Source organism: Giraffa tippelskirchi, chromosome 10 (genome assembly GCF_054371585.1).
Source record: "Giraffa tippelskirchi isolate mGirTip1 chromosome 10, T2T-mGirTip1v1.2.pri, whole genome shotgun sequence".
In the NCBI taxonomy this organism is placed as follows: Eukaryota; Metazoa; Chordata; class Mammalia; order Artiodactyla; family Giraffidae; genus Giraffa; species Giraffa tippelskirchi.
Genome location: NC_137284.1, coordinates 115,379,879 through 115,524,057, shown reverse-complemented (window position 1 = coordinate 115,524,057; position 144,179 = coordinate 115,379,879).

Below are 144,179 nucleotides of genomic sequence, written 5' to 3'. Positions count from 1 at the left end.
AAATTGCATTGTGAGTCACACATGGTACAAGCTACATGCTAGTATGCACAGGGAGCCCACATTTTATTCAGTGATAGGTTGAAGGTATTAAACACTGTTTGTTCACCACAGATGGTTGGAGAAGCAATGCTCTCTAAACCGTTGTGCTATACTCACAAAAGGGTCAGGGCCATTCCCTCTCATACAGTATAGGGCAGTTGGGAGGGAAATGGGGCCAGGCCTTGGATCTTGGAGTAGTCTAGGGGAAACAGACAAGGCTGTAGAGATGGGCCCTGGCTATGACACCACACATCCGTGGGTCAGCCCAGGGATCTAGGAAAAGAGGATTTTTTGAGGCTGGGGGTCTATCAGAGAAACTGACCAGTCAGAATTTAGGGTACCCAGTCCTCTGCAAGGGTCAGATTAGGTAAGCAGGATGGTTTGATGCTTCCCAGTGAGGTCAACACAGGTCCTTTAGTTGCAGGCAGCCAAGGAGAGTCCACATTCAATGCAAAAAAATTCTCAATTGTCGTAGTCACCTGAATCCCAGGGAAATTGACTTAATGTTTTTACTTATGTTTTTACTCATTTATTTAGCCGCTCTGCATGTGGGCTCTTAGTTTTCCAACCAGGGATTGAACTCACACCCCCTGCACTGGAAGCGTGGAGTCTTAACCACTGGACCGTCAGGGATGTGTGTGTCTCTCTCTCTTTTTTTTTCACTTAATATTTAATAGAAGCTCACACATGACTAGGTCTGCAGGTAGAAACCAAGATCAATCCCTGCCATGGGTGCCCCCAGGAAGAGCTACCCAGGAAAATCATCCTCTTGATCTCAGCTACTTGGGTGGGCATTTTCTTTTATCTCTAAACATTCTTATTAGCATTTCCTGTGACCTGATTCCTACTTGTCAGGTTTCAGCTGTTCTCAGCCTTAAATTCTAGTATCCTCTTGGGTTGGCTAGAAGGAAGCCCATGTGGACAGAGCCTCCTCCATGATTTCAAAGCTTGATGAATGTGCCTCAAATTGACTTTGCTAACTCTCTTTTCAAATGGATCTCCTGATAGCTCTAGGATTTCACCAGCAGTGATTTATTTTTTAATATTGTGCACTTCAAGCTCTGATAAATTCAGTGTTCTTTCTAAGCACTTGTACAAATTCAATTGCAGTTGGAGGAGGTTAGCATTTTTACATGTTGAATACATCAAGGCCTGATAAGCAGCCTTTCAGCTGTCTACTTTTCTAGTCCCACTGAAGCCTGTGTTTCTCTGAAGTCTTCCTTGGCTGGAGTCACACCCAAAGACGTTTATCATTGCTTTGTATGTAGAAATAACATCAGCTTTGTTCTGATGGTCTCCAACCACTAATTTGCAAGAGTGACCTTAAGTGCCCACCAGCAACCTCCTGGGGCATCAGCCTTCCAGCCAAAGACCTAAACTGCCCCAGAAATGCTGCAAATGGGCTAAGACATTAGAGATGCTCCAGGCTGCCAATAAATGTGTGAGTTTCAAGACTATTAGCTAGAGAATTGAAAAGCCGTGCCACATAGTGGGTACCCACTGCTCATGGGTCAAACAGATATGGGTTTGATTGCGCTATCATTTGGAATGCTTTTAATTTTAAGTAACAACAAGAACAACAACAAAAAAGTCAAAATGGTGTAATGACAAAGGAAATCAGATGGTATATATTGGACCAAGGCAGAGCAGGTTTCTGAGTTGATTGTTCCAGGGACTCAAAAAAGGCAGTGGCTTTTCTCTCCCCTCTACTAGCTCAGCTTCACCCCAAGACTGATTCTCTAATTCCTTTCAAGGTTGTAAGATTGCAGGCTACAACTAGGGCTTTCTCATTAGCGGCCAGCAGGGAAAGAAAACGGAGAACTGGTCTTGCCCAGCAAGCGAAGGAACATCAGTCACTTCAATATGATTGGCTAGAGGAATGCCCTGCACTGATTGGCTTAGGTTTGGTTCATCTGAGCCAATCACTATGCAAAAGGGGTAAGATACTGTGGTTGATATAAATCAGTTAGAGTCACTCATTGGAGTTGGGGATGGAGCTGGGGCAGCAAAACCAAACGTATGCTACACCTGAGAGGAGCAAAGAATAGATGCCAGGAGATATCCATCATGTTCATGAATCTGACTCGACTACTTTCATTCACTTAGCTGCTGCTGCTAAGTCACTTCAGTCGTGTCCGACTCTCAGCGACCCCATGGACTGTAGCCTACCAGGCTCCTCCGTCCATGGGATTTTCCAGGCAAGAGTACTGGAGTAGGGTGCCATTGCCTTCTCGATTCACTTGGCATTGCCATTTAACTTCTCTGAATCTCAGTTTTCTCATCTATAAAATAAAGATTGTCCACCTTCCTGGCTGAGGTAGAGATTAGGAAGAAGACAAGGAAAATAAAGAGCTTGTGGTGTGATGGTCACACTAAGTGCTCAGTAAAGATCATGAGGGAGAAGATAAACTAAAGTAGGTACCTGCTGTATTTGGATGTTATTCTTTCATAGGCTTGTTTCAAATACATCTTTCTCCTTAGAAGGGAGAAAGGAATGACTTATACATGGATGACAAAGACTGCTGACATAGACCATTTATATGCTGATTCATCTGGACATTATTTAGGTGAAAAAATTCAAACTCGGCAGTTCTAAAATGTGCAAAATTATCTCTATAGCTCTGAGAAGTGAGTTTAATAATAATAATAAAACAAAAAGATGAAATGAAGAAGATAGAAGAGAAGAAGTTACAGTTTATTGAGTACTTCTGGGTGTTCCACTAGGCACTTTACATGAGTTGTAAGCCCTTGATGTTGGTTTCATTTTACTTATGTGTACATGAGAAACAGATTCTTAAGTTTCTGTTAAGGACTTTGCCTGACTCAATAGCCATTAAGTGACAAAACCTGGAAGTTAACCCAAATTATTCTGACTCCTGAGTTAATTTCATGTTCTTTGTACCAAAACTATTTGCAAAGATGGTGCCCTCATTCATTAATTCACTTATTCATTCATTCCCTCACTTGTGCTCTCAGCAGGTGGCCCCTGAGCCTCTGCCACACTTAAGGTTAGGGAAAAGAAAGATGAGTAAGACACAGCAGTGCCTTTGATAACCAGACAGTGTCCAAGTCCTGGGATTTGGGGCTTTACTTTAGGAGTTCCCTGGAATGAGGTCTTGTATCCTTTCTCAGCCCAGTGAGAACTGTGGAATCACTACTGATGGTGATGGCCCAGCAGCCTGGGGCACAGCTTGCTCCAAGGCCTGCAAGACCCAGGGGGCTGCTCTCCACCCCCAGCTCCCTCTTTCATCTGCTCTCCTTAGTGAGAAAACTTAATCTTGAGCCATCTTAGGGCAAAGAAGTTTGGAACATCAGAGGTCACCTTAACTCTCCATAACTGTGCCCCTAAGAAATAATTGTTTCAGAGGAAAATAGCTGTGACCAGTCAGATTCCTCTTCGTTCAGAATCTGGGTGTTTATGTGGTTGATTCTCTGCAATTCATCCAACTGTGTTGTGATGGGCTGTGTGCTAGGGGTTGTGCTGAGTGCTGGGGACAGGCAGGTGAATGTGGCAGTACCTCTAGCCTTGGGGTACACAGGCTGGTAGAGCAGACAGACACACATAAAATGTAGCACCTATTGTAGGACACTCTGGTATGCCCCAGTATGGCTGAACAAGTTGTTAAATTTTGTAAAGACCTAACCAGTAAATATCCACTGTCCTTGCTGCCCTTCCCTCTGCCTCACACTCTCCACTATTTTACCCTTTCTGCCTTGACCCCTCCTCAAGAACCTCTTTTATTGTGGCCCCCCACCCACCCAGTAACCCCCTCCTTCACTAGGACCCAAATAAAAGGGCCTCCAAGACCCAGCCTCAGCACTGCCGCCCTTGTTTGGACTAGTCTGCATCTGAGGATAGCGAGTGTTACTTATCTTGAGTGTCATCTCTGAATAAAGGCTCATACCATGTGCTCCCCAGGGGTAGAGGGATGGAGAGGAAAAGTTGGGACCAGCTGAAAGGAGAATACCCCACAAGAACATACATTGATTGAATGTCTGTTGTGTCCTTGGCCCTCTGGCCACGCTTCAGTCATGCTCCCCAGAACTTCCCCGAAGTCTTCTACCTTTACCTCCAACCTGCAGTCATCCTGCTCTGAGTCCCAGGGCAACTACTTACTGCTAAAGTCAGACAAAAGAAGTAGATATGGGCCATAATACATGGCTCCAGGAAATTAGAGTCTGCCTCTTGGGAATGAGCTTCAGTGGCCTCTGAACTGTTTGGTTCTTGTAGGAATAAAAGGCGTTTGATCTGACTTTTGTAGAAATGATGGACTCAACAACCAAATGGCTAGATCCTTTCAGCTAATGATTGGAACTCTACCCATTAAGATGTTTCTGAAAGTCAGTCAGTCACGTCTGACTCTTTGCAACCCTATAAACTGTAGTCCACCAGGCTCCTCTGTCCATGGAATTCTTCAGGCTAGAATACTGGAGTAGGTTGCCATTTCCTTCTCCAGGGGATCTTCCTGACCCAGGGATTGAATCTGGGTCTCCTGCATTGTTGGCAGATTCTTAACCTTCTGAGCCACCAGGGAAGCCCTTAGGATGTTTCTGGCTACTAGTATTAAAAAAAAAGAAAACAAAACTGGCTTGCACAAAAGGGGAAAAGGGGAAGCTCAAAGGAAGAACAGTATGGATCCCATGTGTGGTTCTATTTCCCTGCCCGAGTAGTTCCAGTGATCTCAATGTCTGTATTCTGCCGTCCTGAGCATTATCTTCCACTCAGGTAGTCCCCCTTCATTGTTGCAAGGTGGTGGACAGCAAACAAAATCAATAAAAGACTGTATGTTGTAGTATTTCTGTTCTCAGAAGAAAAAGGAAATCTTTTCCCTAAGCCCTCCAGGTGGCCCAACCCCGCCGCCCCCCCCCCCCAGGTCATAGTCAGAAACAGGTCATGTGTGCACTCCTGCTGAATGACCAATGAAGAGATGACAGCCACGATTGCTGGCTTTCTCAATCAAGATTTGCCCCTAGAGTTGGGATAGGGATCCCAACTGTTCTCGCTTGTCAGAAAATGAGTATCAGTGGGCAGTCAGAAATGTCTGCTACTGGAAGCTGCTGGAAAGAGAACGGTGGGATTGGAGAAGATGGTGCTGGTGAATGAGATGGGAGTGTGTCATTAGGTGTTAGAAGCTAAAAGGCAAAGGAATTTGGAGTAGAATGCTAGTATTACTTAGGTCATTGTTTCAGTTGTTAACTGCTATGTAAAAACCACCCCCAAACTTGGTGGCTTAAAATGACCATTTATTATTGCACACTGGTCAGCAGACCAGCCTTGGGTTCTGCTCATCTAGGTCAGGCTCATCTGAACACATCTGGACTCTTTCAAGTGTCCACAGGAGGCTGGCAGGTATAGGATGGTCTTGGTTGGGACAGCTTCTCTTTCTGCTCCACGTGGTCCCGCATCCTCTGGCAGGCTAATCTGGGTTGTTCCCTCAACAGCCTGACAGAGTCCCAGATTCCAAGAGCTTGGCCAGAGTTCTGAGGTCTAGACTCAGAACTAAGACACTATGAGCAAAGCCTCATTTTACTGGCTGAAAGCAAGCCTTGAGACCAGCCAAGACCTGCAAAGTCATGCTGCAGAGTGAGGATGCTTGGAGAGTGAAGAATCGTGACCACTTTGGCCGTCAGTCTACCATCATGACCTTAGCAAGACATTTCTCTTCTCTACACCACAGTGTCATCACCTCTAAAATGAAACTGATAATAGGATCTACCTCAAAATCTTGTTTCAGGATTAAATGAGAAAATGCATGTAAAGCACTTCACACAGTGATGGACACAGAGTAAGAGTTAAATAAGCATTAGCTTTTATTATGTTTGTATTGATGATTATGGCTAGTATTATTATCATCATTATCATAGTTATAATGATTACTGTAATTTTGAGTGTCTGTCTGCTGGGTTACGACTCCCCCCTAGGAAGCAAGTCTAGTGAAATAGTTTCCAAAAGTCTAGGTTTATGGAAACCCTTGCTGGCTCCCCAGAAGCCTACTAATCAGGGAAGGATGGTTTTATAGAGCTCCCTGTTTGCCTTCTTATGGCTGTTTAGTGGGTGTCATTCTCTCTGAGATTTTGCTGTGCTGACTGCTTGGAGTTCCTGGAGCTCCATCCCTCAGTTGGAACCCTCCAAGGAACCAGGAAAGGTCTGGTCTGAAGCTGAAACTCCAGTACTTTGGCCACCTGATGCGAAGAGCCAACTCATTGGAAAAGACCCTGATCCTGGGAAAGATTAAAGGCAGAAGGAGAAAGGGATGACAGAGGGCGAGATGGTCGGATGGCATCACTGTCTCAGTGGACATGAATTGGAGCAAACTCAGGTAGATAGTGAAGGATAGGGAAGCCTGGTGTGCTGCAGTTCATGGAGGTCACAAAGAGCTGGACATGACTTAGCGACTGAACAACAACAACAAACAGAAACTATTCATTCTGGCCAGTGTGCCTCCTGGAGGAAGCGAGCAGGCTTCACTCCTGGGATGGCTGGTTTTCTTCACCTTTCTGCTGTTCTACCTGTGCCCAATGTCAAACCCTCTTGAGGTGACGGTGTAGCTCAGGGTACCCAGAGTTACTCATCTTATACCTACTCCAACCCAAGCCACCAAGAATTGAAACCAGTAGCAATCTCTTGGAAAAGGAAATTTGTCTCTTAAGTCTGCAAAAAGGAAAAAGGTTATTGTTGTTGGTTTTTGTTTTTTTTTTAATGGTTGTTTTGTTCATGATGGAAAAACCTCCCAATGATGGTCCTGGTATTGATTCCCCATGCAGGCTCTCAAAACATCAAGGAGGAAAGGCATAGAAGCTTTTTCCACAAGGCAGCCTGCTAACTTCATTTGCCACCATGGTTTTCCCATCTGCTAAGGGATGGGCCCAGACAATCTTCTATGTATAATTCACAGCTCTTTGTAATTTAGGCTCAAAGAGAATCAATAGCTTGATCCAGATGCCATAGTGAGGGCTCTGAGGGTGGCACACCCATTTTCCATCCTCCTCTCTCCATCCCTCTCAGAGTCCCTGTTTACCTCTCTCCCTCCCTTGCTTCACAGTTGCTCACAATTTTTCTCTGTCCCTTCCTCTTATCAAGCACTATATTTCTGCCTTGAAAATGTGCCGTTCTAACTGGACGCTGCCCATAGATAATATTGCCACAGTGACCACTGTCAGGCCTCGACTAGCTAATTGTGGCCCCATATGTCATCTGGCTGGTTTGAAGATGGATGTTCAATTTGCATTATTTATGTCTTTTCTCTGTGTTCTGTTGATGTGCTTTTGCATAACATATGTAAAATTCTGCTGACATTGAGAATTCATTTGGCCTGAGATGCTCAGAAGGAGGGGCGGGAAGAGACCTGGTTTATGTAAATTCAAAAGATATCAGACAGCTTTGCCTTCTTTTTTTTTTATCCTGAGAATTGGAAGATGGCTTCTCAGGAGAGTTCTCTGGATCACACTTGACCGTCAGGTGAGCTCTTTTGCTTAAAGAGCTTTGGTTCCATTTAGGCTGTCAGTCTCCTGCCTTCAAACGGGTAGGGTGAGGACTGAGGTCCATTTTAAAGTTCAAATGCAAGTCTATCATTGCACTGCAACTGCAGTCAGAGAATAACAGGGCAGTGGGGAAGACTTAGAGCATCTGACTTAATCTCTTGATTTTGTAGAGGAAGAAACTAAGACTCGGAAATGAAATGGCTTGCAAAGCAGCTAGTCATGTTATCCTGTCCTTACATTCCTTCCAATAAAACAACATTATCACTCAGGGGCAGGCACTTTTCTAAGCACTTTACTTATTATCTTATTTAATCTTCATAGAAGACCCATGCACTAGGACTTGTTGCTATCATCCTCATTTCACATGAGGAAACTGAGGCACAGAGAGGTTAAGTAACTTATGCAAGGTCACAGTACTAGGCAGCAGAGCTAGGATTCAAACCCAGGAAATTTTGCTTGAGAGTCCCCATTTAACCATTATGTTTTTCTATCCTATGGCCTCTTTGAGCTGCCCCTTTGCTCACAGAATAATGTCCTAAACCTTTACTTTGTAATATAAAGCCTGCAATGATCCTGCCCCTCCTGACTTGCTCAACTTCATTTCTGCTGCTTCCCAAATTATAGCCTTCTGTTGGAAGAGGTGGTTTCCTGCATGTAGTCTTTCAACCCCTGCTCGGCCCCAGAAGAATGGGCTCTGGGCCTGGAGCCCCCTTTACCAAGAGATGAGAACTCACACAGCCTGCGCTGGCTCATTGCTTCACGTGGTACTATCTTTCCCTATACCAGGTTTTCACAGTGAGCCCAGGTGGAACACAGTTTGCAGCTACCTTTGTTCCCTGACTCAGTTTCACCTGAGCCTGACTTACCTACAGTATTGGAGCAGCATCAGAATATTGTGAGTCAAAAGTTATGAACATTGTGAGTTAGAATTGAATAATGTAACATGTCTTTCTTTGGTGACTTATAATAATAAATTTTGTTGTTTTGCCATATTAAGAGGCAAAAGTGACTTTACTAATGAAACTTTTGAGAGAAGTACCTAAGTTTTATATATGAGATATATTTCATAGGCATAATTCTGACATACACATCACATCGTGGGATATATTCAGAAGCCGTAAGTGATAACTGTATGCCCTAAACTGGTTGTTTCCAAATGCCAGTTCATAGTAAATATTTTATGGACCCAGAAAAATAAGAGCAGTGATACATATGTGGGTGTATGTGTGTGAGAGAGACAGAGAGAGAAATTATAAATTTTTGAATGTTCTTTCTTAGGAAGAATTGTCATTTATTCAAAGATTATAAGCTCTTGTTCTTTTATTTTTATCAAGGGCAAGGGGAAAGGGAAAGAAATAGCCTTTCTTCTATGAAATAACTATGTTTAAGAGACAAGGAGAGAGAGAGGCAAAGAGAGAAAGAGATTGAGATTTAAAGACTGAAAGAGACCTAAGAGACATATCAGCCATGTAATCTCCGTGTATGAACCTTATTTGCTTCACAGGTGGTTCAGTGGTAAAGAATCTACCTGCCAATGCTGGAGACATGGGTTCAATCCCTGGGTTGGGAAGATCCCCTGGAGAACGAAATTGCGACCCACTCCAGTATTCTTGCCTGAAAAATTCTATGGGCAGAAGAGCCTAGCAGGCTGCAGTCCATGGGGTTGCAAAGAGTCAGACACGACTGAGTGACTGAGCATGCTCGCATGGACTTTATTTGAATTCTGATTTGAACAAAAAGCTTATTTCATTTCATTAAGAGGTGAATATTCAGTAACCTTTACTTTCATGTTTAATAATTTAAATCAAAGTTTAAGTTTTTATTTTGTTAAATATCAATAGAATTTTTAATATGGAGCATTAAAAATACAATAAACAAAATTACTTCAAGTCATATATATGTTGTTGCAAAGAAGTAAAATAAAATGTTCAATAACTAGACTTTTAAGCATAAAATAATTCTATTAGGGTGAAATTTTGGAAAGAGAGTAGAAAATAAATAACACATTTATGGAAATAAAGAAATGTAAAATTTCACGAGTTTCTATATTTTTAAAAAATGGTAAGATGGATATCAAATTGCTATGTTACCTGTAGATTTTATGGATACATTTAAAACCTTTTTTTTAATGTCAATATTTAAAACATGCCAGAAATTATGTTCTTTGTAAGTTGCAATTTGTGATGAGCAAGCAAAAGAATTCAAAAACCTCTGTCAAATTTGCCACACCTCAACTTTTTTTTAAACACAAATCTGTTTTCTTGCATAATGCTTATTCATAGTCTTCAGACATGCATTTCAGGGGACAAAAATTTAGATATGCTTGAAAATCCTAGTTGCTGCACTGTACTACCAGGAGATGTCTGCTCTCAACATCATTCATTCATCTATCCATTCGTTTGCTTAATAACATTACCCTCTCAACATTAATTGAGAGGGTACTAGGTCAAAATAACTTGTGCTAGCCCCTCAGGAAATGCCCACTCAAATCACATACAATGATTAAATCCTTTCATTACAGGCCCTAACAATGATCAAATTCTTAAGCTCTGGCCTTGGTTGGCAATCTGCTGGATGAAAAGAGTGAGATTCTTACAATATTCTCCTGAAAATAGCACAAACATGTAAGAATTAAAAGGAGTACTTCAGAAGTCAGGTCATTGTTCCAAAACAATGAGAACTCTTATGATTAATTGAAATGGTTTTCTTGCAGGATCCCTGAAAAGAACTAGAAGTCAAGTCATAAGGAGGTTTTATATCAGAGAACATATCTTTATTACTGATGGGGAAAAAAACAAAACAAAACCCAAACTCAAGTAGGACAGGCTAGGAAGTGATATCAATATTCCAGACCTGTCACTCGGTGCCCCTAGATTTTGCGGGTGCCTGGAAGATTATGTGTGTGTGGAGTTCTGATCAGAAGGTGATTTACCTGCAGCAGTCTGACCAGCTCTGTTGAACAGAGTCGGCTATATTTTGGGGAGCTTCGAAAATGACATTAATACTGCCCATATTTATCACGAGAGGAGACACAGTTGCAAGCTGCAATTCTGAGATCTGTGGGTTCAGTCATGAGTGTGTGCTGTTTGCTGATGTATATGTTAAACCCTGCAAGATTTGTTTAGGGATTTTTTTTTCTTGCTGTTGTTATGTATTATATCCACCTGCCTTCCTTAACTTACACGCACTCATTCACACATTCTTACACACTTTGGTGTGATCCTTGTATAAGTGATCCCTTCTTTGTTCAGAGAAAAATCTCTTTTGATAGGGACAGAGGAATGAAAAACTCACTCTTCTTATTTGAAAAACACATGAGGCGTAAGTCCTCTGGGGGTAGATGGGAGAAATGCAATCTGCAACTTAGTTTTTTGCTCCTTTGTGTTTTACTTTTAGCAATCAGAGAGCAGTCTTCTGCCTTTTCTCGGTGATTACTTAAAACCTCAAAAGAGGTCTGGTTCCCTGTTTTCAGATGCTGATTATAGGCATCATAAAACCCAAGGATTTCTGCCTGCCATCTTTGTTTACTCACTCTTTCAACAAATATTTCGTGACCACCTACAGTATGAATAGCAAGGAATAGCAAGCAGAGATAAGAAACCCTTCCTTAGTGATCAATGCAAAGAAATAGAGGAAAACAATAGAATGGGAAAGACTAGAGATCTCTTCAAGAAAATTAGAGATAACAAGGGAACATTTCATGCAAAGATGGGCACAATAAAGGACACAAATGTTATGGACCTCACAGAAGCAGAATATATTAAGCAGAGGTGGAAAGAATACACAGAAGACCTGTACAAAAAAGATCTTCATTACCTAGATAACCACAATAGTGTGATCACTCACCTAGAACCAGACATCCTGGAATGAGAAGTGAAGTGGGCCTTAGGAAGCATCACTACGACCAAAGCTAGTGGAGGTGATAGAATTCCAGTTGAGCTATTTCAAATCCTAAAAGATGATGCTGTGAAAGTGCTGCACTCGATATGCCAGCAAATCTGGAAAACTCATCAGTGGCCACAGGACTAGAAAAGGTCAGTTTTCATTTGAATCCCAAAGAAAGGCAATGCCAAAAAATGCTCAAACTACCATGCAATTGTACTCATCTCACATCCTAGTAAAGTAATGCTCAAAATTCTCCAAACCAGGCTTCAACAGTACGTGAACCGTGAACTTCCAGATGTTCAAGCTGGATTTAGAAAAGGTAGAGGAACCAGAGATCAAATTGCCAACATCCATTGGATCATTGAAAAAGAAAGAGAGTTCCAGAAAAACATCTACTTCTGCTTTATTGACTACCCAAAGCCTTTGACTGTGTGGATCACAACAAACTGTGGAAAATTCTGAAAGAGATGGGAATATCAGATCACCTTACCTGCCTCCTGAGAAATCTGTATGCAGGTCAAGAAGCAACGGTTAGAACTGGACATGGAACAACAGACTGGTTCCAAATCAGAAAAGGAGTACGTCAAAGCTGTTTATTTTTACCCTGCTTATTTAACTTATATGCAGAGTACATCAGGCGAAATGCTGGACTGGATGAAGCACAAGCTGGAATAAAGATTGCCAGGAGAAATATCAACAACTTCAGACATGCAGATGACACCACCCTTATGGCAGAAAGCAGAGAACTAAACAGCCTTTTGATGAAAATGAAAGAAGAGAGTAAAAAAGCTAGCTTAAAACTCAACATTCAGAAAACTAAGATCATGGTATCTGGTCCCATCACTAAATGGCAAATAGATGGGGAAACAATGAAAACAGTGAGAGACTTTACTTTTTTGGGCTCCATAATCACTGCAGATGGTGACTGCAGCCATGAAATGAAAAGACACTTGCTCCTTGGAAGAAAAGCAATGACCAACCTAGACAGCATATTAAAAAACAGAGATATTACTTTGCCAACAAAGGTCTGTCTAGTCAAAGCTATGGTTTTTCCAGTAGTCATGTGTAGATGTGAGAGTTGGACCATAAAGAAAGCTGAGCAGTGAAGAATTGATGCTTTTGAACTGTGGTGTTGGAGAAGACTTTTGAGAGTCCCTTGGACTGCAAGGAGATCCAACCAGTCAATCCTAAAGGAAATGATCCCTGAATATTCATTGGAAGGACGGATGCTGAAGCTCCAATACTTTGGCTACTTGATGCGAAGAACTGACTCATTTGAAAAGACCCTGATGCTGGAAAAGATTGAAGGCAGGAGGAGAAGGGGACTACAGAGGATGAGATAGTCGGATGACATCACTGAGTCAATGGACGTGAGTTTAAGTAAGCTCTGGGAGCTGGTGATGGACAGGGAAGTCTGGCGTGCTGCAGTCCATGGGGTCACAAAGAGTCAGACATGACTGAGCAACTGAACTGAATTGAACTACAGTATGCAAAGCTCTGGGCCCAGCATTAGGCAGAATTATCTGTATTTCATAGATTCTGAGACATGCATTTTTCAACATTTTAAAGTTTCTGAATTCAGAATGCTTCCATGGCCCCGTCTTTTTCTTTCTTAGTGGGACTAAAAACAGTTCCATGACTGGGACTTCCCTGGTGATCCAGTGGCTAACACTCTGTGCTTTCAATGCAGGGCACCTGGGTTAGATCCTTGGTTGGGGAGCTAGATCCCACATGCTGCAACTAAGACTTGGCACAGCTAAATAAATAAGTAAATACTAAAAAACAAAAAACAGTCCCATACCTTACAACCAATGGCCTTTTAGATTTGATGGAATGTCACTTTGTCCATGACCTCTCTGCTTTCACCAAAAGAAGGAACATGCAAAATAAGAGGAGGCAAAACTCACAAATCCATTTCATTCCATGCTGTTCTATCCTTTTTCTCCCCTACTCAGCTCCTCCTTAACTCCTCTCAACCCTTTTCCATTGCCTTCAAAGTCCTTCAACTTCAATCTCCTTATAAAACATTCCTTCACCTTTTTTGGGACTACAAGCTCTTCAAGGGCAAGCACCAAGCCTGAGTGACACAGAGTAGACCCTAAAAATAAGTTTTGCTGTATAAGGGAAGACAAAGAAAGATAGCTTCTCTTATTGAATATGTGAGCTTAATGAACTGAAGGAGGCTGGGGGCCACCACAAGAAAGAAATTGTATCTTGGAATGCTGAGAAAATTCACTTCTGGGATTTCCCTCTAGGAAGTATCATCTGAGAGTGGTGAATCTCAATCTAACCTTTGCCTCAGCACATGTGACAACTGACAGTCACCTGAATGACAAATGACTGGAAATTTAGTCAATTTACCTGAAATTCTCAGGGCATTGACTTGGAAGCCACCTTTCTCTCCTACCTGCTATGCAAGTGACTAGAAGTGAAGTTACTAAAGAGATAACATTGAATTCACTCTAATTTATGGAAGGGGGTAGCAGATCACTTGCAAATTTTGCTATTTTATTTGTAGTAACAGACTTCATGAGACAGTAAGTTTGTGGATGCCCATCACCACCCGCAGCCCCTTACCCCGCACACCCTCCACCAGGGTTTGTCTGCCACTTTCCTCTCCACCCTTGGTTCAGACCCAGAAGTCAGAGTCCAAAATAACAGAAACTCCTCCCTCAGCCAGTATTCAAAACAGTCCTGCCTTTTTCTTTTAATTCATAAAATATCTGTAAGACATGTAAACAAAAGAAAAAGTAGAAATACTGCCAATTTTAAAAGAAAATCACCCATTCTAAATATATTCATCTTATTGAAAAACAAAGCCTTTATTTCTAGTATGCTCAGGTTTATGATGCTTCATTTTTATTTTTTTAATATTTTTTTAAATTATGAAAGTATGATAACACATTTATGGGAGATTTGGAAAATACAGAACAAGGTTCCATTATATATTACAATTATTTTTTAAGCAGATAAATTAAGATTTTTGGTTGGAGTTTCAATATCAAACTCACAAAAATTTATAGAATGTACAGAGAAGTAGAAGCATGTAGTAGATCTGAAAAGCACTATGAACCAATTCAAGATAATTAAGATTTATACAATTTTCACACAACAGTAGCATACAGTTCTCATAGATGGTAAACTAGGTGTGATTCTTTGTTTTTAGACCATCAAATTCTAGAGGTTGAGCCTTTAATAAAGGGTAAAATGAACCGGCCTATCTCCACCCTTCTCTCAGTGATGTGGAAGTGATCTCATTACAATATAATTTATTTAGCAAATAAAAGTGCATGATACTTGGCTAAATTTAAATTTCAGTTTAACAAATAATTGTTTAGTATGTGATTGTCATATGCAACATGTAGAGCATACATATACTAAAAATTATTTGTTTATCTGGATTTCAAATTGAATTGGGTGTTTGTATTTCATCTGACAATCTTATCACTAGAGGCCATTCCTTGGGGTTCACCAAACACTTTTATACATTATTTCCTCTGGTCAAAGGAATTTTAAGTAATAAGTACCTAATAATGGTAGCAGTTCAAGTATTCGGCAGTCTATCAAAAGAGAAGGACCTGGGGACTTAGCATCTCAGAAATCACAGTGCAGGCAGAGGTTCAATTTACATGTGAGAAAGGAATCTGGCCATAGTTACAAGGAAAAGAAGGCCGATGGCAACAAAGTAAAAGACCCGAAGGGATATAAATGTGTGTGTGTGTGTGTGTGTGTGTGTATGTTTTTTCAAGTTATTTTCCATTGTAGGTTATTACAAGACCCTGGGTATTGCTCCTGATGTTATACAGTAAATTCTTCTTGCTTATTTATTTCATATATAGTATAACTAACGCAATATTGTAAAATGACTATGCTTCAATAAAAAAGCAAATAAAATCAAAGGTCCAAGGGGAATGGAGCATATTCTGGAGACCACAGCAGACACAATGTGCCAGGCTCCCCAGTGCCATGCCAGGTACAGCCACCTCTGTGCAGTCCCGTTGCCTCCCTCCTGGGCCTCCATTACAAAGTAGAGAATGAAGCCCAGTTCAGTGCTTTGGAAAACCATAATATTCTGACAGAAGAACCCGACTGATTTTCAGCTTCCTTCCTTTGCATCTCAGCCCAGGGCTTTTACACAGTTCTCATGAAGGCAAGGCAAATATTTACAGATAGAAACTGGTAATAGGTGCCTTGATAAGCTTAAAGAAACAGTTAAATCTGTGTGTGGATTGTTTAATCACAGTATCTGGAATATATAAACATGGCACATATTATATCTCCCCTCTTTCTTGTGGCCTCAAAATTTGATCCAAGTCTGGGAGTTAAAAAGTCCCATTTTGTGTAATCAGGTTCTGGTTGAACATGATTGCTGAATTATTTTAAATTGAAGACACATGTCTGGAGCCTGAGCTGTATGTATTATTTCAGGATGGTGTCCATTAGGTCTTATCCACAGGGGCTATCTTCAACTTTTGCCACATTCAATGCATTCTTTATATATCAGTGTTTGCAAAATGGTGAATCATATATAAGGGAAAATTGGAGGGAATATGGTACTCGTTAAAGGGTGATTTTTTGAAATTATCTTGAATGCATTATTCAGACCTGTTTCCAGTCTCCCCTGCTAAGAGTCCCAGTGCTGGTTGGAAATTTTCTAAAAAAAAAAAAAAAAAAAAAAATATTTTAGAGACAATAACAATGGATAAATAAATAAAACCCTGTAGATGTGCAAGACCCTTCTGCATAGTTATGGCTCTGAAAACTTTACAACCGAATCAACATTTACTTTAACTCCTTGTCAACCCTAAACACTTTAAGTGTCTTAATTGCAGATCTAAATTGCTACCACTGTCATGAGTTTTTCCCTTTGAATTCGTTTGTCCCTGAACTGAGGCTTTTGTCAGACTTCACCTCACAAGGGCAGCCAATTGATTTTGTAAATTGTTGCATCATGTCAAGGGCCCCTACTCTGATTTGAAGGTGGCTGGCTCTCCATGAGGAGTGGCTGGGTTTGGGAAACTCTTAACGATGAACCATGGGAAATAGATGGGGAAACAGTGGAAACAGTGTCAGACTTTATTTTTTTGGGCTCCAGAATCACTGCTGATAGTGACTACAGCCATGAAATTAAAAGACGCTTACTCCTTGGAAGGAAGGTTATGGCCAACCTAGATAGCATATGTAAAAGCAGAGACATTACTTTGCCAACAAAAGTCCGTCTAGTCAAGGCTATGGTTTTTCCAGTGGTCATGTATGGATGTGAGAGTTGGACGGTGAAGAAAGCTGAGCGCCGAAGAATTGATGCTTTTGAACTGTGGTGTTAGAGAAGACTCTTGAGAGTCCCTTGGACTGCAAGGAGATCCAATCAATCCATCCTAAAGGAGATCAATCCTGAGTGTTCATTGGAAGGTCTGATGTTGAAGCTGAAACTCCAATACTTTGGACACCTCATGCGAAGGGTTGACTCATTGGAAAAGACCCTGATGCTGGGAAAGATTGAGGGCAGGAGGAGAGGGGAACGACAGAGGATGAGATGGTTGGATGGCATCACCGACTCGATGGACATGGGTTTGGGTAGACTCCGGGAGTTGGTGATGGACAGAGAGGCCTGGCGTGCTGCAATTCATGGGGTCGCAAATAGTCGGACACGACTGAGCGACTGAACTGAACTGAACGATGAACCAGTTTAGGGGTCCAATCACACCAGACATTGTTCTATCCCCAAACAGTCTTTCATCCTAAGAGCTGGAGCATCTGTTGCATGCTTCTTTAATAGCTTTACTGAGGTATAATTTCCATACCATAAAGTTCACTCATTTGAAGCATATAATTCAAGGATTTCAATAAATATACAAAGTTGTGCAATCATCACCGCAACCTACTTTGAAAATAATCCCATCACCCAAAAAGAAGCCCTGTATCCACTCTCCATTCCTGTGTCTCTCTACATTCCCACTTCCAACCCTTAGCAGTCACAAATCTACTTTCTGTTTCTATACATTTGCCTTTTCAGCATATTTCATATAAATGGAATTATGCAATAGGTGATCTTTTCTTGTCTGACTTCTCTCCCTTGGCATAAACTTTTCAAAGTTCATCCATATTTCAGCATGGATCAGTACTCTGTTTTTATTGCTGACTAATATTCCATCATATAGATATACCACATTTTGTTCACCCAGTCATAGCTTGACAGACATTCATTAGGTTGCTTCCACTTTGTGGCTGTTCGTTTGTGTATGAACAGGCATTTTTGAATGAATTTGACGTAGAATTGTTAGTGTCATTCACTGTAAAATGTAATTTGGATTCACTTTTTTTAAAAGAGTTATCCATGAATTTGTTAAAGCTGTCAGTTGGAACATTCCAGAATGAAGTAGGCTTCTGAGTGGTTCAAGAAATAATATTTATCAGCATGAGAATCGTAGTGATTCCAAGACATAAAGTGATTAAGAATAAGGAAGAGAACACTTGGAAATTTTGGGACTACAGGTAACCTTCAGAGCGACCTCAACTCCTTCAGTGCCAGTCAAAACCTGGAGTTTTAAAGAGCTCAGATCCACACGCTAGCTGCACAGCCCTATCTCCTGGCAGCCTCAGCACACGTGGCCTGATTTCGGAAAGTACTGCTGACTTAAATAACATGGAGGCTACTCAGAGAGAAGTCAAGTTGGAAGTGGCAGGGAGGTGAACAGGTCATAACACGGGAACAGAGTTGTCAAGCTGTGTTTATTTCATACCTTCTAAGACTCCTGCGACTGATAGAGATGCTGGCAATTCTGTCTTCAGGGAGTGAGTGTTGAACACAGTGGAGAAGCAGCTGTATCAAAAAGTGCCCTTACACCTTGCCCCCAAATCACGCATCTCGAACCATGAAAAACCCATGTCATGAGAAATCCTTTCCCCAGAATTCATCACAGAAACCAGGCATACAAAAAGCACCATGGCTTCTGAATTGTGATAGTGATCAAAGGTAAAGCCAGCATTCTCGTCCTGGCTTGTCACTAACCCTCTCTGTGGCCTTAGCCAGGTCATTAACCTCTCTGGGCCTTGGTTTCCTCATTGTAAAGTGTCAGGATTTGACAGCATGATTCTGGCAGAAGGTTTTTTTTCTGCAACCAACGTTCTATTTCTCTGATGACTTTAAAAAGGTGTACTTCTGAAACTCACATGTAAAAGTTAAACCAATATCATCATCCTGTTAGCAAGCAACTTACTGGTGTCAAGAGACATGATCTGGAATGCCAACTGGTGAATAATTAGCATTTGGAACAATTTTTTAAAATGTCATACAGTGTTCTAGTGGCACCCCAACCTTACTTTGCAGATCGGAAAATTGTTGTTGATTTTCCTACAAATTCTCTTGCAAGTCATTTAACTTCTTTGTGTCAGAGATGGGAATTGAACCAACATCTTAGGGCTTCCAGACCTTTGTTGTATCAATTAATCCAGATTGCCTGGGAACAAAGCAAATAAGAACTCAAGAGTTTGTGTAAAATAACCCATCATTAAAAAAAAAGATTTCTGACTCACTGGCCCAAAAAAAGCCATTTTCCCGTTTCTCCTTTATGGATCATGTTCTTATTGGAATGGTGAGATCTTTCTGGAGAAAGAGGTTGGAAGATGGTTACAGTTTGACAATAGGGAGTAAAGCATTATTAACCCAAGAATAAAGAATGCTGGATTTCCCTGGTGGTCCAGTGGTTAAGAACCTGCCTGCCAATGCAAGGGTCACGGATTTGATCCCTGGTCCCGGAAAATTCCACATGCCCTGGGGCAACTAAGCCTGTGTACCACAACTACTGAGCCTAAGCTCTTGAACCTACGAACTGCAACTACTGAGCCCATATGCTGCAACTACTGAAGCCCCAATGCCCTAGAGCCCATGCTCTGCGACAAGAGAAGCCACCACAGTGAGAAGCCTACGCACCACAACAAAGAGTAGCCCTTGCTCCCCACAACTAGAGAAAGCCAGTGAAGCAACAAAGAGCCAGCGCAGCCAAAATAAACACAATTGATTTTTTTAAAAAAATAAAGAATGCCCCTGGTTGAGAATGCCAGCATATCTTCTCCCTTTCCTTTGGTTGCCTATGTTTTCTCTCCTGCCTTTGAAGCAATCTGACATCTCTTTCCCAGCCACTCAGACACAAAGTCGGCTCCTGAAGGCTTAACACTGCTTTCATGAGGCCTTTCAATACTTCTGTTAATGGAAGGCAGCAGTCTCGGTCCACTTCCCCATGGCAAGAACCAGCCCTGGGGTTCACAGGACTGCTGGCTCCTTTCAACTTATGCAGAGCAGTCCAGAGCCCTGGCATTTTGACTCCTCTCCAAAGTCAGTGTCCAGCCTGGTAGTGAAAGAAATCTGGGGACAGATGGTATGAAATTGAAATCACATCATCCTTCCCTCTCCCAAATGCTGGCCTGTGGTTTTGGCAGATCTCCACAAAGCTCTGTGGCATTCATGCTGGTCTGATGGAAGTCTGCATTTTAACCATGAATGCCTGAACATCAGGGCTGATAGCAAGGTGGCACATTCAAGGGGAAATTGGATTAATGTCATGTGGTCCCTTCATGACAATCAGAACCACATGTAAATTTGCAGAGGGCCACATGCCACCAGACAAACGAAGAGGTCTCTTTTCACTTAGAGACCCATCTGTTGTTGAAAACTAATCTCATATTAGTGAGAAGCCATTCCTTGTTTGAAAGGCAGCCCAGTCCTTGAGACAAAATGGCTGCAAAGGTTCCTCTTTCTTTTTTTTTAAATTTTTTAATTTTTTATTTTTTTTACTTTACAATATTGTAGTAGTTTTTGCCATACATTGACATGAATCAGCCATGGGTTTACATGTGTTCCCCATCCTGGACCCCCCTCCCACCTCCCTCCGCATCCCATCCCTCTGGGTCATCCCATTGCCCCAGCCCTGAGCATTTGTCCCATGCATCGAACATGGAATGGTGTTCTGTTTCACATATGATAATATACATGTTTCAATGCTATTTTCCCAGAATGTTCTACCCTCACCTTCTCCCTCAGAGTCCATAAGACTGTTCTATGCATCTGTGTCTCTTATTCTGTCTCGCATATAGGGTTATCGTTACCATTTTTCAAATTCCATATATATATGCATTAGTATACTGTATTGGTGTTTTTCTTTCTGGCTTACTTCACTCTGTATTATGGGCTCCAGTTTCATCCATCTCAATAGAACCAATTCAAATGTATTTTTTTTAATGGCTGAGTAATATTCCATTGTGTATATGTACCACAGCTTCCTTATCCATTCGTCTGCTGATGGACATCTATGTTGCTTCTTTCTGATATTCATCTTTGAATTTAGCTGAGAACTACTCTTGCAAAGCCATCAGAAGCAAGTGCACAGCACCATGGGAAGATCATCACAGATCCCTTGGTTTGCTGTAGATGTCTGACAACAACTCTTTGCTTATCCACTTCCACTTGTAAAATAGGAATGGTTAGTGTCCACATTACAAACTGAACATTAATGGCTCAGGTGACTTCTCATACCCCTCTGAAGACACTGAGTGAGGAGTGGAAGAAACTGACAGAAGGAGGAAAGGCCCTTTGGTGTATCCTGAAGGTCTGGCATAGATTCACAGATCCATCTAGGCTGATGCCACTTCTTCCAGTCACCAACCTTTAGAAATGCCACCAACAACATATGGAGCAATCAAGATATTTTGTTTGGTACCAACCGCTGGCCTGATAGTGTGAGTTCATTTTCATAGTAAAGAATTGTATTTCCTCTCCTCTTAAATATTTCTAAAAGGTGTGTCTATTGTACGTTAGTCAAAAGTACTTTAGATTCTTTAAGCAAAAGATTTAGAAGAATCCACAAAATGACATATTATACCCCTCCAAGCTCTTAACAAAAAAAAAAAAAGCAAATACAATTTATTAAAAGATGCATGTCATATTCTATCTCACTGTTATTCCACAAGGAGGGAGAAAAGCAGGGAATTTGAGGTTTGATAGTTTGTCTTTAAAAATTTCCACTCTGCTTATTATCAGATGATTTTAAAAGAGTCTGAGCATCAGTATCATATATAAAAGTCAGTATAATAACAATATTATTATTATAGCAACTTTAAAAGATCATTGTGAAAATGAAATGTTACATGCATACTTTTTCAATTGGAAAAGCCCTAATTGAAAGTTATTTTTTATTATTTGTAGAAAAAAAAAATAGCAAATTCACCAAACCATGTGGAAAAGTTTTGCCTTTTGTATGGATTGTCACTAGTGTAGGATGCAGGGGGGAATTCTGAAAATATCAAGATGAGAAGTGACCTGGTTTGAATAACTTCCTTATCTGCATTTCTCTTTCTGATTATGTCTCCCAAACTTCCTCAGTTCTTGAGCATAGTTCTATATGCTTCACAGACAGGGAAATATTCCTGTAGGAAACTCAAAATTGTGTCAGAGAAGATCCTCCTGCCATCTCATATCTCTTCCAACACCCTTTCCTTGGAGATCACAGACGTTTTCCTGGCAAGATATTCATTCTTCAGAGATCGCTTTGCAATTTCCTTCAACTTCTGCTTCCCTGCAGGTTAAACTATTTCAGGATATGGGAAAATCTTTGAAGAATGAAAAATTGGAATCAATTGTGGATAAACTTTTGGAATGGTACTGGCAAAAATAGGCTTTGACAATATCATTTCCATCATGGTTGACTGTAAATGATTCATCGCTTTCTTGCTCATATTATTTATAGAAATACTAGAGTCCTGGGTTTCTAAATTAATAAAAACCCTTTCTAGATAGCAAAGTATTACTTTAATAACTTATTCCAGACATATGCCCATTGTATGACCATATATTGATCACATTCTTAAATGAATCACAGGACTGAATTTCTACTTGTTGAGTTGAAATTATTTATGCCTCTGTAAATCAGGAGTACGATGAGGTTTTCTTTGGTTAATTCAGGGGGAGAAGGTAAAGAAACTGTGGGACAGGAGACAAGAAGGTATGATACTCAAAAGAAAGATGGAGAAAAGGGGTCTGTTATTTAAAGAACCATGTCTCCTTAAAGTCATACTGCCAAAAGTGTGAAAATCACATTTTTTAAAATTGAATGGGCATCATATGGCAAAGCAATCAGATGTTCTTTAAAATCTTCATCTAGATGTTATAGAGGTAAGCAATTAGCCTTAGCAATCCTGCAAGCTAAGAATTTTGGACCTTTTCTGAAGGGAGATGATCAAAAGTATTTCTAAAGTATTCTGACAAAGATTTCCTCTTCCAAGATAATAATAAATACAAAAATTTTGTCTAACAGTTCCAGGCATTTAATGGATTGTCTGGACTCCAAATTGCAAGTATCTGAAGTATTTTTGTACTTTCTGAATTCACCCCTTTCTTAACTATTTTTCGCATGAATAATGGACATATTAACAATGGAGAATCTCCTGACATAGGAAACCTTATGTCATATACAGGATGTGATATTATTTATATGATTAATAGTATTGGTAAATAATATAGTATATGCCATAAATAGTAAGTTTTTGTTTCCAAATGTTGTTAGTCCTGAATAGATAGTAGATGATAAAAATATCATCTTTTTATTAATCTTTCAAATATTGTCAGGTTAAAAAATAAAACTATTTTCTGGAAAAGATTCCTCAACTCTTTTCTTTCCAAAAAGAATCTATATCTTTGCATTAACTGTTGATCATCACTGTAACAAACTTTTTCTTAGAGAAGAAACAAGTAAAATCAACTTAAGAGAAAATACCAATTAGAAAATCGCTGTATTAAAAAAAGCCAAAGGATATATTAACTCCTTTTTATAGAAAATGGGTCAAGACTAAAGTTCTTCCATGAGAAACACATTTTCCATACAAATAAAACCTTGGTTTTATTTTTAAATTATAATATTCTATTATTTTTGAATAATGATAGAAGATTCAATGTGGCAGTGTTCCTTCCCCATTTTATTGATAATTAAGATACATCACAAGTCTTTTATAAGATACATTAAAAACACATAAAGATCTTTCATCAAAAATTTTTATTTAATTAAATCCATTTTTTGAAGCAGTAGTATCTTAATACACAAATAGTTGCATAAATTCGTACTCTTCTTTGTTAACAGTTGTTAAAAATTTTTCTTAATATAAAGATTTATAGTATAAAATTCTCTTAATATAAAAATGTAATAGTTAAACTTCCAAAATTAATTTCATACAACTGAAAATTATAAAAAAGCATATGTTTTGTTTTCCTTGATAACACCATCAAGTAAACTGTGATATTAAAATACCTGGGTCCAGGGCTTTATTAAAGCTGTCTCGTGTTATATTCCCAAAGAACCAAAAATGAAAATAATTACATATGGGCAGATTATATAGGTAAGAATATTGTATGTGGTATCCTTGTACTTTCAATGGACTTTTCAAGGTGGCTGCTTTATACTAAAAAAATAGCCCACAAAACATAAAATTTGTAAGTGAACTGTTCTGCATTTGTAAAGTAAATGTTTCATTTTCAGAATTATAGATGTATAAAAATCATATGTCCCTGCTGGTGAAAGATCGGTAAACTTTCACATGTTCTGTAAAAACTTAAATGCTGGAGGCCAATACTCACAAAATTTAATGATCTTTCTGCTAATAAAAGCTGACTTCTTTAAGAAAATAATAAAGAAAAGAAACAAAACATACATCTTAAGTGTAGAATTTCCAAATTCTTAACAAAACCAGAGTGCATGAGTCGCCTATTTTACATTTTTAATTTGCTTATATTTGTTCAGATTCATTCGGTTCACAGTAACAGATGGAAATATGAAAGAAATACAGATGTGCCTGGCCCATCTTGTCACACATTATTTTGAAGGAAGGCAGTTCTTTTTAGAAAATGACAGCAAGGTAAAATAAGAATGGGGCTGTTTTTTTTTTTCTTAATATTTATAAAACAAAAAAGAAAAAACCAGGGGAGTGGCAACAAAAATCTATAACAACTCACTTTTTAAAAAATATTTTTACTGTTAAACTTGAGGCCTTTGTGCCAGTGGGTGTCGGATCAATATCTACAGTGTGCGTGTACACTGTCACTTCAGTGCTGTCTGACTCTTTGCGACCCCACAGTCTGCGACCTCGCCAGGCTCCTCTGTCCACGGGATTCTCCAGGCAAGAATACTGGGGTGGGTTGCCATGTCCTCCTCCAGGGGATCTTCCTGACCCAGGGACTGAACCCATGTCTCATTATGTTTCCTGCGTGGCAGGCAGATTCTTTACCGCTGAGCCACCAGGGAGGCCTACATCCGCAGTGTATGCCTTGTGAATGAATTACATTCTAGATTTCTGCTTCATTATTGGAACTCAACACATCTTCTGTTAGACTCAAATATGCCACTAGGTGGAAAGATTTCCTGGCTCGTTCACAAAATTCAACATAACCCACAATTTAGCCTGGCGTGCTGCAATTCATGGGGCCGCAAAGAGTCGGACACGACTGAGCGACTGAACTGATATGTGAGTAGAGCTTAAGTGGCAATCAACCGTCAGGTAAAATACTTTCTATAGAAAAATGCATTTTCTACCCTGTCTCAGGTTTTCAGAAGTACTTCCACCACTGGGACCATAGGTGTAGCAAGGGGTTTAAGGGAGGAGGGAAGGACAGAGTAGTTAACTTTTGACCACCGTTAACTCCTAAATTTTCTAGTATTGTTCACATCAATAACATAACTCTCACACAAATATACAATGAACTCATGCTGAAGATTTTTAATTCATTAATTAGTGAGACAACAAGTAGGATATTACCATGGGGTCAAATAATTCAAGGAACCACACATATATAGACTACAAGGAATGCTGAGATGAATTTGCACAGAAATGCTAAAGGCTCTAAGCATATGGCAATAATCAATTACATTTCATCAGACCAAATTAGTTTGCTTTTTAACAGGTAAGAATCATTTTCATTATTATCGGCTTTCTACAACTTGCAGAATTATAAAGAAGCTTAAAAACAGTGAATAGTGGATATAACAACAAGAATACATTAGATGGGACACCCAGTAACTTCTCTTTTATCTGTTTAAAGTGTTTCACAATTTGTTCCAACATTTTTACAACAGTCCTTTCAGGTCACTCATATCCCTGAAATACTGAATTCCAGATTGCAGTTCCCACACTGTCTCTAAGTCTATACTAGGGTTGTCCAATAGAAATACAATGTAACCCACAAATGCAGCCATATATGGCATTTTTAATTTTCTGGAAACCAGTATAGGGGGATGACCACCCCATACTACATTTTAAAAAAATCAGTTGCAATTAATTTTAATAAAATATTTAAGCAAACATGCAAAATAAAATTTCAACATGTAATCATAAGAAGGAAATATTAATAAGGTATTTTGTACCCTCTTTTTCATGCTAAGTTTTCAAAAGCCAGTGTATGTTTTGCAATTACAGCACATCTTAATTCAGAATAACCACATTTCAGATGTTTTACTGGCCACATGTGGCCCATGGCTACCAGACAGCACAGGGCTATATAAATCAAACAATCATGAGCTATCCAAGTTTTGCATTTCTTGAAATATTAATTAAAATGTTTAGGTCTGTCCCAACCCTTCCATGCCCATACTATTGTTTTCAAGGTAGCTGGGTTACTGGGTTTCCGCACATGGGAATGAAGCATGCTCAATGCCCAAGGAAACCATAATTTGAAATGTTTGTCTACTGTGGCCCCATGAATTTTCTCATTAGCAGCCTGCACCATTGTCTTTTTCCAGGGAGACCATACATACCCCTGTGATGTGAGAGAGAGAGAGAGAGAAAGTAATGAGCACACAGGGACATGGAGGGAACCATAATAATAAATATAATATTGCCTTGCCTGTCACCTGAGCATGACAGTGCCCATCAAAAACATTAGCTTTTTCATTTTCATATCACCCTTCTGAGGTAAAGAGAGGAGGGACTTTTCTCATAATCTCTCTTTCACTGCAGAAAGAAAAGAGAAATTTTTCTTCTTAGCAAGGAAGTAACTAAAGTGTACCCACTCAGCATCTTATGTATTGCACAAGTCTCAACTGAGCACAGATAAATCCAATTCAGAGTCCTGCCTCAAGGAGGGAGAAAGACCCGTCCTCACAGCAAGGCCACCAGAGCATCCTGCTGGGTGCAGCGCCACATCTCTTGAGCAGGGCAGGGGTGAGGAAGAGGGAAGTAGCAGGGAACTCAGCTCCACCGCAGAGCAGGGAGGTCACTGGGTCCTTCCCTCTTTAAGCCAGCATGTTCAGAATCTCTATATATTTATTTGCTTCTCTTTGTGGGCTCTTCTCACAGGGATTTCTGAAAAAAGGGATGCAAGTTTCAGGGCCAGACAACACACCAGGATCCCCAATAAAAACTTTATTTCAGAAAATTCCAGAATAACACTTACTGTATTCTGGCATTTTATATAATCTGAGCTAGGAGAATAAGCCATAGGGCTGTGTGTAAATGTGTGTGTTGGGGGGGAGGTGGAGGGGGGCAGAGAAAGAATAGCTAAAGACTGTCCTGAGCTCCAACATCTTTCCTCCCTCCTCATTTTCTTAGGACCCCAGGGACCAAAATCAGTGCTCCAGGGACTTGTGGCTCCCAAAACAACCTTTCACAGTCCTCCCCTCATACCATTTTTTGAACTTGCAGAAGAATACACAAACTTTTCTGTTCCCCAGCTATTCTGACTCTGACGGCCGCTATTTACAATCGTCACTTCCTGTAAATGAATGGCACTTTTACACCTGGGGGCCAGTCATCCCATTCAACTGGCAAGTTTTCATCTGTATTTAACATTAGCTGCTAAATAATAACCTATTGAAGGACTAGGCCTGATCATGTTTGTATAAGGAGGGGAGCCGTTAAGAAAAGACTACATGTGCTGAATTCAAGAAGGGGGCTATTTCTTTCCTACTATAAACAGAAATGATTATAAAACCAGAACCCAGAAGAGTTCCTCACCCTTCACTTTGGCGTGAGGGGGTTTCATTTCTCTGCAAAGGCCTCCTCTCTGAGTGCTGACTTCCCCAGGTTTTTACTGCATTCCAGGAAGGGAGATAGAAACCAAAGCAAACAGAGTGCCCCCAAAGGACCCTCTCCTCCCTCCAAAAAGCTTCTATTTTTAATTCTCTGCAGCTTTTAAAACAGTGAAATGGGAAGGTTTCAACAGTCTGTGGTGGAAGAGAATTCTTGCTTTCTCTAAGGACACCCACTTTAGATAATCCCCCACTGGCAGCAGGACCCTGGGGCAAGGACTGGGCAAAGGGGTTTTCCTGGCAGCTTCTCTTCAGCACATTCTGTCATCTCAACTTTTAACCACCATGTTTTACTCTCTGGGCAGAAGTAGAAGGCATGTTTTGAACTGGTGGCAAGATGTACCTACTTTTTCCTCGGAGCATCTGTCTCTAATGCTAAAAAGTGGTGCTTGGTACCACTTTGTATGGGTACTTGACTTTCAGCCAGGGATCCCTAAGCTCTCTGTAGGATTTCTCACATCCACCCCACATCCACCCCACAAGGTGGGTGGCAAATGGCGAGCCCAGTTTTTTTTGTCAGGTGGGGAAACAGGGCAGACCCATAGCACATGGTGAGTTAGTTTTCCCAAGCATGTATGGGGGAATGTTATGGCAAAAGTAAACATTCTTTGCATGGCTCTGTCTGGTTTGTGGGCTCGTGGTTACTGTGACCCAAACATACATTACAGGGTATCGTCCCGTAGGCATCAGATATGCCTTTGCTGTCCAGGTGCCAGGACATTCACTTGGCAAATGGTCCCTAAACTTCAGCCACATACCACGCCCTCTGACTCCCAGTAGCCTGCCCTGTCCCCACACAGGTCTTCTGAGGTCGAAACAGCATTGGACACCCCTGATCACAGGGACCACAAGGAAGAGCAGAATGTCTTAGTATTTCCTCTGTTTCATCCCCGGCTGCCTTTGCAGAGCTACCCCTGTGTACCCCCAGGGCTCACTTTCAGTAAAGCATATTCAAGGCAATTGGCCCCAGAAAGTACTAGACCCAAATAACCTCTCAGGGTTCTTAAGGACAGGTCTTGAAGCTTAGGAGGATGCGCCAAGTGAGCTGTAGGCGTGAAGGTGATGAGAAGGGCTCCAACATAGTGGAGAGCTAGGCAGCCGAGATTTCAAAGCTATTTCTACCTCCTAATGTTACAATCATTAAATCAAGAATTTAATTCTTTAGCCAAAATGCCCTGTTTCCTAATAGAGTTCTTACTTGGCAAAACATTGCTTATAAATATCTCCTGCTCTTTTCTCTTCTCTTTAGCTTCCAGAGTTCAACCAAAGCCCATTTTATATTAAATAAGGAACAAAGCAACAGAAACTAAAAGAACTAATGTGTTTGGTCTCATCCCTTGTCATGTCATTTCACATCAACTTTGAATCCAAGAAAGCTTAATAGTAATTCAGCCATGAACCTGCTGCATAAACTAGGGGAAATTTGGAGCATATGTTTTCAACTCATTTATTCTTGACTCATCACAATAGGTTGCTTTTTATTAAAAAAAAAAAGTTCTATTTGATATTTAAGAAAATATTTCAACCTTTTAAAATAAACGTTTTAGAGTCTTTCTCCATTCACAATAGGACGCTGCAGAATGCTAAGAGAATAGGAACTCGAAGGCAGGAAGGTTCAGGGACAGTTCAAAACTTGGAGCCATGAATCTAGAGAGTTCAAAAGTTGGCAAAGTGAACCCTCTCATCCGTACCCACAAACAATAAATAACAATCACAACAAGGAAAAGGAGGAAGGGGAAAGCCACTGGAAAGCTATAACTTATCCAGTCTCCAGCCTTACAGCTCTCTCCAATAAAACAGGATTCTTCGGAGAACTTAGGCTGTGCTGCCTGCAGGGAGCTGACATTGTCTTCTGTCATAAATTACCTTGCTGGGGATAAGCTTTCCTCCAGGTCCAGCAGACAGGCAGCTCTGTAAGACCCATCACCCAGCTTCGTGCTTCTTAAATTATCCTTCATCTGGCTGTGACATCTGAAAAGCGAGAGGGAGAATGATCACCCCCAAATCTGACCTCCCCATACCACTAGGTCTTTTTTTTATAAAGCAATACAAGAGATAGACACAGTAGCATTCTATTTGCAAACAAAAATAGAAGGAAAAATAGGGCTTTCTATGTACTTCTTCAAATAAACAGTACAATGTTTTCAAACTTGTTCATCTAAAGAGTTTTTTCATTAATAATATGACCCTAAGTCCTTTTCTCAACTAAGATAGCCATAGTGACACAGAAAATCATTACAAGCAGGGATTGGAGGGAGCCTTAACTTTTCCCCTTCGTTCTCACTTTGCAATCAACAGCCTTGCTGCAGCTTCCCCACTGTATTCAGATGTGTACACACACAGACAGACGTGTGCACACAAACATCCGAGGACCTAGAATATAGTACCTTGAAATGTGATCAAGCCTGGAGAATAGGTACCAGACCAAGAGAAATAACTCCTATCCATTAAAAGTTCCTCAATAAATCAGTAACTCTTTTCTTCCATATGTCACCTGACATGTTTAATTTGTCTGCTTTGACGGAACTGTGGCAAGTGGAGCTGACCACTAGAAAAATTAGAATGGGCTTTTGTGAAGGGCAGGCCATCAGGTGTGGATAGACACAGTGAAGAGCTACAGAGAGCAGGCATCTTACAAATGCCTGCAGGCCAGCTTTGTGTGATGGACGCCCCAGAAGAAGGGAACAAAGATTTCAGATGTTACATGTTTAAAGCACATCAAGCCAATGGGCAGACACGGTAACAGTCACATTGTCCAAGAAATTCAACTTCTTCCTTTCCTCATTTACTTCTCCTTGGAATTCAGTCTTTGTCACAAATGCTGAGAAATGTGATAGATCCATTCACTTCCACCTTAGTGTTTTAATTCTGGAACACAATTTACTCCAGAGACAGGGAAATGTACTTTTTGCAATGGCTGCACCTTCTGAACAAGGAGAAGTCGGTGGATTCATTTGTGTCAGGCTGGCCAACCTTGGATCTGGTCATATAGCTTGTGGTAAAGGAAAGAGCTTTTTACCTGAAGAAGGAACACACCTAGACCCTGCCAATGAAATGGCTTTGAAATACCTGTACTTTATTTAAGAAGCAGAATCCTGGTCACTAGCCATGAAGCCCGGTGCTTCTTCCCCTACACCTGCTGGGACACCCTAGTCACCCTCACCACTTTAGCATCAAAGAAGGCAAGATTATCTCCACTTCCAAGTCTTTATATAAAGTGATCGTTTAATCCTACCTTGCAATGTAGGAATCAGCCATCCCCAGTTTTGCAGAGAAGTAAACTGAGAGACAGAGATCAAGTCATCACACAAAATTATCTAGCAGTAAGACCTCCACTCAAATCCAGGGCACCTGCCCAGCTACCTACATATGGGAAAAATTCCCTCAGAGACTCTTGACAAGATTATTTAAGGCAAATGACTACTCATTTTTCCCACTGGTGTGTGTGTGTGTGTGTATGGAAATGAGCAAAAATAATTAAGATATTTATGCTCATTTCCTTTTTTCTCTTTTAATTCTATTGAAGTGTAATACACACTTTGGATTTAAAAATGCAGAGGAACCAGAGATCAAATTGCTAGCATCTGTTGGATCATAGAAAAAGCAAGGGAATTCCAGAAAACATCTGCTTCATTGACTATGCTAAAGCCTAGTTTTGACTGTGTGGATCAAAACAAACTGTAGAAAATTCTTAAAGAGATGGGACTACCAGACCACCTTACCAGTCTCCTGAGAAACCTGTATGTAGGACAAGAAGCAATAGTTAGAACTGGACATAGAACAACAGACTGGTTCAACATTGGGAAAAGAGTATGTCAAAGCTGTATATTGTCACCCTGCTTATTTAGCTATACACAGAGTACATCATTCGAAATGCTGGGCTGGATGGATCACAACTTGGAATCAAGATTGCTGGAAGAAATATCAGTAACCTCAGATACGCAGATGATACCACTCTAATGGCAGAAAGCAACGAGGAACTAAAGAGCCTCTTGACGAAGGTAAAAGAGAATAGAAAAGCTGGCCTAAAACTCAGCATCCAAAAAACTAAGATCATGGCATCTGGTCCCATCACTTCATGGCAAGTAGGTGGGGAGAAAGTGGAAATAGTGAAAGATTTTATTTTCTTGGGCTCCAAAATCACTGCAGATGGTGACTGCAGCCATGAAATTAAAAGACGCTTGCTTCTTGGAAGAAAAGCTGTGACAAACCGAGACCGAGTTTTAAAAAGAAGAGACAGCACTTTGTCAACAAAGGTCCATATAGTCAAAGCTATAGTTTTTCCAGTAGTCATGTATGGATGTGAGAGTTGGACCATAAAGAAGGCTGAGTGCCGAAGAACTGATGCTTTCAAATTGTGTTGCTGGAGAAAACTCTTGAGAGTCCCTTGGAGAGCAAGGAGATCAAACCAGTCAATTCTAAAGGAAATCAATCCTGAATATCCACTAGGAAGGTCTGATGGTGAGCTGAAGCTCCAATATTTTGGCCACCTGATGCAAAGAGCTGACTCATTAGAAAAGACCTTGATGCTAAGAAAGATTGAGGGCAGGAGATGGGGGCGACAGAGGATGAAATGGTTGGATGGCATCACTGACTCAATGGACATGAGTTTGAGCAAACTCCAGGAGAAGGACAGAGAAGCCTGGTGTGCTGCAGCTCACAGGGTCACAAAGAGTTGGACATGACTTAGCAACTGAACAACAATACATACATGAAAGTGCGCAAGTAGTCAGTGCCACAGACTTTTACAAGATGCCTGAACCCAGCAGCTGGATCAAGAAACAGGTCATTTCCCACAAGCTTCTCTTCTGCCCTCCTTCAAGTCATTACTCTCCCATCCCTCCAACCATTATATTCCTTTATACTCCTGTCTCCTTTTTTGCCAGGGGTGATGGGTTTGTGTGTGTGTGTGTGTGTGTGTGTGTAGTATTTTGTTATAAGCATGTACTTTGGAGGCAGGCTGCCTGGGTTGAAATCCTGCTATACCTTTTACAAACTATATATTGTTGGGCAACTTACCTCCCCTATGACTCAGTTTTCTCAACTTTAAAATGGGAATATTAACAGAACCTACCTCGAAAGATCGCAGTAAAGATTAAATGCTGTGGTTCATTTAAAGAGCTTAGGTCAAGGTAGATAGAGAAGCTCAGAGTAAGCCCTCAGAAAACACTGGCTATTTTTGTTGGACACTTCTCCCTTCTCAGAGACTGTTTATGGAAGAACAAGAAGGTTCAAAGACAGTAGAGCAAGGGAGAGGAAGAGAGAGGAATTCCAACCAAGCATGTGCTGTGTGTTATATATCCCTAGGTTGGGGAGAGGATCAGAGGTGAACAGGTGGAAGAAGAGCTAAACCAAACAGTTCTCCAGTCATACAGAATCAAGTGTTTAGAGTAAAACTGTTATTGAAACATTATATGTTTTCTCTTCAGTCCTATATATGCTTCCTACATGTGAAAATATAACAGAAATGCTTTTTGAGACCATCCATGAACTTTCCATGACTCCCAGTGGTCCAGAATTGAATGCATATTTTAAAATTTCCTGCAATAGAAAAAAAAAAAAATGAGTGTGAGGGTTTTTTTCTACCCAATTCACAGTTTAATTCCCAACATAACTTTTTAGGTAGGACAGACTCAGGCATTTTTCCATGTCACATTTCTTTTTATTTTTGCATCATTTGAAACATTTTTTACCTATTTAATTTAGGACTTCTCAAAATCATCTGCTGTGTAAATCAAAAGTAAATAGCTCGTTTAAAGAGCATTTTTCAAGAAACCAGGAGCTTAAAAAAAATAAAACCATAAGATTGACAATTTGCTGGGCAAATTTCTTTTTTCCCCCCCAGTCCAAAGAATGCATTCACTGAGTCATCTATATATTTTATGAAATGCTTAACTAAGTTATGTTGGTTAAAAAAGAAAACAGAAGAATAAAAACACGTTTCATGTAACATTGAAAATGATAAGCATATAATAGCAATTTGAATAATGAGTTGATTACAATAAAGAATTAGCACCACTTAGGTTTCTGACAAGTATGAAGTAGGTTGAAGCCTGATGTATTGATTTGTTAAGTTTTAATTGGATGTAGGGAAACTCAAAATGGATAGGGAAAGAGACATAAACTTGATTCCATCTGTCTCTCTGTCTCTCTGTTTCTGTCTCTCTCACTATTGCTTCTCCAAGTTTTCTTTTGATACTTGACTTCAAGCTAAGCAGACCAGAGATAGGTATTAAACTCTTAATGCTGCACACTTTCCAGTTCTTGACCTTTTTAATGCAGCAAAAAGAATCTTCTTTAATACTTACAGAGCTTTTCAACAGCGTGGCCATTGGCTAGCCAGGCCCTCTGTCTGAAAGGAATGAAATGCTTCCTTCCTGGGTGGCTGCCTATGAGCTGGAACAGTACATGATGTTCAAGATAAGAAAACGGAAGTTCCAAGCGTGGAGCTTGTGTGGTTTAACCAAATGAGGTAAAATAAGAAAAGAAGGACAGTAAGAAGCTGCCTTATTTGCAGCACCGTGTCAGGGCCAGAACAGGGGTTTTGAGTTGGTTAGCATCTTTCTCATCCTAAGTGGGAAGACCTTGTCCCTGCTCCTTAGCTCTGCATGGATATAAATATGAGATGAAGCAGCCTTGTTACCTTTTAGGGATATCATAAATACCAAAGAGATCATTATAAAGTGATTCTTAATGCCCTTGAACTTGCTTTGAAAGATAAAGTAAGTTGAGTTTATAATTTCCAGTCCAGCAGCTGAAGATTGTGTTCACTCATTTCTAAAACCAGGGATTAAGATTTGAGCCCTTGGATCCCTCCATCCTCTTAGATCAGCGGTCCCCAAGCTTTTTGGCCCCAGGGACCGGATTCATGGAAGACAATTTTTCCACTGCCAGCAGGGAGAAAGGGATGGTTTAATTTTCATCCACTGCTCACCTCCTGCTGTGTGGCCTGGTTCCTAACAGGTCATGGACTAGTACTATGGGTTGGGGTCCCCTGTTAGACAACTGGGTTCACTCTGAACAAGATGCTGGCCATCATTTCAGTCATGGCAACTGGTCTCTAGACTGACTCAGGCTGACACACTCATGGACCACATGCCCAGCTTCTGTCCAGTACAAGTTCTGGTCATTACAGCCTTCTTCTGAACCTCGGGCTTTCTCATCTGTAAAATGGGGATGATGACTACTAATTCCTGCCACATGGGGATATCTCTGCTCAGCCTGCTGCAACCTATAGGTGAACAGGGTAATAGAACCATGACGCTCAGCAGTCACTTCATGCCCTGACTCTCCATTTCCTCATCTGTAAAGACCCACTTCATAGTGAGTTCAACAGCATAAAAGTCAGCAAATTGTTACTACTGACTTGGCTCCTTTTGCTTTGCCTTGAATTTTTAGTCTCTATTTTGCTCATGGTAATCCAACAAGAGCCAGTGATACCCCAGTTTTATTCCTGGGTCTCTTCCATGGACACAACTTTAATTCGTCCCCTTGTAAATCAAGGCGCTCCCACCTACTCAAGTCCACCTGTCTGGCTGAAGCTCACATAGGACTGCTGACCTCACATCAGGGAAAGGTGGGGTTGGGGTATGGGCTGACCCCAGCCAGGGTGCTAGTTTGTCTCCACTTTCTACTCAGTCTTGTCTCAGGAAGCCATTGCTAAGTAAACAAAATGGGTATCTCCTCAGTCCCTAGGCACTCCTTGACTCATTCCTTATGCTGTCTTCTGGGTGGTACCTTCCAATTGTTCTTTCCAGTACTCCTTACAGTAAACATTTTTGAGTGCACACATCAGTGTATGTTTATATATTTATAAATTTTATACATGTGGTACACTGCTGATATGTTTTACGCGTTCTGAAAATATATAACACCACATGGAAATTTTTAAAGAATGAGATTAAAAAGTAAGTAGATAAATGAGTTAAATAATTTCTTTTGTGCACCCCAACAAATCACCATGGGCTCCCTCTGCTGCTGTCTTATCTCCCTGGCACTGTGAGAAGAGCATTCTCCCATGGGATCCTGGACTTCTGACCTTTGAAAGATTTACACACACCGTAACCCAGAGCAGAGAGGCTGGCCAGAATGAGCCTCCACCATCAGCTCAGGAGCCTCACCTCCAAGTCAGGCTCAGCTTCATGGGTGTGTCATCTGTGTAGTCAGACAGGACCCCATGCCCCATAGTCAGTAGGGGCCCATGCTTGGTTAAACCACAGCTGTTGCCATCTTGAAATTTTCAAAAACTTTATCCTTGAACTTGTGGTCCAATGAGACGAAGGAGAATGTGTGCAAGTAGAGAAGATATGCACAGTAATGCACATCCCTGGTTCCCTGCTGCCCCATGCGCATATAACTTTGGCAATGCCTTTCAAGTATAGCATTCTGGTGGACCAACTTTGTGTGGGACTTTAACGAGACTCAAAGTAAGTACAAGGTTAGCATATTATGGAAGAAGCCATCTGCTTCCTAAGTGTGGCAGAACGTGCATGTCTCAAGAAGTGAAATACAAACAACTGAGTTTTGTGAAGTATTTCCACTGTTCTGGTAAGAATTAAATTTATATGCATGTACATACTATGAAAAACAAATTGTATAATTTCAGTGATTCTACACACAAGTTAAATGTTCTTCCATTTTCATTTAAAACTGGCATTCCAAAATATAAAGACAAGTAGTATAATTCATTCCAATAATTTAAGATTTTTATTTTTACTTACTTAAAAAGATATAAGATAGCAAATGAAAAACTGTGACAAGTTGAGAGATTGTGAAAGAAAGGAAAGCATTCTGTATTTTACTACTTTTAATGCCCTTTGTTCTTGCTTTTTGAACAAAGGGCTTTGCATTGGTATTTTATATGGTAACCATCTCTTTCCCCATGGCCCCTGATTCACCTCTAAATGACCAACTTATTTCTATCAAGAGTAAGTCCACCCCGCTTCTTTCTCTCACTGGAAGAGATAAGATCTTCCTCCATTTTGCCTTAAGAAAAGATCTGTCCTTTCAAGACCATGGTTAATACATTCAGTTGATTTCATGCTTCAAATTTCATTCATTCAACAAGTAAATATTTGTATATTCATATAGTTTACCTTCAAATAAGAAAATAGTAAATATTCTCCCAAGAGAATAGCTGCCTCTCCTACCCTGTTTGTGATACAGCAGAAAATTCCTGCTGAAATGAAGAGATCTCAGTTCAAAAGAATAATGCTATTGAAACTCAAGGACTGAGATCTGGAGCAACCACCCTTCAGAATTCTTCATCCACACCCAGAAGCTAATGATTTCCAGAGATGGCCACAGCAACGAATTCACAGGAACATGGGTCACTGTGTCAAGGATCATGTCAAAAAGACAAGGTCACCAGTTCCAAATATTTCAGGGGTGAAACGGTCATTCTTAGAAATACCATATCCTTCACATTCAGCACACCATGGTACGTGCTTTGTCATAATATGGTGGGTCACCAGCTGTCACCAGCGGAGCCTCCATCCAAGTGAAATTCCTCAGTCTTCAACAGCCAGATGTCACTTGTATGTCTTGGTTGATAGCTTCTTCCAAGAGTGGACAAAGTTAGAATCTGCAAAGTCAATGGTTCACAAAATACAGTCCAGGGGCCCATGGGGGTTCTGGAGACTCTACCAAGGTGTTCATTCAGTTGAAATTATTTTCATAATAATATCAAAATGTTATTTGCCTTTTTCACTTTTACTTAGTTGACAGTGGAGTTTTCTAAAGGCTATAATCATTGTTCTGTTAGGGGGTTTCCTGGTGGCTCAGACAGTAAGAATCTGCCTGCAATGCAGGAGACCTGGGTTCAGTCCCTGGGTTGGGAAGATTCCCTGGAGAAGGGAATGGCAACCCACTCCAGTATTCTTGCCTGGAGAATTCAATGGACAGAGGAGTCTGGTGGGCTACAGTCCATGGGGTCGCAAAGAGCTGGATACAGCTAACACACTGGAGTGACTAACACACACACACACCCATTGTTCTGTTGGTTAACAAATGGAATGTGCATTCTTAAATTTTAAAGAATTCTTCATTTAAATTACCAATATAGTTAATATGTATAACCAGATAAGCATAAGTTCTCTTAGGTCATCAGTAATTTTAAAGAATGTAAAGAGGTCCTAAGACCAGAGAGTTTGAGAAGCGCTAGACTAAGTGAAGTGGGTATCCATCACATTTTGCATTTTATACAAAGATGGGTCTACACGCTCCTTCCCAAGAAAAATTCTTCCTCACAGTCTCAGCAGTCACCAGTGATTCTTATAACTCACTAAGAGATTGCCATACCAATGACCAATGGGCAGATACTATAATTCAGTCTTGGTCACTTTGACAACCAAAATACTAAAGCTATACAACTATAGGGCTTTGTAAAGTGATTCTTCATATGACATAAACATCAATTATGTTTTGTGTGAGCAACAAGATTTTAAATGTCTTTGCCTAAGAAGGGTCCAGTGTGTGTATTAATTTTAAAGTACATTTAAAAAATATTACCTTGTTTCCCCAAACCAAAAAAAAATCAGTTAAATAAATTGCATCTGACAGAGAATGTACGTGAAAAAGGAACTCACTACTACTTCATAGAGAATATCAACACACAGACACGTGCGCACACACACATACATACACACACACACAAAACCCTTCATGAACTCATATGGTATTTAATGCATACCTGTTACACACCAACCAACACTTTTACCTTTTCATGAACTATGAGTCATTCCCCTGTTCCAGAGAGGGTTTCCTAAGCTTCATAAATATTAATCATACTCCCTAAATTCTAACAGACGGTTTCCTCAAATGTGAATGATGCTTCTCAACTTCACTCTGTATTTTCTCTATTCAGTCACGTTGTTGACTACCATGGAAGAAAAGGATATTCCATATAGATGAACACTCCTGATAACCAAACCTTAGCCACTTCAAATCCCAAGACATGCTTTCATTCATTCACCCAAAAACATGCCTGGACCACAAACCAGGAATTGTGCTGGGCCTTGAATACAATGATAAATAAAGCAAAATATGCCCTCAAAATAGCTTACATTCTAGTGGATGTTGAATAGAATTTGGCCTAAAATTTATCCCAAGAGTCTTAAAAGGGGGTGTATGTGTAGAAAATGTTAGAACTTCTAATTTCATTTCTATCTTGTATATGTTTTTATGATAAAACAGTATGAGTTTAGGAGCACATGTATACACTATAAATAAATAAAAAACATCTATTCAAAGTGAGTATCCCCAAAATTTTTACTAAGGAGGTGTACCATTGTAAAAAGGTTAGAGGCCCTGACTGAGCACACTTTGGGAGGCCTCCTTTTTGAAAAAAGCACTCAGTCTATCATCCTCATGAACACTTTTCTGACTGCTCAGCAGCTGCCTGGGAGTTGATCATAAAAATTAGTATGTGCTCTTAGCTGGTCTGGCTGAATTTAGAGATCATACGCTAGGGCTTTTCTTTCACAGAAACAGGAGGGCCCAGAACAATACATGATTTGAGGAAGCCATTTCCCAGTTTGGCAACAGAGTTAGTCGTGTTTTTGAAAGTGTGATTCTGAGTCACCATCACCTTGGGAGGGGCCTTGTAAAAATGCAGAATCCTGGGCTGAGGATCCAGATGTTTTGGATCAGACTCCCTCCAGGGCAGGGCCTCAATTCTGGACTCTGTATTAACAGCAAGGTCCCAAAATGATTCCCAAGCACTCTAGGGGTGGACAACCTAGGAAGGAGGAGATGGACACTTGGCCAGGGTCTCTGTGCTCCCAGCACAGGCTCGCTCCTTCACACGGGTCATCTCTGCTGTTGGAGCAGGAACCATGGTGCTCAAGAACAGCTGCGCCATGCTGTTGACCCCACGCGGCTGTGGACTGCTGATCTTGCTAATATGGGGACTGCTTTTAAGGGGCTTGTTTTTTATCTCTTCCTTTGATTTCAGACTGTTTGTCATCATTTCTGACTGCCTTCGGTGTGCTCACTACTAATCTCTCTTCCATCCTTCCTCATCCCCCTCTAATTTTCTGCTTTTAATTCGCTGTGGGCTGGGAGACTACAGAAATGGGCTTGTTAGGAGTGTGTGTTAATTAAGAGTCAATTAGACATAGTTAAAGTGCATTGCTTTGTGACTGGTGTTTCCGCTGCTTCAAGCCTGTTTTGCTTCCTTCCTGCTTCTCAACTGAGTTCCAGAAGGCGGATTGAGGGACGCCTGACCTCTGGAGAAGTGGGGCACCAGGATATTTATTTTCTTGTCACATTTCACTGCTGTCAAAGCTCAGAGGGTCTAGCTGGCCCCCCAGAGGAGCCAGCATGCTTAATGATTCAGGACACCTGGGTCTGACCTGCTCCCCTTACGTTTCTCTGGGCTCAGAGTGATTTACGGGAAGAGGGGCTAGGATCCAAGAGACAGGAGACGGGGTGCACTCTCTGGTGTGGACCAGAAAGTAGGAATCCGCTCCTCTGAGAAATGCGCTAATTTCCAGTTCTCCAAGGGCCCAGATCTGTCCCTCTCTAGTAGCTACCGAGACCCTCAGCCATGACACCCAGAGGGGTATTTGAATAGGGGTTGTAGAGGTGGGGGCAACTAAGTGATTGACATGGGAGGAGGGCAGAGAGCTATCTCCAGCCTGGAAGGCACAATCAAAACACTTAACACTAAAGTTCATTCTGTACAAAAATACTGCTATTGTTAAAAAAAAAAACTTTCAGTGTATAACAATATCTTTAGAGCCTAAGCTTTGTCTGTTATGCCATTGTTAAATGATGTAAAGACAGTCGTGACGATCATAAAATTTTCTTCCTCATCGTGTATTAGGAAATGAAACTCAATCGTCCTTCCAATGCCCCAGGATCCTTCACCCTTACTTTATTATACATAAACATACAATCTTTTGAACAGAGACAACTCTTTTGTCTTTCCAAAGTTATAAAATGAAAAAAAAAAAAAAAAAGGGAACCCAAAGTCAATGTTATTTTACTTCACGGGGTTCTGGGCTTGTTGTAAGCTAATTTCTTGTTTCTTTCCCAGAAAAAAAAGTAATATCCTTAGCTAATATCCCAGGCCAGGACATGCATGACTGAAGCTGAAAAGTGTGTTTATTTCAGGGGAAAAAAAATAAAAGGAATTTTGAAAAGAGGTGAAAAACGAAAGGTACTTGTATGCAGGGAGGGATCATACTGATCCATTTTCAATGCTTAATTACAAATCTGCTCCAACTAATTTCCTTATTGTGCCCACAGCTGCTGTTCTTTTGTCACCAGTTTATTTTCCTTTGAAAATCTGAAAGGCATCAAGGCTGGCCCTGAAAGTCATCAGGAGCAGAAATGGTGTCCCAGATGCCTCATTACTGGTCTCGTTTGCCAGCCTGTTTGGTTGTTTATGTCTTGCATTCAAATCATTTATTTTGTTCAGACCTTCTTTGCTTTGAAAATGATTGTAGAACACAGGACTGCTTTTATCACTCAACCATTTGCCCTGCTGGGTAACAGGAACATCATGGTTTAATCAACATCACAATTCCCCATAATCTCTGGGCAGGCCTTGTTTAGTAAATATCAAAAAGTGTAGAGCTCCAAAGACTCTTTCACAGTGACCCAGGGGTCTGAGTTTCTTTGCTGGAAGGCAGAAAATGTTGTTCACATGAAATCATAGTGGTTTTGGAAGATTTTCATCTGTAAGTCTAAATGTCATATGGAATGGTTTGGAACTTGCAAAGGTTTTGCTTTCACATCCAAGATAATTGGCTGCTAAAACCAGCCAAGACACTTTGGGTGGAGAGAGGGGGGCACAGTATGGCTATTAATAAAATGCATAGTACTGCAAGCAGCGTGATGGAAAACTGAAACGCTGGTGCCTGGAAGTCAGAGAGACTCAAGTTCAAATCCTGACTTGAGCACGTTGTCTTAACCTTTTGTACCTCAATGGTCCCAAATGTAAAAGAGAAATGAGTAACATTTACTTTCTAGAGTTTAATGAGTAATCACATTAGCTAATGCTTGGAAAGGCCTAGACAAGAAGGCCAGGCACGTGGTCAACTTAAAAAACAAGAGCTGTTATTATTACTATTATTTGTTTCTTGGAAGAAAACAAACCAGTTATTCAGCTAAATATTTCTGTTGCCTTTTTGATTAAAACCTGTATTGTGGAAAACAATCTAAGCAAGTGTGAAGGGAAATTGTTATAGTAACTGTTATAGGTAGGGTGACCATATAGTTTATGGTCCAAACCAGGATACTCTGAGAGTGAAAATGTGCATTGTGAATAATCACGCCAGGACACTAGGCATAAATCAGGACCATTGCAGGCAAATCACAACATACTGTTCCTTGTCATTGAAACCTCAAAGTGACAAAGTATTAGAACTGGAAATAACCTTTGATATTAATATTTCTAGTTCAAAGTTCCATCCAGTCTTACAGATGAGGAAAATAAAGTCCAAAGAAGCAATGTAACTTTCCAAGGTCACTCAGCTACTAGTTGAAAACCAGAGTCTGGAATATTGTTCTTTAATTTTAACTCCAGTGACTGTAGTTCTGTTTTCGATTCTCTTTAGCAAGCTTGAGGACTTTTCTTTTTCCTTATTTCTTCTACTGAAAGAATCCCAAGTCATCCTACTTTGTCTGCCTCCATTTCATCTGCCTCTTTGAGCAGATGAAGCCTGAACAAAACTATCCTCTGAAAGGAAGGCTTGTCATTTTGTTAATCTAAATCCTTTATGCTTTTGTTAAAGGCTGTTTTCTCTATTTATTCAGTCCTGGGCTGAGAGAGAACGAGAGCAACTATTTCCTACCATCTTTCTATTAAGGAAGTTCTTTTAGGTCTCTCTTGATTATTCTTTACTCTATTTTCCTTTGGGATCAGTGAGTTACAGTTAGTTCTTAACCAGGATACCCTCTTTTAAATCATTTTTCCAAAATATCTCACCAGGATGTATCTGTTACTAAGACCTTGGAAATTGCACACATGAATATCCATCTTTAATCCCTATTAATATACAGTAGGTATTATATTTACCTCGTCTAGATTTCAGTGGCTTTCATTCCAGGTGATTTTGTTGCATTATTTAGACAAGGCAAATATTCCATGTACAGGACGACTTCAAAGAGACAAAGGAAACAGAGGATCAGAAATCACTGGCATCAGGCCCTCCTAAAGGTACATCACCAGCCTCTCTTTAATAAAGACCACGTTTTACAACAATGCTCCCATGCACATGCAAATTTATGTAGATTGTTTACTTAGACTAGCGCTTTTGTACATCAATCTCGCTGTGCACCCTCCTCTCCTTTTTGCCTTGAAAGAGATAATGTGGCTATTCCAGTCATCTGTCTTCAGGTTTTATGGTCTGGAGTGCCCATAAAGATGACAAGGGCTGCGTTTCACAGGCAGCAGCCTTCCACTGCCCTGGCCGTGTTGTGTTGAACTAGGTGAGACACGACGCTGTACAACCGGATAGGGTCCGTGCTCTCCTCCTGGATGTATAGTTCGGTGATAAGCAAGGCACCAACTTGGACAGTCATGCAAGTCCTGGCTGCTGCTGAGCATTGCTGGGGGGATATCCATGGAACGCTCTTCTGCACCCTTCAAAGTTGGCCAGCCCAACACACTGCTGGTCCATACTGTTCTTCTCACTTAGGTTTACCTTGGGGTGGGGTGGGGTGGGGCATCTTTCCATAGTTCTGATTACAAGCCCATTTTTGGAAGAAAGGGCTAAGACATGCAAATGACAAATTGTTTATTTACCACAAACCTGGTTAGAACTGAAGGAGACCCCAAAACTATACCTGCTGCTGCTGCTGCTGCTGCTGCTAAGTTGCTTCAGTCGTGTCCGACTCTGTGCGACCCCATAGACGGCAGCCCACCAGGCTCTGCTGTCCCTGGGATTCTCCAGGCAAGAATACTGGAGTGGGTTGCCATTTCCTTCTCCAGTGCATGAAAGTGAAAAGTGAAAGTGAAGTCGCTCAGTCGTGTCCGACTCTTAGTGACCCCATGGACTGTAGCCTACCAGGCTCCTCCGTCCATTGGATTTTCCAGGCAAGAGTACTAGAGTGGGGTACCATTGCCTTCTCCAACACCTGCTGAGAAGATACCATGTCAATGATTTCATTTAAAGAAGCACCGTAAGTCCTGGTTAAGAATTCAGACTGAAGTCAGATAGATTAGAGTTTAATCCCTGTGTCTTCCACTGTATGACAAGGTTCTTAACGTCCCTCTGACTCAGTTTCTCCATCTGTAAATTGGGAATGGAATCTGCCTTGTGGGAGTGCTGTGTGGGTTAAATGCAATAAAGCACATGAATCTCTTAGCATAATGATTAGCATGTTAGAAGAACATAAAAGACTTCGGCAATGATTTCATTTTTTAATAGGGTACAGTGAAATAAAGGTACCTGATTTTGTTTTGTGGTTTTTTTAAAAAAAATACAACACAAGACTGGGGAAGCAGAGTTCTGACTGTGTGGCCTCTCCCCTGCATGGAGTCCAGGGGGAGGAGGGCAGTGGGAGCTGACCACACCACGTCCACACGCAGAGGGATGAAAGGGAACGTCTATAATCAGAGGTCTAGGTGGCTTGGAGACAGAAGCCAACAGGGCACCCTCTCTACACAGAAAGTACAAGCACCAACCACTCTGCTAGGTGTTGGAGACTTCCCCTCGAGCCCCCGACCATGTTTTTAGGCTCATTGTGGATTTCCCTCATTCGTGGTCCCACTAACACTGCATGCTTCCCCACGTCCACACCTTGGCCTTCTGAGCGCTTATTCTCTTTATCGAGAACACCCTCCCTTCCAACCTTTGTCTAAAATTCAGTTCATTAAAATGCCTTTCAGTGAAGACCTTTCTTGGCATTTTTTTTTTTTTTTGAAGATTAGGGTTTTAAACAAATAATAGTAAAAATCATCTCCTGTGAAACCTCCGCCCCCAATCCAGAAGGGGTTTACCCTCCTTCCTTCCCTTCCTGAGAGCACTGTGAGAAGATCCCTGCGGGAGACTATCTTCTTGTACTGTTCTCTTTGGAAGACCATAAGCTCCTGACAGCAAGGAAGCCTGTGTGAGAGGCAGAGGACAGTGATTTTAGGAACTGGGCAGCAGGCACAATAGGAGACAGAGACAAATGATGCTGCGTGGCCAGACAAAAGCAAAAGGGGAGGTCAGTAAGAGGGGACGACATGCTCAAAATTGCCTAGATGATCAGGATTATGTCGACCTCATTTCCACTACAGGCTGACCTCTAGTTTGATATGATGACCTTATCTCTATGGGCTTCCCTGGTGACTCAGACAGTAAAGAATCTGCCTGCAGTGTGGGAGACCCAGGTTCGATCTCTGGATCAGGAAGATCCCCTGGAGAAGGGAATGGCAACCTACTCGGTATTCTTGTCTGGAGAATTCCATGGACAGAAGAGCCTGGCAGGCTACAATCCATGGGGTCACAAAGAGTCAGACGTGACTGAGCGACTAACACTTGCACTATCTTTATATATACAGCGAGATCTAGTAACTCAATTCATAGCACACCTTATAAACGGTTGCCTGAGAGTTCATGAGGAACCACAGCTTCCAGAACCAAGTAGGAGAAGCATCCCCTCCCAGGACGACCAGGTATCCATCCCTGGGGACACCAGTGAGCAGGATACATCAGCTCGTGCAGCCAACATTCACTTTGATTCTCAGCCACGAAGAAACCACAGCCCTCTCTGTGTTTATGGAAACCCTGGGCCGCAGTGCATCTGGTTTACAATCCCTAAGCTGAAAGCAGAGACAGCCCTGCTGCTCTCACAACTCTGCACTCCATCCACAGCCAAAGAGTCAGTGTGGGCTCAGGTTTCATGGTCAGACACGGAGGCCCTCCAGGTATATTCCAATGGTCCATTTGATGTGAAATCTTCCAGCTTGACCAAGAGTCAGTGACCTCGAGAGCGGCCATTTAACCTCCATTATTTGGTTTATATTGGTAATATTTACACTGGGAACTTGATTAAAGCTGCCCTCTTGGTAAAAACGGAATCTGATACATACTTGAAACCCCCGCCTTCTCCACCCAGTGTCAGGTGTCATCTGCTTCACTTCTTCCCTAATTGGCAGACTGACCTCCACTTTCCCTGCGCCCACCTCTCTCTCTGAATGTGTGTGGTGCCTTCCCTGGGTTCTTTCTGTACCTTTATCCCGCACCACTATGCTTGAAAGTGAACCAGATTAGGAGCTGCTGCTTAGTTGAGTCTGAGGACAGTTAGTCTGTTGTAAAGCGGTACTATTAGTCATAAGGTGCAGGAAAAACTTCGAATATCCTCCTCCTTTGTGTTCTGAGTAACGGTATCAATGTGCAGCCCTGTACACACCGCAGCTCCCACCTTCACAAGGGCACTGCTCTATCAGGGGAAGGAACGCAGCGGCCATTGGTTCAAGATGACCCTCCTCTACCTACATGAAAATTTTATCCATATCACTTTTCAGATCAATATGTCTGTAAAATTGAAGGGGAAGCTACTTGAAATGTTTGTCTGCTGACATGTCTAGGAATTCCTCCTTCTCTCAACTGGCCCAGTTCAGCAAGTTTTCATCAATTACTCCCTTCAAATGCAAGACAGCCTGTGAGCAGATATGCCTGGAGGGAACTTTAAGAACCAGTGTGAGAGCGTTCGGGGTGGATGCTGGGGTAGGAGTCACACATGAAAACACAGAAGTTAAATAATATTGTGAGACTGGGTTGGGGAAAACTCTACTTTCCTGTGCATCTGGAGACCGAGCTTTGCCACGAGTGAGCTTTGGTGTTCACAGTAAGTCACACAACCTTCTGGGTGTTCTGGACTTCCCTTCTAAAGGAGAAGCATTGGCCCAGAAAGTAAATTAGATCAATTTCAGCTTGACAAAATTTGTGACTCCGATGATATTAATATCAAACAACAACCTAAGGGTGTTGCAAGACTGAGTGTGATTAAGGTACAAATGCAAGGTGGCATCAGAGGAGGGGAAGATGGATGTTTTCGGGTGCTGGTGCTGGGAAGGGGCTACACTACAGAGCATGGATGACCCAGCGGCACTTATCCTGTGGCCTTGGCTTTATGGTTCCTTCTCCAGCTGTGTGGTGTGAGACACAGATGGTACTATATTCCGGGTGGGATGGCTTTCTTTTTGCAGAGATCAGGGGTCAACCTTTCAACTAGGGAGTGTTTTTCCCATGTCTCAGGCATTTGATTTCACGTCATCCTTACAATCTTCTGAGTCTGGTGTTATTGTTCCCATTTTACAGATGAAATTGGATATGCAGAGGGTCTGTTTCCTCCCATCACATAGAACAGCGATCCTCAATCTTTTTGGCACCAGCCAGGGACCGATATCATGGAAGACAATTTTTCCCTAGACTTGGTGTGTGTGTGGGCGGGGGGTATGGCTTGGGGATGATTCGAACACATTACATTTATTCTGACTTTATTTCTAATCTAATACTGCTGCTAATCTGGCAGGAGGTATGGGCCCATGGCCCAGAGGTTGGAGACCCTGACATACAAGATAGAAGCAGGATGTGAGTCTAGCTGTGTCCTTCCAGCTGAGTCATGGTGCAGGCCCCCAGTGTCCACAAGGAGCAGCCCAAAGTGACACCAATGGCTTCACCAAGAGAGCCAGCTGTGGCCTCGCTCACCACAAATACCGCACACCATGGAAAACAAAAGGTACACGCAGTACACTAAAGAAGCACCCAGTCTATCTCCTGCAAAATGAAAGAGCCTATGCTTCTCCAGAAAGCAGGAGCAAAGCCAAACACTTGGAAAGAAATAAAAGTGATGAGCCTAGCAACATGTTAAAAGCCTGTATCAAAAGGAAAAAAGGCTACCAGCTAAAAAATAGCCGGACCGCTGATGCCTTTTCATTGAGAGTGTTGGATGTACCTCACAGGAAGTGAAAGGCAAGGAGACTTCGCTCTGCTCTGCCCTCCCATCCACCTGCCATCAGCAGCTGCTCACAGTTTGGACTGACCAGGCAGAGGCCTCAAGGGGAGGCAGAGACTCCTGTGTAAGTCGCCTGACTACATGTTCTTTGGCAACCACACCCCCACCTCGGCAGGACACCCCTGGTGATGTTCACACAGCCAGACTTTACTATCCCTTTGGGAGCTAAACTGTGAGTGTGCAACCAAGAAAGTGAGTGTGTGTGTGTGTGTGTGTATGTGACAGGGCGGGGGTGGTCGGGTGGTGGGTGCCGCTTCAGATGCTGGACAGCTGCTCCCATACACCATAGAAGAAATATCAAATTATTGGTAATTGTGTGATAAATGACAATTTTTCAAGATCCTAGTCTTTTTTCTATTTCTAGCCAAAGACTCTCTTTTCCCTTATCTAAACAATCAGGATTTGGTTCCCTCAAATCCCAACCTTCTCTGTCTGAGAAGGTTATTATTGGCTTGGTTAAACAAAGTACTTGTTTATAATAGATATAATAGATGATGGAGTCATTTTGAAATTACACAGTTGGTGTAATAAAACCAGTTAAAACCTTATTTAAAAAATGTCACAGTTGGTCAAATGTATTAATGGCATATGGTTTAGTTTTCTCTCTTTTTTTTCCCCAGAACAATATGTGCATTCTCATTTCACAGAGTGAGTAGAGGATTAATGGAGCAAGATAAACTTTCTCCTGGCTTTTCTTCTAGACAATCTACACTTTTCATTAACTGCCTCGAGCTTTATTTATCTCCTTTCTCCATCTTCCCCATCTTGTCTTTCTCTTCCCCGTAGCACCCAATTATGGAATTCCTAAAATTCTGGGTAATGTAAGAGATAAATATTATATCATGTAGAGCATGTTTGAGAGGAAAAAGTTAATGCAGAAATGACACACTACATAAACAGATGCCCACAACTGGCAGGCATAATTATTTTTCTCCTGTTGATATTACCAACTGTAATAATAAAATTTAAAATGTGCCTCAAAACATAATATTTCAGCTGCATGTAGTCATCATACCGGTGAAGAATATAATTGCATTATTTGTCTCCTCTGAAAGCTCTCACTCATAGTTATACCTTTCCCAAGATTTCTATTTGGAGATTTGCTTGGTAGTTTTTAGAGATAATGTATCAATGGAAGTTTTGACGTCAGGACTCGCCAGGCTAAGCAGGCTGTACCTGGTCAAGTGGGTCATCCCAGAATGGTGCCAGGGCTCTGCCTGGAGCTTGGAGATGCCATCTCTAATCTACAGTTCTGCCATGAATTTGTTTTTTGTCATAAATGAAGCATGGGGCTGTGCTTTAATTTTCCTCACTGCCCTCTGTCAAGTAATAACCATAAATATTGTCCTGAATCATTAAGTCACAACCTGAAACGTGATCCTGCCCAGCTCCCAATCAGACGGCCATCTGGAAGATGAAAGAAGTCTATTTGGGTTTCAGAATGATCCAGACTCTAATTTGTAGTAACAGTCTTAACAGGCTGTTTCAGAGACATTAACCAGTGACTTGTCTCAGATTCTCAAGGAAGGTCCATTATCCACAGTTGGAGGTATTTGCTTCAAGCAGAACTGTGAATTGTAACTGTTGGAAAACTACCAGACTCTGTGGCTTTCAATCAAATGCCATGTTCTTCCATGGACACTAGATTTCTACCCAAGGGCAAGAATATATGCACAGAGCAGATGCATACATAATATATGTCCAAATATTCTCCATGTCACAAAGAAAGCAAACATTTCAAGAGAAGAAAACAAATTGCAGCTTCTACAAGCAAACAACAAAGCAACATGATAGATGTATAATTTTTCCTATCACCCTGAGGTTACTTTTGTGGAGAAAAATAAATCATACTCTTGTTTTGCTGTAGAAATAATCCTGTAAACACAAAGAGAAAAGTCATTTTCAAAAGTCTGGAAACATATGCTTAAGCATGAGTATACCACTGATCAAAGGGATCAAGCAATGCATTGAATATCTGAACTTCCTGGTCATTAGAGAAGCAAGCAATATCAATAGGAGATGCCTTTCCATTTCTACTTGACTTTGAATTGGAAGACCAAAGAAAGAAAACAACAGGGGGAGATCATGTTTCTTCTCTTCTCTGAATTACATATTGCATCATTCTTGACAAGAGAGTGTGTTGAATTTAACTTTTGAACATTACAAGTGCACTAAAAAATAAAATAATGATTTTCATTTATAAATGCATGAAGTAAATGATATTTTAGACAAATGAGTGTGTCAGTGGTGAGTTGGAGCAAAACTAAACCAACACTGACAGCAAAAGAGTGTTTATCACCTTCAGGGAAGAAAATTTCATACCAACTTTCAGAAATCTTTTTTATTTGCCTCAAAATTTGTTCAGCATCTCTCACTTTCAGTAATTGGAAATACATATTAAGTATTAATAATAATTAATGGCATGGACAAGATAGATAAAATGAAATTTAAATGCATTTCATAGACTTATTTAATCCTGATTTGAGCAAACAGATTTTAAGAAAAAAAATCCATAGTTTAAGACAATTATAGAAATTTGAACATTGACTGAGTATTAGATAGTGTTAAGGAATAATTATTAACCTTGTTAGATGTGATGCTATTATGATAATACTTTTTCTATACAGTTCTTATCTTTTATATACCAAAGTATTTAGGAGTGACATGACATGTTGCCTGAGATTTGCTTTAAAATACTCCAGAAAGATAGTAGGTGATGGGAGATGAAATATAAATAATATTTGTAAAATATCAATGGTTATTGAAGAGCAATGGTGGATACTTATGGTTCATTACCCCTTCTTTTTCTACTTTTATGTTTGTTTGTAATTTTTTTGTAATAAAATATGTTGAAAGGTATTGATTAAGATTCTAGAGCAGTGGTTCCCAACCAAGGTGACTTGGCTCCCTTATTCCTCCTAAATTCATATAGTAAATTCTGGAGAAATGTTTGGTTGTATAATAACAGTTGGAAGGTAGAATGGTACTGACATCTAATATATGAAGCAAGGCCGGAGATGCTGCTAAACAACGTGCAATGAAGAGGACAGACCCCCAACAAAGAATTATTACCCAGCCCTGAAAGTCCACAGTGCCTAGATTGAGAAACTCTGGCCTAGACTATGTCCTTTTAGGATAGAGTTGATAAACAGATTAAAAACTCTATGCCTTTACAGAGTTTATAGTCTTCCAAAGAGAACAGGACAAGACAAATAGCTATCCTTCAAGGCACTCTGCCCTGGCCTCTGGTGGGGAGGACTTTTCATAGTCAGTGCTCTCCAGGATGAACTCCTTATAGTTGGGGTGTTCAAGGGAAGAGCCATTGCTAGTACTTAATTGTAACACTATCCTCCAAAGAAGCTGAGAAAGTTCTTCCCCGGGAAGGCATTTTAATGGACTACTGCTGCTGCTAAGTTGCTTCAGTGGTGTCTGACTCTTTTCAACCCTACAGACTGTAGCCCACCAGGCTCCTCTGCCCATGGGACTCTCCAGGCAAGAATACTGGAGTGGGCTTCCATTTCCTTCTCCAGGGAATCTTCCCGGTCCAGGGAATGAACCCTGATTTCTTAAGTCTCCTGCATTGGCAGGCAGGTTCTTTACCACTAGTGCCATGTGGGAAGCCCCTTAATGGACTCTTTAGTTGAGTCGCTCAGTCGTGTCCGACTCTTTGTGACCCCATGGACTGCAGCACGCCAGGCTTACCTGTCCATCACCAACTCCCGGAGCTTGCTCAAATTCATGTCCATCAAGTCGGTGATGCTACCCTACCATCTCATCCTCTGTTGTCCCCTTCTCCTCCTGCCCTCAATCTTTCCCAGCATCAGGGTCTTTTCCAATGAGTCAGTTCTTCGCATCAGGTGGCCACAGTATTGGAGTTTCAGGTTCAGCATCAGTCCTTCCAATGAATATTCAGGACTGACTTCCTTTACGATGGACTGGTTGGATCTCCTTGCAGTCCAAGGGACTCTCAAGAGTCTTCTCCAACACCACAGTTCAAAAGCTCAGCTTTGATGCTTAGCTTTCTTTATAGTCCAACTCTCACATCCATACATGACTACTGGAAGAACCATAGCTTTGATTAGACGGACCTTTGTTGGCAAAGTAATGTCTCTGCTTTTTAATATGCTGTCTAGGTTAATGGACTGAGTTTTAGACAAAGATTGGAAGGAAGGGTGTTCCTGATAAAGAGAATAAAGAGCGTAGGAGGCCAAGATGTGAAGGCAGGGAAGCACACAGTGTTAGTGGGAACCACGAATGAGGGAAATCCACGATGTGCCTGAAAACATGGTTAGGGGCTCAAAGGGGAGTCACAACGCTGATTAGAACGGCTGCTGCTTGTACTTTCTGTGTAGAGAGGGTGCCCTATTGGCCTCTGTCTCCAAGCCACCAGGAGCTCTGGTTATAGATGTTTCCTTTCACCCATCTGCATACGGACATGGTGTGGTCAGCTCCCTGAGGGCTCCACACAGGAGAGAGAGCAGAAACAGCAGGAAGAGGTGGAGCTGAGTGTACTTGAGTGGGCGACAGGCATTCCCACCCCTGGAGTGCTTATTATGCCCTGCTCTAGGCACCTTCCGGGAAACATCGTCTTTAATCCATATAACAACCCTGAGAGGGAGGTAGCATCAGCCCCATTGTGAGTTAAAGACTCTCTAACTTGGTGAGAAAGGTGGCTTTTCCTAAGGTCCCATGGCTCCTAAGTGTCGTATGTGCCGTTCGGAGCCAGAACTGTCTGATTCTAAAGGCACACACCGAGCCTCACCCTAGCCTTCCCATCTTCATGGGGCAATGAGCAGCCATGACAGTGAGTGAGATGCTCCAGGCTGGAAGCTCCTTGCTGGCCTGGTTGTGGAGGTGGGCAGTCCTGGTACAAATCCTCACAGGCTGAGACTGAGGCCAGGTGGACCAGGAGGCAGGGAGCAGGCACCACTGTTTCAGGTCAGGCTACTGGACCTGTCACCTAGCTGAAGGAAGGGAAATTGCACATCCCAGCTGAGGGCTATGTCATTGACCTTGGGAGTGTGCTGGTCTTGGGGCTTTGAGACACTTACGGTACTGGAGCATTTGGCCAGGGAGTTATCAGGAGGTAGAAAAAGAGCAGAAAAGCTGCCAACTCCAGGTCAGAGGTCCCAAATGGAGCCCTGGCTAAGAGGCACTTTGGGTGGTCCAGAATTGGTGCCTTCCTGAAACAAGCAGGAGATGCCTCTGTTCCTAGCTGACTCTCCCTGTGGCCCTAATCTGGCACCTGAGGTCACTGCCTCGGCTTTGAGGGTTCATTAGTGTCCCTGTCTGGGCAGAGTGGGCTGGAAGAGCAATTGGGAGGGACAAGAAAAGCTGGAAGCCACTCACTCGAGGACTCGACAGAGCTGACGATGGGCAGAGGGAAGGATCCTGGAGCAGGAGCCCACGATGCTGCTCCCCAAATGCATTGCAGACAGATTTCAGTGCCTTTGAACAAGCGCTTAGAGTCAACCAGGCTCTGGCACTAACAAGCTCTGCGACCAATCACTTGACCTCCCTGAACTTCTTTTCCTTATCAACAAAATGATGGAAAAGTGACTTCTTCATAGGGTTGCTGTGAGAATTAAACAGTGAGTACTCATAGACTGCTCAGCCCAGTGCCCTACACATCTCAAGTATTCATTAGACAGAAAATTTTGCTCTTGTCATAGTTTTTCTCACATAGATAATGCCTCAGGCTCTGTCTCAGCGAGAGGTTGTTATAATGATCCAATAAGCTCGTCTACACATATGAAAGTACGGCTTAGGCTGCAAAGCACCACAGAGACAATGGTCAGTCTTCTAAGCGGGAATGTGCTGCCGTGGTTCCCTCATCTTCTTTCCTGGGTTCAAGGAAATGCCCACTGGAACATCCACTGAGATAGGAACATCCATTGAGATAGATATCCATTGCGGGTAATTGACTGTCACATTGGATGATTATTGGAAGAATAATCCTAACTTCAGAGAAGTTACCTGCCATGGGCAGCTTGCTTTCTACATACACCCAACATGAAAAAAGAAGCTCTACTCACAGAAGACATTGGTATCAGAGCCTGGGAGCCTCAGGATGGAGCAACTGCTTCATCGTTCTTGTTTTCCTTACCTACCAGCCTTCCGTCCACCCCAGCTTCCTGTCTTAAACAGAACTTTTTTCCGTACATATTTGTTAGACAAGTGATTTTCTTTTTTTAACTTTTAACAAATTGCTCAGGCAACCTGGTGAGCCAGGCTCAGTGTTGTGTGTGTAACCCTCCCCTGACCCCAACCCTGGGAGGCTCTGGGGGACACAGTGAGGAAGCCCAGGACGCCCAGCCATGTGCCTCTTCAGACCTTTGCAGTCTAGAAACGGCAGAGAGAAGCTCCGGAGAGAAGAGTCCTCATGGATTGTTTACTCTTCCCTGCTTCCTGTGGGGCCTGCTCCCGCGGCCTCATGGATGGCCCCTCTGAGTTCTATTCTTGAGACAACTGAACCTTCACAGAAATCTGGAGAGACGGCACAACGATCTGAAAATGTCTTCTCTTCAGTCTGCTGAAAGTTTGGCTTAGGTTTGGGACAAAGGTCAGGTCAATGTTGAAGCTGCCCGTCCCGGGTCACCCCAAGCTGTGAAGGTGGTCCTTCAGGTCTGCTTTGATACAGCCATTGCCATTCTCCTTGTCATCACCCCATCCTGCACCTTGGAGGCTGTGGTCTGAATGTTTTGCTTCTCCTGATGTTACTTAAGCCCTGTGGTCACTGGCCCATTCTGGCCTCTGGTCCACCACATCTGTCTTCCTGTCCTGTCTGCCAAAACCCATCCCCACGTGTCAACCTTCCCACTTCCGGGCTGGTCTCTGAGCCCACAGCAGGCTTAGCTGCTCCCCGGTTCTGAAGACCATGCCTGGGAGGACTTCTCTGGGATTTTCTTTGTTTCTCCCAGTGAGGGTGCTCGTGGAGAAAGCATTGCCTCTCTAGTCAGGGAGAGCTGCCTGGCAATGCTGTAACGTGGGGCAGCCTTGTCCTCATATGGATTAAAGACCATTGGATGGAGTTAGCACCACAGCTTGTGCTGTCTGACTATAGGAGCTCCCAATAAACCTGATTCAAAGCTCTGGGGTCATTGGGAGCCACAGTGCCTGAGAGCAGGCCTCCTGAGCCTGAACTCCGAGCCTCTTGTGAGCAGCCTGTGGTCCACCATGATGTGTTCCAGAAACCTATCTACCACCCCTTTTCGTGGCTTCCTTATGGCCACTGGATATTCCCCCAAACCCAGCAGCACAACTGGCCTCGGCTGCTACCACGCACCAGGTAGAGTGTGTCGGACTCTGAAGTCAGACTGTCTGGGTTTGAACCCTGACTCTGCTGCTTATTAGCTGTGTGGCCTCAGGCAAGTTGCTCAACCTCTCTGTGCTTCCACGGCCTCATTCATAACGTGGAGGTGATAAAAGGACTTACCTGCCTTGGTTGTTGTGAGAATCAAATGAGTTCACATCTGGAAAGTGCTTGTATCAGCACCTGGCATACAGGAAGAATTCATAAAATGTAATAAATATTCAGGAATCCAATGTCATTTTTTGCATGGGATGATAGGGGTAATTACTGGGCAGATGCTGCGAACTTTCTAGGTGGTGGGGTTGAAATTCACCTAGAATATAGTGGGGAAAGAAAAAGCAGTTGACATCCTCAGCGCTAGAGAGACATAGATTATATGCTTTGGTTTCTTCTACTGTGAAAAAGGAAACAGAGACCTCCACATAGAATTTTTTAATTAAATAAAATAATCCAAATAACTCTCAGAGTACCAGGGAAAATATTTAATACACACTTAGCTATACTTATAGCTAAGACAGCCAAGGAAAGAGTTGTTCTCAGATTCCAGTCCTCCAGGGCAATGGATCCCTGACCTTTTTGGCACCAGGGATTGATTTCATGGGAGACAGTTTTTCCACAGATCAGGCATGAGGGAGATGGTTTCAAGATGATTCAAGCACACTACATTTATTGTGCACTTCATCTCTAATAACACTGTCGCTGATCTGGCAGAAGGTACTCCTCGGCCCAGAGGTTGGGGACCCCTGTGCCACGGGATATTGTCAATGTCTGGAGTAATTTTTGGTCATTATAATTGAGGGGTATCTGGTGGGTAAAGGCCAGGGATGCTGCCAAGCATCCTACAATATACAGTTCAGCCCCACACAGCAAAGAATCACCCAGCCCCAAACACCCATAGTGCCAAGGCTGACTGCTCTGGGTCTAGATAGTGCCACAGGGTACCACATTCCTGACTGTTGGGGAATCCCCCTCAGAGCAGAAATCCCTCTGAACAGACTTTCCACATTTTGCACAGAGAAAAGGAGGAGCTAATAATTAGATTTACTGGGTTAATTAACTTCAGGCTTTACAAATGCCAGAGTCAGGAAAGCCCATGAAAGCAATATTGACTCTGCACCATGTTCCCAGAACAGCCACTTGATTGAATTCTCCCTAACGGTGGTCAGAGGCTCATCAGATGTGGGTTCTGGCTCAGCGGGCTTCTACAGGTCAAACTCTCCCTGCTCCTTGCTTAGAAGTGCCCATGCTTGGTTCAACAGTTCTCTGTTACTATTCTGAAATTATTAATGTTTCTTTTTACCAAGGGGCCACACATTTTCATTTTGTATTGGGCTCCCCAAATATGTAGCTTGTTACTACAAGCTACTGAGTTTTACATGCTTTATGTTCTTTCTGCATGGTATCTATCAACTTCTGAAATTATGTGTTTCACTTGTTTACTTGTTTTCCACTGTCTCCAAACAGAAGAAAAACTCCTTAACAGGAAGCACCTTGTTTGTCTTGAGAATTTTTGTAGACCGAGGGCCCAGTTCATCACAGGCTTTCAAAAATACTTTTGAATAAACAAGTGAACAACTGCTATAGCTTCTAAAACCAGGCAAAGATCTGGGAATGCTTCATGCACAAAAGCATTGGTTTTTCTCAAAGGAAGATGCCTTAAAAACCAATGCTTAAGCATGGCCATTTCTCATACTCACCCTTTCCTATTGCTTATCTATTCAGAGTATCTGGAACCTCAGTGAAATTAGGACCCCTGTAAAATCATCTTCTTCTGTATTCATCATCTAGGAAACTAACTGGAGGACAGGATAAGAAAGGCTTTTTTTCTTGAGTTATTCCAAGGATAAGTTCCTTTGTTCAAGTGCAATTGGAGTAGAAACTGTTCACTGTCCCCCAGATTCATTCTTCCTCTTTATTTTAGCAACATAATGTCCAGAATTTTATCTGGGCACCAGCCACTCAGCTTGGGCCTCCCTTGAATCTAGCTGTGCTGTGTAACTCATTACAGCCAATAAGATATGAGCAGAAATAAATTGTACAATAACATTAACTCCACAGAGTGACTTCAAGAATGCAGTGAGCTAGCATGTCCCATAAAGGATTTAGAGCAGTGCCTGACTCCAAGTGAGCCCTCAATACATGTCGGTCACACTCATCATTATTATTTGAATTTCTAATTTTTTGCTCGTTGCAGAAAGATTAATTATGACTCTTCCACTGTTCTTATAGCCAAGTGGTATCACAAGTTTATCATTATTGATTTAGAGGCTGTTTGTTTATTGTCATTTGTTATTGTCTTTGTTCAGTTGCTAAGTTGTGTCTGACTCTTTGTGACCCCATGGACTGCAGCATGCTAGGATGCCCTGTCCTTCACTATCTCTCTGAGTTTGCTCAAATTCATGTCCATTGAGTCAGTGATGCTATCTAATCATCTCATCCTCTGCTTCCCTCTTCTCCTTTTGCCTTCTATCTTTCCCAGCATCAAGGGCATTAATATTCATTGAATATTCATAGGAAGGACTGATGCTGAAGAAGGAGCTCCAATACTTTGGCTATCTGATGTGAAAAGCCAACCCACTGGAAAGACCCTGATGCTGGGAAAGATTGAAGGCAAAAGGAGAAAAGAGCAGCAGAGGATGAGATAGTTAGATGGCATCACTGACTCAATGGTCATGAATTTGAGCAAACTCTGGGAGATTGTGATGGACAGGGATGCCTGGTATGCTGCAGTCCATGGGGTCACAAATAGTTGTACGTGACTTAATGACCGAGCAGCAACAATTGTCATTTAGCAGAGTTCATTATCTTGGAGGAGACATTGCAGTGGACTAAGTATTAATAATCAACCAAGCATCTTCCCATCAGATTCCAATTCTTACGGGCAAAGTTTTCCCTGGGGCCTGGGAAAACATCCCAGCTCAGATCTGCTGTTAATACTCTGTCCTCTATGTGAGGCTTTACCCAGCACAGGCATTTCCAAAGGCACTTAGAGCCTCAGTGGAAGTGGCCAGAAACCTGTGTTTTAGCAATAACAGCTTCCTATTTACAATATTTCCAAAGCACTGTGCCATAAAAATGGGACAAATTATGAAAGAGGGAAACAGAGCAAAATAAATATATTTCCCTTAAAAAGCAACTGAATCTAAGGTCTGGCAAAGGATGCAGCATTAGTAGTTTAAGCATCTGACCTTGAATTCAGACAACCAGGATTTCAGTCCCAGCTCCACCTTTCCAGCTGGGTGACCTTGGGCAAGTCATGTCTCACCAAGTGTTTATGTGTGGAATAGCAATGCCCACCTCATACAGTTGTGGTTGATTTAACGAGTGAATCACAGTGAGAGGGTGCATGCACAGTGTTTACAATAGCATCTGGAGCACAGTGGGCTGCCCTGGTTGTTACTGCCGGCTCGTTCAGAACTAATCAACCCCAAATCTTCCCTGTCACATAACTTCCAACAGAGCTTCCCGATGACAGAACAAGTTCCGCAGGCCCCCCACAAGTGACAGAGCCAGTGGGCCAGCAATTCCTATTTTCCCAGAGAGAGAGACAATTTCCTGTTGTTCTGGTCAGTTAAAGAAGCCATAACCATCTCCTATCTTCAGTGTTCAGATCTTAAACCATGCTCCGTAAATAGAACACATTCTGTCGCCTTTTAGCCCAGCCTCTCCCAGCCAGGCCCATCTTATGGAATGTTTCCACCCATTTCTTTGTGTTGTCCTATTTGGAGTCTGATTCAGAGCTTCAATTTGGTGTCTGATTCAGAGCCTTGGGAATCACATCCTCCATCCGTTTGTCACCCTAGGTGACTCTCTGGGAACAGGCCTCACAGAGGGACTCTGACAATCTCCTGGGCTGAGATGTCTACTCAACACATTTTAAGCAGGGCGGGAATCCCTTTGAGCTGTATAGGCCATGATGAATGTTCATGAGAAAGTGCTTTAATACGTGTAGACTCAAAGCATTTCTAAACCCAGAAGAGGTAGGAGCAGAGCTCATGAGAAACAGGATAAGTATTCAAATCTAAGACCCCCATTCTTTGATCCACACCCTTCTTTGTGTTTTCTCCCAGAAAGCAGCAAAAAGCATCATGAACCACAGGAGTGCTTTAAGCTCAGGCTGGACACACACATGCACAATGACAACTCTCTCATGGCCCCATTATACAGAGCTCACCTCTTGGTCTAGCATGAAAATATCTATAATAATACAATTCAGAAATAAGTCATCTCATTTTCTGTTGGTCTTTGTTATTGAATCAATAAGAAGTTTCCCATTTTAAATAAATACGCTACTCTCCTGAAAATAATGGTCACAGGGTTTTAGAAATATGTTAAGTACATTCCTTAATCGCACATAACCCACTATCCAAAGAAAGTGAGAGGAACCAGGCTATGCCTTGGACAAGCAGTTGCTTATATACATGGGTCTCAGTGGGTCTCTCTGCTTCTCTGAGTGTAATAATGAAGGCATTAAATTACCAGGTCAGAGGCCCCAATTCACAAAGAAATAATATCAGTTTATTATTTCTAATTTTATTAAGTTAGAAAATAGTCTTGAGATGTAATGTCATCCCAGAACGCCTAAAGTATTGATTATGTGAAGCTGCATTCATGGATAATTCAAGGAGCCCGATTTCATTTAATTTCAGTGAATTTTAAAGCATTCCAACAAATTTCCTATAAAGCAAATAATCCTAAATTATTCCCATAAATAATGTAGATATATGTTCAGATTTGCTTAGTATTTACCCATTACACATTTTGCATTATGACTTAGAAAAAAAGGATTATTTTTAATCCTGTTTTCCTGATCCCCAGTGTCTTCCTGGAGGCAAACAGGCCTTTAAAAGAATATATTGCCATTTAAAAAGATAAATATGGATGTTATCCATATAGGACTTGTGATAATCTATTGATGCTGTCATTTCCTTGTAATTCTATTATGTCTAAAGTTGAAACTCAATACTCTATGATGTGAGATTACGACTGCAAGGAAAAGCATACAGCCAAGCATCACCTTGTGGACCTACTCTAGGCAGACTTACAAAGAACACTGAAGCCTGCTGGAGCCTCATTCTCCCGTGCCTTCTGGCAAGCTCCAACTTGAGGGGGACCAAAAAGTAGCCTTTGTTTCACTAGCTGCAAACCACATTCACCTACACTCTCCAGGAAGAGACCCCAGGGCCCCAGTATCTGGTGAATAGGAAAACCCAGTACCAAAGCCAACAGCTTAATCAACATTTAATGAACATTGACTACATTCCAAGATCCAGGCAAGGCTCTGAGGGATGTAAGATTAACCAAATCATATTTCCCTGCTTCAAGGAGTTCCCGATTTGCTGCATGTCGAGATAGTGAGAGGCTCAGGGCAATGATGTACAGAGTGGCTGGGGCCTCTTCTCCCTGAGCAGAGATTGCCAAGGTGAAAACCTCACTGCCCTCTGCAACCACTGCCACATTTATGGCATTGCTCTCCATTTCCTTCTTCTCTTGAGCACAGGCATTCATTTTTTTCATTTATCAAGCAGCTAGTCAACCCCTGCCATGTACCAGGTGCTACTTTAGGCATTAGGAATACAGAGCCCAGTGAGATGCATACCAGGCCCTTGAGAGATTTACAGTCTAGCAGAGAACACAGACAAGTCAATGAACACTTTTCAGTGTGTTCCACAGTGTAAGCATAAATGCTTGGTGTCATAGGGTTGTGGATGGCTGTGTGGGGGAGGCGATGTCTAAGTTGAGTCTTCAAACATGATGTGCGTATGTGCTAAGCTGCTTCAGTTGTGTCCAACTCTTTGTGACCCTATGGACTGCAGCCCACCTGGCTCCTCTGTCCATGAGATTCTCCAGACAAGAATACTGGAGTGGGTTGCCATGTTCTCCTCCAGGGGATCTTCCAGACCCATGGATCAAACCAGCGTCTCTTACGTCTCCTGCATTGGCAGGCGGGTTCTTTACCACTAGCACCACCTGGGAAGCCCTCCAAACATAATAATACCATACTAAAGGGGAGGCGAGAATGGATACGGCCTTCTAGACAGAAAGGAGCCGCAAGTGCCAAGACCCAGAAATGATAGAGAGTGACATGTCAGGAACTTCGCGGGTGGTCTATCGGGAATACTCAGGTGAGAGAGAAAAGCAGAGCCAACTCCAAGAAGGCCTGGCCTCTGGATGCTGTGTTGCCGGGGTGGGGCCCTGGCTGATTTGCCTGTTTGGCCTCAGCTCTGTTCCACCCACCCACCCACCAGCATACCTCCTGGGTATGCTGTGCCCCATAGGCCAGAGAATCCAGTGGACGTGCGCTCCTTCGTCTCTCACTCACAACCCCCAGGTTATTAATTAGACTTTTGCCATCTCTGTTCCCAAGATTTTGTGAGCAATAGGCAAAGTACCTTCACACAATTAATGAGCCTGCAGTTACTGATCTAAACCTGAGACTCACACCCTCAAGACCGTTTCCTCTCAGGATATTTATTAGCTCAGAAGACATGTGTGGGCAGAGCATGTTATTTAGTGACCTGTAATGCCTGAATAATGATCACAATAAATCAGACCTCATTATTATGTGCGGGAGAGCTGGACGGCCCAACTGGCTAGGTAATGAGGTCTAATTTAATGCCCTTGTATTATTCTCCACATGTTGGCTGGGAAGTCAGGAGCAGGGGGCAGGTCTCATAGGTCCAGATGCCCTGAATGTGCAGCAGTTACATGGGGAGGCTAGTGGCCCAGGCGTATGTTAGGATTCAGGAAAAGAGCGCTCTGTCCCTCTGAGTGGCTTTCTACCAAGGTCTGGTCCTCGCACACTCGCTTAAACAGGAAGAACTAATAGCTAGAGCTAATTATAACAAATAGCAGCACACTGGGATCTATTTCTTAGGCATTCAAGGCAAGTTATAGAGGCAAGAAATGCCAGCATGGACAGAGAAATCAGACTCTCCATGAAAAGAAATACAGCCATCAGAGGGCTTACTTTGTGAGCCATGCTTCTCCAACTGGTCTCTAATAGCACCTGTTCAGGGTACCAGAGCCAAGGGAGATAGCTCTGGGTCCAGTCTTCTCTGGATGTGGCCAGCCCTCATTTGTTTCTTGCTGTGAGGAGCAATCCATTATTGTGGTTTTTAATTCTTCATGCACAGCCTGTTCTCATTGATTACCTAACATCATTAGTTTGTGCCCATCTCATATGAAAGTCAATGGAGTGATCAATTTTGACCATACGAGGTACAAAATTTTTTTCTTAAAGCATCCAGAGACTGAAATCATTTATCTTTTGCCCACCAAACTGTAAATCTTTTCCTGATATTGGTTTCTTGTTGGGTAGCAGACATAAAGAAGGAGCCAGCCGGAGACTTTGTGTAGGGTGGCCTTCTCCAGCTCCCTACAGAGCAATCATCCATGAAAACTCTGACGTCTGATGGCAGTTACAAAGTCTAATATCTGTGTGTGACATCAGGTGCCAGACAGGCTGTAACGCTGGACACTCTGTAAGCTATAGCTCTCTCATTCCCCTTCTCTGTGATTTCCAACCTTCTCATTTCTAACAGTGGAACAGTTACACCCAGCAAAGCAGCAGGCACCACCACATACTGGGGGCTTACATAGGGGTTACGTAGATCCCATTAAAAACAATGTTTAGTCAAATCCTTCTTGTCCTCCATGGCAACAAAATAGCAGGGTTCTCTTGCATTTTCCTGAGCTACATCTTCAGCATTTATTTCTTTGGGGCCCAGAGAAAAAGCTTTCTCTGTGTCACCACTTGACTCAGATTCCTAGGCCTGCTTCTCCTAGACCTGGGATCTCCAGGCTCATAATCAGACAGGAAACCTTTTAATAATACACACTATGATGCAGGATGGTCATCTCAAGTATAGGAGGGCAACTGCTGGGAGAAATTAAATTGTGTTTAAAGCACTCAGAAAAATAGAAAAGGAATATTTGTTCCCTTCAAAAACTCCTGTGTTACAGGTTGTCTAGCTGGAGTTTTAGCTGAATGTGACAGTTATGTGCAACATAAAATGAATCACTGAGAAGGGGCTAAGTGTATGCTGGGCTACCAAGGCAGCTTTTCTTGTTTAGAAGACCAAAGAGTGAGATGGAAGGGGGCAGACTAGTAGAGCAGAATCTATTGGAGGTTCAAAGTGATCACAATGAGGTGAAAACTAATTATAGTCAAAATTATCCTTGAACATCATTCAGGATAGTGTCTACTGGAAATGGACAGCCTGGATCTCAGTAAAGTCAACCCAGCTAGATTTTCTCTGGTCTTGAAATACATGACTGTGTCCTCTCTTGAGCTTTTATTTAGGGACCAGTTGGCATGAAAGTACGTGTGTCCCTAAGACTAGAATGACACAAAGTGTAAAAAGAGGCTGATCCTGTGACGGGAGAGGAAAGCTGAAGTCACCTGCAAGAGAACAAGGTCGAGCTTCCACTCCACAGACACTGTGGCACGATGGCTCTCAGAATTCACCTTCGTTAGAATCACTAGAGGCTGGTTGAAGGATGGACTGATGGACCCACCCCCAGAGTTCTGATTCAGTAGGTCTGAGGTAGGCCTGAGAATCTACATTCCTGGTGATGCTACTGCTAGTGCAATGAACACACTTTGATAACCACTGCTTTAGGGCAGACCTTGTTTTGTGGACTGATGGTAGAGAGCTTCTGTTCTAACCCTGCATTATTGGCACATTTACTGCCACACTTCCATTTACCCAGAGCAATCACCTGTCTCTGGCTGTCATTTCTACCAGCTTCACTTCATTCTATTATTGGTCTATTTTCCCAGGCTGAGGATGAATGTGTAATAGCCTTCACAATGTCAAATGAGTTCAATCTTTAATTCCTTGCGAATATTGGCGTGCAGTCTTTTCCATCATTTCACCGACAGTACCTAGATTTGTCAGAATGTTCAATATTTTTATATGTAGGCAATATTCTTTTTTTGTTCCTTTTAGCTAGGTCAGGCATTCTCACATGTATATATTTCATTAGCCATTATCAGTCAAACTTACCCACATATAAAGAAACCATAAAAGAGTAAATAACACAAGTTGCAGAATATATTCAACTCAAGATAAAGGGTTAAAGCAATGGCTTATGACAAGATTCAGAGCATGCATATTAATCAAGTGCAAGTTAGATATATGTAACATTTCAGACACAAATAGTGTTAAAACATTATTTTACATACAACATTCATTCACAGATAGGACTTAAATATTAAATTCATGCTAAGTGCACATAGTGGAAACCACATAAATTGTGTCAGTGAGGAATTCCATTGAATATCTTTTACTGTTATAAGGAAAATATAAGTTAGACTGTTCAGAGGATAAAAAGAAGAAAGGCAGAGATCTACCTCACAGCTAATTCCCTGGCTTCAGAAGGTGACAGATAAAGCAAAGTAAGTTAATGAAAGGCAATTTACACAGTGGAAAGAAAAAGACACTGAACAAAATTTATTTCACTTATGGCCGCATCAGGACCAGAAGAGCTTCTCTCCCAGAGCCCAGAAATCCTAAACTATGAAAAACTTCAGAATCAGGTTTCATCTTTTGCCTAGACTCATTTAAGAAATTTTGGTTGAGACTTGTTTTGTGCCTGGATGTTTGAATTTTTATTTTTTAAAAAATGTATATATATATACATACACATGTATTAAATTAACTATACACAAATTTAAAATTAAATAGGTACACAAATTTAAAATTTTTTAATACTATATAGTACTGATGCTGAAGCTGAAACTCCAATACTTTGGCCACCTGATGCAAAGAGCCGACTCATTGGAAAAGATCCTGATGCTGGGAAAGATTGAAAGCAAAAGGAGATGGGGGCGGCAAAGGATGAGATGGTTAGATAGTATCACCAACTCAATGGGCATGAATTTGAACAAACTCCAGGAGATAGTGAAGGACCAAGGAGCCTGGTATGCTGCAGCCCATGGGGTCACAAAGAGTCTGACACAACTTAGCGACTGAACAACAGCAAAATATTTATCTCTAATCTTACCGATTTAACCAAAAATTTATAGTGGTTTTTAAATGAATGATCGCTTTTCTGATATTTGAAAGTGGAAATATTTTCCTTTGTCTTTAAAATTTTCATATCCGAAGCTATCCCAAACAGAGTATCACCATACACGTGGTGACTACTTCTACAAATTCTGATTCCCAGGAGCACAGTAGCCTCTGGAAAAGGCTTGCCAATTCAATCCAATCTTAGGATTGCAAAGTAGTACACCTATTGGAAGATCCAGTTATTCAGAGAAGACTTGAGGGATTTCCTACAGTAATAATGTCACAGTGATTCAAGTCCCCACTTCTTTAGTACCCACCCATAGTCCTCTCTCTTCCTAGTTAGGGAACTGCTGAAAGTTTTTGTGAAAGCATAACTTTCTTCCTACATTTCTAAGAATATTATATCCACCATACTACAACATTCTTTTTCTCTATATGTCTTTTCCCTCCTACTATGTAATTAAAATATCCAGCATATAAATACTTTCTCTTGTCTCTAGCTTTTCATGGGTAAAAACTGTAATTATAGGACAGACCTAATTACATAGTCCATGTTGCACTCTGTGCCAATTTAAACTTTAGCAAGAATTTTACAATCTCAACTTATTACATTTCCCAGGTGAACATCCACAAGTATCACTGGCTCCTAATTGCCTGAAAAGGGTCGATATCTCCAAGCTATAAGGATTTAAAGTTCGGAGAATATCTGGTGAGCCCTGACTGACCCACACTAAATATTATTCTTCTATTCTGAACATTAATCTACATTGAGGATTGGGGAGGCCCTGCGGTTCTTGTTTTCCTCCTTTAGCTATCATAAGCACCATTCTCCAGCTCCTATAGGCTGTTCCTAGGCCTTATCTCCCTATCTCCTTCTTTCAGAAAGCCCCAAATTAATGTCTGTATTTTTCAAAGCTACACTAACTGATAGAATTGAAGAACCCAGAAATCTCCATGGTTTAATAAATTTTTTTCTCACTCATGTCACAGCCTGCTGAGATTGTTCTTGATTGGAAGGCTCCCCTCATATGATGATTTACAGACCCAGACTCTTTCCATCTTGTGGCTCAGCATTTTCATTAGGCAGCTCCCAAAGTTGTTCTAGAAGTCATTTCCACCTAACCAGCTGAAGGGGCAATAAGCATGAAGAACCTCACATGGGTAGTGGGGCAAATCGTTGCCACTCATGTTGCCCTGGCCCAAGCCCAGTTGCACAGTCACCAAATTGCAACGGAGGCTGGAAGTGCAATTATGTCTGTAAGCCCAGGAGGAACAGGAAGCAGGTTTGGGTGATTTCCCAGCAGCCTCTGCCACAGTGATCTTTGGACATTCTTTCATTAATTGAAGATGGAAGTAGGGAGGAAACATGGCTGACCTGCTGTCTGTAGCCTCTGTCACTCCTAGTTTTTGGACTTCTTGGTAAGAGGAATCTTAGGCCTGCCCATGGGAAGAGTCTTCCAAGGGATGAGAGGAAAGAAAAAAAATGACAAAATGAATACCTAGAAATTATAGCTCATTTGTTGCTATTGATGTATGTGCATGAATTTAAAACAATTAAGCAGACATAACAGGAAGTTAGGCATTCACTGTGAGAAGCTCAGAAAAATAACTGGTAGCCCACAAAATTTTAGCACCTCCTTAGTATACAGCTGAGGCTGGCCTTTTGCTTCCTGTTGTAAGAGAGAGGCTCATCTAAGGATTCTGATTTTGCCAAGCTACATAATGCAATTTGTTGGTGCCATCTCAAATGTTAGCAACTGTGAGATGTCAGCACAATGCATGCTGCAGACCCAGGTGATACCTGCTCAGATGCACAGGGAATGCCCACAACAAAACATCTGAAGAATTGCGAGAAGGACTCTCTAGTACTAATGGCTCTGTGTGATGCAAGGAACTCAGAGAATCAACAGTCACTGAGCTCCTAGGAGTAACTTAATTTTTATGGTAAACTCTGAGGTAGCTTTTCCCTGACTATTCCTATTTTGGGTGTCACTTTATCTTATTTACTTTTATGAACACAGAAGACTGGAAACCTTTATCACTGAGAAAGAGTTCTCAGATTTGATTTGGCCATCATTTCATCAGATTTGCCAGTCCAAACCAGATCTGGGGACCCCAGGCAGAGAATCTGGGAGATCACACAAATGCACAGTCACCTCTTCCTCCCAGACAACATCACAAAGGCCAAAGAAATGCAGATGAGTTAAGAAAGGGCTGTGTTTCCTCTCTTAGGTCCAGTTTCCATTCTTATAAGACTTCTGAGAAGAATGACCTTATATGGGTTCAGTCCCACTCCCTAAAAATATAATAAACTGGATCCCAGAAAAGACTAGAGATCTGACAGAGTTCTTCTCTCACTGATGTCAGGGTCCACCACCTTCAGCCTACCTCAGAAATGTTTCATTGCCTAGGTGAGAGAATTATAAGAGGTCTATAGTCCCTATGGAGCAAAGCATCTGGACCATTTTATGTACTTCTCAGGATTAGAATGCCTGCTGCTGCTGCTTAGCCACTCAGTCGTCTCTGACTCTTTGTGACCTCATGTACTGTAGCCCTCCAGGCTTCTCTGTCCATGGGATTTTCCAGGCAAGAATACTGGAGAGGGTTGCCATTTTCCTCCTCCAGGTGATCTTTCCAACCCAGGAATCAAATCCAAGTCTCCTGTGTCTCCTGCATTGCAGGTGGATTCTTTACCTGCTGAGCCATCAGGGAAGCCCCATTAGAATGCCTAGTACTCCCTGGTGGCTCAGTGGTAAAGAATCTGCCTGCAATGCAGGAAACTTGCAAGAGATACAGGTTCAATCACTGGGTTGGGAAGAGCCCCTAGAGAAGGAAATAGCAACCCACTGCAATATTCTTGCCTGGAAATCCCCATGGACAGAGGAGCCTGGCAGGTTATAATTCATGAGGTCACAAAGAGTGGTACACATCTGAGTAAAAAACAAACAACAATAGTACTATTCAAATCTTTAGAAAGATTTTCTGTGACATCATTACTGTGCTCTATGCAGTCTAACTGCTCAAGATCTATTTGTGGATTTGTTAGTCTTGGCTCTTTGTTGTGCCTCTTGGTCTCCCATCTCATGTTCCTTTCAGTAATTGTTACCTTTACGGTCAATGGACACAAATAGGAAATTAAAAAGCTACCTCCTTCCCTCTGTGAATGAAATGGGGCTTCCTCCAGACTTTCCTTACTCAATCCTGAGTGACATTTTATTACAAGTTGATCAGGAAGGTCTTAGTTCATAGTCAACACCCAAGTTTCTATAAAACAGCATTAAGAAGAGTTTTGCATTCAATGATGAATAGGAGGGCGATTAGGAAACCTCAGGAAGCTCTGTGATATGGTAGAGGTCACATACTCAAAGGCTGATGGGGGTGGGGAGGCTGGAGGGTCAACAAAGCTGGATGGAACATGGGGTTGTCACCTGCTGTATCTGTAGTGGCCACCAACCCACCCAATGTTGCCAGATCTACTGGGTTTTGGGGTTTTTTTCCCAAGAGAAACAGGGAATAAATACTTTTGTATGAATTTATCCCCAATCCTACAATGAATAAAATCAATTCATTTAAAATATTTTGCTAGCTTAACCAATTGTATCTGATAGTGGCTGTCCATAGGGCCTCTGGTTCATAACCACTACAATTATACCCTTCTAATGGCACCCCACTCCAGTACTCTTGCCTGGAAAATCCCATGGATGGAGGAGCCTGGTAGGCTGCAGTCCATGGGATCACTAAGAGTCGGACACGACTGAGTGACTTCACTTTCACTTTTCACTTTCACTTTTCACTTTCATGCATTGGAGAAGGAAATGGCAACCCACTCCAGTGTTCTTGCCTGGAGAATCCCAGGGACGGCAGAGCCTGCTGGGCTGCCATCTATGGGGTCACACAGAGTTGGACACGACTGAGGTGACTTAGCAGTAGCAGCAGATATGCAGATAACACCATCCTTATGGCAGTTTTTAATTTTTACTGGAGTATAGTTGATTTACAATGTTGTGTTAGTTTCATGTGTACAGCAAAGTGGAGAACCAGCTATTACTGAAATGTTCCATTTGTTCATTGGTGCAATTTCAAGTCATAGGATTTCCATGTCCAAAATAAACCAATACACATTCAGAACTTATTACTAGAAATAGAGATAAACAAAATAAATACAACCTATAGGGAGAAGTAAGAATCTTTATGTGTTTTGCCTTTTCTAAAAGTGTGATCTTTCCTCCACATTGTAAGTTACTCAACATGACTAGATACAATTTTCACTGAAAAGGGAAGGTTTTTTTTAAAATTGGCACATAGTTGATTTGCAATTTTAAATTAGTATGAGACATCAAGCATAGTGATTCAGTATTTTTATAGATAATACTCCATTAAAAGTTATTACAAGATAATGGCTATAATTATCTATGCTATATAATTTATCTTAGCTGCTTATCTATTTTATATGAAGTAATTTGTGTCTCTTAGTCTTATACCCATGTCTTACCCCTCACTCCTTCTCTCTCCCCACTAGTAACCACTAGTTTGTTTTCTATTTCTGAGTTTGTTTCTGTTTGGCTATATACTTCCGTTTGTTTTATTTTTTAAATGCCACATATAAGTGATATCATTTGATATTTACCTTTCTCTGATTTATTTCACTTAGTATAATAATCTCTAGGTCCATCCATGTTGCTGCAAATGGCAACATCTCATTCTTTTTTATAGCTAAGTAGTCTTCCATTTGGAGAAGGGGATGGCAGCCCACTCCAGTATTCTTCCCTGGGGATTCCCATAGACAGAGGAGCCTGCCAGGCTATACATGGGGTCACACAGAGTCGGACATGACTGAGCAACTAACACTACTACATTTCATTGTATATATATACACCACATCTTCTTTATTCATTCATGTATTGATGTACACTTAGATTGCTTCCACATCTTGGGTATTGCAAATAGTGCTGCTATGAACATTGGGGTACATGTACCTTTTCAAATTAGTGTTCTTATTTTCCTGAATATATACCTAAGAGTAGAATTGCTGGGTCATATGATAGCTCTATTTTTAGCTTTTTGAGGAAGCTCCATACTATTTTCCACAGTGGTTGTACCAATTTAAGTTCAAACACATTGTAAAAGATCTACGTATTTTACTCTCCCCCCTCCCATTTTGTTTTTTTGATGTGCTATTTTACAATTTCATGTTTATCTCTTACTTATTTATTATAGTTGCTTTTACAATTTGCTTGTCATTTAATCTTCATGCTGGCTTAATTAAGTAATTGATCCTCAGTCCTTACTATCTAATTGCTTTTTCTAGTGGAATTTTCCCTTTCCTGGGATTCTAACTTCTTTTCCACTTAGAGAAGACCTATTAACATTTCTTTTAGGTTAGAAAGAGTGTTGCAGAACTTGCTTACTTTTTGCTTGTCTGAGAAGTTCTTTATCTTTCCTTTGATTCTAAATGATGATATTGCTGGATATTGTATCCTAGATTTCAGGTTTTTCCCTTTCAGTACTTTGACTATATCACACCACTTGCTTCTGGCCTGCAGAGTTTCTGCAGAGAAATCAGCTGATAATCTTGTGGGAATTTCCTTGTATATGACTGTTTTTCTCTTGCTCCCTTTAGAATTCCTTCTTTAACTTATGCCATTTTAATTATGATATGTCTTGGTGTGAGTCTGTTTGTGTTCATTTTGTTTGGGAACCCCTGTGTTTTCTGTACCTGGATATCTGTTTTCTTCTTCAGGTTTGGGAAGTATCCAGTCATAATTTTCTCAGCTACTTTTGATCCCATTCTCTTGCTCTTCTCTTTCTGGGACCTCTATAATGTGAACGTTGGTATGCTTAACGTTAGCCCAGAGATCTCTCAAACTGCTCACATTTTTTTAAATTTGTTTTTCTTTTTGCTGTTATGATTGGGTGATTTTCTTTATTCTGCCTTCCAGCTAACTTAGGCATTCTTCTTTCTGTATCATTTAGTCTGCTATTCATTCCTTCTAGTGTTTTTTGTTTTTTTTTTTAAATTTCAGCTATTGAATTCTTCATTTCCAATTGGGTCTTTTTTTATATATTCTGGTTCCTTGTTAAAAATTTCGGTGTGTATATTTATTCTTTTCTCTAATTCAGTTGACATTTTTATTATCAATGCTTTGAATTCTTTATCTGGTAAATTGTTTATTTCTGTTTTATTTTTATTTTTTCCAGGGGTTTTCTCTTGCTGTTTCAATTGAGAGCAGTTGCTCTGCTTTTTCATTTTGCTTAGCTTTCTCTGCCTCTATGAATTTAGGTTAAATAGTTAGCTATTGCAGACTTAAAGGGGTGTTCTTATATGGGAGTATTGTGGATTTGATGTGGATGCAAGTCACATTTTTTCCTCAGGGTGTGCTGGCAGCTATCACAATGGTAAGGGGTGGGGCTGGAACTAGGGGCTGGAGCAAGAGCTGGGTGTGAGGTGGAACATCCCCTCTGCTCAGTGATCATCACCACTGTATCAGGGCAGGGTCTGATCCCAAGTTGCTGGATCAGGTCCAAGCTGGCTCTGTTCCCTTTCAGTGTGTTTCTCCCTCTTCGAACACGGGGACACTTGCCCCAGGGCAGGCAGTGCTGAAGCAAGGGGGCTCTTGTGTACAAATCTCCTGTGTCCTTCATAACCAATCACTGCCCCTAATCTCCACTGCCCCTAACCTCCACCGCCTCCATCCTGTTGTGGAGTTACAACACAGGGCAGGCAGGGGCCATATAGACTCAGCATATATTGGGGATGAACTGGTTTTGTGGCTGCTGTCAGAGATCTAGGCTTCTTCTGATGAGTAAGTTGACTTAGTAAGTGGCAACACTGGTCACCACCCTCCCCCCCACCCCCCGCCACCATACACACTCCATCCAGGACCAGGTCACATCTGCATCCCACAGTGGAGTTTTCTCCCTAGAGGTGGCAGTCCTAGATGGGGTAAGCAGGGCTGGAGTGTTGGCTCGCTGGGGCTGGGGTGTGCATAAAGGTGGCTGTGGGCAAGCTGGAAGCCCTCTCTAGAACATAATGTTTCCACCCTGGCCCAGGTGCAAACCAGCACAGGTGCATTCCTGGATGAAATCCAGTCTTTCAAGTCTTTCCTGTTAGTCCCCCTGGCCCACTCACCAGCCAAGGGGGCTCACCTCCCCCATATAAAGCCCCAGGACTGAGGCATCCAATCTGTGGCTCTCACCACTCCCTCCCAGGGTGGGGCTCCCTTTTCCTCTGAGTCCTCTCCCAGGGGTCTAGGTCCTGATTCCGTTGCTTTTCTTCCCTTCCTACCCAATTATATGTGTAACTTTCTTACAGCCTAATTGTACAGGAGTCCTTCTAGCAGTGTCCAGTTAATTTTCTGTGAGAACTGTTCCACATATAAATGTATTTTTGATGTATTCATGGGGCGAGTTGAGCTCCACATCCTCTTGTGCCACCATTTTAATTGATCTTCTGGAAGAGAATATCTTTAAAGGTGCTTGTGCATGCATGTTCAGTCACTTAAGTCGTGTCCAACTCTTTGTGACTCTGTGAACTGTAGCCTGCCAGGCTCTTCTGTCTATTCTCCAGGCAAGAATACTGAGTGGATTGCCGTGCCCTCCTCCAGGGGATCTTCCTGACCAGGGATTGAAGCCGAGTCTCCTGTGTCTCATTCATTGCAGGCAGATTATTTACCCACTGAGCCACCTGGGAAGCTCAAAAAGTCATTAGGCAATGTGAATACACTTAATGCCACAGAACAATATGCTTAAAAATGGTTAAAATGGCAATTTTTTTTTATGTTATGTGTATTTACCACAATTTAGGGGAGAAAAAAAGGTCATAAGGTTCCAGGATTTTGGTCAGCGGAAGAGCCTACAAACATTACTAATCAACAGCTTTGGGCAGGAGTGGAGGATTCCACTCAATTAGACCTCAAGAAAAATCTGTTGATTGATTGGAAAGGGAGAATTGCTTAAATACTGCCTCAAGGGGAAGAGAGAGAGGATTTGATAAAGGTGTTGAAAACCTGAAACAAAGCCAAAGTCCTGTAAACACCCTAGAGAATGGAGCAGACAGCCCTGTCTGGCTCATGAAGGAACAAGACCCATACGAGACCAGTTCCCATGAAAGATGGACAAGACTTTCAACAGGGAAAATTGGTAGATGTGCAAGTAGTGGTAAGTCCCTTTGGCTGAAGCCTTGGGCTGGACCAGCTTATAAAGGTTGGAGTTTGGGGATTTATTGTTTCAAACATAGGACCTAAACTACTGGACAAACTCTTCTTTATCAGAAATGGACTTCACCTTCATCCCACCACTACCCTCCATAGGTTGGTAACCAATAATATAAGTAATTGACCTGAATTCATAGTCACTGGACATGGTCAATGGACATTAGCTGATTTCATTATCACATTTGTTAAAATTCTAAAGATCTTAATAATCTAGACTTTATTTATTTTTATTGAGATACAAATGATTTATAATATTATTATTTGTTTCAGGTGTATAATATAGTAATTCAGTATTTTTATAGATTATACTCCATTTAAAGTTATTACAAAACAATGGCTATATTTCTGATAATCCAGGTTTTAATAGGCTGCATTCCTTTTTTTTTTTTTCCTTTTGAACTTTTTATTTTGTATTGGGGTATAGCCAGTCAACAATGTTGCGATAGTTTCAGGTGAACAGCAAAGGAACTCAGCCATACATATACATGTGTCCATTCTCCCCCAAATTCCCCTCCCATTCAGGCTGAATGGTCTGCATTTCTTTATCTCTAAAGAAATGAAACTGAAGAAAAATTGAAAATACTACCGAAGAGATTGATCATTTTTAATCCACAAAAATTTAAGATAACTCAGGTGATTGTTGTATAGCTCTCTGATAGGAGAACATGAAATCAGGAACACATAAAACCAGGCAGTTCTCCCTGCCCTCCTGAAACCTTCTTCTAAGTCTTCATCTTTATTTATTTCTTAATGGAAAAATGTTCTCCCTTAAGTCTTGTTTGTAGTTCCTGTTGATCACTGTAGAGTTTGAGAGTTTGGGAAAGTTGGGATTCAGGTTCCAGCATAGTTTATAACAGCAACTGATACTGCATCAGCGCCTGTTCTAGGTCCTTAAGTCTCCTAAGATCAAGAAGACTTTTACTCCTTCAATCACTCTTCTTGTCATTAGGAAAGTGCTTCTCTTGTTTTTTTGTTTTTTTTTAAATTAAATCCCAAAGTGGGCTTTCAAAGTATGTAATTAGTAATAACTGTAACAGCAATTTTTTAAGTTTACAAAAGGGTAGAAAATACAAGAAATCACACCAATGCAAAAAATAATGCCCCTCCCAATATAAATGCATAGAAAAACATACTCAAATATTTAGAGCAATTTTCCTAGGTCATGGGAGATTTTGCAGTTTTCTTTCTATAGCAAATCAAAGTGAAATGCCACTTAAGCTTACAGAGAGGTATGAATTTTTTTCCTGTTATGAAAGCAAAGAATGGAAATTAATTAGAACAGAATTCTATTGAATTTTAACTTTTCTACATTGAACACCAATTCTTTTTATAATAAAAATTTATTTTATAATTTACACATTTTAAATTCATGGGCATGCTTGTCACCTGGCCCCAGTCATCTGTAGGAGAAAAGGGGACAGGATGTTACGAATGGAGTGTCCCCATGGTCCCTGGTGCTCAGAGTCCAGGGAGACACAGTCGCTGGACACTGGGGCTCGGCGTCAGCATTGAGCTACATAGTCTCTGAGAGGACTGAGTGATAAGAATTTTTTCTCCACCGTTTTTAAAAAGCCAAGTTCCTGATTTACACAAGGTAGGGGGCGGATTGGGGGGAGTTTACCACATTACATTTCACATTTTCATCTATCATAATTTAGATCTTTACGTTTCTGGAGTTGGTGATTGATAGCCTCCAAACACATAAACACTCTCCACCTGTACAAAATGCACCAGGGACTTTGTCTCATAAAGGCAGGATCAAGGTGGAAGTGAATCAAATTCTAAAACCCACTCCTTAGCAGAAGTAAGTCCCAGGATTGACTGTGGCCACAGAAGGTGACAGTTTCTGGATGCTGTTAGTTTGTAGCAAATTGAAGTTTTGTAGTCTTATCTATTACCAGAAAAACTCTCAAAAAAAAAAAAAAAGGAGCCAGTGGGGGAGAAAGCAGGAGCCCCACCGTCTCATTTTTAACTAGGACCAGCTGAAAAATGAAGGCAAGCACCACACAAACCATCTTATGTCTGCCAATTCATTTCCTGGCCCCAAAAGAAAAAAAAGGGGAAAAAAGAAAAAAAAAAACCTCGTGTTTCCTCTCCTGCAGGCCAAACATGGCAAAGCACCAGGGGAATTCTGAATGGAATCAATTGCACTTGTTACTAACTGAGTTTTCTTTTATTCTTATATTACCGAGGGCTGGATACTCAGCTGCAAGCAATTATAAGGAAGAGTTACTGAGTAATGGTTTCCAGATTGCTCCATGATGGGGCATTAATTGAAAGGGACAATTTAAGAGCTTAGGCCATGTAAATGCATTTCTTATTCTGTCAGATTGAGAAATTTCTGGATGCAAAAGGCTGAAATGCCCAGAACTGATAAAGACTTAATGCCCATTTAAACCAACATTTTCAAAACGAGTTTCATGTTTTTAAAAGAACAAATATAAAATGGTGAACCTGTGAGCTTGCTCATTCAATCAAAAAAATATTTGAAATAGCACATTCGCATGCAGCACTCATAGGCATGTATGTTATAAAAAATGTTACTTGATTAGTTGGTTGCATTGCAAAGTTAAGCTTTCAAGTAAACTTACATTTTTCAGGTTGCATGCTGATATAATCCACGCTAAGTGCTCTGTGTGTATAAACTTAAAATTTTAAAATAGTATTTAAAACACACAAATGAGTTTTATATGTGTATACACAATTTAACCTTTAAAACAGAATTTTAAACAGAATTGCATGCCTATGAAAATGGACATCCTATGAAAATGGACAAGCCATGTCACAAAGCTTCATTTTATCCTTTTAAAGGACTTTTATTTCCCTGGGTCCCATTAAACAGAAATATTTACAAAGAGGTTCCTTGATATATCACATTAAGGACAAGTATCAGAATAGAGAGCGTTAAAGCCAAACAAGGGGAAAAAAAAAACAAAACTCACTTCTCTGAAATAAGAGTAGTACTTTAAAGCTTTTAAGGTCTAATTTCAGACTTCTGTGATAGTATGAGTTTTATTGCTGAAAAGGAAAGAAAGAAGGAAGGAAAGAAGGAGGAAGAGAAAGGGAGGAATAGATAAGAAAATAGATGATAGATATGATAGATTGACAGAAATAAATGCAGATACATTTTAAGAGTTAAATTCCAAGTTGAAGGTGAAAGAAGTCGTGAGATGGCCGCCACCACTCTTTTTCATTCTGTTTTCTAAATCTGAACTGCCATCTGAGAATTGAACTTTTACCCTTCCTTCTGCCTAAATGTCTCTCTTTCTCTTGTCTGGATTTGTGCAAAGGATCTGCGGTGTTGATGGTGGACTTCCCTGGAGCCTTGACACAAACCATGACATGGAAGGCAAAGTAGGCAGAAGAGAGAAGTTGTCAACCTATGTAAATTGAGAACATCCTATTAAAAAGACTGACAAGGGAAGGCCTTGAAACTACTACTATTATTATATTGCCCATTTTCCTCATTCATTCGACAAGCTATCGTGTAACTTTTTCCCATCTACCGCTTCAAATGCTTGCTGCCTAAGCAAAAAACCAGAATGAGGATATCTTATGAATAAGGATATCTTACCCATTTATTGGCATATCTTGGCCTGTTAAGGCAATTCCTTGTCTATAGCTGGGGTCAAAATCTTCTTTCTTATTGGATTAGTCATTCAAAGAATGAAAACATTAGATTAATATCTGACTCTTCACTTTGGACTGTTGTTTATTTGGTGGAAGTGAAAGCAAGTTCAGTCACTGGTAAAAAATCTAGTTCTGTTTCCTCTAAAGTAAAGTTCAAGCCCCATCAGAATGTCCCAGAGGGCAATCCTTACACTAAGATGCCTGAAATCAAATACAAAACCACTTGAAAAGGGGATGGTTGATTTAGGTCAGAATTGAGTACTTTCATAAGTAATAAAGTCATCTAAATTAATTATTCAAACAGACTATCAAGAATCCAAGATGAGAAAGAGGAGAGCATTCTTTTCCACAAGATAAAATAAGAGTGTCTGCATGACTGTTACCAAATAACATTGTCCAATATGGTCCCATTTTAGCCAAAAAACATCTATACTATGTATCTGTCCTTTATTTTGCTTTGCTTTCCTCTTAAGGTTATTTTTGTTTTTCCTCTTAAGTTTTAATCAGTCTTTGCGAAATCTGAAGTTTTAACTACAAGGTTCAAAAATCCCATTATTTATTTCTCAGATTTGAGGGGAAAAGATTTCTTTTTAAACATCCTGAATTTAAAAATAAATAAACTAAACAGGAAGACATGGACAGTCTATCTCAATTGCTCTTGTGATTTTTCATTTTGTGGCATGTACTGATAAATTATCCAAAGTCACATCGTAATTTTGCCTAAGAAATGTAAGCATTGTGGGATGTTTCTAAAATATAAGAGGGGCAATCTTTCATCCAGCCAGTTACTGGGCTGCTGCTCTTCCTAATAGCAGCCAAACACCTGAACAAACCCAGTGAATTCCGGGCCAAATGGTTCTGATAACAGCAGATCTGGGACAGGATTGATTGGTAAAATAAGTCTTTTAAAATACAGTTTAATAAGTGTCCTTATTTTCAGTACTTCTCTTAGCTCAGGTAAATAAGTGAGGATACATTCTCTTTTCAAAAATAGTTTAGGCTGAAAAAAAGTTTGAGCAAGTACATACGTGCATAATTGAATAATACAGACTCAAAAGACTGATCATTTTAACCTTGGATCCTGAATATATACTTAATTTCTGCAGTTTACAGAAAATTAATATTGCATTTGTAGGTGTGTAGTGAAAGATTTAGAAGTTGAATTGGAGTGGTTGATTTTTGTTAACAGTGTTAAAGTTGCTGAAATATAGATAGTATTCAGAAGAGACCAAGATTTTCTACAATGACCGAAAATTCAGTGTCAACCACTTCATGCTTACGCTAAGCAGCTCTGCTTGAATCAGTACCTGGAAAAACTAAGATAATTCCTGTTTTACGTACTCCTTTCAAGCAGGCCAGGAGCAACATTTGAAAGGGATTAGCAATCAAAAATTGAAAATCTACCATCACTACACAAGCTTGCCTTTTCATTTTTGAACAGATCATAAAACACATAACACCATCCAGACCCTAGTCCAGCAAATGGTTCGAATGCTAATTTTTAAAAATAGCTTTTATATGCAATTGTGCTCTTTTCAATAAAACAAAGATTTGTTTATAGCTACAATTTAATTAAGAGCCTTTTCGAAGAGGAAGATCTGGAAAACAGGGATTTTTTTTTTTTTTTCCGCCAGGGTTGTTTGTTTATTGGTTTAATTTTCCCTGAAGTAAAAATACACTTTGAAATGTAACATGTCATTATGTAATTTGTAGTAACAAAGTGCAGGCCCTTGCACACGACAGCAAACAGGGCCGCTCCAGCTCACAGACAGTCCCCACATCCATTCCCCTCTCCTCATCTGATTAACAGGCTGTGTAAACATTCAGCCAACCAGAACCCCGGCCAGTGCAGTTTGGTCAGCCATAAAACTGCCAGCCAAACACAGACGCGGGGGTTTTATGCAGAAATCTTAATTTGAGGGAAATGATCAAAACCAAGACAACATGGCCCCAGTGGAGATGGAGAAGGGCTGACCTATATTTTCATTAATCCCTCCCTCCCTCCCCTCTGAACCAGTGAAGGGTGAGATCACCACCAAGGGTGAAATGCTGAATATCATACCCCTGAGATGCAGGCTTGTGGAGGGAGTTGAGTCAGAAACCAAACCCCCTAACAGGACATCTAGAAGAGAAACATAAGCTTCTGTTTCAAGGAGAAATTTTAAATTGTCTGAGTTGTTTGGAAAAGGTCCGATTTTGACATACCCAGGATGGGTTCGCTCCATCAACATGCTTTCTGTTGGTACAAGAACAGCTAGTATGTGTTCTGATTGCATAGACATTAATGAAATTTATACAAAGGAGGGGGAGGTTGACTTTTTTCTTCCCACGATTCTCATTGCTCTTGGTAAAAGACTTTAGACCCTTCACAAAATGGAAAATTTTAAATGTTCAATGTAAATAATAGTAATAATAATTAGCAAGAAAATTATTCAATTTTTTAGAATAATACTCTCACAAGATGGCTAACTTTTTTTTTTTTGGCTTAGGAAAGTATTTCTTATCTCACTTTTGAGGCTATATGACACTCTATTTTTATAAAATTTTTGAGTCTTTTTAAAAATCTTTTTGAAAAATACGCTGGTAGCAATGGGAGTGAGTAATAGAATTAACTACAACTGAGACACATGGGCTTCCCAGGTGGCTCAGTGGTAAAAATCTGCCTACAAGAGACATAGGAGATGTGAATTTTATCCCTGGGTTGGGAAGATCCCCTGGAGAAGGAAATGGCAACCCACTCAAATGTTCTGGCTGGAAGATCCCACGGACAGAGGAGCCTGGCAGGCTAACGTCCATGGGTCGTGAAGAGTAGGACACGACTGAGCACCCGTGGAACAGCAAGGCACATTGACTTAGTCTAGTTCCTCTCCTTCGTAGCTCTTCAGTAACTGGTTACTAACAGGAAACTGGGCTTCACAGCAATTGCTAATAATGTTCACCTTTGTTCTAGGCTCATTTCTCAATTTTTAACCTCTATTTTGTTTGAAAAAAATATGGTCAACCTTTTCATGATGCTCTCTAGGATTATCCATATGTTCTTTGTTGTATCTAATCATGCTCACAGATGCTCATTTTGCCTTTCATAAGAATCTCCGTGTTTTATTCTGGCAGGTCTTGTGCTAAAGAAATAACTAAACACAATGTAAGTTCCAAGTAGAATGAGGAAAGTTATACACATGTCGAAATTTTTTTCCCAGGCCCTGGGCAGACCCTTTCTATTTCACTTAATGCTCATGAAATCCTATGAATTGGGTATGAGTTTTATACCCTTTGTTAAGGAATCAGAAAAGTGAGATCCAAAGAGTCCCAGTAATTTGTCCCAAGGCACACAGCTAGTGAACAGCAGGGCTGGAGTCCTAGTAGTCCAGGTAGCCTAATTCTAGACCCAACTGACTTTGCCTCCTTGATGTGTCATCATTGCCTTAGTCAGGAGGCAGCTTTGTCTCAGATCCTTAGAGGCATTGGCAAAAGGCAGATGGGAAACTCTCCATGATGATTGCTGCTAGGTAGTGAGTGCTGCTGCTGCTGCTAAGTCGCTTCAGTCGTGTCCGACTCTGTAGACTACCAGGCTCCTCTGTCTATGGGATTCTCCAGGTATGAATACTTGAGTGGGTTGCCATGTGCTCCTCCAGGGGATCTTCCTAATCCAGGGATCAAACCCTCATCTCTTATGTCTCCTGCACTGGCAGGTGGGTTCTTTACCACTAGCACCACCTGGGAAGCCCAAGTAAGTGAGGTAGCCTGGTGAATTGAAAGAGCATTAGTTTCAAAAAAAAAGCTGGGATTCCATTTCAAGTTCACCACTGATTAGTTGTATCTTAGAAATGTTTACTCACATCTCTAAGCCTCTATTTCCTCATCTGTGAAAAGGGGGAAATTCTGTAAGATTTAAATGAAAGAACATTTTGTAAGGCTTAACACATTTCTATATGTTCCAGGTCTCCTTTTCTCCCTCCCAAGCTAATCTGTTTGCCTCACCTTGTGATAGGTTTTCATCACTATAACTTTACTAAGCAATGTCTAAAATTCTGTCATCTGGGTGTAGTTTGATGGAAGGAGTTAAGCATCTTAAAAAAAAAAATTTAAGTTTAAAACTCCTTGGGTCACACCGAATTGCATGTGCTCTATTTCAGAAAAACAAGTTAGGTCTTCCATTCTAAGTACTGTTAAAAGGTAGGCACTTCTGTCTTCACAAACCAGCAAGATAATTTCTAACATTCAGAATTCTAACATTCAGAATCCAAGCATATTCATTTCAAAAGCATGTAGTCACTGCATCTGGGCAACTGTTTAATCAAAAAGCTGAAGAGCAGAGATGTCAAAGACACTTTCTCTGATGGAACATTTACAACTTGTGGTTGTTGGACCTTCTCTATCACAGTCTGCCTTCAACCAATTCTCTTTCCTTGTTGGAATAAGGGCAAATGAGCATAAACTCTGACATGAAATACATCAGATAGCTACCCAAAATACTCTTCCAAATCTGTGAGTTATTTAACTTTAATCTATCTTGAAAACCACAATAGATTTCCATCTTCTTGAAAAGAAAGAAAGCAAGTGGATATTCTAAATGATCTTTTCAGGCTTACATATCTCTTTCAAAACATTTCACAGTTTTCCCCACTTCATTCTTGACCCCCCCTCCATCTGCCCCATGAGTACCTGCATAGAGTAGGGCCTTAAATGCTTCTAATGATAAAGGAGTTGTCAATGCACAGAGAAATCCCCTTTTCCAAAGCCTCCTGGAGTAGAAGCATATTCTACTTCCTCCCAAAGACCCCAGAACTACCTGTGCACTGGCACACACAGAAGAAAACTTTTATTCACAAATTTAAGCTACGTTAATCTGCTGAAAGGAGGATAGATACTTAAATGGAGTTTCAAATAACCCTCGTCTTTGAGATCATCTGTGCTCACAGCCCAGTATTTGTAGAAGATGAAATGATTTACAGAATCAAGCCTGGAAAAATTGGAGGGCAACTCCAAAAGGCAAGAACATGCTGCCGAGTCCATCACTCATCCTGCCAGGGAAACTGTTTGTAGTCTCCAAACTGTTATGAGACACTGCTCTCTCTCCAGGACAGAGAAATCATCGAAAAGGTGGGAGGTGTGTTGGCTGCACAGCAAGAGTAAAGAACTGGAGTTCTTGGCAGGGCACTTCCACCTCAAAAGCAGACAGAGTCCTGGAAGGACTCTCACATAAACAAAACAGGGAGACAGCTTCAGCTCTGCAACGAGGCTCATCCTTTCCCAGATCAAAGCCTGCGCCAGAGAGACAGCCCTACAGAACAGAGTGTCCTTTCTGGAACATCCAGCTCCAGGGGGGAGGCTTGAACTGGAGCCACAACCTTGCCACCTGTATCCAATGGCTTAGATGCAAAGGCTCTCACAGGTTGGGGAGCCCACAGCTGCTCCAGTGACAGAAGATCAATGGAAAGATAAGACAAGGCAAGAAAGAGAAGTTCCTACCTTGCAAGCTCAGATCAGCTACTCTGAGAAAAAGAAAATGCATCCAGCCAACCCCGGCTCTCTCTAGAGTGTAGAAAGGGGGTGGCAATCAGTACAGGCTCGTGGCCGAGCTGTTTGCCTGGCTCTCTACTCTGCCACTTACTTACTAACTGGGTGAGCTGGGCAGGCTACTGGATGTTTCTATGCCTTGGTTTCCTCACCTGCAAAATGAACCTAATAGTACCTACTCCACAGGCTTTAATGAATGACTGGTACAGAAGAAAGCTCTAAAAATGTTGCAATGATCATTTGAAAGTCCCATGGTCCTGCGTTTGAACAAGTTCTGCTAATTGGTAGTTTTGTGAACTTGGGGAAACAACAATATGGGATGACTTCCCCCATGTGTAAAATGGAATTTCATCCAACCCTGGTGGGGTTGCCATGGAGATTTGACTTTATATGGCACAGAGTAGGAATTCAGTAAATGCCACCTCTGCTTATTATCATTTTTCCTGACTTCGAAGGGAGAAAGCCCACAGGACTGGTCAGATGGGAAGAGATACAGCTAGTAAAACTGAGAATCCTCTTAAACCCCCAAAGCTTCATCCATATGCAAAAGAGATACATCCCTGGGGATGATTGGGTCCTGGTGTTTTAAATACACAGCTAATTATATTTTAAGAGAGAAGAGGGAACCTGGAAGTATTCCCAAATTTAACATCTGCAAGCAGAGAGGATGACGAAATGCATTAGTACTGAGGAATAACTTTCTCCCATCTTCTCAGAAAACATCTGGGGTATTACCCTCCCTCTACTCATTCCCCCACCTCCCACCCCAAAGCTGACTCTTGGCTGACAGTTTATCGGAGATAAATGGAAACACCTGGGAACCAGATAAGGCCAACTGAGCGTGATCAGCTGAGGAGACCTTGGGAACTCATGCCACTCAGTATTTCTCTTTCCACACCAGGCGGGGCTAAGAGTACCATCTAGCCTGTGACAGATGGCAAGGCTCACTTTCACATCCACTGTTTTCTTCATTCATTCCAAACAACCTCAAGAGGTCAGCTGGCCCAGGTTCCTGCCTGAGGTCGGTCAACGCTGAAACCATCATGTAACTTAGATGGTTACTGACCCCGCTTTTAACCACTTCCACCAAAAGACTTTCAGGACTAACTGTATTTGTTCAAATTTTTAATCACCTTTTCCTTTATCAAACCAAACCCATTCCAGCTAAAATTTCTCATCCCTAAGGAGATATAAGACCTAACATTGTCTTTTGTACCCTGTGGTCAGGCAAAAAAAAAAAAAAAAAAATATATATATATATATATATATATATATAATTGCCATTCCACTGTAATAACCTCCTCAACTTGAAAACTTTAAATCCCCTTTTTTTCCCATGTCCATGCATTATCCCAAACTATTCTGTCTCTTTTAACCTTTCTTCAAAGGCCTTACTTGCCTTTCCTTTAATTAGCATGTTCCTTTTCTCTCAACTCACTCCAGCTTCTATACAATTACTTAGAGACCAAAACTTAACAGCAGATATAGCTGTTGTTATAGTGAAATAATTCCAGTGTGTGTTTCAGCACAACCACTACCTGGATGTATGATCCCCATACAAGTTATATAACATTCCTGGGCCCCAGTTTCCTTAGCTGCAGAGTTGTTTCAACCATAAAGAACAAGAACTGTGAGCAGGTCAATAGGAAGACGTACCAACAGCCAATGGAAACATTTTAAAAGAATTAAATTTAGAGAGATGCATCAGAATTAGCTAATTCTAACCATCAGAATTAGCTAGTTGAAGAGGAGAAGAAGCAATCCTACCAGATGGAACTGCATGTGCAAAAGTCCTGGGGCCCAAACTCCTGGACTGGTATAGCTAGATCTCAGAGAACAAGGGAAAAAGGATTGGAAATGAGGCTGGTGAAGGAGGTATGGGCCAGTAACATTATAATCCTTATAAGCCATGGTGAGGACGTTAGTCTTTATTCTAAAGGCACTGGGAAGGTGATACAGTTATAAACAGATTGGTTTATTTTTACGGGATACTGACCACAGAATGGATTGGACACAGAGTAGACATGGGGAGAATAGAAGGCTCTGGAGGTAATCCAGGAATGGGACTGTGAGAACTTGGACTGTGGTGGCAGCTATGAAGATGAAGAGACATGGATAGAGTTGGAAATGAGAGTCAGCAACCCTTCCTGATCCAATGAACATGGTGGGAAGGGACAAAGAAGTGTCAGGAATGGCTGCCAATTGTCTGGCTCACTCGTCTTTGGATGTAGGTGCTATTTACTGAGGGGATGCTGGAGGAGGAAGGAGTTTGAGGGGAAAACTATGAGTTCAGTTTTGGGACATGCTGAGTTTGAAGCACTGTGAGATGGCCAAGTTGAGATGTTGAAGAGGCAACTGGATTTATGATTAGGAGCTCTGAGGAGAGTCTAGCCTGGAGATATAAATTTAAGAGTCATCAACGTATAGATAATAATTAAAACCATAAGCATGGACGAGATCACAGAGGGAGAGTGTAGAATGTGAAGGAGAAGAGAGCCTTGCAATTTTCCAATATTTAATAGCTCGGAGGAAGAAGATGAGCCAGGAAAAAGATTGAAGAGAAGCCCCAGAGGTAGAAGAAAATTAGGAGAGTGTTAGGTCATGGAATTCAAAGGAAGAGGTGTTTTGAAAAGAGAATGTCAACAGCGAGGCTGTTACATATGCTTATCCTAATGACCTAATCCAGGTGACATTCCTATTGAATTCTCATGTTTGTGTGCAGTCCTGGGTTTTTCTAGCTTGGAATTTTGCCATCTTCCTATGCACACTATGGCTTACTGATGGTTGTTGTGACCAAACTTTCTATCTAACATGATTAGTATAAGAACACTGGATTACATTTCACTTGTCCAGATGCCTTGGCAATCCAGAATGCAGTCAAGAATTAAGAAGGAAAAAACAATCTGAAAAACTCAATGATTATTCAAAAGTCTGGTTACTAGTATTGATGTATTTACTAATAGGAGCCCTTATTTAGCTCTCATTCGTAAAACCTTTCTTTTCTAAGTTTTTAAAAAGTTGATACTTGGTTTCTCAATCCACAATAAAATGGAAAAAGCCTTGAGGGGAGGGGCTAGAGTAGAGGAAGATCTCAGAGGCTACAGAAGCTGTTACAGTGTTATTACTGGTTATTAGAAAGTAGATTAAAACCTACCCAAAGTAGGCAATGGAACAAAAACATAGAACTCAGAATCTATTTAGCAGGATAAATATATCCTATACCATAGTCATCTTTGGGGAAAAATATCACAGTATATTGCCTGACAAAAACATAGTAACCAAATTTTAAATAAATGTTTGCTATATTAAAATAGAACAAAAAGGCTTAGCATGTGATTTTTCATGTTTTTCTGTCCCTTGTATTTTCTATACACTGGTAGTGAGAGCTGGGGGCTTAGGGGACTCCAGTATAATTTTTTGGTAGGAGTATATCATAGGAAGTGATGTGAGTATCAATCAGATTATTCTGAGACGTTAGGACATATTGGTGACATATTGGTGGACTGCAGCATGCCAGGCTTCCCTGTCCTTCACTATCTCCCTGAGTTTGCTCAAACTCGTGTCCATTGAGTTAGTGATGCCATCCAATCATTTCATCCTCTGTTGCCCTCTTCTTCTCTTGTCCTCAATCTTTCCCAGCATCAGGGTCTTTTCCAATGAGTTGGCTCTTCACATCAAGTGGCCAAAGTATTGAAGCTTCAGCTTCAGCATCAGTCTTACCAATGAGTATTCAAGGTTGATTTCCTTTAGGATTCACTGGTTTGATCTCCTTGCTGTCCAAGGGACTCTCAAGAGTCTTCTCCAGTACCACCAATTCAAAAGCATCAATTCTTCGGCACTCAGCCTTCTTTATGGGCTTCCCAGGTGGTGCTAGTGGTAAAGAACCTGCCTGCCAATGCAGGGGACATCAGAGATGCAGGTTCGATCTCTGGGTTGGGAAGGTCCCCTGGAGGGGGCATGGCAACCCACTCCAATATTCTTGCCTGGAGAATCCAAAGGACTGAGGAGCCTGGTAGGCTACAGTCCATAGGGTCACACAGAGTTGGACACAACTGAAGTGACTTAGCATGAAATTATTTCATTAGGAGCTGAAAAAACCAACTGGTGAACTCTACAGCAGAAAGAACAGTTTCTTCAACAAACAAATTGCTAGGGGAAAAGGCAAGGGGGAGCCTACAGAACACAAGAGACTTATGACCAACAATAACAAAATGCAGTGTGGAGGCTTTGTCCTGTTTGTTTGTTTGTTGTGCTTAGTCACTCAGTAATGTCTGACTCTTTGCAACCCCATGGACTGCAGCCTGCCAGGTTTCCCTGGTAGCTCAGCTGGTAAAGAATCTGCCTGCAATGCAGGAGACCCTGGTTCAATTCCTGGGTCAGGAAGATCCCCTGGAGAAGGGAGGCTTTGTCCTACTTATTAGCAAATAAACGTTTATGAGTCAACTAGGGAAGTTTTAGCACTGACCCAAAATAGGATTCAGTTAAGGAATTGTTATTTTCAGGTATGACAATGGGATTGTAATGGCATATTTTTAAAAGTCCTCATCTCACTGAGATAGTACTGAAATACTTGTGGATGAAATGATACGATGTCTGGGATTTGCTTCAAAATAATCCTGGAGATGGGGCCGTGGCCCATGCAGATGCTGAGGAAGTTCTGCCTGGGGAGAGATGAGACAAGACGTGATTACAGCAGGATGGTGAGAGCCTGAGGTTCATGTGCCATGTACTCTGCTCTCTGTAAACGCTTGAAATGTTCCTTTTAAAGAGCTTTAAAATAGAGAGAAAAAAGTCATTTCTTTTCATCTTGTTATGGAAGAGAATACTTCTAAAAGGCTTTGTGTATCAACGTGGACAAAGCAGATTATTTGGAAATTCTGACAGTGAATACAAAGGGAAATCAGAAGAGAAGTGTCACCGAGTCTGAGGGCATGGCATGACTCTCGGTGCCTGAGTTATTGAAACACCAAATTGAAGCCAGGGTCAGGGAGGAAATCACTCCCCATCAGATGGTCAGAACTTCAGCGCCTCAGCTAGAAACTAATTTCTAATTGAAGACACTCCTAGACTTCAGTTCAAGCTGCAAAACCCTGTGAGCCTCAAACTCAGCTCCCTGTCTGAAAGGAGGGCTCCTGGCCACCAAGTCTCCTAGTTTGAAACCTGAGGCTCTTATCCTTCTTCCTCCTTTGCTTCGTGTTTCTCTGCTCCAGAGAACTCACTCATTTGTTTGCTAGCTTAGTGGTAGCCATGAGGATCTGGGCAGCTGGCGTGGCCAGTTCAGGGAATCCCCAGCATCTGCTGAAGGCTTTTGCACCCTCCTTATCTGTATTTTCACTTATGCTCTTCCCTGAGTTCCAGAAGCTGATCCAGCAAAATCTTACTCATCTTTTAAGGGCCATCTTATATGTCACCAAATACACAGGTCTTTTCCCAACCTGCTCCTCAAAGCTAAGAGACCCTTCCTCGAATTCCCCCAATTCTTCGCTTGTAGACCTTTTATAAAATAGTTAAGTTCCTAGAGCCCCAACTGGGCAGTTCATCCCTCAAGGGCTGAAATATGTCTCTACCTCTGTGACCATCCCCCGAGCCACACACCCTTTCCCCAGCCTTCCCCTCCTGTGCAGAGCGGCCCTTGACCTGGCAACCCACTTTGACCACTTGTCTCTGCCTTCCCATCCCCTCTGCCTCCTTCCTGCTACCTCTCCTTTTCCATATGGCCCATTCCCACACTGCCTCTCTCTCCCCCTAAGCCAAGAAGTGCGCGCATCAGGGAAGAGAAGGGTTGGTTCCACGCCAGGGTCTCAGCCATATCTTCGGGTTTTCCTGCACGAGGCCATTTGGCTGGTGACTGCTGAACTGGATGAGAAATCTCAGCCCGACACAGGAGTCCTCAGGCTCCCACTGCCTCGTGTGCCAATCACAGATTTCTGGATCAACAAACCCCTCCTTCAGTCAATAGAAGCTTTGTGAGCTGAACAACAGATGCTACAGGGCCTAGAAGCCAAATAAATATGGTTATTCAACGTTCTATCGCACTGTGTATAATTCAGGAAATTCAATTATGGTTTCCCCAGCAACAGTAACTGAAATTCAGGCCTGGTACACAAGGGGTTGACCTTCACGCCTCCACATGTTGGGGACAGTGCAAATCTGGCAGACGTACAATTGCCGTTGGAAATCTAACTGGAGCCTCCAAAAGCCTGGGCTTCCAAACTTAAAGCTGTTTTTCAGCAACTGGTATAAAGACTTGGGGGAAAAAAGTACTAACATGATCTCAGACATGAATAGGTATGGGATGATTAAGCAGCATGGGCACAATTCCAGCATCAGGATACATTTGAGGCATATAATGGCAGAGCAGGACTTTCTGATAGAATGTGAACTGTTAGGATGAGACCTGCAAACTGCCTAGAGCAGGGTTTATAACCTGGAATCTGTGAAGTCTGTAAAGAGATCTATGCCATGGATTGGGAGCATCGATTCTGAGGCCGGACTCTGCAGGTTCAAATCATAGGTCTTCTGCATGACTTCAGGCAAGGTACTTACATTTTCTGTGCCTTAGTTTCCCCATGCATAAAATGGAGATGATGCCGTTGGTAGATGATAGGGTTATTTGGTTGTTTGCCTTTGAAGAAGAGAATATTATTAGACCTCTTGGCGGGATTTACTCATGACAGCTCTGAGCTATTTTTCATGACCCCACTTGTGATTCTGTGCCTGAGCCAAGATCGCAATTGGGACATGTTGCATATGTACTACCTTGAGTTGATTCTTTTTTATTTTCCTAGCAAACCATATTTCTTCTTGCACTCCTCACTCCTCCGTGAACTCAAATTAAGCCCTCTCCCATCTAGAGAGCAAGGCAAGGGTTAGGTTTTGTTTTTGAAAAGGCTCACAAGCTCGCACGGCAGCAGGTTTTTCCACAGTTTGACAGTTTCAGTTCAGCTCAATGCTGCTGATTTATAAGACACTGAGCTCACTGCCTTTCTCCCCTCTTCTCCCCCAGTCATTTCTCAATCAAGTTGCACTGGCTGGAAACATCTGAGAAAGAAATTTACTGAGAGATGCACAGACAGCCTATTCACATTCCAGAATTTCCAGGAGCCCTCCCCAGAGGACCCAGTGGTAAACTGTTAACTCATGCACAACCCCTGGCCAGTGTCCCTGCCCCTCATCACCCGGCTGGCTGGTGCAGACAGCACCCAGGCTTCCTGCTTCCAAACTCGGCTTCCTCAACTCTAAGGCTACGTGATGTAACTAACACAGCACACACTGTTCTCAAGCCTTGCCCAGCCTTGCCTATGACAGCAAGATTAGACAGGAAACAGGACAGAAGGTACCCAATGGATTTAGTGAGTTAATTGTCAGAGCACTTTAAAATTCTAAATTAATGCCATTTTATGTGTGGTTGCTTCTTTCTCATTAGTGGGAATCTGCTTAAAATAACTCATTTGAATAAAGGCTTAATGCAGGCTCAGAACAATGCCCTTGCCTAACTCATGTACCTCCTCTTTCTTTCCCCTCTCCCCTAGCCAGCCTCTCTCCCACACCAGTTTGGTCTTAACATAGAAAGTTCTAATCTGAAACTGGTGTTTCCCACTAAGCTCTCCATTTCTGCTTGAAGTAATTTGCAAGGGCCACTTTCTGCATGTTGTTCTCAGACGTGTCTTGACCAATTAGTGCAATGTCACAGCCGTGTATAGTTATTGTAACTCCAGCTGCGAGCTGTTAATAATAAACTTACCCACAGGACAATCGTGCCATATGGTTGATGGTCAATCAAGACTAAAATATGCATTAGGAAGAAAAAAAAATGCTGTCAACAGTGAGGCGGTGTAGGTCATTGATTAGGATGCTGGTTCCATAGAACCAGTAGTGTACGGAGGCATCTCTACCTTGCCAGTACCCTACCATGCTTGTCCTGGGACACAAAAGCATGATAACAAAAGTGACACAGCTGGAACCAGAAGACAAGCAGACAAAACATGGTGCGATGTGTAATATGGGTTGGGGAATAGGGATTTGTTGAAAAGATACGTAGCTCAGATTCTTTGCTAGGAAAAGGAGACAGATCTACATTGTGGTCATGGCAAATGACCTGTGTGCTACACGACAAATTTCATTTAATGGGAGTTTTGAGGCAAATAAAAATAAACTGATTTGGGGCTAATGAGTGAAGCAGGAGCTGTAACCCACTCGGGCAGTTTCAATTAACTTCTTGCCCAGGATCAAAGGGCTTTCTCATTATTTTGATTTCCTTTTGAATTTTGAATGGGAGGTGGTGATTTGGCCGGGCTGGGGCGGGGTGTGGGGACGGTCTTCGAAGTAGGCTCTTCAAGCTACTTAGTGCTCCTGGCAAGTAGCTGAAACTTGATGTTTGTTCCCAGTCATAGCTGCCTTGGTAGAAAAGCAAAAGGCAGGGCCAACAAAGCATCTACGCGTTTCAGAGGCAAAACTAGTGGTTCTACGTCAGTTTTACCGCAAATAGTAAAGACCCAATGCAGAATGGTGTCCTGTAAAGTAAAAAACCATGACAAATGTTTCATTCAGCCTGTGCTTTTTTGTCTGTTTTCTTGTTTGTTTAAATGACAAGTTCTTTATACAACATCTATCACAGATCTCTCTCAATCACACACCAGGGTCCAGACCCTCCACACCATAGCAGTTATCTGTCAACATTTTCTAACTGGAAGTGCAGGTTAAATTCCTTCATGCAAAATTTCTTTTGAATTTAAATACTCCCTCCCACCTCCTAGGAAAGATCCTCTCTTTCTCTTTTTTTTCTACTTTTTTTCCCTCCCTTTTCAAAAAATGGAATGATTTCATTCTTGCCGAGATTACTTTTCCATCGAAATATTTTTTTCTCCACTGAAAACAAAAGACCTTTTTCATTGCCATTTAAAGGGTGATCACACAATAAAGGCCTTATTAAAAGCCCAGAGCTCTGTTTACTTGCTGTGGAGCTTGACTTGATTACCTGATAATGAAAGTGCTCTCCTAACCATGGGACTGACCGCAGGGTCGTCTGTCCTGGGGTTGTGCCCCCTTCAGAGGAAGTGGTATTTGTGATTACACTTTTGTCTTTGAGAAGGCAGACTGTTCTCAGCCCTCCATGGAAGTCTCAGGAAGACTGCCCTGTCAGGAAACATGTATACATACACGCACACAAACTTCTCCTCTGTGCCAGTTACTTGGTTGTTAAGGGTTTGCTGAATTTCCTGTCATTCTGACTGTTTCACTAACTCAGTGGCCCTCAGCTAGGGGTCCACTTTGCCACCAGCAGACATCGGTAATGTCTAAAGATGGTTTTGGTTGTCACAATATCACAACTAGGGTAGAAGAGGGCTCCCTCTGGATCCAGTGTATGCTGCTAAAGATCCTACAATGCACAGGGCACCCTCCCACCCCCCACTCTCCCCCCAACACACACAAAGAATTATCTGGCCCAAAATGTCAGTAGTGCCAAGGCTGAGAATACTACACTGACTTAACCAACTTAATTTGAGGTGACTGGGTAGATCGATGGATTTGGGCTCAGATTAAAAGCAATGAGACAAAGGGCTACCAGATTCCTCTTTTGTCATCGCCACTTTGCCCCACCAAAGAGCTAGGTAGGCCTGATCACATCAATTCTGACTAAGCCAGTTTTCTTTGTGATGTTACAAAGCAGGGGTCAGCAAAACGCAGTCTGATAGGGCTGCCATCTGTTTTTGTATAGACAGCTGGCTTTTACATTTTTAAATGGTTGATTTAAAAAAAAAAGAAGAAGAATATCTTATGACTTGAAAATTTTATGAAATTTATGTTTCAGTACACCCTGGCTCTGCTCATTTGTTTACAAGTTGTCCATGGCTGCTTTTACAAATATAGCAGCAGAGTAATTGCCACAGACTATATGGGCCCAAAGCCTAGAATATTTACTATCTGGCCCTTTACAGAAATAGTTTACTGATCCATAATATAAAACTTAAGACCAATTATATGGCCTACACAGCAGAATCAGTGATTTCGTGGAGGGACTGGATCCCACAAGTCACTGGAATATGTACATAAATAATGGTACATCATTTCTACACATTGTACACTCAGATATTGTCAGGTTGGTAAGGGGCCACTTATATACAAGTTATTTTTTCCAATTTTTCCATCCATAACTTTCTTACTCCTAATAAAACTTTCATCAATTGTGGCTTCAGAGCTAGGCTCTCTTCTTAGTCTCTTTCCCAAGCTTTAACCTGAATTGGGATAGGAAGCCAATAGGAGAAGACCAGAGGGTGTGGTTTATCCTCCAAGCGGATCCTTAGCCATGAGTGATGGAGAGAAAAACATTAAGAGCATACCAACCACAAACTCCCAACGCTCCCCACTGAGATTGGCATCCTCTTACTCTGTCAAAATGTTTGGATGCCCAACAATGCTATCCTGCTGCAGCTCCAGCAAAAACGAGTGTTTAGGGATGTTTGCACATACTCACACAGACACGAAGAAGTTAGCTGGGACAGGACTCCAGAGACAAAGGAGATGTTGCTGCTTAAACTCACCAATTAAATATCAGAAAAGTGTGGTAGGGAGGAGGGATGGAGACTTGCTGTTTCAAGGGACAGAGTTTCATTTTAGGAAAGTGAAAAATCTGGGAAATGGATGATGATGAGAGTTGCACAGCAAGGAGCATGTAGTTAGTGCCACTGAACTGTACAGTTAAATATGGTTAAAGTAGTATGTTTTATATTATGTGATTTTTACCATAATTAAAACAAAAAACAGTAAAAAGAAATTCCTGTCCCTGCTCAAAAAAAAGGTTAAATACTACCCCTCCTACCCACCAGACACACACACACACACACACACACACACACACACACACACACACACACACACACACACTCTAGCTTGGAGACACGACATGGACACACAAAGGAAGCTATGAGAATACAGAAGAAGGATAAACCATTTTTGGATTTGGAGGTGATGATGTCAGTGATAAGAAGAAGAAGGGCACCGTCATTTATTGATGTGTCAGGAAATATTCCGAGCACTTTATTTAAAACCTGAAATGTTGATAGTATTCAGTCCATTTTACAGATAGGAAAGCTGAAGTGTGAGAAATTGAATAACTTGACTCAGGGCACATAGCTAGTAAGGTAGAAGAGCCAGGATCCAAACTACTTCTGTCTGACTGCTCTTCTCTCCATGTCCAGGGACTATTTCATTGAAGAGGTAGGATGTGAAGGGGACTGCAAGGGGGAGTAAGATTCAGATTGGAGGGAAGAAAGCATTCTAAATAGAACAAAGACATGGGAATAAAAGAACAGACATTGGAATGGGCACATTATATTAAGGGTGCTTCAGAGATGGAAAAGACAGATCTCTTGGAGGTACAGAGTTTGCACAGAGCAGGTACTACTGGAAGGGTCTGATTGGGCTTAAACATTGTCAAATGCAATCACTTTTAGGAATAGGTCTTTCGAAGTCTTGATATTTGATGTTGAGTCCATATGGAAGAAATGTGCTGTAGTAAAAAGTTACTAATAGGACAGCTTTATTCATAACTGCCCAAAATTGCAAGCAACCAAGATGTCCTTCAATAAGTAAATGAATAAACAAACTTTGGTATATCTAAACAATGGAATATTTCAGCAATAAAGTGAACTATCAAGTCACCAAAAGAAATGGAGAACCCTTAAATGCATATTGCTAAGTGAAAGAAATAGATCCGAAAAGGCTACTACTCTATGATTCCAACTAGATGACATTCTTGAGAAGGCAAAACTATGGAGACAGGAAAAGGTCAGTGACTGCCAGGGGTCTGGAGACAAGGAGGGAGGAATGAATAGATGGAGCACAAGAGAACTTTGGGGCAGTGAAACTATTCTGTATGATACTATTAATATAATGGTGGCTACATGTCATTTTACATTTGTCAAAACCATAGAATGTACAACACCAAGAATGAACCATAATATAAGCTGTGGACACTCATTTCAGTTCAGTCGCTCAGTCGTGTCCAACTCTTTGCGACCCCATAGACTGCAGCATGCCAGGCCTCCCTGTCCACTGGCAACTCTTGGAATATACTCAAACTCATGTCCATCCAGTCGGTGGTGCTATCCAACCATCTCATCCTCTGTCATCCCCTTCTCCTCCTGCCTTCAATCTTTCCCAGCATTAGGGTCTTTTCAAATGAATCAGTTCTTCGCATAAGGTGGCCAAAGTATTAGAGTTTCAGCTTCAGCATCAGTCCTTCCAATGAGTATTCAGGATTGATTTCCTTTAGGATGGACTTGTTGGATCTCCTTGAAGTCCAAGGGACTCTCAAGAGTCTTCTCCAACACCACAGTTCAAAAGCATCAATTCTTCAGCACTCAGATTTCTTTATAGTCCAACTCTCACATCCATACATAACTACTGGAAAAACCATAGCCTTGACTAGACGGACCTTTGCTGGCAAAGTAATGTCTCTGCTTTTTAATATGCTGTCTAGATTAGTCATGGCTTTTCTTCCAAGGAGCAAGCGTCTTTTAATTTCATGGCTGCAATCACCATCTGCAGTGATTTTGGAGCCCAAAAAAAATAAAGTCTGTCACTGTTTCCACTGTTTTTCCATCTATTTGCCATGAAGTGATGGGACCAGATGCCATGATCTTAGTTTTCTGAATGTTGAGCTTTAAGGCAACTTTTTCACTCTCTTCTTTCACTTTCATCAAGAGGCTCTTTAGTTCTTCTTCACTTTCTGCCATAAGGGTGGTGTCATCTGCATATCTGAGGTTACTGATATTTCTCCCAGCAATCTTGATTCCAGCTTGTCCTTCATCCAGCCCAGTGTTTCTTATGATGTACTCTGCATATAAGTTAAATAAGCAGAGTGACAATATGCAGCCTTGACGTACTCCTTTTCCTATTTGGAACCAGTCTGTTGTTCCATGTCCAGTTCTAACTGTTGCTTCCTGATCTTCACACAGATTTCTCAAGAGGTAGATCAGGTCGTCTAGTATTCCCATCTCTTGAAGAATTTTCCATTTTGTTGTGGTCCACACAAAGGCTTTGGCATAGTCAATAAAGCAGAAGTAGATATTTTTCTGGAACTGTCTTGCTTTTTCGATGATCCAACAGATGTCGGCAATTTGATCTCTGGTTCCTCTGCCTTTTCTGAATCCAGTTTGAACATCTGGAAGTTCACAGTTCACATACTGTTGAAGCCTGGCTTGGAGAATTTTGAGCATTACTTTACTAGCGTGTGAGATGAGTGCAATTGTGCAGTAGTCTGAGCATTCTTTGTTATTGCCTTTCTTTGAGATTGGAATGAAAACTGAGCTTTTCCAGTCCTGTGGCCACTGCTGAGTTTTCCAAATTTGCTGACATATTGAGTGCAGCACTTTCAAAATATCATCTTTTAGGATTTGAAATAGCTCGACTGGAATTCCATCACCTCCACTAGCTTCGTTTGTAGTTATGCTTCCTAAGGCCATTAGTTAATAATAATACATCAGTGTTGGCTCATTAATTGTAACAATTGTAGTACATTAATGCAAGATGATAAAAAACTGAGGAAATAGAGGTGGATGGAAGAGAATGCATATGGAAACTCTCCGCACTTTTCACTCAATTGTTTTGTTTTTTTTTTTGGTAAAACTAAAACACTTGAAAAAAGTATTAATAAAAAAAAAAAATGATTGCGGACTAGACTCAGATTCAAACCAGCACACTGAGCAAATTGCAGCCTCTCTGAGTCTTACAAACCAAGAAGTCACTACATGGCCCACCACTAGGGGACATCCCCTGATTCTGAGATAATGGGAATCATTATCTCAGGGAGCTGGATTTTCTCCCTTTGTTGAAGAGTGAGAGAGAGATCCAATGTGCCTGGGCCTCAGGTTCGTGAATGTTGGCCCAGAGAGGGTTTGGATATTTGAAGCCAAGGATCAGACCCATGACATCACTTTCCTCTTGCACATGAGGTCATTTTGCATTTATGGACCCCAATTCCCAAGACGTTTGTGGTTGCAATTGTTGTTTGTTTAGAATAGTTACCAAATCCCAACTTCTTCAAGCATTAAAAGAAGTGTGTTTTTCAATGCTAATTATTTTGCAGCATGATAGAAACTGGCACCCACAAAAGGCGTTGACTTTAAAGGAGTAGATTGAGCATCAGAATATCTTCCTTCTCCACCCAGCCTCTGAGCTTGTGTACTGAGCTCCCTGACAGAAAGTTGGCCTGTGCCAGCCCCCCAGCTGCCGTGTGAATGACAGCATGACTGGCAGCCCCTGGTGGCCTCTGTAGATGGACTAATATTTATAGGCAGAAGCACCCTTTAGTGTCACTGAATCACCACTTACCTCATTTCACCATGGCATCCCTGCCCACATCACAGAGCTGCCCCAGGGTGAGGAGGGTAGAAGCCTAAGCTTCTATTACAGCTCTGGGTTTACCTTAATCCCTCAGTCACAATTACCATTAGCAGGTTCCAGCAGGCACCATAGAAATAATAAAACCATCCTTTCAGAATACTGCTCACAAAGGAGCTGAATGCAGGTGCCAAGTCGGTTGGGTAATTTCATTTTATACAAAAATACATGTTGGAAATCTGTATTGTTTTTAGACTGTGCCTAATTTTTCTGCTCACATACACAGACATTTTTCTAACAGTTTGGGTAGAGTAAATAATATTACTAGCTTTTACTCTTGTGTCAGTTTTACATATACACAGCTTAAACAGATGTGCATGTTTATAATTTTAAAGATGCACATATGTAAAACATTTGATAGTGTATTTATTCATGTCATTGATTTAACTGAAAGACCCTGTATTTACATCTTTTAATTGTGTTATGTGGGATAGTGCCACATACGTTGTTTACATATGTGACATGTGTGATGGAAAACCAATTGGCTAGTGAAAGTTCATTCTTCATGGGTTTGGAGGGTATTCCAGACCTAAAAAATTAAGTGCCACTGAGCAAGGGGTAAGGAATGAGGTGGAGGCAGGGGGCAATGAATGTAGATTTATTCCAAAATATTTAAAGAGGGTAAAAAAATAAAAATAAAAAGTACCCCCCGCCCCCACGCGCTTCATATACATCACAAAATTTGAGACTATTTTTCCCAGCCAGGGAAAGAAAGAAGCTCTCTGTTTCTGGTGCCTGCCACGTGTGATGTTTGAAAGAGGGAGCAGCTTGGGCAGGAGAAGGGGGCTAGGCAGTCCTGACGAGCCTCCATCCAACACTTCTCAACGAGGATTCCAGAAAGCCCAGCCTATAAATGCCTATATTGTCTCCCTGCTCTGCAGCCTCAGGCGGCTGAACATTTTGCTCAGTCAGTCCGCAAAAGTTTTCTTCTTGCATCCAAGATTTCAGGCTTTCATACCCACTCTGTTTGGAAAAAATTCAAAAATCAAAAAGGATGTGGTCTGAAGTGTTGAAGTGTTGAGCCACATATGGAAGGCAAAACTCAGGGAAATGAAGAGGCACATTTATCAGGTCTCAATGGGAGATTCTCAGGTTTAGTGTCTGGGATACAGTTATTTAAGCTACACTGGCCAAGAGGTTCCTGAACTTCCTCATCCCATTGACATGCATACATTGTATTCTTTCTCCCATCTTCCTGAGTATGTAGGTGCCTCTCCTCTTTGGCATAGATTATAAATGTCATTCTCAATTCTGCTATTTTTCCTCCTCCTTATCAGTAATTTAGGCTTGTGAATCCAGGAAAGAGACACCTAGACTTAAATTATATATTGATGGATTCTCTTGTCTTTCTCTCTGCTAGTTTTCCACAGCTCTAGGGCAAATGATCTTCCCAAGTAAGACATGCTTGTACACAGAACAGTGTTCTTAGAACACTGCTGGTAACATTTCTTAGGTCTTATCAAGTCCTTCTATAAATGCGTGTTGTAGGACTGATCTTCAAATATAGAAAGTAGAGACTCCTCAAAACTTATAGGTGATTTCTGCTCTAAATTCCAATGGACATGGAAACAAACAAGACTAGGGATGTTTCTGTTCCACTCTGCAGAGCAACACCAAGTGACTGGCCCAGTGTGATGGGCAGAGGGAAGGGACAGTGTGTGACTTTGCCTTCACCTCTGACTTCCACATGGAGCATACTTCATCCAATAAAATCAGGTTAAAATCATCATCGAGGGCAGCTTTCAGAAGCCTTGAGATAACTGGGAATGTTCTTATGCACAGGAATTTCATGCCTTGGCTGGTACCTCCTCCTCTTCTGTTCCTTCACCCTGTCAAAAATGGGATTTGCAAAGAAAGAGACCTCCAGAAAATGTAGAGAAGTCCACACAGAGAAAAGAGGAAAACAGAAGAGACCAGTCCCACTTCTCCATCACTTATATCACCACCACCACCAAATCACTACTATGGAAGCTTACTTTCCCTACACCTTTCAAGGGAAAAAGAAAGTTTTACCCAAATGCAAACTTTTTAATCTGGGGGAAAGATAATCCTATATATTTTTGGAGGACTACATTTCAGCTTATAAACTGTGTTGATGATGAGCGCTCATCAGAATAGTTAAGGCTTGTGGAAAGATGTGGCTTATGGTACTCTGTCTCCATCAAGCAGTTTTTCCCTCGTGCTTGGCTTGTGTGTTATAGGTGGAGTGAGCCCACTCCTGCAGGTTTGAACATGCTGCTGATCTTTGTTGAGGTGGAAACAATCAAGTCCTCTCTCTCTCTGCCATCCTGGAAAAAGGATCAGGGTTCTTTCCACACCATTTTATCTGAGAGTTTCCACTTTTAAACTCATGCCTTTGCTGCCTCATTCAGATTTCAAATAACTTTCTCCTTTTTCAACTTGAGCCTCAGCATCTTCTGCTCTTTGCTGCTGCACCAGATCTCCCCCTGTAGCAACAATCTGCTGCCACTCGTGTTGTCAGGGAGAGCGTCAGGAGACTGAGCTACAGGATCCCTTGTCCTGCCTATCTCTGGGAATTTCACAGGGCAAGCTCCCCAGGACCCTGGAGATGCACAGTGGGAAATGCTGTGTGGCTTCTTTTCATCTTGGAGTTCCACAGTACTCATTAGTCCACACTAAAGGTCTTGAGACTCCTCACTATAAAGAAGCCTGCTTAGTGTCTATAAATAAGCATTGACAAGCTTATTTTAGAACCCCATCTTTTGAGTCATGCCTCTACCGTTTTGCAGAATTGTTATTCTGAGGAGTGTATGTCAGGAGATGCCACTGATCCATATGGTGAGTCTACCCAGGATCCAACTGCTTGTTATGTGTCGTGCCTCAGAAAATAAGCTCTCTCTCTTTCTCTCTACCTTCTTTGCCTTGTCTTCAGCCCACAAGGAGACAACAGCTTCTGGTAATGCTTAAGATGCAGACCTAGGATAACCAGTCCCGAGACCTCAGCCTCAACTACTCATAGAACTTCAAGAAGTCCCTCCTGTTTGCCTTAAAGTGTCAGAGACTGATAGTTGTCCTGCAAAATTATTTCTCCATTTCTTCTGTAATAAAAGAACTTTTAATTTTTGGCTGGACATAAAGTCACTCTGAGTAAAACCACAGTTCTCAGCCTTCCTTGCAGCTAGGTATACAACTACAGGCAATACTATGTGTAGCACCTAGAAACTGTGCTTACAATAAGTGTGCTCTTCTTCCCCTTTTTCTCCTCTCTCCTTCAGTAATAAGAATGTGATGGCAGGAGCTTGAGCAGCCCCCTTGGTTCATGTGGTGTAAGTCACATGCTCAGAAGAAGACTAGGTCCCTGACATTGTAGAGTAAGATATCAGGTCAAGAATGTCACATCTGGGTTTCTTTAATGTGAAATAGTAATAGAGTTTTGCTTTTTTTTCAGTCACTGTTATTTTGGGGGTTTTGCCACTTCATCAGAATGTAATTCTAATTCCTTGTCTCCTCTCTTCAGCCAACCCCTCAGAGCTCTCAAGGATAAACTAAAAGCCCAAATTATTTCCTAGAACAACCTCTCAGAAAGTCATCTTGACTGGGAACAAATTAGCATCAGGATGACCCCACTGGAGTGTCTCTCCTGGTGGCTCTATCTGAAGATAGAATCTCTCTGCCCCCTCTATCAGGACCCTCTCCCACCCAGGACTTTTTATAAGGAGAGCAGGAGGTGGGAGTTGGCTGGGCAAACATCCACACCACAGTGATTAGCACATCAGCCGACCCAGCCTGGGTGGTCTAGTCTAAGTGGCCATATGTTTCCCCATTCCTTGCCCCAAATAACCATTCCCAGAGTTCACCAAACTTTTTGTCCTCATGTGTTCACTTGGCTAAATTCCCATTCACCCTTCATGCCTTTCCCACATGAACCATCTAGTTTATTTGTTAGAATATACACATCATCTATTCTGATGGGCTATAGCATGGTGTGGTTCAGATTTAACCTCAAACAACTTCTAAATTAACACACATACTGCAGTCCACCCACCACTGTGACCCCACCAGTCTACTCCAGGTTAAAATCTGTAATGCTAAAGGTAGTAATTCAAACAAAAGCAAAACTTAAAGTGTCACCCACAGACATTCCCTGAGCTGGGTGAGCCATAGGCCAGTGATCATTGATTAGAATTTGGTTCACTGAGAGAAACCAAAATATGGTAATGTGCATGCAACCCAATGTGTACACTTGAAGTTTCAATAAGTCTATTTTCATGTCTGTTTATAAGATACATGAACAATAGAGGTTAATTATTTGTATATTGAAAGGATAAAACTTTGAGTATACCCAAGTGTTTGGTTATAAATCTTTTCATTTATACTTTTATTATAGCAGTTATTCAACACCTGGGATTAGACAGAGTTGAAGGTGCATGCTTATCCTTGGACACTAGCCTGCAAATGCTTGCGGCATGTTTGCATCCCCTAGATCCCTAGCTTAGTGCAGCAATTCAGAAATTACCACTGTTTTGGAGTCAGACAGCCTCAATTTTGAACCTTGAGTAGTAGCTGTGCAACTGCAAATGAATTTTTTAATCTCTCTGAGATTCAATTTCTGATTCAAAACAAAGGATAATGGTACATACCTCTTACATTGTGCTAAGGATTAGACAGTACACAAAACTGTCAAAAAATAGGATCTATGATTAAATCACAGTGACACAAGCATTAAGTGTTCAGGAGATATCTCATCAATGGAGTTTTTGAGAAGCAAAACCCAGTCTTCCTAGTCTATAAATTCTTCTGTACATTACTATGTCCCCTCTCTAAGACATTGATAGGTTTGTTATGTATTTAGCCTGAAAACATAAGCTCATACTGTCTACCAGGCACTGGAAGAGAAGCTAGGGATCCTGAGATATGTTTGACATGGCCTTTGTCCTCAAGGTGCTCAGAATCTAGTAAGGGGATGGACAGGGAAAACAAAGTGTTACAGAGTTATAGATGCCAGGCTAGAAGTGCTATAGAGTTCAGTGAGTGCCCAAAGAAGGGAGCATCAGCTCTAACGGGGATCAGGATATGAAGATAGCAAAGACACAGAAGGCTTCAAGCAACAAGGGATTTCTGAATTGGATCTTGAGAAATAAGTCAGCATTTGTCAGGCAGACCATCCTCAACACAAGCAGCAGAGGGAGCAAAGGCATGGGGAAAAGTGTATCAGTTTGGTTTTTGGAGGAAATGACAATAATTCCCCCCTGGCTGAGGGTTGGTGGAGAAACAGAGACCAGGATGAGAATTGGAAATGGAGTACAGGCCAGTAAGGGAGCTTAGTCCTAATCCTATAAACAGGAAGGAGCTCAATCCACAAACACTGTTCATCACCCAAGAGAAGGGCAGAGATACCCAGAGAAGGGACTGTAGCCCCAGCAGCACCAGGTTACCTAGGATCTAGAGACAATGGAGCAGTTGTGCTCACCCACCCAGGTTGTAGGGTCCTTGCCTGGCACATCCTTTCAAATCACCAGCAATATCCCATGTTCTGGTCCAGCCTATCCCCCATCAAACATCAACCACTTGGATTTCTGTTTCCTCAGGAGTCAGTTCTCTGTTAGATGATCGTTAGTGATCTAATTTTTTAATCCCAGATATCATATCAGGACCTATCAGTTTGTTATTTATTCAAAGTTATATATTTACATTTAAACAGGGACTTTGTGGGTAATGCTTTAAACCAAATGAATAAAAACCCTAGTTGGTTGCCAACAAAAAGGTTTTTGGGGAAAAAAATTACCCATACAAAGGCTGAAAAAACATACAGTGATACTGATAAGCTCAATTACATATGCTTTTGACTCTATCCCAGTGATTGGCAGGTGATAGCTGATTAATATATGATGAAAGGGAAGGAAGCAGAGAGGAAGTAAGGGAAGAAGAAAGAGAAGAGATCTAATCCTCTAATCCATAATCCTTTTTTACATGGCTTCTAGCATGGAATTTGGCTACTAAAAAGAGATATTTTTCTACTCCTGAGGGGGCAAAACAAGAAACATAAATATCAACTTTATTGCCACTAACCCTTTTATCCTAAAATCTGAAATATTTGAGTGTACCAAAAGCTTCATTTTGGATGCTGTTATTGGATGTATAGATCTATGTTTATAGAAAGTTTTAATGGTTGCAAAGTCAAATTGCAAAAATGATTCTTTTTTTTTTTAGAGATCTTGATATATCATGCTGCATTCTAATAAAATTTTCAATACTGGCTGTAATGTAGATTATAATACTAATGTTTCCCATGGGATTGAGCAATCAGAACTCCTCTGGTAAATGTCCTAGAGTTAAGGTTAGTGCATCAAAGAGCCATAAGTCACTGACATTTAATACTGGCTGATGCAACATGAAAAATTCAGTAGCAAAAACAGACTGTTGAGAAACTTTTCTTTAAGCTTTGGAACCCAAACAGTTCACAGACTATTTCCTCCTCATACTCTGAGATCAATGTGGTTCTGACACCTTCCTCACAGATACACCATGATTTTGAAAAGACAACAAAAACCAGTCATGGGAATAATAGTATTATTGTTTAATGGGTCCTTTGGATGGTAATGTTATAACAAGAAATGAAACTAGAACTCTTTGAACTGACTTTTTCAGGAAAGCACTTTCAAACCCTTGAAAAGGAAACATCAAAGTTTGAAGGGCAGATATTAAAAAGACTCCCCCTCTTACACCAATGTGACACAAATTCAACTTGACATACATTTATAGTGAGTTTTGTGCACCAACAAAGATGAAAAGGGAAAAGACACATGCTTGTCCTCAGGGAACTTATTACATAAAATTATCTTTCAGCTGATTGAGACCTTTGTTTCTGAGTTATTATTCCCTTCCATCCTCTGCCTATTCCAAAAGGGACTGGATGGTACATGATTTTTAGAGGTATTCTCTTAAGATACCTCTTTCAGGATAATAGGAAACATAAATTGTAGATATCATGAGAAAACATTTTTTTCACCAACCAGTTTGGCAAACACCAAGAAGTTTAAAAACAGAATGTGTTGGTAAGAACATGACACCCTCATACATTTCTAGTACCCATGCAATGCAAAGAGCTATGACCTTTATAGAAAGAAACTTGCTAGTATTTACCTGAATTTCAATGAATATACAAGTTGATGAAAAGGACATCTTTTTGGGGTGTTAGTTCTAGAAGGTTTTGTAGGTCTTCATAGAGCCATTCAATTTCAGCTTCTTCAGCATTACTGGTCAGGGCATAGGCTTGGATTACTGTGATATTGAATGGTTTGCCTTGGAAATGAACAGAGATCATTCTGTCATTTTTGAGATTGCATCCAAGTACTGCAATTCAGACTCTTTTGTTGACTATGATGGCTACTCCATTTCTTCTAAGGGATTCTTGCCCACAGTAGTAGATATAATGATTATCTGAGTTAAATTCACCCATTCCAGTCCGTTTTAGTTCACTGATTCTTAAAATGTTAATATTCACTCTTGCCATCTCCTGTTTGACCACTGCCAGTTTGCCTTGATTCATGGACCAAACATTCCAGGTTCCTATGCAATATTGCTTTTTACAGCATCAGACTTCACTTCAATCACCAGTCACATCCACAACTGGTTGTTGTTTTTGCTTTGGCTCTGTCTCTTCATTTTTTCTGGAGTTATTTCTCCACTCTTCTCCAGTAGCATAATTGGGCACCTACCGACCTGGAGAGTTCATCTTTCAGTGTCCTATCTTTTTGCCTTTTCATACTGTTCATGGGGTTCTCAAGGCAAGAACACTGAAGTGGTTTGCCATTTCCTTCTCCAGTGGACCACATTTTGTCAGAACTCTCCACCATGACCCATCTGTCCTGGGTGGCCCTACATGGCATGGCTGATAGTTTCACTGAGTTAGACAAGGCTGTGGTCCGTGTGATCAGTTTGGTTAGTTTTCTGTGATTGTGGTTTTCATTCTGTCTGCCCTCTGATGGAGAAGGATAAGAGGCTTATGGAAGCTTCCTGATGGGAAAGAGTGACTGAGGGGGATACTGGGTCTTGTTCTGATCAGCAGGGCCATGCTCAGTAAATCTTTAATCCAATTTTTTGTTGATGGGCGGGGGAGGAGGGCTGTGTTCCCTCCCTGTTGTTTGACCTGAGGCCAAACTATGGTGGAGGTAATGATAATGGTGACCTCCTTCAAAAGGTCACATGCGAGTCACATGCACACACTGCTGCACTCAGTGTCCCTGACCCTGCAGCAGGCCACCATCAGCTCATGCCTCCACCGGAGACTTCTGGACACTTACAGGCAAGTCTGAGTCAGTCTCTTGTGCAGTCACTGCTCCTTTCTTCTGAGTCCTGGTGTGCACAAGGTTATGTTTGTGCCCTCTAAGAGTCTGTTTCCCCAGTCCTATGTAAGTTCTGGTGGCTCTATGGTGGGGTTAACGGTGACCTCCTCCAAGAGGGCTTGTGCCATACCCAGGTCTGCTGCACCCAGAGCCCCTGCCCCTGCAGCAGGACACAGCTAACCTGTACCTCCGCAGGAGACACTCAAACACAGTTCTGGCTCAGTCTCTGACTCTGTGGGGTCTCTGGGTCCTGGTGCATATGAGGTTTGTTTGAGCCCTCCGAGCATCTCTGGCAGGTACGGGGTTTGATTCTAAATGTGGTTTCACGACTCCTACCATCTTGCTGGGGCTCCTCCTTTGCTCTTGGATGTGAGGTATCTTTTTTGGGTGGGATCCAACATTCTCCTGTCGATGGTGTTCAGCAGCGAGTTGTAAATTTGGAGTTCTCACAGAAGATGAGCACACGTCCTTCTACTCTGCCACCTTGTTGTCCAAAGATGTCCTTTTCATTATAGGGGACTGGAATGTAAAAGTAGGAAGTCAAGAGATACATGGAGTAACAGGAACATTTGGCCTTGGAGTACAGAATGAAGCAGGACAAAGGCTAACAGAGTTTTGCCAAGAGAACACACTGGTCATAGCAAACACCCACTTTCAACAACACAGGAAAAGACTCTTACACATGAACATCACCAGATGGCCAACACTGAAATCAGATTGGTTATACCCTTTGCAGCCAAAAATGAAGAAGCTCTATACAGTCAGCAAAAACAAGACCAGGAGCTGACTGTAGCTCAGATCATGAACTTCTTATTGCCAAATTCAGACTTAAATTGAAGAAAGTAGGGAAAACCACTAGACCATTCAGGTATGACCTAAATCAAATCTCTTATGGTTATACAGTGGAAGTGACAAATAGATTCAAGGGATTAGATCTGATAGAGTGCCTGAAGAACTATGGATGGAGGTTCGTGACATTATACAGGAGACAGGGATCAAGACCATTCCCATGGAAAAGAAATTGAAAAAGGCAAAATGGTTGTCTGAGGAGGCCTTACAAATAGCTGTGAAAAGAAGAGAAGCAAAAGGCAAAGGAGAAAAGGACAGATATACCCATTTGAAAGCAGAGTTCCAAAGACTAGCAAGGAGAGATAAGAAAGCCTTCCTCAATGATCAATGCAAAGAAATAGAGGAAAACAATAGAATGGGAAAGACTAGATATCTCTGCAAGAAATTAAAGATACCAAGGGAACATTTCACGCAAAGATGAGCTCAATAAAGGACAGAAATTACATGGACCTAACAGAAGCAGAAGATATTAAGAAGAGGTGGCAAGAATACACGGAAAAACTATACAAAAAAGATTGTCATAACCCAGATAATCACGATGGTGTGATCACTCACCTAGAGCCAGACATCCTGGAATGTGAAGTCAAGCTGGCTTTAGGAAGCATCACTACAAAAAAAACTAGTGGAGGAGATAGAATTCCAGTTGAGCTATTTCAAATCCTGAAAGATGGTACTGTGAAAGTGCTGCACTCAATATGCCAGCAAATTTGGAAAACTCAGCAGTGGCCACAGGACTGGAAAATGTCAGTTTTCATTCCAATCTCAAAGAAAAGCAATGCCAAAGAATGTTCAAGCTACTGCACAATTACACTCATCTCACACACTAGTAGAGTAATGCTCAAAATTCTCCAAGCCAGGCTTCAACAGTATATGAATGTGAACTTCCAGATGTTCAAGCCGGATTTAGAAAAGGCAGAGGAACCAGAGATCAAATTACCAACATCCGTTGGATCATCAAAAAGCAAGAGAATTCTAGAAAAATATATACTTCTTCTTTATTGACTGCAACAAAGAATTTGACTGTGTAGATCACAACAAACTGTGGAAAATTCTTAAAGAGATGGGAATACCAGGCCACCTGACCTACCTCCTGAGAAATCCGTAAGCAGGTCAAGAGGCAACAGTTAGAACTGGACGTGAACAACAGACTAGTTCCAAATCGGGAAAGGAGTACGTCAAGGCTGAATATTGTCACCCTGCTTATTTAACTTATATGCAGAGTACATCATGAGAAACGCTGGGCTGGATGAAGCACAAACTGGAATCAAGATTGCCAGGAGAAATATCAATAACCTCAGATATGCAGATGACACCACTCTTACGGCAGAAAGTGAAGAAGAACTAAAGAGCCTCTTGATGAAAGTGAAAGAGGAGAGTGAAAAAGTTGCCTTAAAGCTCAACATTCAGAAGACTAAGATCATGGCATCCGGTCCCATCACTTCATGGCAAATAGATGGAGAAACAGTGGAAACAGTGTCAGACTTTATTTTTCTGGGCTCCAAAATCACTGCAGATGGTGACTGAAGCCATGAAATTAAAAGACACTTGCTCCTTGGAGGAAAAGTTATGACCAACCTAGTTCAGTTCAGTTCAGTCACTCAGTTGTGTCCGATTCTTTGCGACCCCATGAATCGCAGCACGCCAGGCCTCCCTGTCCATCACCAACTCCTGGAGTTTACCCAAACTCATGCCCATCGAGTCGGTGATGCCATCCAGCCATCTCATCCTCTGTCATCCCCTTCTCCTCCTGCCCCCAATCCTTCCCAGCATCAGGGTCTTTTCCAATAAGTCAACTCTTCACATGAGGTGGTCAAAGTATTGGAGTTTCATCTTCAACATCAGTCCTTCCAATGAACACCCAGGACTGATCTCCTTTAGGATGGACTGGTTGGATCTTCTTGCAGTCCAAGGGACTGTCAAGAGTCTTCTCCAACACCACAGTTCAAAAGCATCAGTTCTTCAATGCTCAGCTTTCTTCACAGTCCAACTCTCACATCCATACATGACCACTGGAAAAACCATAGCCTTGACTAGACGGACCTTTGTTGGCAAAGTAATGTCTCTGTTTTTTAATATGCTATCTAGGTTGGTCATAACTTTCCTTCCAAGGAGTAAGTATCTTTTAATTTCATGGCTGCAATCACCATCTGCAGTGATTTTGGAGCCCAAAAATATAAAGTCTGTCACTGTTTCCACTGTTTCCCCATCTGTTTCCCATGAAGTGATGGGACCAAATGCCATGATCTTAGTTTTCTGAATATTGAGCTTTAAGCCAACTTTTTCACTCTCCTCTTTCAGTTTCATCAAGAGGCTCTTTAGTTCTTCTTCACTTTCTGCCATAAAGGTGGTGTCATCTGCATATCTGAGGTTACTGATATTTCTCCCGGCAATCTTGATTCCAGCTTGTGCTTCTTCCAGCCCAGCGTTTCTCATGATGTACTCTGCATATAAGTTAAATAAGCAGGGTGACAGTATACAGCCTTGACGTACTCCTTTTCCTATTTGGAACCAGTCTGTTGTCCCATGTCCAGTTCTAACTGTTGCTTCCTGAACTGCATACAGGTTTCTCAAGAGGCAGGTCAGGTCGTCTGGTATTCCCATCTCTTTCAGTTTTTCCACAGTTTATTGTGATCCACACAGTCAAAGACTCTGGCATAGTCAATAAAGCAGAAATAGATGTTTTTTTGGAACTCTCTTGCTTTTTTGATAATGCAGCTGCTGCTGCTGCTGCTGCTAAGTCGCTTCATTCGTGTCCGACTCTGTGCAACCCCATAGACAGCAGCCCACCAGGCTCCACCTTCCCTGGGATTCTCCAGGCAAGAACACTGGAGTGGGTTGCCATTTCCTTCTCCAATGCATGAAAGTGAAAAGTGAAAGTGAAGTTGCTCTGTGTGTCCAACTCTTAGCGACCCCATGGACTGCAGCCTACCAGGCTCCTCCATCCATGAAATTTTCCAGGCAAGAGTGCTGGAGTGAGTTGCCATTGCCTTCTCCAGATAATCCAGTAGATGTTGGCAATTTGATCTCTGGTTCCTCTGCCTTTTCTAAAACCAGCTTGAACATGTGGAAGTTCACAGTTCATATACTGTTGAAGCCTGGCTTGGAGAATCTTAAGCATTACTTTACTAGCATGTGAGATGAGTGCAATTGTGCAGTAGTTTGAGCATTCCTTGGCATTGCCTTTCTTTGGGATTGGAATGAAAACTGACATTTTCCAGTCCTGTGGCCACTGCTGAGTTTTCCAAATTTGCTGGCATATTGAGTGCAGCAATTTCACAGCATCATCTTTCAGGATTTGAAATAGCTCAATTGGAATTCCATCACCTCCACTAGCTTTGTTTGTAGTGATGCTTTCTAAGGCCCACTTGACTTCACATTCCAGGATGTCTGGCTCTAGGTGAGTGATCACACCATCGTGATTATCTGGGTCGTGAAGATCTTTTTTGTACAGTTCTTCTGTGTATTCTTGCCACCACTTCTTAATATCTTCTGCTTCTGTTAGGTCCCTACCATTTCTGTCCTTTATCGAGCCCATCTTTTCATGAAATGTCCCCTTGGTATCTGTAATTTTCTTGAAGAGATCTCTAGTCTTTCTCATTCTGTTGTTTTCCTCTATTTCTTTGCATTGATCGCTGAGGAAGGCTTTCTTATTTATCCTTGCTATTCTTTGGAACTCTGAATTCACATGGGAATATCTTTCCTTTTCTCCTTTGCTTTTCACTTCTCTTCTTTTCACAGCACTTTGTAAGGCCTCCTCAGACAGTCATTTTGCTTTTTTGCATTTCTTTTCCATGGGGATGGTCTTGAGCCCTGTCTCCTGTACAATGTCACAAACTTCTGTACATAGTTCATCAGGCACTCTATCAGATCTAGACATAGATCTGATATGTATCCCAGGAAACTATCAGATGGTTTTTCCAGTAGTCATGTATGGATGTGAGAACTGGACTATAAAGAAAGCTGAGCACTGAAGAATTGATGCTTTTTAACTGTGGTGTTGAAGAAGACTCTTGAGAGTTCCTTGGACTGCAAAGAGATCCAACCAGTCCATCCTAAAAGAAATCAGTCCTGAATATTCATTGGGAGGACTGATTTTGCAGCTGAAACTCCAATACTTTGACCACCTGAGGCGAAGAACTGATTCATTTGAAAAGACCCTGATGCTGGGAAAGATCGAAGGTGGGAGGAGAAGCGGACGACAGAGGATGAGGTGGTTGGATGGCGTCACCGACTCAACGGACATGAGTTTGAATAAACTCTGGGAGGTGGCGATGGACAGGGAGGCCTGGCATGCCTCAGTCCATGGGATTGCAAAGAGTTGGACACAACTGAGCGACTGAACTAAACTGAACCAAACATCTACATGAATTAGCTATAGGTTTACTTAGGTAAAGTTTTTGATTGAAATATTGTTGATTTACAATGTATCAGGTATACAGCAAAGTAATTCAGTTACATCTATATGTATATATTCTTTTTCAGATACTTTTCATTATAAGTTATTATGAGATACTGAATATAGTTCCTGTAGTTCCCTGGGATACATAGTAGGTTCTTGTTGCTTATCTATCCTAATCAGAGCAGTGCATATCTATTATTAATAATCCCAAACTCCAAATTTATCCCTCCCCACCCCACTGCATCTGGTAACCACAAGTTTGTTTTCTATGTCTGTGAAAATATTTCTATAAACCTAGATCTTTACAGAGAGTATTGGGATGGCTTTACCCAGGGGTCTTCAGGACTTACCTCTCATGTCAACATTTTGGTGAGCATTTGTCTCACCCCTGCCTTCACCGTGGCCTACTTTGAAACAAGACTCTTGCCTTGGATTTCTGCTTCCATCAGCACTCTTAGCAATGCTTCGTGCTCACTAGGCATTTGCAAGCCCCACTGCTTTTCCTCGCCCATGCTTTGTCCCATCTCCACATACTCAAACCCCCTCACCCACCCAGAGGATCCGCAGGCCAGCATCACTGCCTGTCCACCCAGGATGTTGTTACTTCTGTCTCCTGCTGCTGCTGCTGCTGAATGTCTCTCTGTGTTATAGGATATCTCAGCCATAGCATTTTTAACACCTTTATTGAGATATGGTTGATATACAAAAAAAATGCACACTTAATGTATATTATTCAACGAACATAGACATATACATATACACCCATGACACTGTCATCACAATCAAGTTACCTCCCAAAGTTTCCTTGTGTTCCTCTTTTGTCATAAGAATGCTTATCAGCATGAGAACTACCCTCTTAACAAAATGCACAACACCATGTTGTTAGCTATAGGCACTGTGGTGGACAGATCTCTAGAACATGCTTATCTTGCATAATTGACACTTTTAACCCACAGAACAACTCCCTATCCCCCTCCCCCAGCCCTGGCAACCACCATTCCATTTTCTGCTTCAGTCAGTTTGACCACTTTTGATCCCTCATATACGTAGAGTCATGCAGAATCAGTCCTCTGAGACTGGCTTATTTCACTTGGTATAATGTCTTCCAGGTTCATCCATGTTGTTGTAAATTCCATCAGCAGATGAATGGGATAAAGAAAATGTGGTATATGCATTCAATGGCATATAACACAGGAACCTTTAAAAAGAACGAGATTCTATCACAGTAATGTTTAATTGCAGTTATTTACATGTTTGCTTCAAGCAGAGTATGAGCTCTGTGGAGAGAGATCTATGTATCTTTGTTTCTCCACAAACAGCCATTCAGTAGAGATGTTTAATAACTAACCATTGGTGGAAGAGCCCCTTCAGAGCAGGTGCACCCGAGTCCACAGGTCCAAACCATCAGCCCCCGCTGCTCAGCAGGCCTCAATCTTCGCCTTCTGTTTGGAGAGCTTAATCTAATTACATTTAAAATAATCAGTATAAGGAAGGACTTCTGCCATTTTATTTGTGTTCTTTATACCTTCTACCTTTCTGGTCTCTAGTTTTCTCTATTACTGCCTTCTTTAGTGTTAAGTTGATTTTTTGTAGTGAATCATTTTGATTTCCTTCTCATTTTCTTTTGTGTATATTAAATATTTTTATGGTTACTATGGGAATTACTTTTAACATCCTAAATTTATAACTATCTTGTTTGAATGGATACCAGCTTAACTTCCATAGCATACAAAATCACTACTTCTGTAAAACTCTGTTCTCCCTGTATGTTATTAATACCACAAATTATATGTTTATATATTGTGTGCCCAATAACATAGATTTATAATTATTCTGGATATATTGGTGTTTTAAATCATGTAGGACAGGTTGAAGGCAGGAGAAGGGGACAACAGAGGATGAGATGGTTGGATGGCATCACTGACTCAATGGACATGAGTTTGAGCAAGCTCTGGGAGACAGTGAAGGACAGGAAAGTCTGGCATGCTGCAGTCCATGGGGTCGCAAAGAGTTGGATGTGACTGTGCAACTGAATAACAACAACAGGAAGTAAAAAGTGAAATTACAAACCAAAAAGCAAAACAAAAACTCTCTCTTCAAACTGCTGTCTCTCTCTCTCTCTCTCCCTGCCACATGAGGACACAGCAAGAAGGCAGCCATCTGCAAGGCAGGAGGAGAGCTGGGACCAGGATCAGGCCATGCTGGCACTCTGATCTCAGATGCCCAGCTTCGAGAACTGTATGAAAATACATTGCCATTGTTTAAGCCACTCAGTCTATGATACTTTGTTCTGGCAGCTGGAGCTGGTGAAGACAGAGTTATGTGGTCCTCTGAACTAGCCTTCTAATTTTACATAGAGATCCAAAGGGACACAGAGCAGGCCGGCATCAAAAACCCAGCCAGTCCCCTAACCCACAGCCATCAACTCTAGTGAGTGTAACAAGCTTGACAAATATTGCAGAATGAAAGAAAAGGTCCAACGCAATGGGTGCATTTTTCTAAAACGTGCTTATATGTTTAAACTCTTTTTATCCTAGCTTTGAAATAACAAACTAAAGGTCCAAGGGGACCACTAGCAAGGTATGAAATTGAAAATTTAGCTTAAAAGCTTTCCAGAGATGAGGAGAGAAAGAAGGGTCCACCTATTTGGTTATAACAATGCCATAATGACAGAGTTGTGAATTACACAAAGGAGAATGGACAGCAGGATTCACAATTTTATGAGATTTCTTGGACCTGTACACAAAACTGCACGAACTAAAGCATTTCAGAGCTCCTTTTTAAAATATTGTTTTACACTGGTCTGGGGTTTTACACCTCAGAATGGGTTTCCACATACATGTAGTTCTTCTTGTTGTTTAGTTGCCAAGTTGTGTCTGACTCTTTTGCAACCCCATAGAGTGGAGCCTGCCAAGTTCCTCTGTCCATGGGATTTTCTAGGCAAGAATACCAGAGTGAGTTGCCATTTCCTTCTCCAGAGGATCTTCCTGACCCAGGGATCAAACCTGCTTCTCCTGCATTAGCAGGTGGGCTTTTTTTTAATCACTGAGTCACCTGGGAAACCCTCCGCATAACATGCTCTCATCGAATCTGTGCAATAGCACAGGAATTAGCATCTCTGTGGAGCCCATTGCCCCCCTGAGGCTTAGATTCCATAAGTGGCCCACTGCTGAGTCACAAGTCTGCTAAGTGTTGGAGCAAAACTTGAATTGTGTGTGTATGTGTGTGAGAGACATAGACAGACAGATAGACCAAAGAGAGACAGAGACTGAATGAGTTGGGGTAGGGTTGATCCTACTTCACTATATGCTCCAAGACCACTCCAAGAAGTTCTGCAAATATGCTCCACTAACTGGTAGCTGAATGAGAACTAAACTGTTAATCAGAGACCTGAGATTTTAGCTCTGTCACTAATTCATGGTTGACTTGGGTATGTCACTTAGCCTCTAGTCCTGTCTCTTCAACTATGAAAGTAGTGTAGATAGTCTTGTCTTTGATTTTCTTTCTCTTCAGACAATCTGTGATTTTTCATAATTAATCATGGCTAGATAAAAGATCAGGCTAAGTCAAGTGCAAAAAATTCTGATACCTGGATTAGGTCCCTAGGAGGAGGGCATTATTCATAGTGAATCTTCTCCAGCCTCTTCAGTGGGGAGGCAGAGGCAAGACCTGTATCTGGTCTGAATGCTGCAGGAACTTAAGCCTGTCCTGTCCTTTTTGTTGGGACTCAGTTTAGCTGTGCACCGAAGCTGTCAACACAGCTCCAGAGGTAAATCAAAAACAATTATGCAGAAGATCAAAAGCTTTACTCCATGGAGACCCACAAAAGCACATTTCCCAGACTCTCTTCCCTAGGGAATTTAAGATCTGAAATCCTGCCTAGTTTAGACCCCAAGCAGTAGTAAATTCAGGCTGGTGACTGCCCCTAGATTAATAAATATCCAAATCACAGTAAATCAGAAAACAACATTTACAGCACTGAAGATCCCTTTCTCATGGCAACATCTATATTTATTAACATTAATTATTACTAATAAAATATGGAGAGTGTGAGGGGATTAATGTGTCATTCCATGAGTTTTTGTCTTTAACACAAACTATTTTTAATCAAGCTCAAAAAATTTCCTCAATGGCTCTCTTTTCTTTAGAGAAACTAAGAACATCCATCAAAGGAAAGATTTTAAAGCATGTTTTCAACAAGTGAGAAATTAACTGATTGTTAAGAAAAGATGAGGTTTTAAACACACTTATTAGGATATATTAGCACTGGTTTTCAAGCCCCATATTATGTAATTCTTATATTCTATATTAATTCATATTTGCATATAATATGGAAATTTCAAGGACTCTCAACCAATAGTCTTCTCCTTATCAGGAGATGTACAAAAGGAGGAAAGCAGGAAAATGCACTTGTCAGTGGAAATGCAATTTGAGACTAAGATAAAACTTTCCAATTTTAGCATTAAAGTACCACCATCACAGTTTTTGCCTTTCCAATATACTCACTACAATATTATTTACTTAACATTTACTTGATGCTCATACTAAACCGTGAAATCTGTGAGATGACAAGTTCAATGTGTAGGTTATTTATTCCCAAACATATTAACTATAGAACAGCTATTAAAAACATCCATTTCAGAGCTCCTTAAAATTATCCATTATGCACTTACACAATGAGTTAATCTGTAACTTTCAAAGTTTGTTGTCTACCATCTGGGTTTTACTCATCATCCACTTATAAACACCAAGTTGATATAGATACAAAATTAATATATATACACACATATACAAAATGAGTGTTACACAGTTCCTGCCATGATAGTCATCATAAGATAGGAAGGCAAACATTAGAATTAAAAGTTATCATAATGCAGTTAGTGACACAATAGAGATATGTATAAAGCACTAAGCGGAGTGGAAGAGAAAGCATTTAATTCTGTTAGGGAAACTTCCAGGAAGAGATGGCACCTGAGTTCTGTTACTTGTTAGCTGTAGAATGTTGAAAAACATCACTCAACCTCTCTGAACCATACAGAGTGATGTGTTCAGTGATTCAGTGTATCTAGAACAGGGGCTCTCAAATGTTTTGGTTTCAGGGCCCCTTTATATTCTGAAAAATGGTTGAAAATCCCAAAGAGTTATGTGGGTTAGATCTGTCTTTATTGTGTTGGAATTTATTTCTTGTTCATTAAAATATCAGTAATATACGCATGCTAACATAAATTACAACTCTATGAAAATGACTATATTTCCCCCCAAGACAAAGTTTATTGAGTGAAATAAGTCAATCATAAAAAAAAAAAAAATACTGTATAATCCCACTTATGTAAGGCACCTAGAGTAGTTAAATTCATAGAGAAGAACGCAGAATGGTGGTGGCTGGAGACTAGGGAGGAGGAAGGTTGTAGGGGTTATTGTATACAGTTTTAGTTATGCGAGATGAAAAGAGTTCTAGAGATTGATTGCACAAAAATGTCAGTGTACTTAACACTATTGAACTGTACACTTAAAAACAGTGATGATGGTAAATTTTTATTAAGTGTGTTTTATCACAATTAAATTTTTTAACTTCTAAGTTTATGAATGGTATAGTTTTACAGTTCTGCACATCTATTTTTTTTTGTTCTAATTTAATAGAACACAGCTGGGTTTTCATATCTACTCCTACATTCAGTCTGTTGCAATATGTTGCTTGATTGAAGTGTATAAAGAATACCCAGCATCAGGGTTAAGTATTAGAAAAATAAAGAGCATTTTGATAACTTTACCAAATAATTTTGGATCTTCTTTGATATTACACCAAAACTCAATAAGTGATAGTTTCTTAAAGGTTCACTGTGCTGTGGAATCTGCAACTATAAAAATTAACTTTAGATACTCTGTTACATTAAAATCCATTTTCTAATTGCACTTTGAATGTATCTTTTACTCATGACTTTTTTTAACATCAAGGATAGGTTATTAGGGAAATACAGGTTTACTAAGTTATACCCTCTTGCAAATGTTGATACATTTAACTTTACAATATGAAAAATTACATGTTATTAACACCTCTGATGTTGTCAGAAAAGTCTTTAAGTATTTGGAAGCTATGGAGCTGACAGTGGTGAATATTTTCCAAAATTCTAATTTTCTCTTGAAAGCTCAAGTTCAGTATTACTGATAAATACTATCAGTGATTCTTCAACACAATAAGCTTACCTTGCTTATTCTTGTAAAACACCTCTACTAAATATGCCAATGCAAAATATCCATAGTGTGTCTATTATTCTTTCAAGTGAAAATGGAGCTTTGTGAAAGTAGTAACTCTTCAGCTCACTACTCAAACTATAGTGCAAGAGCTTTTCCTCAAGACAACCACTGTCATCCAGCATGCAGGAGAGCTTTATGTGCATCCCGTCTGTCCTACAGAATATTAGAAAGATGTGTACTTAAAGCTCAAGGTTTAATAAAGGTAGTTTTTTACTTCTTCATTAAGGATGTTCTTAAGTGAAACTGGCTTTTTCCCCCTGGGAGTGTGTGGCAGTGGAAGAACACAATGGCCACCAGTACCAGTTTGATGCCAGAGCCTTGATTCTTGCTAAGGAGGTAGTAGGCTTACCTGCCGCTGTTTTTGCACCTTCATTATAAAGGTCAGGACAGTAAAAAAAGGCAAATAACATCTTACTGTTAACATGAAAAACCTTTCATCTTGTGGGTCCCCAAAAAGCAATATGTGAATCATGTTTTGAGGGCATCTCATCTAGCGGGTCCCCACTGAAAAAGTACTGAAATGATGGCTTTAGAACAGATTTTCTGGGATTGTGTCTTGTCTTTGTCACTGACTGTGTGGTGTTAAGCAAATTACTAAACTTAGGGAACCTCTGTTTCTTCTTCTCTGTTTGAGGATAATATGGTACCTGCCTCAAAAGAGGGCTTGAGGAAGAAATAAACCAAAATAAGCATGTTTACCCTAGTGGCTGGCCGACTCACTCCATGCAACAAATGTTAGCTCTCAGTGTTAACATATATGAAATGTATATATGAAGTAAGTCTGTTGTTGTTATTAATGTTGTTATTAACTTCTGCACCTTTGCAAAATACAATACATATTGTGTCCAGTAAGTGCTTCTAAAAGAGGAGTAGTCTCCTCATTTCTCAGGTGATAAGTTTCTGTTTTTGAAAGCTCTGCTTTAACAACCAATCAGTAAAGACACCTTCAATAAATGCTTGTTGACTGAAGAGTGAGGTATAGAAAGAGATCATTGCGTATGTGTCTCTATTTTTAGATTATCATACAAGAAACGCTTCTGCCACTAAGCATAAATGAACATTATAAAAATAAAGACCAGAGTGTTTTAATGCTTCAACATAATTATTCTGAAAGGGATTCTAGACCTAAGACAACCTAGCATAGAACCTTCAATGCTAAAGAGAAAATTAAAGCAGGTGGCATATCAGACATAGAACAATAAAACAAAAATTATCCAGGCTGGTTACTGGGCATCTCTAAGAGAGTGTTGCAGATTTTAAATACTTCTATTCAAAGAATGATATTTTTTGCCAAGAAAAATGTAATCTATAGGAATGAATGCCAGGTTGTTATTCATCAGTTCAGTTCAGTTCAGTTCAGCCGCTCAGTCATGTCCGACTGTTTGCAACCCCATGAATTGCAGCACACCAGGCCTCTCTGGCCATCACCAACTCCCGGAGTCTACCCAAACCCATGTCCATCGAGTCGGTGATGCCATCCAACCATCTCATCCTCTGTCGTCCCCTTCTCCTCCCACCCCCAATCCTACCCAGCATTAGGGTCTTTTCCAATGAGTCAACTCTTCGCATGAGGTGCCCAAAGTATTGGAGTTTCACCTTCAACATCAGACCTTCCAATGAACACCCAGGATTGATCTCTTTTAGGATGGATTGATTGGATCTCCTTGCAGTCCAAGGGACTCTCAAGAGTCTTCTCCAACACTGTAGTTCAAAAGCATCAATTCTTCGGCACTCAGCTTTCTTCACCGTCCAACTCTCACATCCATACATGACCACTGGAAAAACCATAGCCTTGACTAGACGGACTTTTGTTGGCAAAGTAATGTCTCTGCTTTTAAATATGCTATCTAGGTTGGCCATAACCTTCCTTCCAAGGAGTAAGCGTCTTTTAATTTCATGGCTGCAATCATCAGCAGTGATTTTGGAGCCCCCCAAAATAAAGTCTGACACTGTTTCCACTGTTTCCCCATCTATTTCCCATGAAGTGATGGGACCAAATGCCATGATCTTAGTTTTCTGAACGTTGAGCTTTAAGCCAACTTTTTCACTTTCCTCTTTCACCTTCATCAAGAGGCTCTTTAGTTCTTCTTCATTTTCTGCCATAAGGGTGGTGTCATCCACATATCTGAGATTATTGATATTTCTCCCGGCAATCTTGATTCCAGCTTGTGCTTCTTCCAGCCCAGCGTTTCTCATGATGTACTCTGCGTATATGTTAAATAAGCAGGGTGACAATATACAGCCTTGATGTACTCCTTTTCCTATTTGGAACCAGTCTGTTGTTCCATGTCCAGTTCTAACTGTTGCTTCCTGACCTGCATACAGGTTTCTCAAGAGACAGGTCAGATGGTCTGGTATTCCCATCTCTTTCAGAATTTTCCACAGTTACTATTTCTTAATTTGGGTAAGAGTCATGACCTTCACAACCAACCACAACAGAAATTTTTATTCAAATAGTGCAGACTTTTCAACTTCCAAATCTATAAGGACTGTTAGATTTCAAGGAACAGAATCATTGGAAAGTTACTACTTTTATCATATTTCAAGCTAAGCATGTAAATAATAAAGGCTGAACTCAGAAAATAAGGCTGATAATTCCATAGTGACCAGTCAGACTCCCGTTCCCATCATTTATTCCTCTGTTGATAGACTTCCCCAGGAAGCCTGGGAAAATAACAAAAAGGAACTCAACTTCCCCCAAGAGAAAAGGCTTCATTTTTTCTTGGCAGATTCATTCCTAATCACATAGCAGGGAACCATTATTAACATCTGGTTATTCAAAACGAGCCACTGAATTATTATAAAAATGTTTCAAATCATCAGCTGAAAACTCAGATGATCTACAATGTGTATGACGCTTTTTTTCTCCCTTTAGTCAAGAAGATAAATGGAGAATTTTTTATATTTCAACTTCTATTACACATTTGTTTCTAATCTGGGAAAATTCTTGTCTACCTACTGTACTTCCATATCAAAGACCGGTATGTCAGCCTTTGCTTCTGCTCCTCTCATCCTGGTTTTCTTTTAAGAGGACAATTTTTTAAAGAGTAAGATTACTGCAAAAAGGAGTTGCTTCAAAATGGTCACAAGTCAGGTGCTAATACTGAGTTCAATTCTAATTTAGTGAAGTCACATGCTTGTTAGATTGACAGCAATTAGGCAGATCTAATGTCTTCATGCTTAACTAGCCTCTTCATCCTTTAAACAGTTTCTAAAACTTAACTATCATGATTTGTTACAGACATACCCCCACCTGAGTTCTTAACATTAGGAGAGACCACGTACTCTATTGGCTTAAGACAGTAGTTTAGCTGTCGGCATTTAATAAACAGAAGGCACTTCCTTGTCTAAAACCCTCTTGTGGCTTCCAACTGCTTGCTTTCAGGACATGATATAGAGTCTCATCATAGTCTCATCACGAGGCTTTGCTTGCTCACCCATCAAGAGTAGATTAAGCCCAGCTGAAAAAATGGCTTTGGACTTGCCCAACACGGATGAACAGGTTAAGATCTTTGCAAGCAATGTTTATTTAGCCAAGGCCCATTCCAATCTTCTTGCTCTAATAATGGATACTGACTTTCCAACACTCTAGCCTTCCTGCCTGCACAACTAGCCCCACCCCCATCCCTCCACCTGCTCCAGCCCTCTCCTGCACACTGCCCAATCCCAGCCTTCCTGAACTAAGGCTCTGCCAAAATGGTCTTCAAGTTTCAAGCAAATCCTACTCAATTTCAGCATGAGTCAGTGCCTCAAAAAGACTAGGCAGCTCTGCCTCAAACACACTCAGACTCTGTCAGCCTCCTCTGTCACACTGACCACATGGCAGATAACTAGCTATGAGATAGTCTGTTTTTTTTAATGTCTGTCTCCCCACTAAGCCTCATAAATGCAGAGACTGGGTCCATTTGGCTAGTATAACCTCCCAAAAGCTACAAAAGAATCTATAAATAGGCCCCTGGAAAGCATTTCTTCCTTGTGCCAGAAAATCCTTAATAAGGAGAAACCCCTCCTAACCAAACTTCACACTGGGGTGAAAGTCAGTGGAATGAATGTCTAGGCAGGTGTCAGAGGGCAAAAATTCTTTACAATCTGCTAGATGGACAGAAGAGAAAGTGAAGAGGCTGAGAGTTTTAGGGTGATTGCCTGGAGAATCCCAGGGACGGGGGAGCCTGGTAGGCTGCCGTTTATGGGGTCGCACAGAGTCGGACACGACTGAAGCGACTTAGCAGCAGCAGCAGCAGCAGATATATGAGAGCAGGTCCTCCCCTAGTGGTTGTGTGGCCTGGTTCAACAGTGCAGATGGTGGCTCCCAAACCCCTGGTCTAAATACTTATAGCTCGAAATCAAACTAATGAACAGTCACATGAAATATCTTCTATCCAATCTTGAAAAATATGCCTTCAAAGTAAACTGGAAGTCAGGTCATCAAACAGTGAACTATAGAGACTTTAATCAAGTTGGGTTTTCGGCACAAAAATTATCCACATCTGACAATTCTTCAGTAGGAAGTAATTATGTTCTTCATCCTTTAAATGCACACACACACACACACACACACACACACACACACACAGATTATAGTTTTCCCTATTCATTAGGAAAAACAATTTCCATTGTTTTAAAAAAAATACTAAGATATATATGGGAAGCTCAGAATCCAATTCTGCTGAACTTGTGAAACCAGCACGTGTACAATGGGAAGTTCCTGCCTATAAAGAAATGGTCACTTTCACTTAATTGTCTCTCCCCTTTTATATCTATCACAAGAACAAAGTCATGCTCTGTTCTTTCTTCATACATCTTCCAACTCAATATTCCGTCCTTGGGGTCCCCTAGTGACTGAAGGGTCTTCAAGTATCAGCCAGCAACTAATAGTACCCAGTCTTGTGATTACCACAAGAATTTTGCAGGTTATCATGGGTGTGGGGTCCAAACAGTGAGGAAAAACATTTACATGTCACATGGGTAGACCTTGCTTTACAATGAGTGCGTGATCTGGAAAGCATTGTGCTCCCCAGAGCTCCAGCTTCCTTGGTTTTACCTTGTCTGTGCAGAGGTTGTTCATCTTCATTTCTGGCTGGTGACTTTCACAAGCATCTTTAATTTTATCCCTTTTCATCCTCTCTGTCGAGTAATTACTGTAATTTTATTTCAGATATTCTATAAGGAACTTTAGTATGTGATTAAATATGATCTGTGAATCCCTTTGAAAAATGTAACAACCTAACTGTCATGTGAATAAAATGATTTCACGGTACTTTCCTATACAATTCCTATTTTACTGGTTGTGATACAACATAGTTCAATGAAAGAATTGCTTGGGCATCTTTTTGCTTACCTGATATTGTGCCTACTACTTTTCTTCAGAAGACAAAAACACACCAGGAAATGAACTTGGAAGAATGAGATAGTCCAATCATTTGATAGTAATGATGGAGGTGTGACTAGCCATTGCTTTCTGGGCCCATTCACCTCTGATGTGTTCCCCTCCCAATAAGACACTTGTTATTTCTTCTTCCTCCATAATTTCCCATCTCTTTAAATGCTTCTAAAGTGGCTTCCCAGGCTGAAACCTGCTGTACACAAGTGGTAGGAGAAAGAAGGATGCAAGTCCAAGGTGGAAAGTGTTAAACACAGACTTATTTTTCAGCGTCTCCTCTGGGCTCCACCTCCTACAGGACTAATGCCTAATGATTCCAGGAAGTGAAAGCAATTAAATTTCACTTGGTGTAAAGTTGAAGAAATTGTCCCATGTGAAAAGAATGTTTCTTTGCCACATTCCATAGGTGGCAATAAACAGGCAAATTCCACTGGTTTTGATATAGTAGTATGAGCTTTCACAGGGCTCAGGTTGATTTCATTTTTAAAAGTTGAATTTATGGGACAGAGGACTGAAAGGTTTGTACTGACATGTTTAAAACCCTCTTTTAAAAAGTGGCATATTGCATCGTTCCATTTAAGTGTTCACACCGCAGACTGAAACATAATCTGTTTACTGAAAAAACAACTTTTTATTGCCCTGTGAATAATTTCCCATTGAAAAAGAAAACAATGTACAATATTTTAGTGCTTTGTGAAACATCTGGAAATTTTTCTCCAGTTGCAGAATCTATTAGGAATTTGCATCCACATTCAAACTACTGATTTTTTAATTTAAAGCAGAATAACTTCAAACATACTATTGAACAAATCTCAAAGCAGCAGCTTCCAAAGGCCCACCCGAGGGCACTCAAAGACACAGCAGCAAACCCACCAAAAGGCACATCTGGTCTCACCAGGAGCCCATGAGGGATGTTTTACATCTTCATCCTCACTTTCCTTCACATAGTGTAAAGTGGAATGTATTAGTTAAGGTTATGCCAACTGCTCTAACAAATAAACCCCAAATCTCAGTGGCTTAACATAGGGGAAGTTTTTTTCCTGTTCACCTAACAGTTCAACGTGGGTGTGCTGAGTAGGCGAGCAGCTTCCACATCAAGGTGTGAGAACTCTAACTGCTTCCATCTCTGACTTTGCACCTTCCACGGGGAACTCTGCAGCAAGGAGAAAGAAGATGGAGACTGAAGTGGTACCCACAAGGCCTGCTTACATCCATGAGCTGGAACTCAATCATGTGACCAGACTAACCACCGGGAGGTGAGAACGGCAGACCAGTCCCAGGAAGGCCAAGGAAGGAGCTTGGCCAACAACTAGGCAATCTGTAGGTCCCAGTCAGTACATTACAAGATTAAAATTTCTTTCCAAATTTCAGCACATTCTGAATTCATTATTCACTTCTCTAGCCCCTGTTGTGGGGTCTATATAAGTCATTGTACTGACGGTCCTGGGAGATTTGAGGACATTAGCAGACAGGAAAGCCACTAGCTTTAGGCATTTTTTTCCTGAACTCAGCCTCAAAGCCTTTATTAGTGAAAGCTGTGAAATGGGCTTAGTGGTAGAGACAGGTGATGCACAGTAACCAATTCCAGCTCTGGAAAAGATTATAAGCTTTGGAGTCAAAAATTCTTTTTGCATTTTATTCTGTTTTACTTTTCTCCCAAGGCTGCCATTTCTCCACAAGAGACCTTTATGCAAACTTAAGACTTAGGAACTCTACAAAAAAACCTTTCCACAGTTGTTTAAGTGCTGATGTGCAGGGACAATACTCAGAGCTAAGGTGATGTAGTGATGTGAACAAGTTTCCCTCAAGAGTATGTCCAGCTTGAAAAGGTAAATTAAAATATGAATAATTGAGGGTCATCTGAGGGTCCCTCCTTCCCTACCCTGTGCCTCCTTTTTCTGCCCAGCTCTTGTGAGCAGCCCTTCTCTGAGGTACCACTAAATAGGATCCAACTTCATCGTCTTATGGTACTTGCACATTTACCTATCAGCCTCTTCCCTGAGGTGATAAAATCCATGAGGAAAGAGACCTTCTTTATCTTGTTTGTCCCCAGCACACACTGCTGACTCTGGCTCCAAATAGGTGCTTCCTATACACTTGTGGGGGCTTCCCAAATGGCACAGTGGTAAAGAATCTGCTTACCAATTCAGGAGATGCAGCAGACACAGGTTCGATCCCTGAGTCAGGAAGGTCCCTTGGAGTAGGAAATGGCAACCCACTCCAGTATTCTTGCCTGGAAAATCCCAAGGACAGAGGAGACTGGCAGGCTACAGTCCATGGGATAGCAAAGAATCAAACACAACTGAGTGACTGAGCACACACATACTCGTGGAATGGGATTGATCTGAGTGCAAGTTAGAGAAAGATAAATTCCATAAGACAGTAGAAGAATCAAAGAGCAACTAGTGTTCAAAGAGAGGACCACGCATCTGGCTCAGGAAGGGTAGGGAGAGGGGGGAAGATTTCCTGAAGCATTTGAAGTGGACTTTAAAGGAAGGATAGGGTTTCAACATGCAGTGTTTCAGCGACGGCCCTGCAGGCAGAGGAACAGCATCTGTAATGCTCAGAAATGAAAAGGCGAACATGCATTCAAGGAATAGCTTGTACTCTTGTTTGCTGCTGCTGCTGCTAAGTCGCGTCAGTTGTGTCCGACTCTGTGCGACCCCATAGACGGCAGTCCACCAGGCTCCTCCGTCCCTGGGATTCTCCAGGCAAGAATACTGGAGTGGGTTGCCATTTCCTCCTCCAGTGCATGAAAGTGAAAAGTGAAAGTGAAGTCGCTCAGTCGTGTCCGACTCATTTATCTTACACTTAAAGTGCGTAAAGGGAGGGGTAAGCAACAGGAATGGAAAGCGAGATTATGACTATTCTACAAAGGGCTTTGAGTCTCAGGCTGACAAGTTTCCATTTAATTCTGGAGGCACCAAGGAGCTGGGGGAGGTCTGATACCAGGAGGATCAATCTGCCAAGTGGGCAGATAATGCAGAGTGTGTGAGAGAGGTTGGAAGAGGAGAGGCCTCTGCCAGGCCTGATATCAATGCAGGTGGATGGCATCAGGGCCCTACCTGAGGTAATAGACAGGGCAGAAGGTGGAGCACAAGGCAGAGGAAAAGCCCACATCTCTTGACAACTGGTCAGATTTTTAAGGAATGATGACCAAGGAGGAGGGCTACTGCTGCCATTCCTGGGAAGAGGAACTTTGGGAAGAAGAACTCATTTGTTGATTGAGGGAAAGCTGAAAAGTTGAGTTTGAGACCAGACTCAAAGCCTTAGAGAACAAACTTATGCTTGCCAGGGGTGAAGGATGGGGGGATGGGATAGTTAGGGAGTTTGGGATCCACATGTACAACCTGCTATGTTTAAAATGGATAACCAACAAGAACCTACTATGTAGCACAAGAACTTTGCTCAATGTTATGTGGCAGCCTGGATGGGAGGGGAGTTTGAGAGAGAATGGATACATGTATATGTATGGCTGAATCCCTTTGCTATCCATCTGAAACTACCACAACATTGTTGATCGGTTATACTCCAATACAAAATAAAAAGTATTTTTAAAAGTCAAAACAAAAAGCAAAACAAAATTTGGTTTGAGATGTTTTGAGCTTGCAGTTCTTGGAAGAGGAAGAGTAGGGGGTTGGGAAGGTGGGACATCTAAATGGTTTGAACAGGGATCAGGGAACGTAAAGCTGTTAGGGAGGGTGGAGAAGGTGGGGAGGGAAGGAAGAAGGACCACATGGCCCAGGCCTCATATTCATGAAATTTCTTACACTGAGACTTCCGGCATTGCCTCTAAGTGAGTTTATATATACAGTCCTTGAATTTGTTGGGTGTTGAAAATTTAATAAATATAAACTTTAAAAGTATATCTCAATTTTGCAACCCTATTGGGATATTTATTCACTGTCCTAATATACAGGGAAACTTAAAAAAAAATAAAAGTGTCTTTTAATAGCTCTGACTAGAGGGTCCGCTCATAACCTACTCTTACCACCAGTCATAGCAATCTCACCACTAAACTATAATCGCTGTCCCTTCACCCACATCCCCACTACCTGAGGGATGGCATGGGGTTAGAATCTCAGTAAGTCAGCCTGACCTCTGGCAGAGAGACAAAGGCAACTTCATAAACATTTGAGAAGGGCTGGTGAGGAGGAGGGAAGTCGTCTATATCAAAGTAATAACTACAGACATCAAAGTGGAAAAAGACCATATAGAAGAAAGAAATTCTGTTCCTTTCAAAAATTGCAACAACACAGTCATGCAGCATTAGCAACCTTACATAACATCTGGCAGTTCTTGAACTCAAACCAGCTCCATCTTTTGCGTGCAGCTTCCTGACATTATCATAGAAGTTCTGTTCAATTCAGTGTTGAGATGCAGGGTGAAGAGATGGGAAGACAACGAGGATTCCACCCTAGTTCTTTTTAACAACTCGAATCCCATTTTTGAACATCATGCAAACTTCTTCCAAGAATCTCTCTAACCACCTTTTCTATTCCTCTCACTCCGTTTAGCTCCGGAGAGAAAATGGATGGACAGAGTCACATGAGGTCAAGATGTGAGAGATTGAAGCAAATTTAAAGATGAGAGACAGAAGATCCTGGCCTTTTTCCTTCCCATTAAGTCCTAGGAAGACAGTTTCAAGAAGAAAGAAAACACATTGCCCAATTATTATAAGAATATACTTCTGATACACCTGTTTTTTCTTCCCAAAGCTAACTTTAACGACCTTAATTTTACCTACGCTATGGTATAAATTTTCAGTGAGATCTTTATCTCATCCTGACACCAATTAGCACATGAGTTTCAGCAGAAGAATCCACAGCAATTTAATACACACCTTCAAAGAAAAGGAAACACTAATCGAAATGAAGACAGTCTTAGAACCAATTGAGCAGGTGTGCATTTCCATAATGGCTACACAATTCAGCCCCATCATCGTGTTTGCTCCTTTCGCTTGTGAATTGAATTAGTAATCTTCACATGACCCGTCCAAGTGATTGAAATAAATTACTTTGTTAAATTGTGAAGCAGGTTGACCCATCTGTTGGCCCACGAATGTTCAGATTCTCAGAGGGTTTATTATTCCAAATAATGACTGCCATATGCAGCGGTAAACAGTTCCTTTAAAACTGACTGAAGGATTTGGTGCGACTTTTGAAGGCAATTTATAAAGCTGTTCGTGTTCTCCTAAAGGATCTGCCCTTCAACTAACTTCCAGAAAAGTTGTCTTGATTGGTTAATCCTGGCAAGACACCTTGTTCTCTTTGGAGAGGAAAGAGGAACGAAAAAGCAGAAACATATGTTCTGGGAGGACCTACTATGCATCAGGCACCAGCACAAACGTGAGCCCTGTTCCATGGCGTCTTCCACAGTCCTGTGCAGTGGAAATTAACAACCCGGAGAAACTGGAAGGCCAGAGAGGGCAAGTGGTTCATCCAGAGACAAACGCTGAGGTGCAAGTAGGGGCTCAAACCCAGTCCACTGACTCCGAGACACACTGTGCTATCTTCCCCAGGCCTGAGCATCTGATAGAAGGGATCTACACTGAGCATGCCAGCAAGAAATGTGTACCCTCACAATTCAGACTCGTGGGAGGAAAAAAATAAAAGAATGTTGATCCCACTGTTGAGATTCTGCAAACAACACCATTCTGACAAGCTTATGCCCTCTTTCTAAAAAAAAAGAATGAGCCTCAGGCTTCACTTGAGGGGTGAGGACAGGGCTTTGAACTTCCATTGGCAAGAATCTAATAGGAAGGTTTTCAAGACAGAAATCTGTGGGTCCTCTTTTCATATGTGGCTTTCCTTCCTTTAGATCATCCTCTTGTTCAAATCCAGAGGGAAAATGCTTGCTCTGCTCACATGAGGTCTGTAAACTACTCTGACCATGGAGCAGCCATGATTTGTTCATGATGTTCACGGTGACTCACTGTGGCTAGATTACAGATGCTAAATTGCTGATGGATGGCCCAAAGCCAGCACATGGTCGGCTCCTCTGGTATTCAACGGCAGTATTAATCATGTGTGGAAAGGCCTTTTTTCCCTTCTGTGGAAAATGAAATGGCTAATATACACGATGGAATGAGTGCCCTGGAACAATTCCTTTCTTAACAGGAAAAGAATAGAGCTATTAAAAGAATAAACTCCTGTATGTGACATGATGACAGTGAGATTTTTCTGACGAGCTAAATGAATAAGCTCCCTTGCCTTTGATTTATGCCAGTGCAAAGAGTCTCTCAAAGCTTCAAAAGGCAGAGAGAGCATTTGGAGATGCCGACAGTCTCCACTCCCTTTATTATAAAGGGAGTGAGAGGGTAAGACCAGGCCAAAGGCAAGCGTCTGACAGGCAGAGACCTGAAGAGGTCGGCACCTAAGGGCTGGCAACAGAAGGGAGAAAGGGTGCTTGGGTGGGTGTGCTAGAACCTTGGGTTGAGGAAGCTGCCCTCATTTCAACAGCCCTGGAGGTACATTTGCATGGGTCAAAGAGAGGCCCTGCCACTCCAGTGCCCTCCTCCCAAACCGAGGGAAGCCAACCTGTTCCTTTGCTCTCAGCTTGAATCCTGTGAAAGGGACTAGAACTTAAAATGGTTCTTCATCTCCACCAAAGATGGACCCAGAAAAAAACAAAGCCCACATTCAGAGCCTTAGAAAAGGCTTAATATATAAAAATTAATTCCTAACAAAGGAGTGTGTTTAACATCAGAAAACACGGCCCAGATGATGTCCATGGAGAAAATATTTTTATTTGAATCATGCATTTTTTTGTTTACAACAAGAACAATGTATACATGATCAGAAAAGCATAAAACATCAGATAAAATCAAATTCAGAAAAACCCAAATCCAGAAATATTCTACAACATAACCTGCCAGTACTCTTCCAAAGTCATAAAAGACAAGAAAGACTGTGGAAGTGTCACGGAGGAAAGTTCCCATTTTTCCTTCACCCAGCTTCTCCTAATGTCAATATCTTACACAACCATGGCACAATTATCAAAACTCAGAAATTGGCCTTGGTACAATACTATCAGCTGCTAGTGGTAAAGAGCCTGCCAATGCAGGAGATGTAAGAAACACCAGGGTTTGATCCCTGGGTTGGGAAGATCCCCCTGGAGGAGGGCGTGGAAACTCACTCCAGTATTCTTGTCTGGAGAATCCCATGGACAGAGAAGCCTGGCGGGCTACAGTCCATAGGGCCACAAAGCGTAGGACACAACTGAAGCAACTTAGCATGCACACACAGTACTACTAACTAAACTGCAGTCTTTATTGAGATTTCTCTGATCTTTGCACTACTGCCCCTTTTCAGTTCCAGGATCCCATCCAGAGAACCACATTACTGTAGTTGTCTTCTCTGGTGTTTGATGGTCCCTCAGTCTTTCCTTGTAGTCCAAGACCTTGACATGTTGGAACAGGACTAGTCAGACATTTTGTTGTGAGTCCATCAACTTTGAGTTTGCCTAAAGGAGATCAGCCCTGGGTGTTCATTGGAAGGACTGATGTTGAAGATGAAACTCCAATACTTTGGCCACCTCATGCGAAGAGTTGACTCATTGGAAAAGACCCTGATGCTGGGAAGGATTGGGGGCAGGAGGAGAAGGGGACGACAGAGGATGAGATGGTTGGATGGCATCACCAACTCAATGGACATAGGTTTGGGTGGACTCCGGGAGTTGGTGACGGACAGGGAGGCCTGGCGTGCTATGGTTCATGCAGTCACAAAGAGTCGGACACGACTGAGTGACTGAACTGACTGAACTGACTGATGCTTTCTCAGGATTTGGTGGAGTTAGAGGTTTTTGGAAGGAAGACCACAGGGGTAATGTGTCCCCTGCACATGTCTTACCAGTGGTAATGTTGACCTTGATCACTTGATTAAGGTAGTGTTAACACTTCAAGGAAATGTTACTAATTTTCCCTTTTCATTAGAGGCAGTTCACTAAGTCCAGACTACATTCAAGGGGAGACAAATTAAATTCCAGTTCCTGGAGGGAAGAGAATCAAAGAATTTGCAAACACATGTTAAAACTGCCACAGAAATAAACAAACATTTTGAAGAATATATTTTGAGGCTACATAAAATTCTCTGTGAAGTTTCATCCACTATTTTTAGAATTCCTCAATGGATGTTGCCTGCAACAACTATTCCTGCGGCGTTCTGATGGGGGTTTTCTTTTTCTCTCATTCCTTCTGTATTTATTGTTTGGAATTCCTCACTGAGGAAGAGTTTTCCCTTCTTTCTCATGTATTTATTGATTTAATCATGTATTTATATCAATGTGAAATCTTGGGTATTTTATCCCTTAGGTTATAATCCTATCGTTAACATTATTATAAATATCAGAAGTCAAAACTTAAATATATACATATGTAATTTATATATGCATATTTATATATACATATATTTGTATATATAAAATTATATATATACATATGTAAATTAGTGTTCAGACTGGATTCTGCCCTTTCCTGAAGAATTTGGAAACTGCTGACTCTGGCAAAGCCTAAGCCATCTTCTTCCTACTGTACAATTAGAACAAATTTGGCCATGGTCTTTCTGGATCACCTATTTTATTATCATGTTGACAATATGTCCACTGCATTCTCCTGAGACTTACTAATTAAAATGTGCAGTTTAATCAAAAGAAAAGGCTTGCATTTCTTATTAATATGCTGACATTTTGGGGAGTTAGATGAAGTTTTAGCTACACTTTCAGAATAAGCTAGGGATGAGTACACAAGAAACACAATGAAATGAATGTCTGCGATCCTAGAATAAAAAGTCAGAAAATATTGTCCTGAAAATACTGGATGTTTATTTGTTGAATGAATATATATATTTGTAAAATTTATACTTTTGGAATGATTTTCCAAGCATAATGCTACTCATACTTTTAGCATTCTCTGTTTGTTGTTGTTTTTGTTCAGTTGGCAATAATTGGCAATTACCCTGGCAATAAGTTCACAGCATAAAGACTGAAACATAGTAAATAGATGCTCAAAAAATATACTGAAATAATAATTATTATTTTTTTCCTCCACGTGCCTAGGTTAACCATGTGTTGACTCCACCTACTCTTCTAGGCCATTGACTACAATTTTACAAGTCCTTGCATTATTATTTCATCTATTGACTTGAAATTCATTTTCATATATATTGTGCCCTCCAGAACCTTGGTTTTTGTAGACAAGCTAATTAATATTAGCCTCATTTTACAGAAAACCTTCCCAGGGTTTTATAATTACTCAATTAAGAATTCTTTCTCACTATTTTTCCCAATTTCATTGAGATATAATTGACATATAACATTGTATTAGTCCAGGGTATACAACATAATGATTTTTTTCAGCATAATGATTTGATATATGTATATATTGTGAAATGGTCATCACAATGAGTTTAGTTAACATTCATCACTTCATATAGCTATATTTTTTTTTCTTGTGATGAGAACTTTTAAGATCTCTCTTAGTAATCTTTGTATAAATAATATGTATTGTTAACTATAGTCACCATGCTGTACATTACAACACCAGGACTTAATTCATTTAAACTGAAAGGTTTTACCTTTTTACCACCTTTACCCATGTCACCCACTTCCCATCCCACCCCACCCTGACCTTGGGTAAAATCACCGGTCTGTTTCTATGAGTTTTTTTCAATTCCGCATATAAGTAAGATCATATAATATTTGTCTTTCTCTATCTGACTTATTTCACTTAGCATAATATCCTCAAGGTCCATCCATGTTATCACAAATGGTAGGATTTCCTTCTGTTTAATGGGTGGGTAATATTCTAGTGAATATATACACCACATTTTCTTGATCCATCCATCCACTGGTGGACACTCAGGTTGCTTTCATGTCTTAGCTATTGTAAGTACTGCTACAGTGAACATCAAGGTACAGACATATTTTCAAGATAATGATTTCATTTCCTTTGGATATATACCCAGAAGTGGCATTTCTAGATCCTACGGTAGTTCTATTTTTGATTTTTTGAGGAATCTCAATAACGGTTTCCATAGTGGCTGCACAAATAGTAGATGCTCAGTAAAATTCTGTTGAACCAATTATTAAAGAAGAGTTATGTTTATTTAAGCTCACTCTTAGTCAGATATTCTACTAGTTTTATCTTATAAAAAACATCCTGTGGTAGGTTGTATAATATTCCCATTTTTCAGAGAAAAGAAAAGCTTTGAGAGGTTAAGTCACATGCCCAAAATCATATAGTGTATATGTGGTGGAACCGGGATCAAATTAAGATAGGCTCTTTCAGACTACTCAGAAACCTTAAGAGCCTGAATCACTCCACAGCACTCAGTGAACCTGCCAATCTCACTCCTTCCTAAAAGTCTTTGTTCTTCCCTCCCCCTGGGTCTTGGAGGCATGGTTGCCTCCTTCTCATTCAAGTCTGCCCAGTGTCCCTTCTGCAGAGACACCTCCCCCTACCCTTCCCTATAGAGTAATTCTTGGTTTTTTGACCGTGTTAAATTGCCTTATGGCATGAACCACCATCTTACATTCTCTTGCTTAATTTGATTATTGTCAAATCCTCCAATCAGAACTTGAGCTTCGTGAGAGCAGAGACCTGTTTCTCTCTTGTTGTTCACTATGCCCCACAGTCTGGTGCTGAGCATTTCCTAAATACTCGCTGAATTCCAGAGTGAGCACCAGAGGCCAGATAACTGGGGGTGTCTTAGAGTGGACAGTATTTGTCTCCAGTCTTTAGGGAGCACCTGGTATGTGACTGGTGTGTAGCTCTCCAAACCTATGAAGTTCAATTCTCATCTCAGTGTTTCTTTGCCATCTCAGGCAAGAAAATTAATTTATACATGGGCCATACAAGCACATTTTTCCATGCAGAGGTGAAGGCTCAGTGACTTCATGTTTGCAGCAGGCTTTATAATCTCTCCAACAAAGATACGCCACTGAAAAAATCATTTCTATCCCCCTCAGATTGTAGCCATACATACTCAGTTACTCCAAGACCAAAATGTCAGTTTCTAGTCCACAGAGTGTTTCTCAACAGACAGCTCAAAACATTAATATATTATACAGGATAAAGTTCAAGGGAAAAGAAAACTTACTACAGAAAACTCTCTCTGGCCTGGATCCCACATTTGGTGGAGAATATTAACAATATTACTTGAACTTAAGTCTCTCAGTTTCCCCCTCCATGTGTCTGAATGAGCTTGAGGTATGTGACATGCATCTTGTTTTCGACCCTTATGAGTACGTTTACTGTCAGAAGAATTGTTGTACGCATCTCCAAGCAGATTGAGACCTCACACGTCACTGCCATGTTTGTTTCTTCAGAAACTTTGGTGGCTCTGATGACATCACCTTCCTACATCCTCTCCAACTTTGCATTTTCTAGCCCAGTCCCTTGGAGCTGCTCTGATTTTGTTCACTTTGAGATGCTCATCTCTCTGTTTAGAATCACTCTCCTTCTGTCTGTGTCTTAACTCTTAATTCTTCTTAAAGACGTGGACAAAATATCTCACCTCCCTTTGCCTGACATCATCCCTCCGGTTCACTCACTCGCTCAGACACCCCAGGTTAAGCCAGGTGCCCTCGCTCTGAATTCTGAAAGCATTTCATGAAGACCTCATAATTAATGCATATGGGCTCCCTGCGTGTCTACTTTATTCACTTTGTATCCCCAGCACATCGCTGTGGTCTGCACATGATAGCACCTCATAAAGAATTGGGAACTGAATTTATGCCAAATTTATACTGGTTCCCACCACCCCTGCCTCCATGTTGTATTAAGTTGCCTCAGAGGAGAAAAGTCATTTTCTTCTACTCTTTCTTCAGACAGCTGATTTCACTCAGAAAATAATAATGGCAAGATTTTTGTTTCTGATGTCAGGCTCCCAAATATGTCTGATGATCCACACTCACCCATAAGTGATGAGTGGAGGTGATGGTTTTAGAACTACAATTACTTTGTAATTCTCGTTAACAAATGGTTTGCTTGGGGGGTGGGGGTGGGGGGGGTGGCATCATTTGGGTAATTGACCAGATTTCTCTTTCATATGTTTCTCTGTTAGAAAACACAGGTCCAAGTCAGGACCAGTCCATAATGGAGGTAGATTCTGGCATACGCTTTGAGCCTTTATTTTTGGCTCCAAATGACCTCACTCTTGCTTTTCTTAATCCTTTTAACCTTTCTTTTTAAGTTATACTGTTTTGCCCTACTTTGTTTCAAATTCTTTCAGAAAAAGCTTTAGTATGTGTACCATCTTGCTTGATACAGTAGCTGCTAGGTGCATCTGGCTATTTCAATTTAAACCGAAATTCATTATAATTAAATTAAATTAAAAGATCTAGCAATCTTACTCCTTGGTTTTTGCCCAAAGGAATTGAAAATTTATGTCCACACAGAAACTTGCACTCAGATATTATAGCAGCTTTATTCATAACTGCTTAAACTTGGAAGCAACCAAAATCCTTTAGTAGGTAAATGGATATGCTGGCACACCCAGACAATGGAGTATTATTCAGCACCAAAAGGAAATGAACTATCAAGCCATGAAAAGACATGGAGGAAACTTAAATGCACCTTACTAAGTGAAAGAAGCCAATTTGGAGAGGCTGCATAGCATATGGCTCCGAATCTATGAGATTCCAGAAAAGGCAAGACAATGGAAATTGTAAGGAAATCAGTGGCTGCTGTGGCTGCTGGAGGCTGTGGTGAGTAGATGGTGGACGTGGTGGAGGCAAGCAAGATGAGAAAGCAGAACACAGAACATTGTTTAGGGCAGTGAAAATATTCTGTAGGATACCATTAGTGATGGCTACTTCCTATACATTTCTCCCAACCTACAGAATGTACAACACCAAGAATGACCTCTAATGTAAACCATGTACTTGGGGCAATGATGATGTGTCAGTGGAGGTTTATCAGTTGTAACAAATATACCACTCTGGTAGTGGATGTTGAGAATGGGGGAGGCTGTGCATATGTTGGGGCAGAGGGTACATGAGAAGTCTTTATAACCTCTTCTCAATTTTGTAAATTTTAAGCTGCTGAAGAAAACAGAAGTTCTAAAAAAAATAATCAACTTAAAATTTAGTTCCACAGTCACACTAGCCACATTTCAAGTGCTCCATAACCACATGTAGCTGTCTATTACATAGAGCAGATATAAAACATTCTCATCATCACAGAAAGGTTCTTGGATAGCACTGATGTAAGCTACAGTACAGTATAGTATAATATCATTTGATATAATGTATTTTTTGTTCTGTTGCCTTGCATAATTTGTCAAATGAAGACTGAAGTCTCCTTAGGGACCTGCAATGGCAAGGGTTCTAGAATGCTATATTTAACACAAAGTGTCTGGAGCTGAAGTGGAAGGCTTATCACCTCTGGTGTTATTAAAGACTGTTCCCATGTCTCAGGATGAGGGACACTTGCATGATGATGTGCTCTGAAAAGAGATCTTCGAGATGCCGTCTCCAAAGAGTGAACACTAAGGCGGTGATAATTGTGTCCGAGCCTGTCTGGGCATCATACAGGCACTTAGAACTTACAGGGGGAAACAGAGAGGAGCTCAGAAACTGCCCCTTTGGTCTGCATGGCACAGTGCTTTTTCTGAGGGCAAAGAAAACATTCTAGTAACCTTTAACACAAACAAAAGGTTGCAGTTTGCTAATTCAATAGCAGTAAGCAATTATTGCTTTACAATATCATCTCTTAGAAAGCAAGCTGAGGTTTCTATACCAAAATGGAAAAACAACTCATTTTCTCCCAACGGTTAATATTATATGTCTTCTTTATTAAGCAAACTGCACACAAAATTGTTATTTTCTCCATTGCTTCCAGGTCAGCAAGACTGGGAACTGATTAGGAAGAGCAAGCAGTGTCTTTCAAACAGAGGAGGACAAGCCAGGCGGGAGCAAAGCTTTTTCAGAACAGCAGATTTTCTTCCATTGGTGAGCTTTGGCCAAGATAAGGAAGCTCGTGGGACGACTATCAGCTTAGTAGCCTAGTGGTTTTCTTCTCCTCCTCTGGGGAGCTATTTTCTCTGCAAAACTACTGTAATTTTAATGAGCTGCCATTTGCTTATTAAAGTCATCTGGGAATTTAGTCAACATATGGGCCACAAAATAGGACTCTTGTATGTTTAGGATTTTGTCATTTAATAAAACACTCTATAAGCTCAGTGCATACCTATTAACTAATAAGTGCCCTTCTCGGGGCCCAGCAGCCTACCCCATGGCCAACAGGGCACTGACTGCTATAGGTGAGTTATAGAGAGTTCATCTCCCAAGTTCTCATTCATCTTTATTATAACATTAAAATAGCTGATGATGAGTAATCAGTCACTGTTAAATTCCATCCTTGGGAATTTGACCAGGCCTGGCTTCTTATCATTCAAAATCTTCTTGAGGGCTGTCTCCTTTGGAAAAGGGAGGCCCTAAGCTTCTGATCCTGTGGAGGGATTTATTATCTGCTGGAGAGCAGGACAGAGAGAGAAAGAAAGCGAGAGACAGACAGAGTGTGTGTGTGTGTGTGTGTGTGTGTGTGTGTGTGTGTGTAGTTGATAAAGCAGTTCCTAAACACGGATCTATGAACTGACCCCATCAGAATCTCCCAGGGTGGGTGATGAAAATAGGTTTCCCTAGGCTCCACCCTAGATCCAGTGAATTATCCTCAAGGGCAAAGTCTATAATTGTTTGACCAACCCGGCTCCCAGCTTTTTCTGATAAACAGCTTTGGGAGGCATTGGGAAAACAGAATACTCCCTAGATTGAAAGGCATGCACTGTGTCCTTACAGTGGAATAATTAGCTCAAAACAGGAAAAACAAAAATGAAATATCATACAAACTCTGTTTCATAGCCACAGAATGCATCTGGAAGCCTAACCATGTGTTTAGTAACTGTTGCTAACAAAGGTGAAAATGTGGTAGATGCAGCAGTCTATCGCCATGCTTGGAAGATTCAAAAAAGGCACCACTTATTGACAGGCTTCATTTTTTCACTTTTATTAAGACTTTTAAGCACATTCGCCTCATTTTACCTTCATTTCCTATGACTATGGGAGAGGGGGCTCACATAGCCCTAGGTTACAAATAAAGCATGACTCAACCCTGAGAAGAGCCTGGGGAGGAAAGGGGACCTGAGACTCCAATACCTGGAGGCAGAGGACAGACGTGTTCCTGCAACTGCGTGAGTGAGGGGGTGGGGAGAAACAAGGACCCACACCACAGGTAGGTGAGATGGTAACGACAACCCTATATGCGAGATAGCAAAAGAGACACAGATGTATAGAACAGTCTTTTGGACTCTGTGGGAGAAGGCAAGAGTGGGATGATTTGAGAGAATAGCATTGAAACATGTGTATTATCATATGTGAAACAGATCTCCAGTCCAGGTTCAATGCATGAGACGGGGTGCTCAGGGCTGGTGCACTGGGATGACCCAGAGGGATGGGATGGGGAGGGAGGTGGAAGGGGGGCTCAGGATGGGGAACACATGTACACCCATGGCTGATTCATGTGAATGTATGGCAAAACCACTACAATATTGTAAAGTAATTAGCCTCCAATTAAAATAAATAAATTTGAAACAACAACAAAGAAAGCCTTCACCCTCTGACTGCTTTGATTGTGTTCCAATGACATGTTTTTCACGGCTTTGTCTAGTATCTTTTCATCATAAGTAGAACAAATCTCAAGTCATCATGTATTAAAATGTGTTGAAAAGACACCACTTTAGGAAGTTTGTGCTCACTAGGAGCAGTGATTTCTTTTATCACAACCCCTGGTTTGGCTTCTGACTGAGGTGGGGGCTGGAGGAACACACCCCCACAAATTCCTAAGGGCAGAAAATTGTGACAGAAGGAAATGCACTGGTCCCAAGCTCAGAAATCAGTGACATAAGCTGTGAGATGCCAAGCTTCTTTGCACTTCTCTGGCGACAATCATGGTATTGACAGACGTTTTCTTGGGGTTGACTCCTCCATTGCCATGCCCAATATTTTGCAAGCATTATCACATTTGTTCTTCACAAACACCCTATAAGCTACGTATTATTACTATCCCCATTTGAAAGATGGGAAAATAAAGCTTAGGGGAGTTATTATTTGGAAATAGTTTTTCAAGTTATAGCCTCAATATTCCAGTTAACCCTTGTTTCTAGATTCAAACAAAACCATATGAAACACTGCTGGTGGCTGAGAGTTCTTTCCCAGTGATGGGAACAGCCAAGAAAGGAGAGATTGTTATCCGCAGCAAAAAATTGGGTTTCTTCCCTTAGCCAAAAACTCTCCAACAAAGATCAAGTCAGTTCTGATGGAAAAAAATAAAATAAATTAATATTTGCTTAGAACATGAGACATGAAACCTGCTTTAGCCCAGTAGATTTGCAAAGGAGTTTTGAGTGCTTCTATGACCTACTCCATCTTTTCCCGACCCCACTCCTGTCCCTCGACAAAAACAAAATCAGAATAAAAGTAAAAATATCTTCACTTTTTTCCTCAAGCAACAAACTTTTTTCTGGAACTTGTCTTCTCTGAAAGCTAAGCCCTCCCAAGGAGCATCTAAGATCTTGGACCCCTTCACAAAAAGCAATTGATGATTCAGGTCCCACCCACACCCCCACCACCCTCTCCCCTCCCCCCCGCTGCATTTCGTGGGCAGCTTTTTCTGTGGGGAGTCCCACCTACACTGGCGCTTTCTCTCAACTTCTCCCTCTTAGATGCCCTGCCTCAGAAAACCTCGACATTCAGCAGAAGGCAAATTCGAGTCCGGAGGGTTTTCTGAGAAGCTAGCTATGACCCAGAAGCACATCAAAGAGTCTGACATTTGCCCTCCACAGACCCTCTGTGCCCTTTTCCAAAGAGCATCCACCCACTTTATCTGATGATTAGTATTGATACTTAGTGAGCCCTCACAATGCAGCCCAAACAATGACAAGCACAAAGGCTTCTTTACCTTCCACCCAGTGCCCAGTGTCCTGCAGATAAAAATAACAATGGCTGCCATTCACTGCACCCTTACCATGGTCCAGACCCTGCAAACCAACTGACATTCAAACTTCACAACAACTTTAGTAAGTGAGAAGACATAGGCATCCCCATTTTGCAGATGGGCAAACCGACACTCAGAATCTTATCAAACTAGTATAAGGATATGCTAAGAGCAGCAGGCTGCAAACCCAAGCTCTTACCTAGCATACAGTAACTCCTCCTACTGATTGGTAACTGTGCTTGGCAGGGAGAGAGGAAAATACGGCTTCAAGTGGCACTCACTTCCTGTTCAAGTTATCTCCCATCGTGTTTTGGTTGGACTGATAAATATTTTTTAAGGAGAATCAACAAGATGGAAAAATCTTATGTGACTCTAAAAACTGTGTTGATAGTATGGTACTTGAAATTGTTCGGCCTTTAGGCAAGCTTTGCAAACACTCTAGAAAGGGAGATGGAGAAGGCAGAGGCAGGGAGCACCAAGAAATGAATCATCAATGAAAATGCAGGTTTTTTCACAAAGTCATAACTATCCTGATAAAGTATAATAAAATAATTGAACAGCATGCAAGGTGGAATTCAAGGGGAGTTTTATTTTTCTTCTCTGTACTTACTTTTCTACTCTGTACTACAAATGCCTTCCAACATGACATATTTCCAGGTCTGGGTCAGAGTGAGAAAAAGATCTTGCAGTGATCATTATAAGGCTAAATTTGCTCACTTTAAGTAGTTATTCTTCATTTTGACCTTGTTTCCTTCTTTTTTCAGTTTTGTGATACCCTTATTTCCTAAGAAAGATGATGATAGAAAATGTTCATTTTCTTTTTCCCTTTTTTAAAATTGTATTTATTTCACTAAGTAAATAGTGGTTTGGTGAAATGAAGTTTGTTTAAAACAAAAAAACTTTGTCACTTAAGAAAGTCTTGGGTAACTTTTTTATTTTTCTAATTTTTCATCTTAGCATGAACTGGTTTGTAAAACCTAATAAAAAGTTATTTTAACAAATCAGTTAAAAATTTTTAGGGGAACCACATATACATATCTCTCCTCTTTAGTATAACCTTATTTTTAATTTTGTTTTAATCTATCCATTTCTGATTCTTTGTATCACTTACCATCACTGAAGAAGAGCATAGAAAAGCAAAGTGGTTTCTTGACAATGTTGAGAAATTTTAATGACAAGGGAATAATTAGATGCATCAATAGGTCAGATGAAATTTAACAAAGTAATATTTTAAAATTATTTTTATGAGGCCATAAAATCATTTATTTATTGGACAACGAAGGATTTTTTCCTCTGGTGCAGACCTGAAATTTTTAAAATATATACATGTATAATGCTATCAAAGTTTAGGCTACAGAAATGATGCTATACATCTGATAATAAAAAAAAAAAAATTAAAGCAAAGTATCTGGCCTCATGGAAGACAGCCTGACACTCAAGAAACAAAAGCTCTATTGTGAACAGACTCTGTTTCAAGAGCAGACTGAGGGGGGATTTGGCAAAATGTAGTTTAGGCTTAGACTAATTTCACATTCTAATGAGAATCTCCAGATAAAGCTGCTTTATAGTGGCTACTAAGCAGTTGGCAGATTAACAAGATTCAGACCATACAGAGCAGGAATTAGTCATGTTTGTCATAAGACCATATGGCTAGAAAGAGACTGAGAGAGTTTGGTTTAGCCTGTCCTGGAGGTTTTCGGGAGGACAGCATACATAATTAAGAGCCCGAGACAAATCAGAATATTCCACAGCCTACCAACATTTACACAGAGAAATCATGCAAGGTTCATAGGTAACTTCTTGTAAGTCCTTTCGGTGTTGGAAAAGTTTTATAGCCAAAGAATTGGATCCTAGAGTTTGTGCTCATTCTCTTTCTCTCAGTCTTCAGAATTTATGCATTAAATGGAGAAAACATGGCAAAGAAAAGAACAGGACAGGTTTTAGAGATGCTCTGTGTAATGTGGGAGCCCCTAGCCACTTAAAATTCAGTGATGTTAGCCCTATTTTGAGTGCTCAATGGCCACATATGGCTGGTGGTGACCATACTGAACAGCACAGGTAGAGAACATTTCCATCATTGTAAAAAGATCTATCAGACAGCTCTGCTCTGGAGTCGAAGATCCTGCCTCCATGGACTTGAAATCCTCTCAACTTCCTTATCTGCAAGATTAGGAAGCTATCTGTCTCACAAGAATGTTAGGAGAATCCAATTGGAAGAGTTCTCTGAAAGATATAAAACAAATAAATGTTAGCTATTTTGATAATGATGATGATGATGAATGATTTCTATATAGGAAGCCATCATATAGTTAGAAATGATAGCAATCTCAGTCCTCACTCAGAGTGTACACAATCCCAGGTTATGAGACTTTTCCTCCAATCATATACTCTCTTTTTCTTCAAAGCTTCTTCTTCACTCCATAACTTGTGACAAAGAATTAAACCATGTAGAAGTGAAAAGTCCCCAGAATCCTATTTGAACTCTTAAGCTTAAAAAAAAAAATCACACCAGGCAGAATTCATATTTTACACCTAATTTATTTACCGTTTCCCAAGCTAATAATATCCGCATCTCCAAGGAGCCTGTGGAAGTCTGAGGGTTGGGCAGAGCAGGGCAGATGGGGTAAGGGGTTATGTGGAGGGAAAGTGATGTTAGAGTTATTACCATTATTATAAAAGTCTTCCCAGAAGACTTTTGTGTTTTCCAGAATAAATCTTCTAGGCCACATATAAAGCATTGGTTCATTCAAAAATTATATTAATTAAACTAAGAATATTGTTTGGTGGAACTTTACATGACAGCCATTTTTTGTAGGTCAAAAATAGTAAAATGCTGGCAACTGCATGTGGTACAACCTAATGCTTATCTCAATTTGACCCATAGCCCGGGGGTCAAGAGTTATGGTGTTGGCAGACAGACCTAGATTCATATCTCCCTCTGCCACTTAACAACTGTGTCCCTGGGGAATTACTACAATAATGGGAAAAATAAATGGAATTTGAAGATCAAATCTTCCAAAATCCTGAATCTATGAGAAAAGAAAAAATGAAGATGTTTTTTGCCTCAGAGTAGAAATGGCAACCCACTTCAGTACTCTTGCCTGGAAAATTCTATGGATGGAGAAGCCTGGTAGGCTACAGTCCATGGGGTCACAGAGTTGGACACGACTGAGCAACTTCACTTCACTTTACTTCAGTGTTTTTAATTGGTCAATACCACCTCCTTCAGGCAATATTAATCTTGTAGGACAGAGACTAACAAAGGCAAGTAAGCAAAGGAGTTGCTATACAGTAGCTAAGTCATGTCCAACTCTGTGTGACCCCATGGACTGCAGTATGCCAGGCTTTCCTGTCCTTCACCATCTTACGGATTTTGCTCAAGCTTGTGTCTGTTGAGTCAGGGTCTTCAGTCCATGGAATTCTCCAGGCAAGAATACTGGAGTGGGTAGCCATTTCCTTCTCCAAAGGAACTTCCCAACCCAGGATTGAACTCATGTATTCTGCATTGCAGGCGTATTCTTTACTGTCTCAACCACCAGGGAAGCCCTACCCCCCACCCCACTCAAGCAAAGGAGAGCGTCCTTAAAAAACAGACTTTTCCAAAACCCTGTGCCCTTCATGCCATAGGCATGATAAAAACCTCAGGGTTGACTGAGACAATTGTGCATAGAAAGGTTCATTGATAGTAGAAAGAAACAGAATTAACTGCTGCAAAAGCCAGAAACAAAGGTAAATAAACAAAAAAATAAAACAGCAGAACTGTCAAGAGACTTTTGATCTTGACTTTCTCAACAGTCAAGACAGCTTCATCTTATTATAATAACGTTTCAAATTATTAGTTGAGAAAACAACAACATGGATGTATTGCATCATCAGGGTATTTCTGTTTGAAAAACAATCAAACTAGCTATATTACAGGCCTTTATCTGACCGAGGAGGCCGGGCTGCTTCCTCCAGTTCCCCTTGCCCATTACAGCCACACAGGAGACCTGGGAGCAGACGCCAGGGTAAGTGGCAGCACCAGAAGGGGAAGGCCAAGCCAGGCTGTTGCAATGAGGGTAGAGAGAACAGTAGTGAAGACACGGAATCCAAATAACCAAAAGGAGAAATTGAAGAACCAAAAAGAAAAAAAAGAAAAAAAAAGAATCTGAGAGCAAAAAGAGCAGAGTAGACCATCAAAAAAGGGGCTAGAGGAATTCTGAAGACAAAATTCCTGGGGTGGGTTTTACACAAGTGAGCATGGGTCTATGCAGACAAGCAGGATGCACTTGAAGGGACCAGAGAGGAACTTCTTTGTCCAGAAAACTCTCCCATATAGGATTGTTGTTCAGTCGCTAAGTCGTGTCCGACTCTTTGTGACCCATGAACTGCAGCATGCCAGGCTTCCCTCTGCTTCACTATCTCCTGGTGTTTGCCCAAACTCATATCCATTGACTCCAGCAGGGCATTTGCCCTGGCCCCCAGGCAGCACCTTAACTGACACCTGGAAGGAGGTGAAAGTTCACATGCTCTACGAGGACCAGCAGTGGGACAGCCAGGGCGCCAAGCATGTCGTCCAGCTACACGGAGCAGCTGAAGGGCATGTTCCTGCGAATCAGGACCTGACAAAACATGGTTTGCTGGAGAAGGGAATGGCAAACCGCTTCAGTATTCTTGCCGAGAGAACCCCACGTAGGATGAGGCTGCCTCTCCTCAAATCATAAATGAATTCCAGTTTATTACAAGAAATGAAAACATATTCTCAATTTCGAACAATAGCCTAATAGTCCCTTGAAACAGCATTACTGTGATGGTATAAGGAAAAGACCATGAAACTGGGATTTGACAAAACTGAGTCATTTGGCTCAGCGGCTATTAGCTTTGTGCCCAAGGACATGGGGGCACAAATCTCTGTGAACTAGTTTCCTCATCTTAAAAGAGGAACAATAATGGCACCTTCACAGCATGTGGTGAAGGAGTGTGAAGAGATCGAAAAGTGCCCGGTCAGTATCTGGTACTTAGTGCGCATGCGTACTCAGTCTCTCAGTTGTGTCTGACTCTTTGCGACCCATGAACCATAGCCTGACAGTCTCCTTTGTCTGTGGCATTTTCCAGGCAAAAATACTGCAGAGGGTTGCCATTTCCTACTCCAGGGGATATTCCTGACCCAGGGATGGAACTGCGTCTCTTGCATCTCCTGCATTGGCTGGTGGATTCTTGACCACTGCACATCTGAGAAGACCACCTGGTACTTAGAAGGCACTCAAATATTAGATGGCTTCTCTGTAGTGATAACGATTTATTAGCAGCAAAATCAATGGTTTCTGGATTTATTTTCTCTCTTATGCTTGGTCAGTTACACCTCTTTATACCTGCTGGACAAATGTTCTTTCCTGAGAAGCCTGCTCTGTTTATTCTTCCAAAGCAATGTGAATGGCAATCTTCACTTGGAGACTTAGAATGAATGCATGCATGCTAAGTTACTTCAGTCGTGTCCGACTCTT